General features: G+C 47.4%; 1 protein-coding gene and 1 long non-coding RNA gene across 2 annotated transcripts; one reads left to right on the forward strand and one right to left on the reverse strand.

Annotated features, from left to right (window-relative positions):
* Positions 1-7,485: 7,485 nt before the first annotated feature.
* Positions 7,486-92,070, reverse strand: LOC138582768 (CCAAT/enhancer-binding protein gamma-like). Its single transcript, XM_069654387.1, has 2 exons — positions 91,975-92,070; positions 7,486-8,744 (listed from the first exon to the last, which is right to left on the reverse strand). The coding sequence occupies exon 2, from the start codon at positions 8,648-8,650 to the stop codon at positions 8,144-8,146; it is 507 nt and encodes a 168-aa protein (XP_069510488.1). The 5' UTR covers positions 8,651-8,744; positions 91,975-92,070; the 3' UTR covers positions 7,486-8,143.
* Positions 92,071-92,146: 76 nt separating this feature from the next.
* LOC138582769 (uncharacterized) lies at positions 92,147-98,505 on the forward strand. The gene is made up of 3 exons (XR_011305075.1): positions 92,147-92,266; positions 97,436-97,639; positions 98,194-98,505. It is a non-coding gene; the product is annotated as an uncharacterized lncRNA (long non-coding RNA).
* The last annotated feature ends 45,674 nt before the right edge of the window (positions 98,506-144,179 follow it).

The raw sequence follows: 144,179 nt of genomic DNA on the forward strand, positions 1-144,179 counted from the left end.
GACATAAAATACAGTTCCCAAAAATACAACACAATTTGAATAGAGAACTGTGATGAATCATGTAGAGTCCTCACACAAATCCTGCCAATGTCTCCTTGCAGGTGGCCAGGAGAAAGCCACTGCTACCTGTTCCCGACCCCGGAGGTGCTATTAGCCGGGAGGATCACCTGGGAGGAAAAGGTCCCCAAGGGAACGGAAGGACTCCGTTGGGAGAGACGCAGCATTTGCCTTCGTCAGAGGAGGAAGTGTCTGTAATACCTGTATATGTAATGGCTTGTTGTAGGAGGGAGCTGTTCTTTCCCAAAGCTTATAATCCTGATGGTGGCGAAAAACTGTCATAACCAATCATGTATTGGGAATAAGAATCCCCCTTTCAAAGCCACTCACATTTATAGAGGTGGAAGCTCCTGTGATCAACAAGGGAAGGTTAAATGTGGGTCTTTGAATATTAACATCTCAGATTCTGAAAACGTTAATTCCCCTGTAAAGACAAACCATTCATTAGATCTTTATAATACACCTTTAGGAAAGGTCATTAAGGATAGAAATGCATTTTGTAACAACATTCCCATTAACAGAAGTAAGTGGAACATTGGGGACTTCAAGTCCCACAATGCCAAAGTACTGAGACGAAGAAGATGGATGCAGAGACACCGGACTGCAGGTTGCAGGTTAATAGGGTTAATGACCCACACCTGAGGGAGACTGGGAGGCATATAAAGCCCCCTCAGGTGCAGGCTCTGGAGAGCAGTAGTGGGAGGTGCAGTGATTGCAGTAACTCCACAGTGCAGTTGCTGCTAACGGAGAGCAGAGCGGCCCGAGCCACTGTCATTTACCGAACGGATGTCGGCTCTAAGTGGGTCTCTACCTTCAGAGACCTTGATTGCAGAGGTTGCGCAGCAGGAAGTGTTGTTGGTAAAAGCTTTCCCCCTGAAGACTATGACTGCAGAGATTGCACAGTGGGAAGCCTTCCCCACAACAAGGTGGGCTCTGATGGCAGGCGAGCACCAGAGAGCGTTTGGAGCGAGCAATGCTCCTTCCGACTGGCGCGGGCGATGGAATGCAGAGCGAGGTTGCTTTCCATGCTGAGCGTAGCAAAATAATGCTCCTTTTCCAACTGGCGGGGGCCATGGAATACTTAGCTGGGTTGCTTTCCATGCCGAGCGTAGCACAAGAACCAGAAGACAGCTCAGCAAGCGGGTGCCCACGCCAAACCCGGTGAGTTCACCATCATACTGTGACCCGGAGCGCCCTGTGATCCCCTGCTGGCCAGGCCTGGTTACGTTGAATGCTGAACTGATGTAAAAAGAGTAAAGTGGTAGAAACCTAAGTGGTTTGAATATCAAACTGATGTAAAGCAGAACAATACTCCTTGTGAAAACCAAGTTGATATGAAGTGAAGAAAGTAGCAACATAAGAACTTGTGAGCAGGCCAGCAAAGTGTCATTGTGGTTTTGAAGGTCAGAATAAGTGGCAACATTGCCAAAGCCAAAAGAGGGCAATTAAGAAACAAGCTGTTCATAGACCCTATTGTCAGAGGGAGGAAGAAGCAATAGGGGGAACTGACCTAAACAAGCATTGCCTAAGCCAAAGAAGAGCCAGAGGGAGAGAAAACCATTATCAGTACTTTGTTAATAAAAGAGTGGAAAACAAAAGTGCCAGGAAGGCTGCCCTTCTGACAGAAGGTATTCAGGAGGAGAGGAGCATAAACTGCGTTGCATGTGGCAATCACAAGAGGAACAAATAGCACCAAGGTGTCTCATGTTTTCCCAGAAGTAGTCAAAACTAATGTTGTGAAAAGTCAAAACACTTTATAAGTTGTGTGAAGTAGGACTGTGTCACAGAAGTACTTAGTGTTAGTAGTTTCATTGGTCCTGGAAGGCGAGTACACCAGGGCAAGGAACTTTGTAGTTGTAGACCTGGCAGGTGAGTGAACCAGCTGGAATTCATTGAAGTACTGTGGTGCAGTTAAAAGTATTGACAAAGAAGTTGCAAGACCACAGAAGTGCATTGTGAATTGTTGTGAAATTATCCTTACAAATCAATATTGCTGATGCAAGTATTTTATGAACTGTTGTGGAATGAGCCAAACAGAAGCAGTTTTGTTAAGACTGACAAACTGTGGAAGAAGACTTATTCTTTGAGAGGCAGTTGTGGGGAACTCTCTGCCATCAGGGGAGACAAAAGACTTGCTGAACATTTCGAAATTGTCGGTCAAGTCCAAGTGAGAGAATTTCTGGAACAAGAGGAACTTTATTGGAACTTTGCTGCAAGGCGGAATTTCCTTATTCTATTGAAATGTTCTATTGTTCTATTGAACTCCTGTTTGAATCTGGGGAAGGTGAACTCACCCAGATTACAAGGAGAAACAGTTGCCAAGTTTCAAACATAACTGTTATTTCTGTCATATTTGAATTGCCCTATATTATCTTGTTAGGTTTGTTGTATGTACGAGTGTCAGGGACAGAATCCTTTTGTTAATGTGTTTCCTTTAGTTACTTTCAAAGGCCGGGAAATGCTGCTCATGGTAGGGATAGTGAGGCGTTTATCAAACCCTTTTGAGTTAATAAAATGTCTCCTTTTGAAAAACCTTCACAAAAGTTGTCCACCTCACATTTCTGGCCCCGCAAAAGAACACAATCCTGAAAAAGTAGTGTAAACCCATGACATACAATGTTAAAAAAATAAGCAACACAACCACAAGAAACACAACAGAATCCCAAGACACATACAATATCAAGAAACAAACAAAATACTAAGGCACACATTGAAATTCCCAAACTCCCAAAACGGAGCCAGCAAACCCATAACACAAACAACAATCCCAAAATCAAAACACATAGCAATGACATGCAAAAAGCAGCCAGTACATCGCGTCCTAGAACACATTAATGAATACACTGATCCCAAGACTAGCAGCACCATCCCAAAACGCAAAATTACAAAAACACAGCAATGCCAATACAGACAATGCATATAAAATCATAGTCAACTAAATGTCCACCCAATCCCAAACAACTCGAAACAATCTCAAAACGCGCAAAGCACATTTGTGTGTTGCCCACAGCAATAGGACAAACACGATTCCCAAAGTACAATCCTGAAACATGTTACCAACCCCTAAACACACAACACAAAACTAAATCATTCAAGATCCTACAAGATCTACAAAACATAACCCAACAGCCTGGACTTGCCCCCATATTCCAAATTGTCCTCAATGTATCAACAGAGGAAGGCATTGTCCTGTGAACCTTCAAAACCATTTAAACATCTCTCCCTTACAACCCAGAAAGATACCACCCAATCTCTAACCCAGTCTTACCTCTGTAAACCCTTTACAAAAATGCATGTATCAAAATTTTGGAATCACGTGGAAACCAACAACCTCTTAAACAAATCACAACATAGATTCAGACCTCTGAAAAGAACAGAATCTACACTCTCCTCCATTTTGGACACTCTAAAACACAACACCAACTCAAACACTCGAAGTCCACTTACACTTCTACCACAGCACTCGGGGCCTCCCAATGTTCCACTGGCTCTAGGTCAAACATAGGAGTCAATTCAAAATGCTCTGTATAGTAATTGCACCTTTTATACCATTGGCCCAATATCCATCAAGAGGAAATTCATCCATTACAAGCCAACCAGAATGCTTCGATCAAGTAATGTGACCTTAGTAGCAGTGCCAAGATGTAACTGGAAATGCCACAGAAGATCCACATTCTCATTTCAATACGCCAAGCTTTGGAACTCAATCCCAATGTATCTGCGCACAGAAGACTACCAACTATTCTTCAAAAAAGACCTCAAAACTGGACTATTCAAAAGTCTGCAAATGGCATGCTAGCACAGCATCTTTAAATACCTAACGAAAAAATTAAGCTTATTGTACATATCTCGACCAACAGCCACCCCAGACACCCAAAGGTCCATTGGAAACAAACTGGTATGACACTGTGAGGAATCCTGTGGAGTCATCACCAAACCCCAGCCTAAGATCTCCTCCCATGTGGCAAGGCAGCTGCTACCTGATCCGAACCCTGGGGGTTGTAACATGAGGGAGGGTCACATGGGAAGAGATGGCTGTCAGGGGAAAATGGTGACTCTGATGGGAGGGACGCAGTATTCATCTTTCTGCGAGGATGAGAGTCCTATAATTCCAGAGTATTTAATGCTATGCTGTCATTGCATAAGTACCTCCCATGAAACCACCCAAAGATTATACTATGAACAGACAGCTAAATAGAGTAAGGTTTGTACCTTGGGGATTTAAGAATTACGTCTAACATCCTCTAATTGTTATGATTCCTTGTTAGGTAGAGGTCCCAACCCGAATATTAAATCACAAACCTTTTCTGACTCTAACAATTCTCAGTTCACAAAAGCTACAATACTAAGTGTCAGAGGGCCCAAACCACTATGGACTTCAAGGCCCATAATGCCTGTGGTACTGGGGCGAAGAAGGGCTCAGTTAGTAAGGTTCAAAAGTGTGGTTTATCAGAATGTGAGGTCTAGTTGTGGCAGCACAAGACACCTGAGCTGGACATTTAAACTCCAGAATGAGTTGCAACTGGGAAAAGCAGAAGTTAGAAGGAGAGATGCAGAAGAAGTGGCAGAGGCATTACAGTGTGCTGTGAATGCTGTGGAAGGAAGAATGCCAGCTGATGCAGACACGAACAGAGGAAGCGTACAACATTTCAGATTATGCACAGCAGGAAACAGCGTCTGGAAGTCCAGGCAAAAGGGAGACATGCCCCCATCCCAGCATGTGGTGCTTCGGTGTGCGAGAGGTCACAGAGAATCACTGTAGCTATCAGAGCGCCAAGGAAGCGCTGTTTAGTCTACCAGAGGTACGTGGAAGCTGGCAACAAAGCGGGCAGGATGCAGGCAGTCCGCCACAGAAACTAACAATGAAGCGGAAAGGCCACAGAAGACCAGTGAGTTGGCCTGGCATTAAAGGCAAGTGCTCCGGACTCTTAACAATTTGGACAGTTGATAGTGAATAATGATTTTGAATACCAAACAAGTAAAAGACGGAGGCGGCAAAGGCGCAACTCCCCTTATATGAGACACTAACTGGGGGAGACTTGTAACCCGCATTGCCAACAGGCTGTGAAGAAGTGGTTAAAAGGTCACTTGGGTGCAATTCTCCTTTCCTGAGTTTGAGGAAACCTGGAACCCACATTGCCAAGAGTCAAGAGACAGTAAAGAGAGGCAGCCACTGTTCAGCCATCCTCACAAACAAAGCTGGTGTGAAGAATCTTGAAACAAACATTGCCACTGAGATTTGTTGTAGTTGTAGGAGTTTTCTTCCTGGTAGGTGGAATACACCAGGAAAGGTACCATAGTAGTTAATCCTGGCAGGCGAGGGTACCAGGACAGTAGAAGATGATCTGAAGAAGTGTTTGTGGCAAAAAGGTGTGGTGGCAACAACATATTAATCTTATCTTATTATGTTGCCAAACTGTTGCATCATCCAAAGGTAGTTGCTGTGCTATCCAGACAAAAGTATATCATTTGAAGAATAAGTGTGACATGCTAATAGTTGCTTTGCATTCTGGGGAGAACCATTGCCTTGGTTTATGAACTTGTGTTTTGAGAGGAAGAGCCATTTGTTTCTACCAAGATGTTTTGAGAGGAAGAGACATTTGCTATAACCAGGAGGATATTGTTGGAAACAACCGTTTTGATTTTCAAACGACTGTTTGTGAAAGTGACTTTTACTTTGTCAAGTGGAAGGACGCAGTGGATGGAAAATACTTTTTTGTGTTTATACTGAGCAGAACTTTATTGAATCACGACTTTACGAAGGGTATTCCTGAATTGATCATGGGGAAGGGATTCCAACCCTCGTCACAAAGAGTACCTTCGAAGTTGGGACTGTTTTATTGTTTTGTGGAACTAAAGACTGGCAAATATTACTTGTATTATTTTGTTGTATGTAGTAATGTGAGGGTCAGAGACTTTTTGGACATTAGGTCATTTTCCTTTAGTTTTAGTTTGCTGAGACATCCTTGTTAGGCTAGGGAAAGATAGGTGTTTATCTCACCCCTTTTCATTAAATAAATGGCACACGTTGAGAAAACTATACCTTTGTGTCCGTCTCGCATTTCTGACCCTTCACACCACCCAAAGGAGAACTCCACTGGACATTTTACAACATAATAAATATCAGGCCTAACCTGAAATGAACAACCAGAATGCCAACCTTGTAAACCAGGAAACCTTTCAGGTTTGTTTTACAAGCATTTGCCATGCTCCTGCACACAATTCCTCAACCAAGGAACCATGGAGACTGCACTCAGTCAGATCGGTCTCCCTTTCTCTTGCCATAAAATTTTACATGGAACAGTAAAACTCTGTATCCCGTTGGACAACATGACAATAACTTTAAACTCCCAAAAAAATGAGTCTTTGATATCTCAAATTCCCTCTCCTATCCCAAATGATTAACTCAGCTCTTCATCTCCTAACGCGTTACCATACCAACACATCACCTCTGACACATCAGCTTCAGGCCTACTACTTCCTGCACACAATTCCTCAACCAAGGAACCATGGAGACTGCACTCAGTCAGATCGGTCTCCCTTTCTCTTGCCATAAAATTTTACATGGAACAGTAAAACTCTGTATCCCGTTGGACAACATGACAATAACTTTAAACTCCCAAAAAAATGAGTCTTTGATATCTCAAATTCCCTCTCCTATCCCAAATGATTAACTCAGCTCTTCATCTCCTAACGCGTTACCATACCAACACATCACCTCTGACACATCAGCTTCAGGCCTACTAACACAACGTTAACCTTGACTGAGCAACACCAGTGCGCACTAGCATGCACAGCTCGAGCTCTACCATACTCTCTATCCATGACAGCTGCTAACCTGATCTCTTAGCACTGTCATTTAGTCGATTTTCCTTCCAGGTGTCGGTGCCAACACCTATATAGAGCCACACTGACACTCACAAATCGGGTCCTTCTTGCATGGGCTCATCAACAACTCTGATCTGTTTGCCCCTCTATCCTACTAACACTCGAACCCCTCCTTTTTTTTCTTGCAGAGCCACATGCAACTAAGCTGCCAAAAATGACAAAGGAGTGCTATACAAGCCACTTTACATTAAATTACATTACAATCACAACACAAACACAAAAGCACAACACACACAACACAAAAGCAAAAGAATCAACGTTATCTATAAAAACACAAAACATAATCCCAAATGTTGTAACATGAAGCCAAAATGCATAGCGTAATCTCAAAACATGCAATGCAATCCTAAACTGCAATGATAACATCCTACTCTTAAAGCACAATCCCGACAGAATATAACACAATGTCAATACAAACATCGCAGTACCAGAACATGCAACACAATCCCATGAGATGAACTGCAATCTCAGACATGCCATATAATGCTCTCCAAAACTCATACAAAATCCCCCATATGATCCCAAAACACACCATAGCACAACTGTTTTACTTTTTATTTTATTTTCTGTGCGAATCAACTTCTCAGTGTCTTAAACTCTTATTTAGAAAATAAAATCAACAACCTTAAAAAAATAAAGCAACTTTTAAAAAGTTCAAAAAAATCCCTCTCCTCTTCTCCATATATCCACCAATCAGGCAGGGAAAATATTAGCAGACAACTAGCAAAAATGTCCAGCCGGCCCCAGCGATCTGCATCCGAGGAGAGGAAAAGGCCCCTTTATGAAAATGAACTTCTGAATTCTACAGGGGATTCTGCGAACAGTCAGCCCAGAGGAGTCAAGGCTACTATGAGGTTTCCATCTGTGTTTCACTCGGGAGAAGGTTCAGCGGGGTTTGCTCTGTGGTAGACACCTCCTATAGGTTTTAGAGCCAACATTTTTTGTGGAGATTCATGTCTATAGCCAGTGTACAGTGGCCCATTAAGGAATCCCGGTGGTGCCTGGAGATTTCTGATAGTTTCTACAAAGGCGCAGCTGGCCACATTATACCAGTGAGCGGCACAGATCAGCAATGGCCCATGTTGCTCCAGGGTACATGTGTTCAGATACATGTTTCTATGCTGAGCCTTACTGGGAGAGAAAAGGTGCAATGCGTTCAGGTCTACCTAAAATGTCATTAGTGGCCCGGAAACATTGGCTACTGACCAGTGTTTTCTGGGTTGGATGGTGGGGCATCTTCCGCACTGGTTGGGGGCACATTGTCAGCCAAATTGTGGGCGTGCTCCAAAAAGAGATCCTTGAGGACACTCAGCTCCTTGGTCAGCAGCTTGATCTTGGCCTCAAGGCGCTCGTTCTCCTCCTTCAGTTGGGTGACACGTTGCAGGGTGTCTTGGGCCTTCTGCTTGCTCTTTAAGCGGCTCTTCTTGACAGCCATGTTGTTGCGCTCACGCCGCTGGCGGTATTCGTCGCTGGCACGGTCCATGCGGCCTCCCTTCTTGCCCTGCTTGCTTGGTGCTGTGGCTTTGCCACCGCCACTTCCTCCACCACCACCGCCGCTGCTGCTGCTGCTGCAGCCACCACCCCCCATACCGCCAGGGCTAGCAGGCACCAGTTGAGGGGGCTGCTGGGCTAGGCCTGGTGCCCCGTGCAGGGTGCCCAGCCCGTTCTGTTCAAGGGTGCCGTGGGCTGGCGGTGCCTTGCTCATCGGAGCCAGTTCTCCTGCACTCTAGTTCAACAGCCTCGTCTCCTGGGAAATGGGCTTTCAGCAGGCAAGAAGCCCTTTCTGTTTTGGATTTAGCCTGGAGAAAAGAGATAGGAAATAGGTTACAAATCTTACAAGGATCTGTGCATTTGTTCCTTAATGAATGCAAAGATGTAGCACATGGTACACAGCAGTTATAATTGTTGCATCTCTCAGCAATGGATTTACAGTTCTCAATCAAAACCAGTATTGAAATAAACTCCATTTAAAATGTAATAATCCCTATCATTATGCAAGCGATTTATTTTCCCGTTTTGAATACATATTCCATTTTAGTGTACCAGAGTGATATATGACCAGGATATACATTTTTCCACGTCTGTGTTATTATTCATCTCATAATCGGACATGAAGGAAAATAATAGGAATCATGGCAGCACGAAGACATACATACACATCCAATTTCTGATTCAAATAAAACATATCTCCAATTAGATTTTAATGTATTCTCTAGACCAGTGGTCTTCAAACTTTTTTGGCCAGGGCCCCCCTGAGCAAAATTTGGGCAGGTCGGGACCCCCCAGAAATGCCAAATGGACAGTATATATTGCGCGCCGTCACCTGCTCCCATCAAAGTCGCTGGGCTCCCCTCATCCCACTCCTACCCAGTCGCTGGTCTCTCCCCACCCCATCACACACCCAGGGCTCTCCCCACTCTGCTCCCATCACTATCCCATGGTTCCCGCCCATTGTGCTCCCACCATAGTCCCTCGGTTCCCCCATCCCGTTCCCAACACAGTCTGAGGGCCAGTGGCGGCTGGTGAATCTTTTTTAAGTGGAGGGGCATTAAGGGGAGGTTCGGGGGGGTTTCCCCCTGTGAATTTTTTTTTAAATAATAGGTTAAAATGTTGCATTGTAGAGCATACTTTTAACAAAAAATGGGTAAATAGCCAAACAGTTTGCAATTGTTGCTGGGAGTCCAGGGGGCAGGCATTGATATTTTATTTCTATCGCGCTCGTACACAAGTGTTTCAGAGCGTGACAAGGCAAGGGAGGGGAACAGAGGAGAATAAAACAGCGATCTTACTAGGCCCAGTGACATTGAGAACGCGCAAGTGTGAGGGGAAAAGTGCATGGAAGGGGGGAGAAGTGGAAAGTGCGAAGCAGAGGAGAAACAGATAAATAACAATAAATAAATAATAAAGGCAACAAACAGTGGTAGTGCAGCCAGCAATTTGCAAGTGCTACGTTTAAGGCAGCAGACAGGGTAGGTCTGATAAGTGCAGGAAGAAAGATGGTTCTCCTCAAGTTTTAGAGTGGCAGGGCGCTGTTCCAGAGGGAGGCCCCAGCCGAAGACGGAGATCTACCCCCAGCTCGTTTCTTTGATAAACGACTGACCCTGAGGGAGTTGGAGGTAGAGGAGTGAAGAGCTCGAGAGGGGAGGTATTTGCGGAGGAATAGCTGAAGGTATTTTGGACCCAGGCCCCAGAAAGCCTTGTGGACAAGGCAGAGGGTTTTGAATGATAGATGTCCGGTAAAAAGATACCATCCCTGTCCCCTGGGCCCCACTGGTCCTAACACAATGAACATGATTATGTGTATATGCAAGGCGCTGCACATTCATACAGCAATCACTCTATCATTCACATGAGCATCCATCACCATACACTCACTCATAACGCATCCATACACATGTTTAAATAAAAACAATGAACATAAACGTACCTTCTGCATTGGCCTGTGTGTGGGTGCTGAAACGGCCTGCTCCAGCTGCTCTGTCCGTATGTGCGAGGAGGCGCAGGAGCTCCCCCTCGGACATACAGACATGCAGTGCCCCAGCCAGCATTTCCAATGAGCTATGCAATGCTGGCGAAGCAAAACGCCCCAGCACTTGCATGGCTCAGTGAGCATGTGCGGCTGGGGAACTAAACTGAACTGTCAAAGGGAAACAGTGTTTCCCTTTGACAGTTCAGCCAGCCCAGGAGCACTCCATTAGCTGGATAAAGCAGCTGAGGGAGTGCTCACTGTTTCACTGGGCTGGCTCCTTAGCTCCTCCATAATGGGTGAGGGGCCACTGGGTGGGCGCCTCTTGCCATTATGGATGAGCCGCCAGGCTCGGACAGGCCTATAGGGCAATGCCTGTACCAAAAATGTAAAATGCTAGTTTGGGCCAATCAAAATGGGCCACCATTTTGGCCAATGTGGACCATTTTGATGAATTACTTAACTATGCAGTTAGTAATGTTGACCATTGTTGCTGAATATATCACAATTTACTTACATTTTAACACAAAGCACCCCTTTGGGTACTATTGAAACAGTGGGCTTCATAACTACTCTGGCGGTAGCTGTGCCGGTAAAACCGGCACGGCTGCCACTGGAGTTGCATCCGGGTCTGGCACCCGCGAATGGGCAATTACTAGGTCATGCCGAGTTAGGCAGACATGATAATTGCCCTTTCGAAGGTGCCGGTAGATCCCCATTCCCATTTGAGCCCCATATGGCTCAAATGGGAATGGGGAGCTCGGATGCACCGGCACCGTTAATAACGGTGCCGGTGCATCCGACGAGCTGAGGTCAGACCTGGCGGGGGCTGTCAAGCACCCACGAGCACAACTCTTACTATGGCGGAACGGTAGCAACAGTGCCGGTAGCTTACCAGCACCGTTGTTACTGGTCCGCCATAGTAGTAATGAGGCCCAGTCTGTGACTAAAGGAATGAATATCCATTTACAACTGTGGGCCACTTTTTCATTGTTGCCTGAGACAGTTTCATGCTTCAGCCCGCCCATGTGGGCCACCCCTGCCCATTTCTTCCAATCTATAAAAAAAAAAAAAAAAAAAAAAAAAAAAAAATAAATCTTTTTTCATGCTGAGCGCTCAGGGCCCCCCTGGGATGCACCCGCGGACCCTTAGGGGGTCGCGACCCACAGTTTGAATACCACTGCTCTAGACCAACAGTCTCACACAACCAAAACATATGTTACCACAATGGCCTTCCGTTGCAAACTATGAGCAGAAAGGCGTTTTCATTTTAGGGAACTGGGCTGCGCGGCTCTTATTCCAACAGGTGTTCACGCCGATGATGATATATGGCCTTGAGGCCCTCCAAAAAATTGATTTAAAGTGGCTACAGGTTGTGGAGGGTAAATTTTGGAGAAAAGTGCTGGGACTCCCAACTTGTATTCCTATGGCCATTAGCAGACTGGAGTTGGGGCTGTTTTCCCTGAAATCTATGGTACTTAAGAAAAGGACAGAATTCTATTTGAAACTCAATAGTACCTCTAGTAATCAATTACTGGTCTCACTGTGGCAAGAATTGCGTATGGAATCGAAGAGATCGACCTTAAAAACCAGTACTGGAAATTTTATGCATATGATAAACTGGAACTGTAGCCAGGAGATATTTACCCCAGCTGCCAAAATTGCTCTGTCAAAGAAAGTTGATTTGGCAAATTGGATTAACAACTACACTCACCTGGAACAGCTGAGAAAATACCAATTTGTTAAATACATTTTATATACATATAAAAAAACCTCAACATTATCTAAATCTATGTCCAAGCATCAGACTTCGAAGATTTATATTACTTGTTAGGATTAATTATTTACCGGTTCTTGAAAATACTGGTGTAATTAATAAAGTAAGGATTGAAGAGCGATGCTGTAGATTATGTGAGGACAAAGTTACAATTGAGACGGGGCGACATGTTTTGACTTGCTGCTCAAAAATGATAAACATATACTCTAGATATTATGGGGAGTTTGTGCATAGGATTGAACACACTCGGGAGGAAATCTTCAGGTGGCGTATCTTGAATTCCACAAAACTGAAAGGTTTAATAGCAATGTACAATGTTTGGTTAGAGATTGAGAAAAGACTGGATATCTCCATTTGAGCTAAGCGGAATGATAGGTAATGGCATAACTTGTATATACACCCGGAGGTAGAAATACAGATTGGTTATTCATTGATGTACATAAAACAATGTTTTAGAAATGATCTTACTGAATGCATTTTAAGGCACTTTTATATAGTTCTTAGCATGTTTCTTTTTTATTATGAGAATTAATTATGAATTTGTAATTTGGCTTCTTTTTTTTTAGTGGATAATGTATATGTATAATACATAAGATGTGAAAAGTTTATTTATAAACTGTAACACATTAATAAATACATTTTTTTTTTAGGGAACTAGGACGTTGCCCTTTTGAATAATGACTATTCTATGATAATAAAAACCCAGAAGTATCCATCACCATTTTACCATTTTGGTTTTAGTATCTGTCACTTGACAAAATGACCACTCATCTAATAGTCCACCATTTGCTTCCATACCAAACACAGGCCCTCATTACGACCCAGGCGGTAAGCGGAAAACGATGCCGGTAAATGAATACCGGCATCGTTTTCCGCTAGGTCCGATTATAACCCGCGAAAGTGCAATTAGCGACATCGTAGTTTACGGTGCCGCTAACAGCACCAAGGTCGCGCGCGACCCACCATGCCGTAAATACCGGCATGGCGCAAAGCTACGCAGATCACAAACCAAGCGGACATGCCCCTAACGCCATCGCCAAGGCCGTAAAGTACCTTACCGCCATGGCGCTAATTCCGCCATCGCGAACCAACCGTAAATGGCCATGTGCAGTGTTCCCAGCTGCCACAAGTGCACAGAATCAGCACAGGTGGAGGCAATACAGACTCTCCCAGTGCAAAAAGAGCACACCCCACCCCTACCAGCCCCAGTCACACTCCACAATGATACCAATAGGACTAGCAATGTTGGGGCTGGAGGACCTGATAGCAATGTGAGTGCTACAACTGCAACAACAACAACAAGCAGCTGCACAGAGGAGACGCAGGAGGAGAAGGAGGGCAAGGCAGGCCCAGCAAGCCCCACCAGCACAGCCAGTGGCACCACGCAGGCAGCCCCCAATCCCACACATCAGAGCCAGTCCATTCAACCTCACCGCAGAGCAGATCCACACCCTGTACCGACTGGACCGGGACACTATCACCAACATTGTGCACATGATACACAACGACATCGTCAGCATGATAGAAACACCCACCGCCATCCCGCCCCTACTGAAGGTCGTGTCCGTGCTCCACTTCTGCACCTACCAGCACACAGTGGGCCACTTGCATGGCATATCCCAACCCATTATTCTCACGTACACTGATCCAAGTGCTCAATGCCCTCCTCAAGCACACAGACGACCACATCTCATTGCCACGGTCTGCCCAGGAGATTGCCAACACCAAAGTGGGTTTCCATGCACTAGCTGGCATACCTGGTTGCATTGGTGCCATCGACTGCACCCATGTTGAATTGGTGGTCCACATGCCATGGAGGTACCATACCCAACCGTAAACTATTTCACTCAATCAACGTGCAAATGGTCTGCCACTCCAACAGGATCTTCACACATTGTTGTGCGTGATTCCCCGGATCAACCCATGATTCAATGGTCCTGAGGAACTCCACAATACCACGCTACATGGAGCGACATGCAGGCCCAAGATCCTGCCTACTCGGTGAGTCTAATGTCATGAGCATGGAAATGCGAAGTGTGTAGGTGATCGACGTACCAATGCATATTTCACCTGGCAGAAAGGGGGGGGGGAATGATGCATACGTCACATGGCTGCGACTAGCAGTAGCCAGATCATACCCTGAGGCAGCACTCACGTCATCTGACAACTGTATACATGATGCCTGATCTAATCAGCCCTAACATGTGAATGAAAGTGTACCCCAACCATGACACAACCATCTGCAAGTGCATTGTACGAAATGTGACCACATTTGACTCCAAAGGAACGCACCTACATGCACGTCACCAAACACCATCAACTGAAAGGCCTGTCCCCCATAACTGCGCACAAAGGAGGCACATGTCGGACAGGAACATCAATGCACCACTACACAGACAGCAAGACCCACAAACTCCCCCCATTGACACCAGTATTGTTCCCTGGGGTCATAATGAGCCAGACAGCAATGTTGCAATCATGTGAGCTTTGACCTCACAGGACACGTGCCAGGTCACATAAAGTAACGGCCTGAACGGACACAGTGGATGGGCACTCACAAGGCAATTGTCCCCCCTGCATTGTGTCTTGGCATGCAAAACAGTACATGAGAGCCATGAACATATACCGGTTGCATAGTGTGAATCCATTAGCACAACTAAATTTGGTGCAAAGTAACAGTTGAATGCAAGGCATGGTGCCGCGTCATGTTCAGAAAGCAATCTCATTCCTGACACATACATTGTTGCCCATTTACAGGTGATGCATGCTATCCCCTGAAGAGGTGGCTCCTTACACCAGTCCGGAACCCAAAGAACCAGCATGAGGAGGACTTCAACCGTGCCCATGCACGTACCCGTGTGGTGATAGAGCAGGCCTTTGGCCTACTGAAGGCACATTTCCGCTGCCTCAGCAGGTCTGGCGGGGCACTCCTGTACCGCCATGAGAAGGTTGCGAAGATAGTCATGGCATGTGTCATGCTACACAATATGTGTGTCAGACGTAACGTGCCTCTGCCCCCTGACGCAGAACTGCAACCACCGGATGATGAGGGTGGGGATGGGGCAGCACCTCAAGGAGGCAGTGATGCACAGGAGGGGCGTGAAATGCGTCAGAATCTCATTGACCAATACTTCTAGCACACACAGCATGTGCGTGTAACATGTGGACGGCACTTGGGGCACTGTGTGTGTCTGGTATATGCACACTGTAGACAACGGGGCTGGATGGGGCCGAACTTGCAGCTGAGGAGGTACCGGCCTGCTCGGTACGCCTTGTGTCCATGATTGTCCGTATCAGTTCACCAATCATATTCCGCACTGCGGCTAGTTCTGTACATATGTTCGTGCTTGCTGATTGGATGGCTGCCTTGATGCTGTCAGCACACCTCTCCATGCCTGAACTGGCACCTCCACAATCAGAAACATGCTGCGTTAGGATTGACGCCAGTTGTTCTTGCCTCGCTGATATTTGGTCCAGCACCTGGCTGAAATCAGGCACAATGGAGGTTGCAATTGCAGGCCCAATAGGACTACTCCCCTCTTCCCCTACTCCCACTGGGCTTGGAGTGGCTGGCCATGAACCTCCAGGGGATTGCCCCTGTGTGTCCTGTCCATGCAGGCTACATGGGGACAGGTGTGGGGAGGTAAGTTGGGTGTTGGGGGGACCTTCCATGTCATCATCCCCATTCGCCACATCGCTGTCAGAACAGGCTGCGATGGCTGCAGTCTCCCTGACTGTACTGCTCCCCGCAGACACGATCCCCTCAGTGGGCAGCAGTGGTTGTGGGTCTGCCGTGGGTGCCATCATGTCCCTTTCCTCGGGGGGAATTGCTGCCCTGGGCTGTTCGGCAACAGGAATTTTGGCCTGCTGTGTGTTGGCCATGGGTCCAGCAGAGGTGAATGGTTGGTGGCCTCTTCCCTCTGTCCTGGTCTTCTTGGCTGGGGTGGTGCCACTCTCGTCCCTGCCGGTGTCCGAGTGTGAGCCTGTGGTGGAGCAGAGGAGGGAAGTGTTATTGATGGTTCAGCGGACATTGAGCAGGCATTGTGATGAGTGCCATGGTTTTGATGGATAGATGGTGGACTTTGTAGGCCGTGACATACAGGTTGTCTCCCTTTTGGGTGGGTTGAGCATGCAGGAATGTGTGTGCCTGCTGTAGGGTGTACATGCTGCATGTGTGCAGGGTGTGGGTCTTCTGCTGATGTGTTGCGTTTGCCATATGGGGCGACATTGTGATTCCCATGTAAGTGTGATTCAGGGTGTTTTGCAAGGCTGAATTGGAGGCACCTGTGTCTCCTGATGTCCGGGCTCCTCTCTCCATTCCGCCGACGCCCTCTATGCACTCTATGCCGATCAATGAGGCACATGTCTCCTCCCATGGCTGCATCTTCAGTGGGGAGTCTGCTCCACCGCTTGTTGCCAGTCCCAGGTTGCGGTTTGCTGACAGTATGCCCCTTACTCTGAGCCGGAGGTCATCCCACCTTTTGCGGCACTGTCTGGCGGTGCGTGGGGTGGTACCTACGGCACTGACGCGTTGTGCCACGAGTTCCCATACTGCTTTTTTCCAGGCTATGGCTGGTCTCGTCATCTCTGATGAGAAGACGACGTCTGCCTTCTCCTGCAGCGTTTCTGCCAGCATGGTTAATTCTTCGCGACTGAAGCGGTCCTGTCGCAGTATTTTTTAACAACTTTTGGCATGGTTAGGTGTGGAAATGGGTGGGTAATGGGATTCACAGGGTTTCAGGGTCGAATGTAGTGTGGTTGGGTAGGACGGCAATGGATTATGTTTTTAAAGATGGCCGCTGTGCTCTTTCCCGTTCCGCCGCGATGACGCTACTTCCGGTTCCGCTAATTACGGTGCCCGCTAATTACAGGGCCTGCTGATTACGGGGCCCGCTGATTACGGTCGGCGCAATGATGGGTGGCGGTAGGTCACCCAGCGCGGCATTCGATGCCGGTAAGGGCTGTTTACGCCATGGCGTAGTTTACATTACCGCCATGGCGTAATGCTCGTGCGCGATGGGTCGGAATATAGCGCTCTTTACGCCATCGGTCCATGGCGTAAACGATGATTACGTCATGGCGGTAATGTAGCTTACTTACCGCCAGGGTCGTAATGAGGGCCACAGTAGAGATCTATAAACTCAAGTAATCCCTCCTTCTTTACCCTCTTGCTAATACAAAAGTGTAAAATCACACGGTTTTTGAATGATGTTAACTTCTGCTTGTCCCTAACATAACAGCACATTTGTAGATATTAAACCAACAACTGCACGGAAATGTGGAATTCCACTCAGCTCAGAGAGAGACTTGAATGTTCACGAAAACAGTGAAAATGTCACAGTTCTTATTCTTTTTGGCGAATACTGGCCCGAGGGGCAGGCAACTCACATACTGTCAAAATAAAAAATCTCCCCATGTTTCCTAATTGGACCTTGTTTTAAACGGGGCACATTCCCTAGTCCAAAGTATACTGCCTGCCTGGACTCCCCGGGACTTCTTGTTTTGTCTGTCTATGCAGAAACCAGGTACACGTGTGCTCCCTCTGTCATAAGATAGGTAGAAGAATGCTATTTAGGCATAGCTACAGATACCTATTTAGTTTTAAGTGTATTCTTCAGATTGGGTATTCTTTCTCCCTGGCCATTTTGTTATATACACTCAGAAACAGCTATTTGGTTCCAAGGTTACAACGCATTTCTCAGTGCCCCTAGTGCTAGAAAAACCGTGGGCCTCATTACAAGTAAGGCGGTAAGGGTTACCGCCCTACTACGAGTTCCCTTTGCGGGTCCTTCCTTAACGCCTGCGTTAAGGACGAGACCCGCAAAGGGACTTTAAAGCTGATAACGGTACCGTAATTTACGGTACCGTTACAAGCGCCTTCCCCATTCCCATTGAGCCCTATCGGGGCTCAAATGGGAATGGGGAAGGGCCCTGGTGAATGGGGAATTACTGGTCCCGCCAACCTTGGAATGGACCGGTAATTGCTCCATTCACCAGGGCGGAATCGGAAAGAGTTTGGAGGCAGCCATGCTGATAATACCATCTAGGCCCAGGGTCTGCAACCTTTGGCTCTCCAGATGTTTTGGACTACAACTCCCATCATCCCTAACCAGCCAATTCAATAGCCAGCTGTCATGGGAATTGTAATGAGAAACAGCTGGAGAGTTAAAGATTGCAGACCCTTGCTCTAGCACTTTGCATTTTTAAGAGTAAATGTAGCCACGTGATAATGTGGAAACCATAAGAAGCCAATTTGTGGGGGGGGGGTTTACAGAGTTATCTGGCACAAGTGCAACACTGTGGGAGGCTGACCAGATTGATGAAGAAATCTGCACTTTAAAGAGGGGGAGAAGATAGATGCCCAGATTGCACTTGTGATAGAAATTCCCGTTATGGAACATTGATTTTTCACAGACAGCTGGACAATATTTGATGTATATTGCTTTCTTTTCTCGTAGATTATTTTTTGGGCATTTTGAAGTTTTTTAAATGCACATGTTAAATGCGCTTTGTTTGCGTTTAACAGTGATTCATTTGGCTGGGCATTTCTTTTAATTTTGAAAGCACCTCATTGGAGGAGGACGTCCGTGGATAATTTCTAAACAGTAAAATAGGACTGCCTTTAAAAACAGTACTATTGTGATTACCATTTTACAGTGTCATGTTTCAAACAACGTCACACATCGCAGTTTAGAAGCCGGGTTGGAAAAGTGTAGGAATTCAAAAATGCTGTTAATATATACTATTACTAATACTGGGAGTTGCATATGGTTTTTATTTTAAAATATATATTACACGTCCCGCAGTAGTGGCAGGGTAGTTATGGTTAAGTTGCTAAACTCATAGGAAGAGCACTTTTTCGGCAGTTTATAACTTCGCTCCACCTGGACGAATCCTCACCAAACATTGCAGAAAAAGTATATGGGCGGCTCTCAATTTTTCACCAAGTTGGGCGAGGTTTCGTGCAGGGGGTGGGGTAAGTTCTAGGAGGGTTCCACATTTTCTTTCCCCCATAGACTCAATGGGGAAAAACTTTGCGCACGGCTACAGATGGAACGGCTGGACAGATTTTCACCAAATTTGCGGCAGGGGCTTGGGCCAGAAAGCATGCTTTTGTGTGTTCGGTGGAAATCGGACCAGTGAATTTGTTACAAAACACTGAAATGATGTCCCAAAAAATGTGTATCTGGGTCCGCTCTCTGCGGACCCATTTCCCTGTTCTCTCCGCGGACAGAAGTGTCATTGGATCGCGGAACGGCGTGGTGTCATAGAAGTTTGGACGTGGCCGGTAGTTGTCAGGAGGGAAGCGTGCTGTGTGTCACCATTTTTTGGGAAAGCCACCATGGTGTATCGGAGGACAGTGTGGCAGCGGCAGGGTCTGGAAAATGTACCGTATGCATTGTGTTGGCGGCCATAAAGGAAGGAATAGCTGGGGGAGTCAGAAGTGGTTTATGTGTGAGATATGTAGGCTAGTATTTTCTGTGGTGATTGGAGGCAGCTATCGGAACAGTCCCTTAGCTTTTGCCGTGACCTGTTTGCGGCAAACTCTTTTCGTGGTGAGTGGTGGCAGGTCATTTGCAGATGGGGGAGTGAATTGCACAAGACATAGGTTGGGTGGGAGCGCGGGTGGCAGTGCGCTGCGTATGGAATGCAGTAGTTGGGCAGATGGAGGCATGCATGGGTGAATGAAGGTGTGGTGGGGTCTGTGGAAGGATTACACTATTGGGTGCATGGCCAAAGCCCATAGCCTGTAGGCTGTAGGGCATGCACTGAGGAGGGCAGGGCTGCAAAATACACACCACAGGAAGGCATGTTTCCAGTGGCGTAACAGGGGCCCCCGCAACCCCCGCGGTGCGGGGGGCCCAGGGGCTGCGGGGCCCCCACGCCATCGTCACTGAGAGGGGCCGCCTCTCCCAGTCCCAGCACAGCAATATCACTGACTGTGTTCTCTCAGTCAGAGCAGCAGCCCTCAGTGGCACCATAACCCAGAGAGACTACGGTCTGGCCCTCTGTCTCTGGGTCTATGGTGCCGTTGGGGTGCTGCACTACTGACTGTCTGCACTGCAGTGGACCCGGCGCCTGGGATTGGATTTGGGATGCACACTCACACACGTGAAGTTTAGTTACTGTCGCTCGGCAGGCTCAGCTCAGGCAGGCACACTAACTTGCCTTGCAGATTTGCTGAGCTGAGCCTGCGCGTGGGCTGCATCATGCTGCAAAGCGCATGCGCAGCTGGCAAGCTAGCCCTGCCTCCGCACGAGCCGAGAGCGAGTCACACGGCCCGCCCGCACCCTGACACACTACGCATGATTGTGTAGTGAGACTTATGTTGTTGCCGGCCCGGGTGATCCATTGTAATTCGGCAGGCAGGATCGGCTTCAGTTTGAAAGGTCGTCAACTAAGGTAAGTTATTTTTTTATTTTAATTTAGCAGCAGGGGCACTGGGCAGCCTTACTATGATGGTGCATGCATGCGTGACTATTGGCCGGGCTAGGATGGGGTGCGATGGCACTCTCGTCTTCATTTTTTTTAATGAAACACCCCCCTTTCATCATTTGTTTGACACGCCCACCCAGGAGTCCGTAAACATACAGCCCCCTGTACAACGCTACAACACTTCTTATCTGGGCAAGACTTCTGTGTATTGCGCTTTTTCGCAGAAGCATCTTCTGAATCGGATGCGTTGCACTATTTCATGCTTATATGATGCAAGCGTTTACTGTGGAGGATACATGGGGGGGGGATGCTGACGGCGCTTTCCCAGGGAGCTGAGAGGCCATTAGCCCTCTCTGGACCAGCCTAATAACCGGAAGCGCACTAGTGCCCGGGGTGACCGTAGCCCGTTGCGGCCTCTTGCTGACACTTCGCAGTGGGTGGGCATGAGGCACAGCCATCAGCCCACGTGAATACACAAAATGGAATCAAATGCCCTGTTATCCTGGCATCGCTTGCGCTGTCACTCTCTGCTCTGCGCCTATTACTACAGACTAGAACCACGCCGACATGCCCTGGCGAAGGGAAGGCGTCGCCGTGTCTGTTTTCTCATTTGCTGCCTTACATTCTGCTTGAAAATACAACAGACACTCTTTACAAATTGAGTCTGTTGGATCCAATTGTGGTATATCTTGCTTTTGAACACTGCACTTTTTATGTCGCGCCGGAAAAGGGAAATGCTACTGGCAAAATAGCAACATCACCTGAAATAAAATCACCAATGTGCCGGCTTTCGATTTTCTTTTGTTGGTGGTGTTATTTGATGTTTAGGTTATATATTACTTTGTATTTATTGGCCATGTGTTATGTTCTTGCTTTTCAATGACATTATAAAAGGGATGCTAGGCAACATAACCTCTGCCGACAACCCCCTCACCTCTTGGGTCATGCTATCAGAGCAGGCTTACATTTCTGCCCACTTCCTCCCATAATTTAGTAAATTATGACTGTACATTGAGTTAAGGGACAACCATGTCTACTATACATGTGTAACGTAAGCCTGTTGGAAATGGTGCTTTTTATTGGTTGAGAGTGTAAAATATTATGGGCCTGCTGCCCTGCCCTGATTCACAAAAACATTTTACAGGGGGAAACGTCACCCCCCAAAAAAACGTTTTGCAAATCATTGCAAAGGACATGCTGCACGCACTTAATCAGTTTTGTTAATTATGTTTGTACTAGGCCAGACACTTCACCACTGCACTTTATAACTTGATGAAAAATGACAAACAACTAAAGGTGAAATGTTTTATTTCGGTTCTGCAAGTCCCAGGGAAAACATTTGTATTGGTTCTTGAAGTTTAAAACATGCACACCATTTAAAGTTTTAAAAACCACTATGGGGGACGGAGTCCACCCACTTTATTCAGGTGGTGTACTCAGTCACACCCAGCTATTGAATGTCCTCTTTGAATTCATGAATTAAATCCGACCTTAGTGATCACACCACAGTTGTCAGGTTTGTAGGCCAGACACTTCACCACTGCACTATATAACTTGATGAAAAATGGCAAAGAAATAAAGATGAAATGTTTCATTTCGGTACTGCAAGTCCCAGGGAAAACATTTGTATTGGTTCTTGAAGTTTAAAACATTCACACCTTTTAAAATTTTCAAAAACACTATTCGAAGAAAATATCCCCTCATAACTTTTGTGTGTTTGTTGATTTTATGAAAGACAAATGCCATTTGTCCTGTTTAATTTGGGTGGTTATGCAAAGCCAATTTAATGAAATGTGCATATTTCACCTTGATATGCTAATTTCTGGTGACATCACCTCCTATTGCATTTGTTGATGAGTCCCCCACTTTAATTTTTAGGACTTGACTTGATACACATGTGAATGGGTTCGTTGCTAGAAAACAAGATGTTCTTTGTTTTTTACCTTATATGACGTATATGGTAGGGTGGGGTGTGTGGACGGTAGAAGTTGATGAAGCAGAGCTACGTGTAGCAGAGGGTAGGTATACCGACAAAGCCAAGCGCAGAGAAGAGCAGGCACGCGCTAAAGTTCAAAAGACAATCATGTAATCATGGGACTGCTAGTTTTGTGCATGTGACGTGTTTCTTCATTTATTTACCGGCCTGATTCCTCTGGTGCGGTTGACTACTAGAACATCTAGTCTGGGTGTGCAGTTTAGAACCGGCTGACGAGGTGCACCGGAAAGGCACCTCTTAGCCTGATAGAAAGACAGCGAGAGAGAAAGGGAAACCAAGAGAGAGTGGGTGGGGGAGAGAGAGCGAGGGAGGGAAAGAGAAGAGAGAGAGTGAGAAGGAGAAAAACGGGGAGAGGGAGAAGTGCAGGGAGAGATAAGAGTGAGAACATTGTACTTGAGTGCAGATGCTCGTCAAGGTATGAGTGGGACGAATGGCTCGTAAATATACGAGTGGAGCAAATGTGTATGGGCGGAGCATATCGTGGTGGGCATGGTCTAAACTGGTGGGCGGAGCATACCTATGTTGGGGCGGAGTTTAGGGGGCCCCCATTGGGAGGTCTCGCAGGGGGGCCCCCACATTTTGTGTTACGCCACTGCATGTTTCAGTCTGCATCCGGTACAGGGTGGTGCTTGCATAGTGCAGTCTGTGTCGACTGGTTGCAGTAGCATTAGTGCTGCAAACGGAATGTGGGTAGGTTGGCAGTGACACAGTACTTTGTGAATGGGAGTGGGTACGTCTATAGAATGTGAATGAAAGTGTATAGGGTGCCATAGAGTGTTTTCTTTCCACATTGTGTTACCTGTTGCAATTTGTTGCTGCATAGCTACATGGTGGTGCGCAGGTTGGGTAGGACTGCTGGTGGCAGTGGTGTGTATGTCGATGGTTGTAGTTGGTGAAATGGTGAAATGCATGGCGGCATATGTTGCTGTAGGTGTGTTCAAGGCCTATGCTGTGTGCAGAATTGTTGAAGTAGGCTGAATGTTGTGAAAATGTTGTGGTTAGTGACACAATACTTTGTGAATGGCTGTGGGTAGAGGTGGTGGGGGTTTTGTGGTTTGTTTGTGCATTCTGGTAAGTGCGACCTCTGTTCGAGATTGGGTGTTTCATGGTGTGGGGGAGTTGGGGCGAAGTGCTGCTACCTACGTGTGGCACGTTTGTGTAAAATGGTAGCTGCCCACATGGCCATTATGTTAACTGTTGCCATTTGTTCCTGCATAGCGCCGTGGCGTTGTACAGGTTGGGTAGGAGTGTTAGTGGCAGTGGTGTCTATGTGGATTGTCGCAGATGCTGATATGGAGACATGCATGGTGGCATTATGTTGCCGTGAGTGTGTTGAAGGCCTAGACTATTGGAAGCATGGCGAAGGCCGTAGGCCATGGATTCAAGAGCCTAGGCCTTGAGGACACGCACGCCAGTAATGCATATTTCAATGTGCATGAGTTAGAGGGTGGTGACATGTAAGGAATGGGTGTGGAGCCCATTTAAGCCGTTATAGCCCACTGTTGCAAATAGATTGTGGGTAGGTGGGCAGTGGCACAATACTTTGTGAATGGTAGTGGGTACGCCCATAGTATGTGATTGAAAGTGCACAGGGATGCAGGAGAGAGTGTCTTGTTTGTATATTATGGTAACTGTAGCAATGTGTTACTGCATACCTCAATGGCGGTGCTCTGTGGTAGGAGATGCAGCAGTGAAAAGTCACGCTATGTGGACCCTGGGTGCAATGCTTGTATACTGTCAGTATGTTACAGGGTAAGGTTGAAGGGCAGCTTATATGTGCTTGGATAGTGCGATGTGTGCACAATCCCTGCAGTATGGGCAATGTTCTCAACATGTTGTGTTTACGTTGCCAGTGAAAAATTCCTTTCTGAATGGAAGTGGGGAAGAGAATAGTATGTAAATGAAAGGGCGTAGGGGTGCCGGAGACAGTGTAATGTTTATACATTATGGTAACAGTTATACGTAATGATGTGTAGGTCCATTGAGGTGTCGAAGTTGGTTAGGAGTGCTGGTGCCAGTGGTGCATATGTGCATAGTGGTAGTTGGTGATATGCTGACATGTATTGTTCAATTACGGTGGGGGGAATGTGTGCAAGGAGCAAACCCACTGGAGCCATGCAGGTTTGGCAGTGTACGCGGCACAGGGTGGTGATCTTTGGAGAATGTGTGTGGTGCACATTGTCGACGTGCTACAGCAGAACAAGTGAGTTGCAAAGTGTGTATTGTGCATTCTATGGTTGTGATGATAGTTGGAACATGCCACAGTATTTGGTGTGCGGCAGGAGATGGTGCAGTGAGAAGTTGGGTAGTGTGGCCACAGGTAATTTGTAATTTGTCCCCAGCCAGCGGTCAGAAGGTGTATTATAAACAGAATTATGCATCAGTTTATGCAGACTGCTGGCATGTTCTCCACCCACTATGAAATCATGAGGTCGCAAAATATGCAGTGATTCCGTAGAAATGGCATTTCTTTGAGCGCCATTGGCAATGCTGTTTTCTTTCACACTGTGCAAGAAGCATTGACCAGAATGTAGGACAGGCAAACAGAAACGCATATAAAGAGAAAATACAAAATAAAATTGCTTGCACGCATGTAAAATAAAAAAAATAAAAAATAACTTTATACATATACGCTGGAAGACTGAATCCGCTGCCCAGTTTCACATTGTTTACCACCCACATCCCCCCCACCTTCACTATCACAAAAAGCTAGTGGATTACACTGTACTTTCAGGGTGGCACATGCCACATCTGGGTGGCTATGTGGATGTATGTGGATGGAGAAATCGTGCATACTTTCATTGACCTTTGTAGTGGACGTGCTTTGGAATGGCATGACATTTGTACTGTAAATGTGTAATGGTACATTTCAAGTGTTGCACAGCAGTGACAGTGTTCGATGATGGTGGCTTCAATGCGATTTGTGGATGTGTGTGTGCCCATTTATTACCAGTAACCTAATGAAGTAGAGCTGCAGAGAAGAGGGAAGAAGGACTGTTCCAGTTTTACAGGGGTGCGGCCCACGTGCTATGGGAGGCGCATGTGGCAAAATCTGCCCTTTACACCACCTTGCCCAATTGCCATGGCAGTGTGGGGATTAGCCAATCAGGTAGTGTGGGTGTGATTAACAGGAAGGGGAGGTGAAACGGTTGCACATTATACTCTGCATACTGAGGGTGGCTCACATGGCGAAACGTATTGTGTTGCCTGTAAGTGATCCCTTTATAATAGATGTGCACAACTATGCTCTGCAAAGAAACTTTGACTGCAATTTTGGTTTAGAAGGAATGGACGCATTGTGGTACGCTGTGCATGTGTGCCATTTCGTCGATATGCATGCACTTTGCATAGACCTCGCCACGTTTCCAATAGTAGATGTAATTCATTACGGCGGCATACATATGGGTTACCCGCCTTGCTTACATTTGTCCTGTAGACTGAGGAGGTTGCTGGATGTCGCGAGAATGCTTTTTCCCCACTGCCAACGTTCTTTTCTCATCTACAATACTGCGAAGAATATGGCCTACTGCTCATGGATGTTCCGAGCCAGACGAAGGAAGGTGTCTCATCAACAGAAGCATGTACACTTTTTTGTCCGCTTGTGGAATGTTCTTCTGCAACAATGAGGCGTGTTTCCAAGAAAATTGCATTTTATTGTCATCCATTGGCAAAGCAGTTTTATTTGCTCGTCTACAGGATGCAGTGAAGAGTTTACTGAAGTAATGTGCATAGAATAAAACACAAAAGCTACTGAAAACAGACAAAAAGGTGTTTTTGTAGAAGATCTATACACAAAAAAACAGACTCTTTTAAGAGTCACCCCTTACTACGAACTCCCCCTGCCCTGGTTGCAAGTTATTCCCCATAACCGCACGCAGCACAAAAGTCACATGCAGGGATTTTGCGGATGGCGGCCACGAAAATGGAACTGTGGGGATTGTTCAATGAGTTGCTTAGGATGTGTGGTAATAGGAAGAGGGACTCCTGCTGCACTGGGGACCGGCCCTCGACGTACTTGGGGACCCACACGTGCCACATTCGCCGCTCCTCACCATGCTGTCCTATGGAAATGGGACTGTAGCGATTGTCCTATCATGTGCTGCTCAGGGTGTGCGTCAGAGGAAACACGCCAATAGGAAGGACTCCTGCGGCTTTACTGGGGCACGGCCCTGGTGGTACTTGGAGAAAGGCACTTGCCACGTTCTGCGTTTGTGAGCATTCTGACCAATAGAATGGGACTATGCCCTTTGGCCAATCAGGTGGTCAGGGTGTACGTTACAGAAAAGAGCACCAATAGGGAGGAGTCCTCCTGCTTCACCGGGGCGCCTCCCTTGTGGTGATCGGGGAAAGGCACGTACCACATTTTGCCCTTCTCACCATGTTGGCCAATTGGAATTGGGACTATGGCTTTTGGCCAGTCAGGTGCTCTGGGTGTGCGTCACAAGAAACGGAGGCATTCATTTTTCCAGAACGTTGTGTACTGCGGCTGGCAAACATGGCAAGCCGCACAGTTTTTGTCGTGGGCGATTACTTTGTAGAAGATCTGTACGTGTATGCCCTCCAAGAAGACTTGTCTAGCAATTTAGGTTTCGAGGGAGTGGACGTTTTGTGGAGTGGTATGGAATTGTGCTGTTTTGGCAGACTGCTTCTAGAATGTCGATGCATGGCCTCTTTGGCAACTGTACATGTTGTGATCGTGCACTTTGGAGGCTTCTTTTTGGGTTCCATGCCTTGTTCCCTTGTGTTCAGTCAACTGAAGATTTTGATGAAATCAGTGCAGCACATTTTTCCTACTGCAAAGGTGCATTTCTCATGAATACTGCCGAGAATCACGTGGCATTATTCCAATGCTTCCTGTCACCAGCCAGAGGCCGGAAGGGGTCTCATCAACAGAAGCATGTGTGACTTCTTGAGTGCTGCTGGGATGTTCCCCTGAGAGAATGAGAACATTGTTTCTAGATACATACACCTTTTCAAGGGAAACGGCATGTCTTTGTCGGGCAGTGGCAATGAAATGTGTGTGCACAATCTACAGACTGCACTGAAGACCCTACTGTAAGAATGTGAGCTGAAGTCGAAAACACACATTCACATATGAACACCGCAAACAAAGTGTTTCTAGAGAAGCACCTTTAAAAAGAATAAAACACAAAAACCACACAAAAAACAAAGGTTCTTTTAAGAGCCACCACAACCAATGACGTGCGCTCTCCTGGTACAGTTATTCCCCTACTCCTGTGCACATGCAGCACAAAAAGTCAGCGAATATCACAATAGTTGCAGGGTGGCACATGGTACATACGCCCCTTTTGCAGATGCTGCTCATAGAAATGGGCCTGCAGAGGCTATGGGATTGGGCAATAAAGTTTGTGGGTGTGGTGTGTACGGACCGACGGAGCTACACTGTGTATTTGTTTCCAGAAATGCAGAGAGTGCCGTTATGGGTGTGTGTTTTACGAGGTACAGCGTGCAGATTTTAGGGTATGCCCACATGCATTCAGTGAAAGTGAATGCAAAGCACTGTGCACTCGCTACTCATTTACCAATCTATGATGTGCATGTGTAGTGCTATGGACTAGGTACAATGAAATGCCTGATTTTGGTTTGTGTGTGTGATACGCAATCATGACGACATTATTGTTGTTCATTGTGCAGGGAACATTGCAAAGCATGTTACATGAGTTTCAGTGCCGTTTGCGATGAAGGACGCACTTGCCCAGTTCATGCTTTTCTTTCCGATCTCTTGCATAACTTTCTATCGCAGTGTGCAGCTACCGATGTGGCAGCATCATTTTCTATTTGGTCCGTCAATGAAGACAGAGTGGTACATTGCAAAGAAGTGTATTTGTGCATTTCTTTGTCATGTGCCAATGGCATACTTCGCCCATGGCATTATGACGTTTCACAGCACGAATACTTCACCCTACCTACAACATTCATCTTACGGTGCCAGCTATCTCGATTTCTGCACACCCCATCTAAATTGGCTTGGTGCCTTTCTTGCAAGTAATTATATTTTCTTGTAGTAGTGTTGCACTGTGACTCTTGAAACGCTCTGCAACACGTAAAGAAACCTCTTTGTACAGCGCACCCCTTTCTAACCGACTGAACTACAGTGTTCTCCACAATGCCACGCCTCCCACGCTGCATGCGTGCATTGGCAATTCCATTGTTCACCTGTGAAAGGTGCTTTCTTTTTTCGTTCCCCAGTGCATCTTTATTTATTATCATGTTCTCACAGACGCCACAGAAGGAAAGCCAGGAAAAAGGTATGGTACAGAAGGGGCAGCACCTGCCTAGATACTATAGGGGATGTGCCAGGAGACTGAATTATTTATTTCAATATAACATTTTATTTGGAATTTAACATTACAGAGGTACATCAGACATTTCCTAAAATTTTCTGCAATTCAACGCGAGTTATGTTCTTAGTTTAGTCAATCGCCCGTCAGTGTAGGCGGGGTTTGGGTGCTGGGTTCTGCTTCGGTTCAGTTTCTGGTGATATGTGGTGGGGGGGAGAGGTTCGGTTGTTGTAATATTTCTTAGCTCTTCTTTAGCCTAGCCAGCGGGTAAGAGGAGGTCTACGGGATAGAGTTGGGAATTGTTCTGCGAAGTCCATAAACAGAGCCCAGATGTTCTGGAAGTTGTTCAGGTCCCGTGTCGCCCAACAGCACTATCCCTGGGTCCCAGGGGATGGTGAGACCTGTAATTGATCTTATGTGGTTCAGAATTTCACACCAGTAGGCTGCTGCTTGTGGACATGTCCATAGCATGTGGAACAGAGTTCCGTCAGAGTTGCATCCCCTCCAGCAGCCCGGCAGGATATTCGGGTCGATTTTGTGCAGTCGGACGGGTGTGATGTAATATCTGTAGCAGATCTTATAGTTGCATTCTTTGTTGGTGGTGCATTGGGAACTTTTCCGATTCCTTGTCCAGATCTTGGTCCATGTGCCCTCTTCTATGGGTCGCTCCAGGTCTCTTTCCCATTCGGTCATGTACTTTTCCTTGGTTGTGGTATCGTGTTTATCCAGCAGCTGGTAAGAGCGTGGCGACCTTCCCTTTGGGTGGATTTGCTGTCATGGTGAGTTCTAACGGTGTTAGGTCTCTGGAGCCTTTCTCCTTAATGGTCCTTTGCGATAGCCAATGTCTTATCTGAGTGTATCTGAATCTTTCGGCTTTTGGGACCTTAAATTTGGCTTTGCATTCCTCGAAAGATAGAGGGCTACCCTCAACTAGGAAGTCTGATATTGTCCGTAGGCCCCCGGATTTCCATATGGCATAGGCCTGGGGAAGTAGGCCTGGAGAGAAGTCTGGGTTGCCCCAGATCAGTGATAATGGGCCTGTGACGCCTGTGTGTTCCCATTTGCTTGATGCGGCTTTCCAATTTGCTATTGTGTTTGATGTTGCGTGCAGGGGTCGGAGGTTTGCTTGGCCTCTTGGTATCCGAATGTGCGGGAGGTCATGCAGAGGGACTTTGCACCATGCTTTTTCTATTTGTGTCCAGTATGGGAGGTCCGCAGTTTGTGACCATGTGAATGCCGGGGCTAATTGCGCCGCTTGTTTGTATCTGGTGACCTCTGGGACTCCCAGTCCTCCTATGTTGTGGCCTCTAGTCATTATGCGTCTCGCTATCCGGGCCCCCCCCGCCCCTATATGAATTTCATTATCGCTCGTTGTAGTTCTTTGAGTTCTTTTTCTGGGATATGGGTTGGCAGTGCCATGCAGTGGTAGAGTAGTCGCGGGACTAGATTCATTTTTGTGGCGGCGACTCTCCCCAGCCATGATATTTCCTATTTTATCCAGTGTGTTAGGTCTTTTTTCAGTTCCCTGAATAGCTGTGGGAAGTTAGTTTGATATATCTGGGTGGGGTGTTTAGGGATGCGTATTCCCAGGTAATGGATCGCGTCCTTGGCCCATGGGATGGGGAATTTGGGAGATAGGTCTTTCTTTTGGCTTTTTGTAATATTGATTGTTAGTGCGGCTGATTTATCGTAGTTCACCTTGAATCCTGATGCCTTGCCAAATGCTTTGATCTCTTCTCGTATGGGATCGATAGAAATGGTTGGGCGGGTGATTGTTAGTAGGAGGTCATCAGCATATAGTGCTGCCTTGTATTCCCTACTGCCTACAGTAATGCCATGTATGTTCGGGTTCTGTCTGATTCTTCCGACGAAGGCTTCCATGGATAGTGCAAACACCATGGGGGAGAGCGGGCATCCTTGTCGGGTACCCCGGTTGATGTGTATATTTCTGGACCTGTGGCCGTTTACTCTCAGTTGGGTCGTTGGTGATTGGTAATTTGCCATTATCCAGGTTGTAAATTTGGGTCCAAATCCCATGTGTTCGAGGGTGTGTTTGATGTATGTCCATTCCACCAGGTCAAACGCTTTGTGGGCGTCTAGGGAAATTACCATTAGTTCTTCTCGCCGCCGGTTGGCACTCTCTATTAGGTCTATCGTTCACCTGATGTTGTCGAACGTGCTTCTCCCGTAGATTAATCCAGTTTGGTCCCTGTCTATTAAGTTTGGGAGCACGTGTCCCAGTCTGGCGGCTAGGACTTTGGAATATATCTTTCCATCTAAGTTCATGAGAGTTATCGGTCTGTATGCTGTTGCTTGCTTTGGGTCTTTCCCCGGCTTGTGTATCAGGATTGTGAGAGATTGTCCCATAGTGTTGGTGATGGTCTGTGTGCTTAGGAATGAGTTAAACACTTGGGAGAGTTGTGGTGCAAGGATATGCGAGAATGATTTGTATAATTTCATTGTTAGACCGTCAGGGCCGGGGGCGGTGTGTTTCAAGGTTTTGATGGCTTCTCCGACTTCTTCAGATGTTATCGGGTCTTCGAGGGCTTCGAGTTGTTGTTTGTTTTGGGTTATTATGAATGACTGCAGGTATTGCTTGCATCGATTTGGTGTTTCAGGGTTGGTGGGTGGGCCCGTCATTATTGTTTTGTGGTGGGCTGTGAGGGCGTCCATTTTTCCCTGGTCTGAGTAATGGATGGATCCGTCTTCCCCCGAGATGCATATTATATTATTCTTTTTATGGATCCTCTGCAGTTTGTGGGCCAGGATACGGTTGGCTTTGTTACTTTTACTGTAGTAGAACTGTTTGGTGTATGCGAGGGCTTTGGCTGACCTGTCTGCCCAGTGCATTTCCAGCGCAATTCTGGCTTGCTTCAACTCTCTTTCTAGTTTTCTGGTGTGTCGGATTTTTAGTTGTTTTTCTATCTCTGATACTTTGGACTCCAGCCTTGTTGCTTGGATCTTTGAGAATTGGTCTTATTCTGTCGTTGCGCTGATTATGGTGCCTCCGATTACTGGTTTCATTGCTTCCCATAGGGTGCCAATAGGCATGTCTGGGGTTGCGTTTTCCTGGAAGTAGGCTGTGTGCGCTTCTTTAATTTCCGTTTTGATCGCGGTGTCCAGGAGTATGGAGTCGTTCAGCTTCCAGTATCTTGGTGGTGGGGCTGGGAGTCCGTTGATGGCTAGGTCCACCGATACCGGTGCATGGACTGAGATTAGTCTGGTATGTATCTGCAATTTTTCCAGGCATGGAAATAATGTACCCGTTATCAGCAGTAGGTCGATTCGGGAATGGCCTTCGTGGGCATTGCTGTAGAAGGTGAAGTCCTTGGTACCAGGGTTCGCCAGTCGCCATGCGTCTACTGTTTCGTTGTTCTCATCAGTTTTGCCAGGGCTAGGGCGCGGGCGTAGTCCGTGTTGGACGCTGGCTGGGTTTTGTCCATGGCGGGATCTGGGACCATGTTGAAATCACCTCCTATAATTAGGTGCCCCGTGGTAAATGCTGCTATTTTTGGAGTTAGGTCCTGCAGGTATTTGGCTTGGTCTATGTTCGGGCCATATATTCCCACTATAGTGATTGCTTGTGCCATTAAGTTCCCTTTCAGCATGAGGAATCTGCCTGCTGGTTCCTTTTTCACTGATAGGCCTTGAAGCGGGAAGTTTTTGCTTAGTAGTATCGCTACGCCCCGTTTCTTTTCCACTGAGGTGGCGAAGAAGGCCTGGGTGAATCGGCGTAGCCTGAGGCGATGTTCGTCAGCTGCCAGTAGGTGGGTTCCTTGTAGGATCACAATATCCCCGTCTAGATTATTCAGCCTTCCCTCTACTAATTTGCGTTTCCGCGGGGAGTTGAGACCACTCACATTCCAGGTGATGCTGCGGATATTCCTTTCCTCCATATATTCTGGTTAGTTTGTGCCGAGTAATCCTTGCAGGATTGTCCGTTCTCTCTCTGTGGGCCTGTAATTGCATGTCGCTCTTTGATGAAACTGTTTGCGGGGTTTCTGAGTCCGTCTGATGCATGTTGTCTGTACCTCATTTACGGGGCAACGTGCCCTAACTTTCCCTCCCCCCCAACCTCCCATTTTCCCATTTCTTTGGATCAAGAGCAGCCTCATCCAACGGGGGTGACTGGCTGAGCCGTAACGTTGGGCTCTTTGTGGCCAACTGGGCCTGAGAGTCGCCGATGTAATGTTCGGGGAGCTCAATGACAGATAGTTCTGGGTCTGGCTCCGGTGTGGTGCTTTGGAGTGGACGGTAATATGCTTTGGGTTGTGGAACAGGGCGCTTGGTTATTGGTGGGATTTGGCGTGTTTTCAATTTCTCCTCGTGCGGGGTCCTCCGTTGGTATTGCAGTGTTGATTCCGTGGTTAGTGATTTGTGGTGCAGGGTTACCCTATGGGCAATTCTCCTTCATGTAGTTCAGTCTGGGTCCTTAGTCTTTCGCGGGCCTCTGAGCCTGCGTTTTCTGGTGGCTCTGAAACAGGCCCCTTCATTTGTGGCTTTTCGTTTGTCTTGGTCCTGTGCCTCGGATTCTGAAGCTTCGCTTTCCTGTTCTGTCCCCATAAGCTTGTCTGCTTCCTTCGGGGTGCGAATGTGTTTTCTGGTCCCTTCCCAGGTAAAGTTTAGAGCTGTTGGGAAGCTGCATCTGTATTGCACTTTGCGCTCGATCAGCCATGTTGTAAGGTTACGGAGTGCCTTCCTCTTCTGCAGGGTCAGTGCCGATAGGTCTTGGTATAGTGCGATTTGTGCTCCCCTGAAGAGGATTTGCTTGGTTCCTCTGGCTTCTCTCATGATCTCTTCTTTTACTTTAAAGTAGTGCACTCATGCTAGTACGTCTGGCGAGAATTGTGATGGTTGCCGCTGATTTGTGCGATGGACTCGGTCGATCTCCAGGGGGGAGCTGTCCGGGAGGGTTAGGATGAATCTGAATAGCTCTTTGGTGAAAGCCTCCACTCTGCGTCTGCCATTGCTGTGGGGATTCCTCTGAGGCGGATGTTGTTCCTCCGCGAGCGATTTTCGCGTCTTCTTGTTTGAGTTCTAGTAGGTCGTATTTTGCCTCTAGTGTTGCTATTCTGGCTAGATTATTTTCCAGATCGAAGGCATGATCACATACGGAGTTCTATAGGTCTCCGGTGTGTTGTTCCACCTCCGTTACCCGTTTGTCTAGGGCAGTGATCTTCTTTGTGACCTCCTCCGTCCCTTTCTGAATTTCCTTAGTTATTGCAGACAGTAGATCTTTCAGATCAGACTTTGTTGCTGATTGGGTTGTCTCTAGGCCCGTGGGGGGGGCGGTTGGTACTGAGGTTGGGTCCAGTGCGTGGTCGGTTTTCTTTGGCTTGTCTGTTGCTGCTGTGGTCATTAAGGCTGCAATGTCTGTCTGTTTTGTTACTTTGCCGCTTTTTGCCATGGTGGTGCTTGGGTAGGTGGTGGGTGGTGAATGTGGCGACTTGGCAGGGCAGTTAGGCGGTTGCGTGTCCTTTGGTGCTATAGGTAGGCAGGCGTTCTATTTTCTTGGTGTGAGATGGTCGCCTTGTTTTGTGGGGGGGGTGAGGTGGCCGTTGTGTAGGCAGAGCCTTCTTCGTGGATTGTTTTGGGGATGGGGACCAAAGATCTGCTGTTTTTAGGGGCCCTGGATCTGGATCATGCGTTTGGTGTAACTCCGGTTGCCCGGGAGGTGTGAGCTGTGGGTCTTTCTGGGGGGGGGGGGATTTGTTTTGTTTTGTGCCGGAGGTGGGACCTCTGCCCCTTCCTTCTTAGGGGGTTGTGCTCTAGGTGGAGTTGGATGAGTGTCTGATGATTTGCCCCAGAGTTGGTGGGCTGATAAGTTCCTTCGTTTGGCTAGTGGCCTTACTCCCGGACCGGCGTGGTGTGGTGGTGTGGGGGCCTTCTTCCGGTGGGTTTTTTTTTTTTTTTTTAGGGAGACAGAGGGGGTGATGACTCACCCCTTCGCCAAATCTGGAATCCTCGCCTCTGCGTGCTAGGGCCCCCAACGGGTGTCTGGTGGATCGACCGCCGGTGTTGTGGAGTGCAGCTCCTCTAGGCTGTGTCTGGGAGGGGGCCCGTTTGCTGGTCCGATCGTTTTAGGGTGCTGCTGGGGCCCAATCGGGGGTTGGAGGTGTTAGGGTCCTTGGTCCGTTGCCGGGCGCTGCGGATTGTTGCGGCTGCTTGGTGGGCACCCGGGGCCTGGGGAGGACACTATGGCTGGTCCACTCCGTTTGGTGCCGCTGGGGCTGCTGCACTTGGGGTTCGGTACCAGGCGTGTTTGGGCTCCGCCTGGTCCGAATGTATGCCAGTGGGTCGAGTCCTTGAGTGCGACTTGTGTCCGGTGTTGCTGCTACTGGGTAGGGTCCGGCAGCTTTCTGGATGGTGAGCGGGGCCGCGCTTCGTGTTCCGAAGCCCGAGCGTACTGGGCTCGGGGCGGATGTTGCTCACTGCTTGGGTCCTGTGCGGCCCGTGTCCGCTTGCAGCGCTGCTGAGGCTGAGCCAGGGGGCTCCTGCTGGCTGTGTCCCTTCAACCGGGCTGCGGGATGTTCCGCTTCATGGGGGCCGGGACTGTTGGTTGCTGTGCGGCAGCCACTTGTAGCGTGGTCCCCGGCAGCCTCTGGATAGTGTGCGGGGCCATGCCTCGTGTTCCGGCACCTGAGCGTATTGGGCTTGGGGCTCGGGGCGGATGCTGCTCACCGCTGGGTCCTGTGCGGCCCGTGTCCGCTCCCGGCGATGTTGACGCTGAGCGGGGATCTCCGCCGGAGGGCTCACGGCCGCTAGGTGCTGCGGGTGCCTGGTGGGGGATCTTCTTGATTAGCGTCCGCTCGGTCTGGAGGAGGTGCTCTCTACCCCGTGAGGGTCTCGATCATCGGCGAGCCGGTCCTTATGTGTAGTATGTGTGCGTGTCATTCATATAGAGCTCCCTTGTGGGGATCTCTCGGCAGGGTTCATAGTGGCCATGCTTCTGCTGCTCCTCGATGTACGTTTCGTCCTGGGCTCCGGCGAGCTGCAGCCGCCATTTTTGTTCCCGCACCCGAGAGCGGGCGCTGCTTTGTAGTGGCGATTACTCGGACACGGGAGTCTCTTGCTGCGAGCTGTGTGGAGCGCCCTGACGGGGGTTGCTTTAGGATCACATGCTGCGCTTTTGGGGTAGAAACGGATGAGGTGTAGCTGCTAAAATTTGCCTGAACGGTCGGCTCAGTCAGGAGCACTCAGGGAGCCATGTTGTTTTCGTCGGCGCCAAGCCACGCCCCTAGGAGACTGAATTATTAGGTGGCCCTCACCTATATAGGCAGCACTCATTGTAATGCTCCTGTAATGACCCTTGCAATGCACTTCCAAGTACCTTCCCTGTGTACAGTAGCGCATTGCACTACATGTACAATACAGTGCCCCAAGCCGGGTAAGGGTCTGTAGCATGGCATATGCTTTGGAAAGGTTGTTTTACAGCTCTGTTGCCCTATAGGAGGGCCCCTCTTGTTGCCCGCAGCAGATGTGGCAAATGCTGCACATGAAAGTACCCAACATCATTCTTTGAAAGGCGGTAGCCGGCCCACTGCTCCTTTGTCCTTTAATTTGAGTTGTCGTCACATGCATTACATACACTTTATGTTACGCCATTACTGTTAGCGGTACCATTTACGGATATACATACATTGTTGAATACAAGAATGTTTACAACGCCAACCACAGCTTCTTTACGTATGCCACAAAGCCATTTATTCTGTGCAACCCATGCACATACAGCGCTTTTCTAACCACCAGTAAGATTGTTTGCGCTCTGCATATTCTGCTATTTCCTTACTTGACTTTACATGCACTAGTGCACCAGCTTTGCAATTTTGCAGCCTTACTACAAACTGTCCCACTACATGATTTCTTCTACTGTATAACCGCCACGCGACCTGTTCATACTTTCTGTCACACTGCTGAGTGCACACACAATGTATCAGTTTCACGGGTCGTGGAAAGGGAAGCAGCAGATAAATCAAAGTAATGCCACATTTAACACGCCCACGTCACAGTGCAGGTTGCTGTTCTTTGTTTACCAGTGGCCGTTATACAGTTAGGAGTACTTTAGCCACACATTGCTAAGTTTGCAGAGCCTCCCACGAAGTGGACAGCAATACTTTAAATGCAGTAGCCTACTACATGAATACGTAGGGCTGGTGACAGGGGCAGCGTTATCAGCATACAGTGCATGACCTATGCATGGGTCTAGGCGTGGAACGTAAACACGTGCGCTTCCACAACTACTTAAAAGTCCATTTGAAGATGCAGACACTAATGGAGTCCTACGGTTACTTGCCGTGTAATTGCACATACACCAACCAGGTGAAGTCTATATATGTTACTAAAAACCTTTATCCTTTACTGAAAAAGCTACCCTACAGCAACGTTATGCTTAAAGTGCCCTACTAAAAACCTATGAAATTCACTAACAAAAAATGTTGTTTAAGGGACGTTATGGTTAAGTTGCACTACTAAAAAACCTGTGAAATTCAATGGCAAAACGTTGTTAGAGGAACGTTATGGTTACAGGTAAAATCAAAAAAACCTGAAATTCGACAGTTATGGTAAGCTAAGCAACCATAACTTGTGCCACCAGTGTGCGCACTGCAAGGACTAACACCCATGACATCAAAGATGCCATCACAAATCTCATTCATGACATCACTGATGACATCACATGTGCATTTCCTTTCAATAGGAAGCCTCCACAAGGGATTGTTATTGTAATGGTGGGAGAAAACTATCAAAGAATATTGGAAGAACTATCATGAGAGAAGTAGGTCATGGAGGAATGCATTGCTATACACACCATTGTATTACACACTTCTTCACTGCACATGAAGGAACTCATGTGCAAACGTAGCCATTGTGTGCACGATGCCTCATGGAAGTGTAACCTTCAAAATCTTTCCATGTTACACAGTGAAATCATGAATGCATTAGTTTTAGAGTGTCGGGTACTGTGAAACATGTAAGAAGTAGCTACCATTGCCTTTATAACTACATAATTGCACTACTGCACAAGAACCATAAATACACCACAATGCATACAAACATGACCATATACAAGGACATTAAAGTAAGCTAAGAAGGAGCAGTATTCCCAGACAAATTTTCATAACATAACTGATTATCTACATGCACAGAAACCAGTGCTCTGTTTTACGCTTTCCTCTTCATGTATATGTATCATATGATGTGAGTGGACCGTAAGGAAAGTAGTGCAAGAACATATCAGAAGGGTACCGTAAAGAAATATAGAACCTTTTGCATTGTTTGTTCCTGACTGTTAGTGAAGAAAAGCACCTGCCCTACTTATGGTAGTGAACAAAACAGAGGAAGCCACACATGTGATGTCATCAGTGATGTCATGAATGAGATTTGTGATGGCATCTTTGATGTCATGGGTGTTAGACCTTGCAGTGCACACTGGTGGCACGAGTTATGGTTGCTTGCTATCTTAAGGTCTCCCATCTCTTATCCATACCCCTTCCCGCCTCTATCCTCCCTTGTCTTCTGCCCCATGTGCAGTAGCGCGTGGAGGTAAGCTTGTTCCCTGTCCCCAACTTCCCCACCCTCTGCCCAAAACTCCCCCACTCCTCCCTCCCTAACCCCAACTATTGCCGCCCTTCTTCCAACTTTCCTAAGCTGTTGCCCAGCTCGATCCTTGGATCTCAGGCTACCCCGCATCCAGCCAGTCTCTTGGTATAACCAATACTCGGTACCCAGCAGTGGGGATATCTTACTAAAAGTATCCTGACTAAACTACCTCTGGGGGGATTGGTAGTGTGTCTCCTGGTGTTACCTCCTGCTATAGGCTGACAACTTGTCGTAGTGTGAGCTCCACGCTCTGCGCCAACAATCCCATGTGCAATTTGCTATAATCTAGTCCCAATGTCGACATATCTGGCGTACTTATCACTGTGTATAGTCATGTGATGTCTCTGTGCAGTGCTTGCAAGGCCCCGTGTCACATCTCTGTCCTACTCTCCTTCTGATCTGCCTCTCCGTCGGACAATTTCTCGAGTCCAGCCAGATCGTCACTTCCTCTGGTGAATCAAATAATAGAGCTTTGTTATTTAGCAGCACCTTCATTTTTGCTGGGTATAGCAGCATGTATCTATATCCTGCCTCACGCATCCTCCTCTTCACGGCCACATAGTTCAGGCGTTGCCTCTGTACCATGAGTGTATAGTCCGGGTACGCGGTGACAGTCGCTGATGCTCTCGTTATTGTTCCTCCCTTACGGAAATGTTCCAGGTCCTTCTCCCTGTCTTTATAGTTCAGGATCTTTGCAATAATCGGCCGAGGTGGGGCTCCCGTTGGCGGTTTTCTTGACAGGGCCCTATGCGCTCTTTCTACTGCGAACCCTTGGCTTAATGTTCCGCCTGTTATTTCCTGCAGCAACATGTTCTCGATGTATATGATCGGGTCCGATCCCTCCTCTCCCTCCGGAAGCCTCACAATGCGCACATTGTTTCTGCAGGCCCGCCCTTCCACTTCTTCCGTTCTACTTTCGAGGTTTTGCACCTGTTGTTGCAGCACGTCGACGTTCATTGTGTTGGCTTTACTTGAGCTTGTAATGTCTTTTGACTTCCTTTTCCAGGGTCCCTGTGCGTTCGGCCAGTGCACGTACATCTTGCCGCAGTAGATTCACATCGATACTCACCGCATCAATTTTAGATTCCAGCACAATCCTTCAGGTCCGAAATGGCTTTGTCCATCTTACTCCCCATTGATGCTTTCAGTTCCGCTATGGCGTCCAGTATCTGTTGGTTGTTGAGCACCATCTTGTCACTTTTTTTAGTGCTTTGTTCTTTCCCACTGGCCCCCTCCATTGCCTGTGGTGATTTAGCGTACTCCTCGATGGTGGATTGTTTCCCCTTGCCTTTGGACAATTTGGACACCATCCTCCAATTGTGAGCGGGCTGCAGGCAGGAAATTGCCTTTGGCCTTGGCGCACTCTGTTATGTAGGGCCTTTCTTCCCCACACCAGAGCCGTCTCCCTCCGCTTGTTACCTCTTATTTCGCTGAAGTGTCACTGGTTTCCCTTAGCATAGGGGTACGAACGCCTCGGGGGTCCACATAGTCGGTGTTTCTGCCAGCTAGGATCAGCTGTTTTCACGTCACGGCCACTTTCCATTCCTCGCAATGGCCACCCTCCTTCGACGGCTTACACAATCCAGAGTTTCTTCACGCCCTCAGTGCACCAGGCCGTGTCACGAGGCACCTCACAAATTACAAGAGTTCCCGCATATTTCCTGTCCCTCTGTCCAAGTTCTTAACTCCCTCTGCTGATGTAGGCCATTACAGGCTGCCGGGGGGGGTGCCACACTGCTTTGTCTGTTGTTGAAGCAATATATCCCAGACAGTCAGTCACACTGCCTCCGACTGCTCTCACATCAACAAGGGCACCTCTCAGAAACTGGGCCCCCTCGCACCACCCTGTGCTACATCACATTGATGGCGTTGGGTCGATGTTCCTCGAGGGCCTCCGCCGAGGGTGACGTCATGCGATGTTACAAGTAGGACGCAGGGCACCCGTAGCCTCAGTTCTGTTTTTTCTGCAAACGTGTTTGATTCGAGAACTCGGCGTGCCTCTTGTCTTCAACTTCGTATTCTACGACTATGTCTTCTTCTTCCAATCCGACGACCCCGCAGTCTGGCTTTAAGAAGTGTCGGGACTAGGGGTCCAAGATGTCAATCACAGACCTGCACCGTGTCTGCTTGTGGTGCCTGGGGCGAGGACCACGCCACGGATGACTGCTCAAAGTGCCAGTCGTTGACTGCCAAGGCCTTGAAGGAGCGTGAGGGGAAGTTAAAGGTAGACCGTGTTTCCAAACTCTGTAAATCCAAATCGGCTGGGAGGCTGACCGACGAGTCGAGGGAGTCTACTCGTCGGAAGCCGTCCGGCAGGTCTAGGTCCCAGAGCGGTTCACGCCACTCGTCCTCTTCATCGAGGCGGTCGCGGAAGCGACGTCAACATTCACCTTCCCCGTCCTCATCGGAATGACTGATACCCGAAAAGGGAATCGTGCCCCAATAAGTCCTCTTCACCCGAGGAATGGGAGGCTTTTCGGGAGCAGATTTTTCAGTCTCACGGCACAGCCCCGTCCGCGCCTTCAGTTGAAGCCGGCGAGGGTCGGTCTCGGTCCTATACTCGTATGCCCTCGTGCTCGGGTAAGCGGCGCGATAAACATCGGGAAGCATCGAGATCCCATTCGGGAGATCGCCAGAGACGTGCCACGTCCAGGTCTTCGTCACCCACGAAACCGTTGAAACCTGAAAAGCTGTCAAAGAAGGTGTCGACGCCTTTGGCACCCTGCCCATCGAAGGAGTCTGTCGGGTCTCTCCCTGGGGTCGGTCCTTCGAGCCCTTCGAAAATCTTCAGCGCCTTTGTCGACGTTGATGCCGATACAGTCGGAGCCGTCGACGCCTATTGGGCTGGAGTTGCCGTTGGATGCCGCTGTGGCTCCTGGAGATCCTAGAAAGGCTCTTACTAAAACTGTGAAGCATGTTTCAGATAAGAGGTGCACTCCTCTCCCTAGGAAGGAGTTTTTCCAGTCTCTCCAGAACATTTATGAGGAGGAGGATGATGGAGAAAGGTCTGATGGGGACGTGGTGCCTTTTGGTCTGCCTTACGGGATATCTAATGTTCCAGAATGTCTCATTGATGAGGATAGTAGGATTGAGCATTTGCGTCCTTACATGATGCCAGTGGCCTCGACACCTCCCCTGAGATGGAATTTGGGAAACCAGATCCGGGTGAGCATGCAGCATCCTCTTATAGGAGACGGATGTTGAGAGTTGCTGAGTACCTGGGTTCGTCCAGGCCTCAGGTTGAGTATGATCAAGATGATCTTACGGACATCTTGGATCAGGGTCTGTCCACTGACCCGTTGTTGCCATTTCATGTGGTCCTACAGAAAAAGGTGGCTGCTACTTGGACTTCCCTGAATCTATTCCGGCGGTTAACAAGTCTTTGTTGAATAAATACCGCCCATCAAGTGGCGACCCCGGCTACTTATCCACCCACCCCTCTCCCGAGAGTTTGGTGGTTCAGGCGGCTACAGCCACCTCAAAGCAAGCAGTGTACCCCTCCATCCCTCAGGACAGGTATGATAAACGCATGGATGGAGGGGCGCGCAAGGTATTTGCTGCTGGGAGCATGGCCCTGAAATCGGCCAACTCCACCTGTGCCTTGGCGAAGTTTTCACACACTCTGTGGAATTGTATTTCACTTGCAGCTGAGCATATCCCAGAAGGGGAAGAAAGGGATGGCTTTCTAGCTATTGTGCAGGATGCCAAGTGTGAATCCCTTCAGTCGTGGTTGGACACTGCAGATTGTGTTGCGCGGTCCATGGCTATGAGCACCATAATGCACAGATTTGCGTGGTTGAGGAAGTCTGCACCTTTTTTGCAGCAAGGCTGACGAGAGCCTTGAAAAGTTGCAGACCTCCAAGGTGGCCGCCAAATCTTTGGGCGCGGCTGTCAGTCAACCTCTGCCTTTTCGTCATAAGGGACAACAATGGAGGGGTGGTTCCTTTCGCTATTACTCCTCATTTGGAAAGGACGAAGGCGATGCCCAGTCAAAGGGGCCTCCGTAGAGGCACTTGTGGTTGACGAGGTAAGGGATGCCAAAGCCGCTCAGGCAGCTGCCTCTTTGCCTTCCGGCATTGCCACTGCCGCTTCTAAGCAGCTATGAGGCCATGACTCCTCATTCTCCGGTGGGGGGGCAGGCTGTTGCAGCATCTCGAAGAATGGCGAGCCATTACTTCAGATGAGTGGGCTCTGATTACAATAGCCCACGGTTACTGCCTCCCTTTTCTCCGACGGCCTCACAGCCATCCACCAGGGAAACACTCTCTGAAGGTTCCGGATCCGCTCCTTGTGCAGGAGATTTTGGCCCTGCTGGAGAAAGGTGCTATAGAACCGGTGTCTGTGGCGGAGTGGAACAAGGGTTGGCATTCCCCTTATTTTTTTTATATCCAAGAAGCCGGAAGACTGAGACCCATCGTGGACTTGCGTTACTTGAACAAGTTCCTCAGGAAGGACAAGTTCAAGATGGTCACTCTTTCTCAGACCCTTCAGGTCCTCCAACTTCAGGATTGTTGGTGTCATTGGAGCTGCAGGAGGCTTATTTTCATGTGTCCATCCATCTCAAGCACAGGAAATACCTCAGGTTCGCAGTCGGTGGATCCCACTATCAGTTTCGAGTCCTGCCGTTCGGGTTCACCTCCCACCAAGGGTTTTCACCAAGCTCATGGTGGTGGTGGAAGTGCATCTCAGGAGAGGGGGGGGAATTCACGTCTACCCCTACCTGGACGATTGGTTGATCAGGGCGCGTTCTCCCTAACAAGCCTTGGATCATCTAAGCGTCACCTGTCACTCACTTCACAAGCTGGGCTTCTCCCTCAACTTCAAGAAGTCGCATATGACACCATCCCAACGGCTCCAGTACATAGGGGCGGTTTTGGACACGTCCTTGGGGTTGTGCTCGCCACCCAAGGTGAGGGCTCATCACATTCTTCAGATAGTCACAAAGTTACAAGCAGCCCAGAGTCTTCCGGCTTTCGCATTCTTAAGGTTGTGCGGCCTCATGGCATCCTGCATTTTTCTGGTGCCAGAGGCCTGCTTGAGGACGAGATCCCTTCAGTGGGCTCTAAGGACTCGGTGGTCCCAGTTCTCGGGCAGGATGTCGGATCTTCTTCATGTTCCGCCGTCGGTCTCGCAAGATCTTCTGTGGTGGGCTGACAAGGTGAATCTCATGAAAGGGGAGCCTTTTTGGCAGCCATGGCTAGAGGTCACGGTGGTGATGGATGCGTCCTGGACAGGGTGGGGAGCTCATGCCGGCGATCTGTCTATCAGCGGTTGCCTGTCCCCATCGGAGTGCAGACTTCACATCAATCTTTTGGAGCGGAGTGCCATCAGAATGCCACTGCAAGCTTTCCTGCCATCTGTACGGGAGAGGAATGTCTTGATAATGACGGATAACACGGTGGCAATGCATTACCTCAACAAAAGAGTGGGTGTAGGGTCACTGCCTCTGTGCAGGGAGACAATGCAGCTCTGGTTCTGGGCAATCAACGATCTCTATCAGCGGTTCATCTAGCCGGCAAGGAGAACATGGCGGCCGACGCTCTCAGCAGGCAACTTTCTTCTAAGCCAACCTTTACTTTGTTCCACAAGGACAGGGTCGTACTGAGAGTTCGCCCGTCCTTTTTGCCTAAGGTTGTGTCAGAATTTCATTTGAGTCAGAAGGTGGTACTCCCCGCTTTCAATCCTCCTCCTCATTCTCCTGTTAAGGATGAAGAACGGCTCTATAGGTTGGATCCTAGGAGAGCTTTGAACTTTTATCTCTCCAGAATGGCCAAGCTCAGAGTGGACGACCAGCTCTTTGTGGGATATAATGGACACTGTTTGGGACAGGCTGTTTCTAAGCAGACCCTGTCTAGGTGGATTATCCTCACTATTTCGGAATGCTACTGGTTGCCTGGTAAGGACCCTCCTGAGGGTTTGCTTGCCCACTCAACCAGGGACATCGCCACTTTGACAGCACTCCAGAGGGGTGTGCTGGTTAAGAATATCTGACGCTGCAACGTGTGGTCTTCTATAAACACGTTTGTTAAGCATTGCTCCCTGGATACGTCCCATGCTCAGGATGTTGCCTTTGGTAAGGCAGTTCTGTACTCTGCCCTTTGAATTGGGTATGTCTAAATTCTTTTCCCTCCTCCACTCATCTTTACTGCTTCGGGAGTCTGTCATAGATGAGGAATACGTTGGAGGACACAATCCATTCAAAGAACAAGTTACTTACCAAACTGGTAATGGGATGTTCCTCCAACGTATTCCTCATTGCCCTCCCAGCCTACTCCTCTCAAGAACTTACCATGCCATTACAGCTTACGTCCCGCAAGCCTAAGTGCAGTCGGCTTAGGACTCTAGGCATGTATGCCACACGTTGTGAGAAGGGAAAAATCATGAACTGAGGCTACGGGTGCCGTGCGTCCTACTTGTAACATCCGATAATGTCACCCTCGACGGAGGCCCTTGAGGGACATCGACCCAACGCCATCGACGCAAGGGCGCCCTCTGCTGAAAACATTTCCTAAGCAGCACATCTGTGGACATTACATGTCATAGATGAGGAATACGTTGGAGGAACATCCAGTTGAAAGAACGTTACCAGTTTGGTAAGTAACTTGTTCTTCTCTACGACCCTTCCAGCTAATCCAGAATAGGGCTGCAAGAGTCATCCTTGGCCTCAAGCCCGGGGACTGCATCTCTCCAGCCCTAAATACTCTCCACTGGCTCCCAGTTGCTGCAAGGATCCCATTCAAATCCCTCTGCACCATCCACAAGGCAGTCTGGGGCAGGGGACCATGCTATCTACAACTTGTTCTAACTAAATGCTCGCCCTCCAGATCTTTAATTGTTTTTTTATAACGCACCTAATAGCGTACCCGAGTTCGGTTTCAAAGCGCACATCCGGCATTCAGACCTCTGTTGCTCTGTGTGTTAAGTGCTTCACTAAACAGCGAGCTGATAGCCGATCGCTCTCCTCAGCAGGCGCCCTCCTATGGAATAGCCTTCCTCTTCGTCTTGAACCGGACCTCATCAAATTCCAGAAGCTCCTCAAGACTTTCCTTTTCACCTCCTGCTCCCCTCCATCCTTTGTTAAATCCTACAGTTGCTGAGATTGGTGACCAGGACCTGTCCTCCCACATCCAATCGTCTACAAGCCTCCACCCGCCCTCCCCCCGCACTTTGCCTTGGCACCCACTGGCCTATGTCACTACAGGCCTGCATTGGCGGCTGACCACTCCACCTAGGCATTTACAGCTGATCACTCCCTAGCTCTTGATACACCTAGCACTTTCCCGAACCACCCACCCACTCACCTTCCCACCCTCCCTCCCTCATCTCTTCTCTATGCACTTGCACGTTCTGAATGCTCACAAGGCCTAGTAGGTCCGCCTCTATCATTCATTGTTGTATTTGTTCTTCATCCCTATGTCCCTCCATTTTCCCCATGTGGGTGCTTTGAAACACAATGTACTTGATGTATAAGCGCCTTACAAATGCACAATACATTTTTCTTTAAAAAATGCCTGTTGTTGCAGCGCAGCATGTTTGCATGAATTGCAGTAACAAATGAGCATTATAATGGATTCTATTTTTGCGAGGCCAACTGGGCCAGCCTTGTTCTCTAAGCTTTGGGGCTTAAAGTTCAAGCCCTGAGTAAGGTAACACACTGGGAAACAGCAATTCAGTGTTTACCTTTCTTCTTACAAAAGATTCCTCATACATTTTTGTGTCATTTATTGTTTCTGAGCATTCTTTCCGTTATGCTGATCTGCTGGTTATGCATACACAAAACTAAAGCTTCTCTATTAAGACAGTGCAAGTAGGTACCTCTTATAAGTACTCCAGGCTAGAATATTGACGTAGCACGATAATTGTGTCGTAATCTGACTAATCCTGTGTTGGTTGGCCAGAATTGCAGGCACGGAGCAGTGTTTCAAATGACCTCCATGTTCACTTGGATAGGTAGATTCCAAGCTTCTAAGATCTGTTTGGTTTTAATTTTTTTAGTTGACAACATTTGTGCCAGATGGAGCAAGGGTTGTCATAGGCCCTCCATATATTGGTGTAAATGCAGACTTGGACTGATTTAGAGTTTACATCAGAATTCAGACTTAAGGATCTAAGAAATATTCTAATGCAGCCTTTCAGTTTTAATTCATGCCTGACCGTGCCATTTCTCTGTCACCCTTTCTAGGCAAGTAAATGGAGAACCACTGAAGTCTTCATTTTCTTAGTATTCTCAGGGCTATCCTTTGGACACTTACAAATGAGTCTTAGGTTTGAGACTGTCTAGCCTTTCCGGAAAATTAGCGATTGACTGGTGTGGTGGTCTTTTCAGAAGTTGTCTTTATTTTCCCCTACTCTCACCAATCCCGATTCTCTGTCAATTCTCCAGAGACGAGATCTCTTGCGTGGTTAGTTATGCTATGTTGCAGCATTCCACACAGGGTTCGAACCTGAGGGGAGCTGGGATCTATTTAGCTCCTGCTTGTAGCCTAGAAGAGCCCTGTTAGCTTGACACCAACAGCTACCAGGAACTACTTTTGGCTCCCCAGGCTAACTGATGCCAAACAAAAACACCTATGTGAATTTAACTATGTGCATTTGGGACACACTTTAGACATTAGGACATATCTATGCAGCATTTAAAACTATAAGTCATAAGAAAATTGGCAAAGAAGGTTTCCATCTTATGTGGAAGTTAGATTTGCAGAACCCTATGCACTAGCTCCTCATTCCCCAGTGGTAGCTCCTGGTTACTGGTTGATGCTGGATACCCGGGGGCTGCTTTTAGATCCTCCTTATACAATCTTAATCTCAAGCACTACCACACATTAGGAGTTCTAATTTTCCTCCTGCAACAGAGGGTTGAAGCTTTACAGGATTACCTTATCCTTCTTTTCTTTTCCTTCACAGAACAGATTTCGTTTCGATGGTCTCCTCATGTGATGAGACATGCGATGAGACATGCCTGTGACCAGTACATCCATGACACTGTAATGTTATGTCATAATAATGTTTGTTGCACCAATTCAGGATTGTGAACTGGTTCAGACACATTCGTTGTCGTGCACTATTTCATCTTTAGGGCTTTGGAATCTGCATCTCCTCTCCTGTTTGACTAATCACAGCTTTGTTTCCCCTTCAATATTGTTTACTAGGTTTCTCATAAGAGGGTGTGGTATTTGTTCCCTGGCTGGTTGTTTAGCCATCTTAATTCGTCTTTTTAGTTTCAATCATCTTATGAGGTTGTCTACAAGTTTGTATGCCAAGTTCTGTTGGAAATTGTCTTCTTGTGGTTGGTAGTAGTCCTAAAATGCAAGCTTTGGTCTAAGAACATTGACATATTGGGTGGTCTATATAGCATATGCTTACGGCAGTTTTTCAAATCTTTACCCTACAGTGTTTGGTGTTCTATTTTGTGTGTGCCTTTACTTAGACCACTGAATGTCTCTCATATTTGGGTTAACACGTTAGGTTGTGGCACATTGGAAGAGGAAAGAGTGGGCCTCATTATAAACTGGGCGGTGCAGTAAAACAGTAACAGTAATGCCATTAACACTGCATTACCCCACCGCCCAACTACGAGTTTGGCAGTGAGGTGGAGGATTCTTCTCCAGCTTAGAGTTTTCCACCTTTCCACCAAAAAACATTAATTTCGGCGGAATTACTGCCAACATCCCCCATGAAGTCCTACGGACTCCAATTAATGGAGACTAACACAGCCTACCACCACGCCTACCACCACTTGTAATCTGGCGGTAATACCTCCAGACCAAGTGGCGTTAATGGTAATTCAGTTTGGTGGTATCTAGCAGATTTACCGCATAGATACCACTAAACTTGTAATGAGGCTCAGTGTCTTCGCAGCTACTGGTTGTTTCCATTAACTAACCATTAGTATCCAAATACCCTGAGATTGGTGTTAAATCCTAAGAATAGATGCATGGTTTCTTGATGCACTCGGGTCTACAGATGTGTGTTTTTGTCATGTCTCTGACATGGTGAGGATTCAGGCACTGATTGTTAGAACCTGAAAGTGGTAACTGTGACGAGGAAGGCGAGGAGGTAAAGCCCCAAGTCTTGCTCATCACAAACGTTGAGTTCCCTCCCAGGTTCCTTTGAGGTTTGCACAATCCTTGTGGTTCACTGCTGGGAATCTAAAACAGGAAGCCCTGATAAGTCCAGAGAGGCTTTACACTCTGCACTGGTGTTCCAATTGAGACATTTGGGAAGAATAGTTTTCCTATTTTGTTGGCGAGTTGCCTCTCACCAGGGTGATCATTCGGAAATGGGACAAGTAAGTCATGGATTTGGAGTAATGCAGCTTTCTGGTAGTAATTAGGAAAAAAAAATCACTCATGATGTCACTTGACCATACAACTTGCCTAATACACATTTTGGGACCGTAATAACAATTTACTCCAAAATCTCCAGGCAACACCTCAGTTGTCACGTTTACCAAAATAGCTTTTGTTTTAGATTGATTAATCCAGTATCCCGAGACTTCAAAAATGTCCAGATTATGGCTAACACATAAAGCATTTATGTTTTGTAAGCATTTCCACACAAACAAACATTATCTGGATCTCTTGTCTGTGTCACTTCTAATAGGTAGAGGCTCAGTGTACAGTGCACATAAAAATAGCAAGGTAGGAAACCTCTGCCATATCCCCTATTAATACTGTTCTGACAGGCTTTGCTTCCCTTAAAAATGAATCGGCCAGGTGCAACCGTGTACAGCCAGGTCTGTGAAAGGCACAGGGAGGCCTGTTTCTCCTAGAACCATCATAAATGTGTATCTAATGAACTGGTAAATTGATTGGTCTACAACTTCACTCTAGGCCTAATATTAATGTATTTGGGGTTATCTGTATGAAAAGTCTCACATTAAAAGTAACCAATTTAGTTTCAGCTGCACAGGAAATTTGCCAACCCTCTTTACTAAGAGTAAGAAGAAGCTAAGTTAAATCTTTTTAAATTCTTGTGCTTCGGAATGACATTCTAAACATCAGGGACTGGAAAAAGGGGCCATCAGTCTGCAGTCCCACATTCCACAGAGAAGCCAACATTTGAATGTGAACTGTCCTGATTGTTTGAAGCGTGTGACCCGACCATACAGAGCACCATGTTCTCATTGCTTAAGATATGAAGGCAACATACTAGATCCTGCTCTGTTGGAAATCCATGTAATGATGGCACCATTGCACACTGGGCAAGCTTACTTCATCAAAACCTCCTGCAGGTGCCATCTAGAGTCATTAAGGTCCAGATGGGAGAAGAGTAGGCACGTCTGCACGTGTAGCTTCACCTACGTCGGTAATGTGAGACTCTCCATTTTCCACCAGTGCACACTCCACTCTTGCAAGGGATTCCCTTTGTGAGAAGTGCAATTACCAAGGAGCAATACCCTTCCTTCACACAAGGGGCCTGCCAGTCCAGGGTTTGCACCAGCCTTTATCCACGATAGGGTCATAAATTCTGCTCCATAGGGAGCAAAATAGGGTGGAGGTACCCTTATCCTGTTTTTAGGGCAGGTAATTGCCACAAGACCACGTCAGATGTATATCTGCAGTTGACAAAGGCACATGTAGATGGATTATGGCCCATATTAAACATGACTCAACCACACCAATAACTCCTCAGTAATTCAGTCCCTAAGCAGCAAGAAGGGATAGTTTTTTCTTTTACACAGATTGCGTTTCTGTAGGAGTGAGTTAGAGGCCCACATGTCCCAGGAATTGCCCCCTCTGGACCTGTAGAATGTGGGTGGTCCTCCTCCAACATAGGCCCAAACGAATTGCTTCCACGTGATTGGGTGGTTGATTCTAACCACCTGATCTAATCTCCTATTGGAGCCAAGTGAATACATTGCAAATAGGGGTTCACCAAGAGTGTGAGGGGCCCACTTGGAGGTGCCCCCAGCTATACTCAATATCACCTTGCAGAGGTCCTGGACAACATCTTTGTTTGAAACCAATATGGTGTCCTATTGTAGGGTGGGTTCCACTCGTGCTACTTATAGGGACCGGCATTTCCCTCCAACTCCCACTGGCTGATCACAAGTATTGGGTATACCTGCCATGCATCCCTTTTTTCAGAGCTCCAGGGGGCTTAAGTCACGGATCACCCCTCTAATGGAACTATCCAATGAAAGTTAAGAACATAGCCTCTTATCTAGACTTCAAAACTGCCCTCAAATCACACCTATCCAGGAAAGGAGCACCGAATGCCAGCACTGGAGGCCTCCCCCCAGTCTTCTACCCCCAGCACTGCCCTTCTGCGTTGTACAATTTCCAATAAATGTATTTTTTGCAAATAATATCAGTTTCTGAAGATAATGCACACTATCTCTGTTAGACCTTAATATTCTCAATCAATGTCCCCGTGTGACTCACCCCACTCCTCCAATGGGTTAGCAACCTACTCAACTTTCCCTTTTCCAAAGCACTCTGCATGGGATTGCTCTGCTCGCTGCTACTGTCCATTTGGACAGTGTTTCATAGTGCAGTGCTTGCCCTCTTGCTTAATAAATAAACAAAACAAAAAAACAAAGGCAGTTAATCCCTTAACTACATTCCCATGGTAACTTAAATGGTTCTATGTGATAACGGACTCTGAATTTCATTTTTCAGATTTTTCTCTTTGTTTCCATCTTGAGTGGAAAGATTGCCTCGCAATCCATTCCATTATGATCTAGATAACACAGCAGGCATGACTCCTTCTTTTGCCCCGAATAATGAAGAATGTAACATGTTTCCATGGGACACCCCCCGTATCAACATTATCCCCCTCACAATTCCCCCAAAATACAGCCAACAAATTGCTTACCTGGTTTCTTTACATGTTACACCCCCGTGCCCTTTGCGTGTTACCATTCCCCATGTAAAAAGCTCCAGCACATCAGGCCATGACTCCCTGCTTGCAATGTAATTGAGGAAAAGTATAAATTATGAATTTTGTCATATAGACTCTGTTTTAAAGAGATTGGTTTTACAGGGAGAGGTTTTCACATTACAGCTGAAACGCAAGCATAATAATTTCAATTAAAAATAAAATTCAAATGTAGGCAGGAGCTATTCACCCAGACATAGTTCTTGCCCCCCCCTCCTCCCCCACACCATACTGTTCAATTACCTGCCTCCATTCCGCTGGATGGCCAATACATCCTCTGGGACCTATTTACTACTTTTATGGAATGCCCTACCAGTACCCCCACTGTCCCCAACTCCCACACTTGCAAACTGTACTGCAAGAAGAACCCCTAGTGACATTTATTTGTAGTCTATGAAGGGGGATATAATTGGTTCAAGAGTGGGGCTGAGAGATTACAGAACTAGAACTGATATTTCACAGAACCAATAACATAGCTATTCAAGAATAAGAACCGAGATTGCACATATTTAATGAAGTTTCGCTAGAGGGGATAAACAGAACCGGGAGATTCACCAGGCCTAGAAATTAGATTGTACAGAGCCATGTCAGTGCTAATAAAAGAGCAGAACAGAAGTAGTACTTAACTAGAACATGTTACGGCAGAATTTGCAAAGATCCAGCATGGAACCAAAACTGAGACCATTTCAAACCAGAACAGACCTGGCACAGAAACAGAGATGGAACAGAAGGAGTACAGAAGTAGAAATGGAGTAGAAATGGATCAGCACAAAGCTATTAGATCAAAATCTGAGCTTCAGTGGAATGAAAAAAGAGGTACCATGGAACCACAGCAGAGCTACAATAGAACCAAACTCAACATTCAGAAATAAATGTGTAAATCTAGAATGGAATGTTAAGTCATACAGACAGTATTTGTATTGCGCCCTTCACCATCGTAGTGGTCTTAAGGCACCTAGGCCTTTTCCGAGAATCCAGCTGTGAAAAGAGTTAATACACAACCAAAAGAAAACCAGAACAGAGGTTGTGCAGAACAACAGCAGAGCTAGCACATAAGCAGACCCCACAATAAGTAATACAAAACCAAGACATGGGTATTAGAGAAAAGAACAGAAACCAAAAGGAGCTCTTCCTGCCCTATAATAAAACTAGAGAGCCAAAGCCGAACATTGCATTAACTAGATCAGTTGAGAACTGCAAAATAAATAGAGCAGACTTTGTACAGAATCAGAACAAATCTAGGACAGAACCAGAACAGAGTGATCACGGGCTCAGAAAACAGCTAAGAGCCAGACAGACCACACATAAAAGGGGAAATGAAAGTACAGATCCAAAAGATGCACACAACCAGATCAGAGCCAATACTTGCAAACTAAGCCAAATTGAAACCAGCCCAGGAAGAGAAATCATCTAATACATGGCTATAACAAAACCAAATCAGTACCGTTATAGAAACAGGATACAGCTAATACAGAACCAGAGTAGGGGCGTGGCCTAGATCCATGGAGTGAGGACGCACTTCTCTCAAGCTCCTGCCCCGATCCTGAGACCGATCCTTGAAAGAGTTTCCAATCTGTTCCGAGGGCAGAAATATTTATATGCCCAGCTGCCTCATCCGATCCCGCACCACTTGAAGGTGAAATTTGTCAAAAACGGAGCCGGCAATACTTAAAACGCGACCTCCGGGCTTCAGCATCCGGGAACCCAAGATGGCGGCCGTGACTATCTGGAGCCCGCGGATGAGGAGTGCCCAACAACCGGTGGGTACAGAGTCGCTGTCCACCCGCGCCACTGTCGGTGCTCGGACATCTGCGCCCCCATCCCGGCACCGAGACTACCGCAAGGCGCCTGCCGCCATGGGCGCCCCGCCGCCGAGAGGCGAGGAGGAGAAGGCAACGGCTGGGGGCCCGGGCCGTTGCAGGCCCCTAAGTGAACAGTGAGTGCCGTGAGGTGTGACGCACAAACCTCAATAGTCATGTACCCCGATTACACCCCTGTGGTGCAACGAGCAAGAAACTCTTTCATACCAGTAAAGGCCACTCTAAGGAAACTCAACCTTAAATACATGCTGCTATATCCAGCGAGACTCAAGGTGCTTCACAATGGGAAGGCAATCTTTCTGGAAACCCCGGAGGTGGCAAATCTATGGCTCGAACACAACCTGGCAGAGGATGCGGAAGGAATGGCGAAAAGCAATAAACACCTGGGCAAGGCCAAAGACCACACGACAAGCTAAACGACACATCAACCATGATTACAACCTCGGAATGAACCACATAGCCACACCAGGAAGGCGATGCAATCGGGCAGGAGCTCGAAGGGCCATATGCAAAACTGGCGAAGACCCACCCCAACCGAAGCGGTGCAGGTAAAATGCCTGCACACCACCCGAGCCGGAAGACCTGGAGAGGACTGGAAGGCCCCCGAGCGTCGAGTGTTTGTATCGACTGCTGGGGGCAGTTTACTGTTGTTCTTTTCTGTTGATCCATTCCATGGGATGGAAGTTGTTCGAGTTGGTAAATCGCCGAAGGCAATAACACAACTGGCAGGATGGGGGGCTGGCTTGAGGGCCGAGATGGGCTGGACCTTGCAAAACAGTGCCGAATCGACGGCACCAGATGTCGACATCTGCACTTCTGTTGAAAAGGGGGTTCCCTAAGCGTTTTGCGAAACCGAGATGGCTACGCACATTAGACTACTGACTTGGAATGTAAGAGGCCTGGGCACTTACCTCCGTAGGAACAGGATTAAATCCTACCTATACAGAAAGAGATTGGACATCACCCTCCTACAAGAGACTCACTGCACCGCTGAAGCCGACGAGAAGCTCAGAGAACACTGGGGGGGACAAGGCTACGGAGCCCCTTACTCAAAATTCGCCAGAGGAGTGTTCATCTGGTTCAGCCCCCAGGTACCATTTCTCCTACACAGGATGGTGAAGGACCCTGAAGGTAGATATCTGATCATTTGGGGAACTGTAGAACAAAGAGAAATATGTATAGTAAACTCATACTTCCCCAACAACAATATCCCAGCCCATCTAAGGGTACTTAGCACCCAGATGTCACAATACCGGGACAGCTTCTTCTTGTGGGGAGGCGATTTCAACTGCGTCCACAATCCTGAATTAGATAGGTCTTATCCACCGGCAAATGGCTTCCCCGTCACCACCTCATCCCTGAATGTCATGATCAAGGAACTTGATCTGATTGATGCTTGGCGGGACCTTCACCCAGGCGAAAGGGCATACTCATACTACTCATCCCCACACAAACTTCACACGAGGTTGGATTATTTTTTCATAAGCAGAGAACATATGCCTCAGATAGTGTCACGCTCACCTGATTCCCACGGAGGCGCAGGTCTGGCTTCGAGTGCTGATGATTCTTCAATGGTGAAGCGCAGGACTCTGAAGATGGACTCACTGGCTCGCAGGAATATTTATTCCCCTGTGCGTGAAAAGGGAGTATTACCTACTGACGGAATAATGCTCAAGCCTCCCACTCCCTTCCAACCCTCCACGATACCCTTCCTCGATTCCCCGTGAAGTCTCACCTTAGGGTCAGGAAGGATGAGCTCTCCATCCTGCTTCTGATGCAGGGGCACGTTGAAACCCAGTTACTTCACTGGATTGAGGTTTGATGGGAGTTCAAATAAGCTTGACTATTCAGGTAAGGCGCTGTAAGAGTTCTGTAGCAAGTTCAAAAGTTCAAGCTTAATAATAATGTTCATTGTCTTATTGCAGCAAGCGCTAACGCTTATGTCTTTTTCCCCTTAGGGGCCGGGGTTCGGAATGCCGGAGATATGGCGCCGACCCGAAGTGAAACGTGTAGTTCCAGTAAATGACAGGTAAGTTCTGGATAAGTTCGGGTAATGTCTTTGCATTAGCTCATTCAATGTCTTTGTCTTTTTTCCCCATAGGGGCCGGGGTCCGGAATGCCAGGAAGCGGCAGGACCCGAAATGAAATGGGAATTACCCAACAGGTAAGTCTTAGAAGGAAACTGAGCTTTTCCTATTCCCTTCCTTCTCTCACCTTGTGTTCTTGTCTTTTTCTCTCTAGGCTCTGGGAAGTGGCTGCGGATCTGGATGATCGCTGCTGAAGATGGAGGTGCCCAGGAAAGGTGAGTGAAATGCAGCGCTGCAGCGATCGAAGCGAAATGCTTTTAAAATGATGTCTTCCCTTTCAGGATTGTCGGTGTGATGTCTCCGTGATGCTGCTTTAGCAGGTAAGGTCTTCTTTCTCTCCAATTCTCTCTTAGCAGGTGACCCAGGATGCGGACAGGCGTGGCTGAAGTCCAGAAGCAGGAGCTGACACGGTGAGCGTCCAGCTGCGAGGAGCAGAACAACGCGAAGTGTGAGTTGCTGATCGGGTGTGGTTTAAATAGCTTTGGAAGAAGTTCCAGGTATGTATCCTTCCACCGATCAGATATGTATCCTTCCCCAACCACACCCAGGGAAAGTAGTCCCACAGGTAAAGTAGTTCCATTCAGGCCTCAAGAGGGCCTGGATGTAGCAGCATGGTCTGCATCAGGTAAGTGCACATTAAAACACTTGAACACATGTCTAGCTTTATGAGCCTGGCGCCTAAGGCGCCAGGACAGGGGTCCAACATGAGCCTGGCGCCAGGACTGTGTCCAAAGGGCCCCAGCCTGGGCCCGCTGGCACTTCCCTGGGGGAAATGATGCCTGCCTCTGGGGTTGCTGGGTCGGACCTGGCTCCTTGGAGGTAGGCATCATGACAGTACCCCCCCCCTCAAGGAGGACCCTCCCAAGGTTGTTCCCTCCGGGGGTTTTGGCTTGTTCGGAAATCTCCGGTGGAACCTTTGTATTAATCGAGGTGCGTGAACATGGTTACTAGGCTCCCACGATCTCTCCTGAGGTCCATATCCCTTCCAGTCAACTAGATAAACGAGTTTGGACTTCAACACCTTGGAGTCTAAAATGTCTTTAACTTCGAATTCTAATTCCCCTTCAATTTGAACTGGGTCTGGAGGCTTGGACAGTCGGGTCCCTGGTTGTACTGGCTTCAAAAGTGATGCATGAAAAACTGGATGAATACGCATGTTAGACGGTAAATCCAGTTTAAAGGCCACGGGATTGATTATAGCCTTGATGGGATAAGGCCCTATGAATCTGGGATTGAAGGTTCGCGGGCCCTTGAGGGGTAAATGTTTCGTTGCTAGCCATACCTGATCTCCTACTTGGAAAGGAGGAGTTTTACTTCGGTGCAAATCAGCGTTTTCTTTATACTTTTTCTTGGCTTGCTGTAAATGAATTGCAGCTTCTTTGAAGGCTCGGGTTATTGTGGAATGCAGATGATTTACTGCAGGCATTTCCAGGGTCAGAGGTGGATCTAGATCAGAGGTCCGAGGATGGTGACCATACAAAGTATAAAAAGGAGTTTGTCCGGTTCCAGAATGCACTGAATTGTTGTATGCATATTCTGCGATCCAAAGGATGTCTTTCCAATTTAACTCGGATTGGTGTAACATGCACCGGAGATATTGCTCGAGAGTCTGATTGGTTCTCTTGGTTTGTCCGTCGGTCTGGGGGTGGTGGCTGGTGGATTGCCGCACATCTATTTGTGCTAGTTGGCAACACTTCTTCCAAAAATGGGAGATAAATTGACTTCCACGATCCGAGACTAATATGGAAGGGAAACCATGTATGCGAACTATATTCTCCAGAAATTCCTTGGCCAAGGTGGAAGCTGAAGGCAAACCTTTTAAAGGGATAAAGTGGGCCATTTTGGAGAATAGATCCACAATTACAAGGATAGTGTTGTAACCAGCACAAGGAGGCAGGTCAGTTATAAAGTCCATTGACAAGGTGTGCCATGGTGCCGGTGGAATGTCCAAGGGTTGAAGTAGGCCGGCTGGCCTTTTCTTTTGACCCTTGTTTTGGGTGCAAATTCCGCAATACAATACAAAAGACTTTGTCTTTTCTCCAAGAAGGCCACCAGAAGTGGCGTTTGATTTTTTCCTCCGTTTTAGCGATACCAGGGTGTCCTTCCATTAATGATTCATGATGATGGGCAATAACAAGTTCTTGCAATTCTTTACTAGGCAGAAACAACCGCTCCTGGAAGTAGGGTAAGTCATCCTTAACGGTGTAATGAGGACCCTTTTGACTCCATTCCAGTAAGGCTGAAGAGTCTAGAAGTTGTTTTACTTGCGTTTGGATGTCCTCAATAGTTTGCAATAAAGTTAGGCCTAAGATTCTTTGTTCAGGTATGATTGGCACAGGTTCTAAACTCGAATTGGGTTCTTCCATGCCAATCTGGGATAAGGCGTCCGCTTTACCATTCTTGCAGCCAGGGCGATAGGTAATTACAAAATCAAATTCCGCAAAGAATAGAGCCCATCGGAGTTGTCGTGAAGATTGAGCTTTGGCCGTCTTTAAATACTGTAAATTTCTGTGGTCCGTAATTACGGTGATGGTGTGTCTTGCCCCGAGAAGGTAGTGACGCCAAGCCTTGAAAGCAGATTTAATAGCCAGTAACTCTTTGTCGGTAATTGCATAGTTGATTTCAGGAGGAGAACATTTCCTGGACCAAAAGGCCACAGGGTGTAGTTGGTTAGTTTCTGGGTCTCTTTGCGACAGGACAGCTCCCATGGCCGAACTGGATGCGTTGGTTTCCACAATGTAAGGGAGATCTGGGTGCGGGTGCTTCAATATAGGTGCAGAGGTGAATTTGGTTTTCAGGTCCTGAAAGGCTTGTTCGGCCTCAAGAGTCCATTCAAAGCGTTTGTTTTTCTTTAGGAGAGCTGTGATGGGTTGGACTGTTCGGGAAAATTCCGGGATGAATCTTCGATAGAAATTGGCGAAGCCGAGCATGCTCTGAACTCCCTTCACCGAGCTAGGAGATGGCCATTTGAGGATGGCGTCCACCTTTCGCGAGTCCATTCGGACTCCTTGAGGTGTCAGGATGAATCCGAGAAACTCCACTTCTGTGGTATGAAAAACGCATTTTTCGAGCTTTGCAAATAGTCTGTGCTGGCGCAATTTCTCAAGAACTGCCCTAACATGTTTTCTGTGATCGGATTGTGAAGAAGAGTACACCAGGATGTCGTCAATATAAACAATGACACAGACGTCGATAAGTTCCCGAAGAACATCATTCATAAAGTACTGAAAGGCGGCAGGTGCATTGCACAAACCGAAGGGCATCACCTGATATTCGAAGAGCCCAAATTTGGTGCGGAATGCAGTCTTCCATTCGTCGCCTTCTTTTATACGCATCAGGTGATAAGCTCCTCGGAGATCTAACTTGGTGTACACACAAGCGTCTTTCACCTGGTCGACAAGCTCAGGGATCAGGGGCAGAGGGTAACGATTCTTAATCATTATTTGATTTAGGGCGCGATAGTCTATACATGTTCTAAGGTCGCCCTCTTTTTTCGGCACGAAGAACAGAGCTGAGGAGACAGGAGACTTGGACGGGCGAATAAAACCATTGGCTAGGTACTGATCTAAATACTGACGCAAATGTAGGTTCTCAGGTTCCGTAAGAGCATAAATCCTACTACAAAGTAGTTGAGCATTGGGTACCAGATCGATTTGGCAATCATAAGACTGATGGAGAGGTAACGTGTTAGCCTGTTCCTTCTGAAAAACGTCTTGGAATTCTTGGTATTCTGACGGTAGCTGTACAGGGGTGGAAGTTGCTGAGGCTAAACCCATAACTGGATTTCTTGGGTAGCAAGTTGGTTCACAATCAGGAAAACTTATCTTCTTTGCTCGCCAGTCAATTCTGGGATTATGTGTTTCTAACCAAGGAATTCCAAGAATTACTTGAAATTGTGGGGCCTTGATCACATCAAACACGATTGCTTCCCGATGTCCATCCTGACCCACCAGTGTCATTTCAACAGTGGAATGCGTTACAGGCCCTGAGGCTATTTCGGTTCCATCTACTGTAGTAATGACATCTTGGGTTACTTTCGGGCGGAGAGGGAGCTTAATCCTGGAAGCCAATTCACGGTCTATGTAATTTCCAATAGCTCCACTGTCGATGTATGCTTTTATAGCATGCAACAGCTGAGGCTGTTTTGGGTCCACGAGCACCATTGGCATGACAAAATGCGAGGTCAAAGAGTTTGTTTTCAAGCTTGGCAAGCGGACCCCTATGCTTGTCGGGCTAGGTCGTTTCCCGAATCAGGTGTCAATAAATCGTTATCAGTGGCTCCAACCACCTTCTTAGGTGGTTTAACCGGACAATTTCGAAGAAAGTGACCGGAAGTCCCGCAATACAGGCAAAGTTGCTTTTGCCGCCTTCTCTCTCGTTCCTTCTGCGTTAATGGTCCTTTAACACCGCCGATTTGCATAGGTTCGGATACGTCGGTACTCTTGGAGTTAGCGTGGGTTTTGATCGGTACTCGGGTTTCGTACTTGAACCGATCTGCTTTTCTGTTTTGAAGTCTGTGATCAAGTTGAACCACCAAGTCTATGTAGTCTACGCAGACCTGGGGTGGATCTACTATCTGAGCTAAAACATCCTTAAGATCTCCGCGCAGGCCTCGATGAAACAATGTGATCCTTTTGTTTTCTGGCCATCCAGTTTCCACAACCAGTCTATTAAAGGTGGCAACGTAGGACAGGAGATCCTGATTACCTTGTCGTAAGGATAGCAGTTCGTTATCAAGGGCCTGTCCTTGAGAGTGTCGAGCAAACAATCTTTCCATGCTGGCCTGGAAACCCTGAAAATTCTGGAGAATGGGATCATCCTGATTTACCAATGGAATAGACCAATCGGCAGCACTGCCACTGAGGTAAGATAGTATAAAGGCTACCTTGGTCTGATCGTTAGGGAAGGCCCCGGGTCTGCATAGAAAGTATAAACGACATTGGTTCATAAAGACGGCATATTTCTTGGGATCCCCCGCAAAACGTTCTGGCGGGGCCAAAGGCATGTGTTCAGGTAGATTGATTTGTACCGGGTTATTCAAACCCATTGATGTGGAAGTACCTCTGGAATTAGGTAAAGGAGTGTGCCCTGCCTGGGCCTGCAATAACCTTTTGGCCAGGTCATCTGTTCTTTCCTTGGATAGGATCAGTTCTCTTTTGAGAGCGTTAGTCTCCTGGCGGGCTGAGTGCACTTCTGCCCGTAATTCCCCCATAAACTGGGCCAGCTGATCTGTCTTGGAAGTCTCCATAGCGCCCGGGTGGGAAATTGTGGGTAGGCTTCGCGTTCTGTCACGCTCACCTGATTCCCAGGGAGGCGCAGGTCTGGCTTCGAGTGCTGATGCTTCTTCAATGATGAAGCGCAGGACTCTGAAGATGGACTCACTGGCTCGCAGGAATATTCCCCTGTGCGTAAAAAGGGAGTATTACCTACTGACGGAATAATGCTCAAGCCTCCCACTCCCTTCCAACCCTCCACGATACCCTTCCTCGATTCCCCGTGAAGTCTCACCTTAGGGTCAGGGAGGATGAGCTCTCCATCCTGCTTCTGATGCAGGGGCGCGTTGAAACCCAGTTACTTCAACGCTTATGTCTTTTTCCCCTTAGGGGCCGGGGTTTGGCGTGCTGGAGATATGGCGCCGACCCGAAGTAAACGTGCAGTTCCAGTAAATGACAGGTAATTTCTTAATGAGCGTTCGGGTAATGTCTTTGCATTCGCTCATTCAATGTCTTTGTCTTTTTTCCCCATAGGGGCCGGGGTCCGGAATGCCAGGAAGCGGCAGGACCCGAAATGAAATGGGAATTACCCAACAGGTAAGTCTTAGAAGAAAAATGAGCTTTTCCTATTCCCTTCCTTCTCTCACCTTGTGTTCTTGTCTTTTTCTCTCTAGGCTCTGGGAAGTGGCTGCGGATCTGGATGATCGCTGCTGAAGATGGCGGTGCCCAGGAAAGGTGAGTGAAATGCAGCGCTGCAGCGATCGAAGCGAAATGCTTTTAAAATGATGTCTTCCCTTTCAGGATTGTCGGTGTGATGTCTCCATGATGCTGCTTTAGCAGGTAAGGTCTTCTTTCTCTCCAATTCTCTCTTAGCAGGTGACCCAGGATGCTGACAGGCGTGGCTGAAGTCCAGAAGCAGGAGCTGACACAGTGAGCGTCCAGCTGCGAGGAGCAGAACAACGCAAAGTGTGAGTTGCTGATCGGGTGTGGTTTAAATAGCTTTGGAAGAAGTTCCAGGTATGTATCCTTCCACCGATCAGGTATGTATCCTTCCCCGACCACACCCAGGGAAAGTAGTCCCACAGGTAAAGTAGTTCCATTCAGGCCTCAAGAGGGCCTGGATGTAGCAGCATGGTCTGCATCAGCTAAGTGCACATTAAAACACTTGAACACATGTCTAGCTTTATGAGCCTGGCGCCTAAGGCGCCAGGACAGGGGTCCAACATGAGCCTGGCGCCAGGACTGTGTCCAAAGGGCCCCAGCTTCGGCCCGCTGGCACTTCCCTGGGGGAAATGATGCCTGCCTCTGGGGTTGCTGGGTCGGACCTGGCTCCTTGGAGGTAGGCATCATGACAGTTACGCAGTACCTGGGGAGGACCATCTCTGACCACTCCCCGCTCCTGTTAGACTGGCAATACAATAGCCCCAGACCACCCATTCCGATGTGGAGAATGTCCGCCGAGGCCCTGAAGGATCTGACCTTCAGAAAGGAGCTCCAGGAGTCCATAGAGAATTATGTAATGGAAAATTCAGGCAGTGTAGACCAGATAAGTACGCTATGGGACACCCTAAAGGTGGTGATACGGGGAGAAGCAATTGCAAAGGCAGGGGGCATCAGGAGAGCATTTCGGGAGGAACTGAATAAGAGTTGGACGTGCAGCGGCTAGAGTCCACCCCTATCGACACACCCGGGAGGGAGGAGGAACTAAGTTCTCTCAGAGAGGACTGCTCTAAAGCATGGGACAGACTGGCTAAATTCGATTTTAACGTCAGAACTAGCAGGACACATGCAGAGGCTGATAGGCCGGGTCGGCTTCTAGCATGGCTCTGTAAAAGAGAACACCCTAGGCATACAACTACAGCACTACAGGATGAACAAGGCACAGAACACAGAACCCAACAGAGCATAAATGACACCTTCCAGAGCTTTTACGCATAACTATACTCCCACACACACAAAGTCCCACAAGATCAGATACTAGATACCCTGGAAGAAATCGGCCTACCTAAATTGTCGCCAACACAGTCCGAAGCCCTAGACTCCTACATCACACCTGAAGACATAACAGAGGCTATTAGGTCTCTCGCCACTTGTAAGGCCCCAGGGTGCGACGGGCTCCCCCCAGAATTCTACAAGGCATATGAACCCACCCTGACGCCCGTATTGGACCAGGTCTTCTCTGAGACATTCGAAACCGGTATCCTACCAGACAGCATGAGGGAAACCTTATTGGTCCCGATGCTCAAACCCAATAAACCCTCCGAAAAAAATGCGACTCCTATCGTCCGCTTGCCATGCTTAACTATGATGTTAAAATATTAACGAAGATACTGGCTAAGCGACTATCTAGAGTGATAGATGACATAGTACACGAAGACCAGAATGGTTTTGTACCTGGGCGTAACACGTCCCAAAACTTACGCAGGCTTCAACACATCATAGCTGAGACCAATACAAGCGAAAAACAACTTGCATTACTGTCCCTAGATGCAATTAAAGCATTTGATTCCATTTATTGGGAGTGGCTGGTGGCTGTTTTGGAGGGTTTTGGAATTGGCCAACGATTTATCAGATGGGTACTGATCCTGTATAATGAACCAAGGGCCAGGCTAAAATCTGGGAAGTATGTGTTGGACGTGTGGGATATTCGCAGGGGCACCAGGCAGGGCTGCCCACTTTCCCCCCATGCTCTACATCCTGGGCCTAGAACCCATCGCAATCTTCCTCAGGCAGCAGTTTTTCGATGCAGGAATCAGGCTGGGCGGGATAGATCACATTGTCTCACTGTATGCAGACGATGTACTGATATATGTCAACAACCCCCACCTCAATGTTTGTTCCAACCATATTAGAGGTCCTTGACAACTACGCCAAAGTCTCAGGCATACAATTTAGCAAGACGAAATCCTGCATGTTTCCATTAGCAGCCCTGAGAAATAAAACCGCAGAAGAGCTTCCCTCAGTGGGCATAAAATGGGAGACTGAATCCTTCCGTTACCTTGGGATCCAGATAATGCACACCCCAGAACAAATGCACACACAAAACACCAAAGCTGCGATACCCAAACTGCGCAAGTCCATAAGTTTCTGGTCTAAGCTCCCACTGTCCATGCTGGGTAGGGCCTCTATAACCAAGATGATCATTCTACCAAGATTCCTGTACGGGTTCCAGAATGTGCCATTCTATATCACCAAACCCTTCTTCCAGCTTCTGGACACAATACTTAAGGAGTTTCTATGGGGGAGGGGCAGACATAGGGTGGCACTGTCTACCTTAGTATTACCACACAGGCAAGGAGGGATCCAATTACCGAGCCTCGCGAGGTACTACCTTGCAGCCCAGTTAAGCCATGTAACCAAATGGTTAGCAGACGGGACTACTTCAGAGACCCCCCTGCTGCAGGCCATGATCTCCCCAATCCGTCTGAAGGAACTGATCTGGGCCCCACAGACTTTGCTACACGATCTGCCTTTTCTGGCAACTCTGGGCAGGAAAATATGGCGTAGAACTGAGATGATACTGCACTGGAAGCAACCATACTTCCAAGAAGTACCAATACTCTCGGTACTCGATAAGTCTGTCACCACCCTTCACACTATCAGGCTCTGGGAAGACAAAGGTGTATATACTTGGGGCGATCTATACTCCGAAGGCATATTCGGGGACTTCACTGAGTTGCAGGAGGGAGAGGGCATTCACTCTGGCCAAGTCCTGTGGTACCAAAAGATCCGCAAGATAGCACGCACGAAATGGGACACCTGGCCTGAGGAGCCGGAGGCAACCCCCTTTCTGACACTACTATACAGCCTGAGCGAGGGGGGAAGGGCAATATCCCAAATCTACAGTCTTCTCATTGACAACCCCAATCCCCGCAGTGATGCACTAAAGATCCGCTGGGAATCAGATATGGGACAAGAGCTGTCCGAGGTAGAATGGAGTAGAGCGTTGTCCTTTCCGAAAGAGGTCTCTAGAAACCAGAGATTTCGACTAATCCAATTAAATATACTTTACTGCACATAATTAACCCCAAGCAGGATTGCGAAGTTCAATAAAACCGCCCAGACACAGTGCACCTGGTGTGGGACAGAGGGAGCAGATCTAATCCACATGTTATGGAACTGCACCAAAACATGCAGCCTCTGGTCAATGGTGAAAAAAACCTGCGAAGAAGCAGAAGTCACTAGGTATAAATGGACCCCAGCTGAATGCCTCCTAGGCTGCTACCCCAGATTGGCCAAACTCAAATATGCGGTTAAGCTGATGGACTTGCTATGCATAACAGCCAAGAGGACCATCGCCATGGCATGGAAACGGCCGGCAGGGCCGAATCATAGAGCATGGCACAAAGAATTCGAAAGATGGGCGACTGCCGAAACAAGAGCTTGGGAGGACAGTGTGGTTAGATCCACGGACGAGTCGAGCATGGCCCTTGCTGCATTGAAAGACACCATGTCCTCACTGTTCCATTCCTCCGATGATAAGCCCCCCTGAACATCTCCCCGGCCCCATCATATGACTTAAAGGTTGACCAGAACACTCGAAACCTGACCTCCCCCCATCATTATCATTCTTGGAAAGCCCAAACCCACGCCCGTGGCGCCCGGGCACTTCCCCCGCTTGCGACCCAATCAACCATCACTTGCCCTCGGACCGGAGATAGTTAATGTTTGATGTTTTTGTTATGTAAATGTTGTTGTTCATTTGCAAAGACAGAATTTCGTTGATCACGTTGGTCAATCTGAATAGTGATTGTAACTATAAATGCCAATAAACAAATTTTAAAATAAATACAGAACCAGAGTAGAACTAAAGGAGCACTATAGCAGAACAGGAAACGATTTAGAACAGGGCAAAAAGTCAGTACATTGCATGTACATAATCGGGGGGTAATGCAGAAACAAAACAGTGGTATTATGAACCCCCAATGCGACCTCGGAACTACAAAAGAGCTAGAACAGAACTAGTCCACAGTTATACAGAGACAGAAAGGAGCTAGAATAGCAGCGCAGAGCCAAAACAGAGCTACAATAGAACAAAAACAAAAGCTGTGCAGACAAGCGGAAGTATAGAACCAGAATAGCGCTACTACCAAAACAGAAGGAAGCTAGAAGGGAATTTGAATAGAGACACTGCGAACCCACAACAGGGCACGTACCGACACAAAGCAGCACTCGTGCAGTACCAGAAGGGAGCTGCTACACATCTGGAAGAAAACCAGCACTGTCCTACGGCAGATCCAGAAGCGAATACAAGCAAAGTTAACAGAGAACCGAGATAGACTTAACAACAGAACCAAAGAAGGGCCAGAACAGAAAGAGAGCAAGTATATAGTAGGAACAGAATCAGTATAGGCAAAGGATAACAAAAACACATTGGAGCTACTGTAGAACTAGAAAAAAGAAACTAAGAAACAGAACCAAACTTGTACACCAGACTCCGAGCCACCATATTACCACCCAGAAGAGAGGACCGCAAGCAAGGTTGTTAAGAACCTGAACAGTGAAAGTGGAGAACCAGAACTGATCTTCTACAGAAACCAAACACAAGGAGAATGGGGTTAGTACAATGCAGAACAGCTCATGTACTTGGTTTATTGCCATATCGCTGTGATATATCTAATGTACTTTTGTGGCTCCTTGTGTTGCACTGTGACACCCCTCAGAAGGATTTTTCATTGGTTACTGGTCGCCTGAGCAATTAGAAACTTCCACTGGCGTTTCAAGTTCTATACAGCTCCCTATATATGCAGATCCATAGTGAACCATGTATTCACTGCACTGTTCTCCAGGTTAGATTTCTTTAGTTGAATTGTGGGACACAAAATCTATGCCTCTGGATCTGTTGGTCTAATATGTAGATTTTCCAGGAATCTGTATCAATGTTTGGGGGAAGGTCCTCTCAAACTGCAACAAAGGAGTCCTGCAACCTTGATTGGATACGTTTACTCAATGATCTGTACAGAGTACAGTACAAACACCAGTGGCCAAGAGTATTGGTTACACACAATGCAATTAAAGAAGGCTTTACTGCGGGCTACATTTGTAGACCTGTGCATTTTAGGCAGGTCGAAGAACTCAAGCGCGTTGAGCACCCTATGTGCAGGTGCTTTGCTTGTAGTCTTAAGGGTAAACTCTAGTGATTCCGGACCCTTGTTCGCCTTGGATAGAATATTGTCTTGTTTGTCAGTCCAGAGGTTGAAGTTGCACATGAAAGGTATGTTTTGTGAGAAGAACTCAAGTGAAAATGTGTGATTTTATCCAAGACTGCAAGTTTCCTATAAATTAGCTCCAGGATCAGTTCAGTGAGTTGGTGAAATACAAAATCAGATTTGTATGATGGGGCAGACACCTTTTAGAGCTCACAGGGAGATGTTAATCGAATGGGTTATATGTGATTTTAACACTGAGATAACATCTAAATGCATATATAAAGAAACCTAAATAACCTTTTAATACTTTACAAAGCACTTTTTACATCGAGCCTAATATCTACATGCAGTTTGTTTTTATAGTCTGTGATTGCCATCTAGTGGCCCTTTTAATAATTGGTTTCCTGGTTTTTAAATGTCTTTTCACTAACCCATTTACTTTCTACCTACATTTGCCTTCCAAATATCCTTACCCAGGTCTGTTCTTGTCAGTCCGTGGAACCTGCTGTACGCCACAGTTTCCCCCGTTGCCTTAAGCACCAGACACTCTTCTAGTACGTCTAGAAACTGATCACCCCGGAGGGGAAGTGGATAAAATAAAAAAGGCACACGTTTACTTTCATCTCACTCGCTTTTCCCCTGTTGAAGAAAGAACATGTGTCTGAGCTCTTTAACACCTACACTCCTTGTGCTCACTCTCCCCTATATTCCCTTCGTACTTGTGTGTCCTCAGCTGTTGCCTTGAAGAAATACAGTTTTGCCAGAAATACTGTATAGTATTATTTTCTTCTGTAGTCTTGACTAATATCTTTTCTTCTGTAGAGAAAATGTCATATGTTTTTTCACTTAAGAGAATTTTTCCATGTAATGGGTTTTTATATTGCTTGCTCCGACTCCTTTTGCGCCAAAGTCTCTGTAGTTCAAGAGAACATTTTCCTCTGATGCTTTAACTTGTCTTTATTTTCCTTGATCATAGGTTCTTTACCTATTATTCAAATTACTTGCCAATTAACTTTTAGCACTGGTTTAGTATAGCCTGCTTCTCAAAGAGTTATCCAAGTTAAGTTTGAACTTATTACAAACTTTGATTTTACAACATGTTAAGCAATTCCCCATCTGAACCCTTCCTAGAATCCCCCGCCCCCCAGGGGCGATTTCTGGACTGTCCTTGGTCCATTCCTTTCATGGACGGGTTGCCGTAGTTCACTGTAGATCCAGAGGTTTTAGGCGCTGAGGGCACCACATAACTCGGAAGCAGTCTTTAAGAAAAGCTAAAGTTTCTCCCCAGTCTTTTGCAAAGTTATGCACGTTGTTGTCCATGGTGTACGCCGCCCATTCCAGGGCTAGGATTTCTCATATTTTCCACAACCAGTGCTGTAGCATGGGTACCTCTGTGCTACTATTGTCATACCCGCCAATGTTAGGACCACTTTCGCTTTTTCCCCCCGAGATCTGGGTTCTCTCGCTATATTGCCCTATTTGAGTCCTTGTAAGATCTGTTCCGGTGACCTGCTTTCCCCTGTCCCAAAAGACTGGTCCTGCGCCTTCTGTACCTCCCTCCAGAATTACTCTTTTTGGGCACCTCCACCAGATATGCTCTGCTGTGCCCTCCATCCCACATCCCCTCCAGCAATCCCCTGGTGTTCCCGGATAAATCCCGTGGAGGTGGGCTGGAGTGTAGTGCCAGTTGAATAATATCTTGTACCATGCCTCTTGCAGCTGGGATGCTCTTGCCAGCTTGGGGATCTTCCCCCACAGTCTCTCCCATTCCTCCCTTCCAATATCCCTCCCCAAGACCTGCCCCCATCTCTGCATGTATGGCCACTGTTGCCTGGGGGTGACGTTGTCTAGTACCCTGTAAAAATTAGATATCAACCCCTTGGTTCCATCATTGGATAGGAGGAATTTTTCAAACTGCGTTATCTTCCTGAACGCTGCCTTTTTAAATCTGAGGTTCATTACCCAATGCTGTATTTGTGCGTACCTAAGCCTCCCCCCTTCCTTCAATGCAAATTCCCTCTTGCAATCCTCAAATTAAAGTATTTCCTCACCTCAAAACATATCCCGTAGCTTCCTGCACCCACTCTCTTGCCATTGTTTGAAGGCCCCCTTCTCCAGCCCTAGTGTGAATTCCCCATTATTGAATAAAGGCATAAAGGGGGACGGGAAGGTTGTGATTTCTCTGGTTCCCACCAACTTGTTCCAATTGTCCGCCACTAATTTGGTTATCATGCTCTCATACATTTGCTTCGGCCTATGCTGTTTCGGAAGCCACAGCACTTCTGCCAGCTTGTGATGCACGACTGCCCTGTCCATTCTCACACATTGTTTGTTCTGTGTGTTCTCCCTCCTTGGAGCCATTATCTAATTACTCTCAGTTGTGTGGCTTCATAATACTGCTGGAAGTTTGGTAGAGCCAGCCCTCCCTCCCGTCTGGGTGCCCTCAGTAATTGCCTGCTGATCCTAGCCCTCTTTCCCTCCCAGAGAAATGTGCTGGCCAGGGCCTTTATCTCCATAAAGAAGCTTGTTAGCACCGCCTGTGGAATCGCCTGGAATAGGTACAACAGTCGCAGAAGCGTAACCATTTTGACTGCGGCTAGTCTTCCCATCCAGGAGACCCGGAGGTTCCTCGACTTGTGAAAGTCCCACTTAATACTTTTCAATAGGGGAGGGTAGTTAGCTGCGTACCACCCCGTGAGGGTCGCCGTGATTCTTACTCCCTACAAACGGGGTGGCTGCCCTCCATGTGTCACAGTCTCCCGCCCCCAAGGTAAGATTCAGTAGTTCCGACTGCCCGATGTTAACCTGCAGGCCTGTGACCTACCTAAACTCCTCCAACAGGGTCCTACTTGCCTTGATAGACTCCATTGGTTTTGTTAGCGTAAGCAGCATATTGTCAGCAAACGCTGCTACCTTGTGTCGTTACCCCCCAAATGGGATGCCCGGTATTCAATCCACCTCCCTTAGTGCCTGCAAAAGTGATTCCAAATATATTGTGTATAGCATTGGGGATAACGGACACCCTTGTTTTGTGCCTCTACTCAAACTGAAGGGCCGCGACATAGCCCCATTCACTGCCACCCTCGTTGACGGGGTCTGATAATTGGCTTGCACCATCTTCAGAAAGTCTCCACCGAGACCCATTGCCTGCATAACCCTAAACAGAAAATGCCTTTTCTGCATCCAATGATAAGAGGACCGCGGGAGTGCCAGTCTTTTGTGCCTTTTCCAGTAGGTGTGCCACCCTCCTGATGTTGTCCGCAGTTTGCCTGCCTCTTATAAATCCCGCCTGGACCGGGTGGATCAGGTCCGGGAGAAGGACCTCTAGCCTGTTCGCCAAAATCATTGTGTAGATTTTAGCATCTACGTTTATCAGTGCGATAGGCCTGTAAAATATTCTCACTGCGGGATCTTTATTAGGTTTTAGGGTTAGTCTGGCCTCCTCCATAGAAGGGGTTATGCTGCCTGTGGACTTAAACGTGTTGAAGAGATATGTCAGATAATGGGTTAGTATGGGTGCAACTGTTTTATAGAAGGCCGCTGTATAGCGGTCTTGGCCTGGGGCCTTATTTGGTTGTAGGTTCGCGATCACTCTCCTCACCTCGTCCTCTGTAATCTCCCGACTTAGTCTCCTGGGCGTCCCTGCCGGCTTTGCCCAACGTCAACTGTCCCAGGAATTCTGCCTGTAAGTGGCCCTGGGGCTTTTGTGATGTATCCAGGGACTCGTAGAACTCTGCTAGGGTTTCTTGGATGTCCCCCACCCGTGTAACTCGTACCTTGGATTCCGTTTTGAGTGCATTGATCGAATTTTTTGACTTCGCCCCCCCCTCAGTAGCTCAGTAGGCGCGCTGAGTGCATCTGCTTTATTTGCTTTAGCGTAGTATTTTTGGCAGACAGTGAGCAATGCCCCCTCTGCCCTTTTCGTTCGGAGCACCTCTAGCTGCCCTATTGCCCGTCTATACTCCCTCATGGAGGACCTGGTCGGGGTTGCTCCCGCTCGTTGTCTTGCCGCCTCCGCCTCGAGTTGTGTTTCCAGAGCTTTCAATTGCTTCTCCCCCTGTGCCTTCACTGCTATCAGTTCCCCCCTGAGTGTGGCTTTAAATGCATCCCATCTTATGTCTTCCCTCGTCTCCCCCCTCCTGTTGGATTCGAAGAAATCCTTGATTTTCCTTTCAATTGCCTCCCTGATTACTGGATCCCTAAGCAGGGACTTTGGGTATTTCCATCCTCACGCCCCTCTTTCCCTTCGCCCTAGATTCATTTGGGCAGATACGATCTTGTGGTCTGCTATTCCAATGGAACCCGTCTCCACCTCCTGAACTTGTCCCAGCAATCCTATTGAGACCCATATGTAGTCAATTCTAGATTGTGTCCCGTGAACGCCTGATAAAAAGGTATAGCCCTCCTCGTCCCCTTCAGTTCCCGCCATACATCCCGAAGGCCCGCCCTCTCGAACCTGTCCCTCAGTTCCGCTGACATCACTGCTCCCCCTCCTCTCCCATCACCCCCTGACTTGTCGCGCCCCCTATCCCACGCTATGTTGAGGTCTCCCATCATGATTATTTGGCCCTGTGTGATGCCTTCCAATGCCCCCATGAAGCGCCTCAGAAACAATTCCTGCCCCTAGTTGGGTGCGTACACCACCGCTATGGTGTAGGGGAGGTCCAGGTGTGTCCCCTTGACTATGGTATACCTACCCTCCTTGTCCTAGAGGGCCTTGATAACTCTGAAGTCCACTGTATTTTTGATGGCTAAGGCCACCCTGCCCCCGTTTTATTCTTTTCTGATGCATGCAAGATCTGATCGAACCCCCGCAACTTTAGACTCCCCTGGTCTTTATGCATGAGATGCGTTTCTTGTAGCCCCAGAACATCCTGCCCCTCTATCCTCGTAAATTGTTCTAACTTTTTCCTTTTTAGGGGAGAGTTAAGCCGCCTAGCATTATGAGTCAGCCACTTGAATGGTTGCTGTTTTGTCTACCTCCCCTGCTTGCTGGTATCACCCATTTTCCCCTTTATATAAGGTTCTCCCCCCGCTCTCCCTGATCTGTCCCTTCCTCTCGCGCCTGCCCCTTGTTGTTCGGGTCCGCCTCGCTACACAAACCTCTCCCATCCTCTCCCCCCAGACAGGGGTCTCTCCCTCCGCCACTTCTCCCTCCCTTCCCATCGGGCCTTGTCGTCCCTGCTGACCCCATGAAGTTTTCGCTCCCTCCCCCCCTGCCCTTAGTCTCCTTCTTTCGTCCACCACCCCTTATTATGCTGGCGGTTTAGGGCTCTCCCCCACTGGGTGCTCCCCCCCTCCTCTCCATTTGATTTCCCGCCCCTCTCTCTTTGTGGAGGGCCACGTAGCATGGCTCTTCTCCTTCTTTTATCTCCGAATGAGGTCCATTCCCATGGTTTCGACCTCGTCCCATTCGCCATTCCTGGGGATCTCTCAGATATGTCCTCCCTTTGTTCCTGATCCAGGTAGAGATGTAGTATGTCTGCTCCTTCTTGTAATGTGGTTATGCGTCTTTGCCCCCCTGCCCACTCAAAGAGGAGTCTGAAGGGAAATGTCCATTTATAGCTGACCGCTTTTTCCTTGAATACCGCTAGGACCGGGCCCATCTGACATTTGATCAAGGTACTGCTTGCCAGGTCCTGGTATAGCTCAATTCGTTGATCCTGGTACTTAATTGGTTCCTGTTGTCTTGCTACTTTCAACACTGTTTCCTTTTGTTCAGATCTTGTGAATGCTGCGAGCACGTCCCTCGGTGTAGCATTTGCGCCCCTATTGAGGCATCCCACCCTATGGACTCTGTCCAGTTCCACTGTGCTAGGGGTTGCTTCGCCTATGAGCTCTGCAAAGATGCTCTGGACGACACCCTTCAGCTCCTTGACCTGTATTGCTTCCGAGAGCATTTTCAGTCTTATTTTGACCCTCCGAGACCTGTTCTCCATGTCCTCCATTTGAAGTTCCATGTTCTATGTTGCCACGTCCAGTTTCTCGATAGCTTCGCTGTTCGCTTTCGTGTCTCTGTCCACTTCCTGTAGGCCCCTCTCCAGGACATCCGTCCTCTCCCAGTTGACTCAATTCCTGTTTTACTTCTCCCAGGGCTGAGTTAAGATTGGCTCACAGTAGCTGAAACTGGTCCTGGAATGGCTTGACTAGGTTGGACTGCAGGGAGAGCATCTCCCCGTGGAAGTCCTGGCGTGAAATTGGAGCCGCTGGATCCATTTCCTCCGGTGTGCTGCGCCCACATAGCTCCTTCGTGGGTGCCCCTGAGCGGTTATGTTAGGTTCCCTGGCTGTCCACATTGTTGGCAAAGTGCCAGGGGTGTCTCCCTGAGGGGTGGGGGGAGGGGTGCACCACTGTTTGATTTCCTTTTGCTTTGTTCGACATATTCGGGTGCCAATGATCTTCTTCCAGTTTCAGGCGCAGCTCTGGCTTCTTCCCAGCTCCCTGCCCCTTGTTCTGCTGGGAACCTTTTCGTTGTGCGCTGGGTCACCCAATAGCCTCCTCCTGCCAGGCAGTTCACTCTAGGTCCTTCTAGGGCTCCTGCACCCTCTGTGGGTCTTGGTGCGGTCCCCCTTGCTTGAGCCCTCGGCCTTGTCTTTCCTCCTCTCTTCACTTGCCCGCTTCTTTCCTGCACCTATGAGCAGCGCCTCCCTGAATCCTTGTGGCCCCTCGTTGCCACCTGCACCTCTGATCTTTTTCTGCATTTCCACCACTTCTGCTGGGGCCCCGGGTCAGGACTGGCTCACGTCTAAGCACCCCCTACTATTGCCTCGTGTTTCGATGCTGGGGTGATCTCTGACCAGGCCGGGTCATGGGGGTTTAGTTCTCCTTTCTTGTTTCTGGTCGTGGTCCCCCTCCTCTTTTGTCACTCAGGGGAACATGGTGGGGCTGCAGTCAGCCCAGAGTGCTTGGGGCCTGGTTTTTGTTCCCCAGTTGCCCCCCGGCCCCTCCGTTGCTGGGTCCTCTCCGGACCGGGACCTGCTTTTTATGGGATGTGCCCTTCTGCTTCAGTGTCCGTGAGTACTCCCAGGCGCACTGAGGCCTCTCCAAATAGTGCAAGCTTATTAGGGGGTCCCCCGCTGCCTGGCTCCCCTGCGTTGGAGCTGTCTGCATAGCCCGGCCTCAGGAAGGAGAGAGCTCACCTGCTGTTCGCGGCGTGGGAGTTGCCCTCGCGCCGGGGTTCCCACGGCTCCTTACTGCTTGGGGCATGGACGTTCTTGTCGTGCTTCTCCTTATTGCGAGAGGTCCCTCTGCATGCTCTCTCTGTACGATTCTCCCTCCGGATGCAGTCCTCTGGGCTCCCGTTCGGGTCCCTGTCCGTCCTTGACTCTGGGGCCGTCTCTCCTCTGTCGGGCTCACTTTCCTCTTCCTCGCCTGCTGTGCACAAATTCCCTGCACCTGGCGCTCTGCTTCCCCGTTTGTAGGCCCCCCCAAGCCTCGGCGCTGCTGTTACTCTCCTGGGGTCCCCCTCCGCCTCTCCGCCCTGCTTCCTCTTACTGTCTTCTTGGACGGGTCGTCACGGTTTTCGGGCAGCCTGTTGCCAGCGCTCTGATTCCTCTTCGCCCGCCTTCCTCGGCTGTGTTGGAACGCCTGCTGTGGTCCTGTTGCCGCTCACGTCTCCCTCGGACCTCCAGATCTCTCTGCTCTCCAGCCTGCCTCAGGCCCGCTGCTGTCTCTGCGGGTTCACCTCCTATCCTCGGGTTGCCTGTTCCTTCTTTTTGCCGTGGTGCTGGGCTCCGCGAGGTCCATCTCGTCTTGGTGCGTGTTCTCACTATTCCCGTTTTGATCTCTGCCGCTTCCTCCTTTATTTTCAGGGTGAAGACAACTGCTACGGGGTGGTGGAAACGCCTGAAGTTGCAGGGGGGATGCAGGAGCGCCGTCGACATGTCTATCTGGTGTCTGCGGCCATCCTGGAATCTGCCTACACTATATTCTAATGCTTGGCATTCTTCAATCATCCTTTCTCATAGGGATGCCAAATATAGCATCTGATTCAGTGCTGCAATGTTTGGTATCCCTTTGATTTAAACAGTCAACATTTAACATAATGCCACTTGAGTTGACCTTGTATTTGATCGGTACATACAGTATTAGTGACACTATATTCTCTTTCTTGGCATCCTACCATCTAGTTTCTTTGGGGGAAATGCCATCTTGAAAAGCCCATTAGTTACTGTAATAGTTGGTAACTCCTGGACTTTGAGTTAACTCCTGGATTTTGAGGGCTAACTTTTAACAAAACACCACTTCAATTATTCATGTAGTGAGCAGGCAAGTAGACTATTCTCCTCTTTGGGTGCATCCCATTCATTTATCAGGAATTTTCAAGTATAATATCCTATTCAGTGTTGTATTATTTGGTATCCTGTTAGTTCGGATGGTTAACACTTTCCAAACGCCATTTGATTTGATCTTCTAATGAGGTGAGTAAGATATGTGTTTGCATTATATTCGCCTTCTTAGAGTCCTAGCATGCATTTTTCTGGCCTTCGGGTTGCTAATATACAAATAATATTACCTTTATGATTGGAACACAGTTGTCTATTTAACCATATATGAATGAGGTAGTTTAGGTGTAATGCATGCTTCACTAAACCACTTGGAGGTTATGCCAATGTTGCCCCCCAATGAAACTATGACCCATTTGAGTGAAATTATTTGCCCAAGATCGCATAGGAGCTTAAGGCTTTTATGCCATGCATTCACATCATGGTTCATTTTTGTCCATTAGTATGGCGGAGAGGAGGGGCAGGATGCAACTTGCATTCCCGCTGCCTCCCTTCCATCCTTCCATTATAAACACTGCCTACCATGAATACATGCCAGGCAGCATTTACTTCATTTGCATGTCGGAGTACAAAAGTGCAGGGCAAAAGGCAGTATACATGCTTGTATTCTAAGTGTATGTCTAATGTAAGGGTGTAGAAGGAGTCTGACAAGGAGGGTTTATGTTTGTTGTCAGACTTTTATTAAAAGACTAAAACCTAACTACCCCAATCTCTATGAGGGGTTTCCCTGCCTCAACCTAAATGTCTGTCAAATGATTGTCCTGGTCCAAAACCCTGTTCCTATCCCTTACACTTAAACTTAGGAAGTTCTAAATAAAGCAAAGTTCTTCCACCAGGAGAATACCTCCATTCTACTGGCACGTACTGTTCTCGGCTCTCTTGGCAGTCCTTGAATCACCAAGAGAATCCCTCCATTCTACTGGCACTTACTGTTCTCGGCTCTCTTGGCAGTCCCTGAATCACCAGGTAAATGCATCCATTCTCCTGGTTCCGCCCCTCTTATAGAAGAGCTGTTGTTGGATCTCTTGTAGCTCCCTCTCAGCCTCTTTCACTACTTCTCCAAAGGCTTTGTTAGTCTGGCCTCTTTCCTTCGGGCTTTCTCCATTATTGTGGAGATGAGGGACATTACTCCTGATGAACAGTTCCCTTAGGTTTCTGTAAGTGGTCTTTTGACTAACTTGACTACTCTATGAAGAGGAGATACTCCTCTGATGCATTCAGTACTTCGACTGACGTCAGTGGTTTTATGCTGACCACTGCGAGGATAGAACACTTCTCTGATGCACTCTTCTCACGATTCACTTTTTTATATTTTATCTGTTTATTATTTTTGCATTTTACAATACTGTTCAAGGTACATTGGCAAATCTTAAGTCTCCCAACAGTTACAATGTCACAGCTTCTTCTCAGCTGAATTTACTGGCAGTGTCCGCTCACTCATACAATGCCTATGTACCAGCCAAAATTCATATTTAAACATAACAAGAAAAACCAAAACAAGTAACAAGATCTCAACTAGGCTTTCTAACAGCTAACCGCTGTGTTATGGGAACGATCCATGGAACAGGCATGTGTGGCACTGCCCTCCCGATCCCTTCAGTATCAGGCCATCTCAGAAAACCGTACTGGGTCCATCTTTCACATTGTGCAACCGTCATACTGTTATTTCCACCTTCAGGGTGGCTTGTTGTCTGAGGGTAGGAACATTGATACACTCATACTTTTTCATGTGTCGAATGCATCCGATTGTTCACCTTCTTTGTCCTGTGTGGCCCCAGCCCACGCCTTCATCTCTGCAGTGTGCCAGCATTTGAATTCTCTATACCATTGATCATATTGGGGCCCCTGTTTACTCTTCCAGGACTCTTTGCTAGTCCGCACGCCAGGTCCATGAACTTAATCACATGTGTGTATTTATTGGGTCTGGCGTACATTCCTAGCAGACACTCCATTAAGTTCCATTCAAACCTAGTAATGCCAGCTTTCCTGCATGCTTGCTCTATGCAAAACCAGAATATTCTCACCCTAGTGCATTCCCATAGCATATGCCTTAGGTCTGCCCACTTGGTATTGCACCAGGGTCATTCAGGGCCTGCCTCTTTGTTAAATTTGGACACTCTGCTTGGGGTCATGTATGTCTGTTGCAATATATTAAGTTGGACCAGGCGGAATCGTGCATTGCGAGACATGTTTTTGACAAAAATCAGCGCCTGCCCCCATTGAGCCTCAGTAATTTGTGTCCCTGCATCTTTTTCCCATTCCCCTTTCAGCTTTGCATGTGTTATATCTGCCATTCCCAGTAGACACTCGTAAATATGTGCCGTCAGCCTACAACCATCTTCTAGTTCGTATAGTAGAAATATTAGCATTTCCTCTGCGGGTTACGCGGGCCATCCCTCCCACTTCTGCCTAGCCACCTTTCTTATTTTCATATATCGTAGAAATTGATCCCCCACCCCCGGTAGTCCCTCCTGCTGCATCAAACTACTTCCCTGAATTCCCAGTTTCCAAACATGTCTCCCCAGGTGTATATGTCATGCATTTCCCAAACTGTGGCAGCTCCTAATTCCGTCAGGTTTGTGCAGGTATCTGTCATTATGGGTGCATTTCGGGAGTAAGGGTGTTGTATGTGGGCCAACTTCAGTGCCCTGGCCCAGACATGTTTGCCCAATCCATTCATTAAGCATTGTGTGCCCGGGCGGTGTGGCTAAGAGGCCATGTAGGAGGACGTGTCCAGCTGGAGCTCGTGGTGATCCGACTATAATACTGTGAATTCGTGCTGAAATATTGGACCATCAGGCCCGCAGAGCAGATGGCTACGCAGGGGAGGCTGCAGAGCACACATTGTTGAAATCGGACGAGGACCGCCGGCTCGGAGAAGACAGCTGGAGCCTCGAATAAGGTGCGAGCGCCCGCGGCACACACAAAAAGAAAATGGCCGCCGCTTGATGTGCCGCAGAACAAAGGGCAAGTCGGGCCAGAGAGAGGACTGTACATGGAGTCAGTGATCGCATTGGAGATCCATAGTGCCGGCGTGTGCTGGCAGGAGCCGAACGAAGACCGCTGGCTGCAGGTGGTGCCCTGTGAAAATATGGAGGAAGCCGGGCCCGCTCGGAGTGTTACATTGTCTCTGTTCGTGGGCTCCGGCACGGGCGCACATCAAGAGGTGTGCGTGTAGCTGGAACTGAGCGGCGCTGCTACATTTGTAGCCTGGCGGACCCAGCAAGAGCGCGGGTGCCGCACAACGAAAGAAGCCGGGCCACAGCGGGTGTAAGGAGCGGGACGCGTGAGAAGAGCTGGAGGACCTATTTGGGCCCGCAGCAGGCCTGGACACACTGTAACTAAATCGGCTGACCCACAGTGCCGGCGGGGGCTGGCAGGATCGGAGCGAAGACTACCTGCTGCAGGGCACTACCTGCGGAATAAGAGGAAGCCAGGTCCGTTTGGATGGTTACATTTCTCCATCCACGGGCTTCGGCGAGAGCGCGCATTGGAAGGTGCGCGATTCACAGGGAATCGGGCATGCGGCTACAACTGTTGCAAGGCTGATTCAGTGAGGCGCAAGGGCTCGGACACTTACTGCCTCGCACGCGGATGCCTAGAGAAGTGGGATGCCAGGACGGATGAATGCCTGGAGGCAGAGGTGGGCGCATACGCTCGAGACCCGCACCTAAAAGCAGGAACTGCGGCAACACACGGAGGCAAGCTTAGCCCTGCAGGCATGCTTATACCAGTGCTGGTCGTGTGCTGGACATGGAGCCAACAGTGATGTGCTCAGAGGAAACAGATTGTCGTAGATGCAAGTAAAGCTTCTGGGACGGGGCTCCAGGTTTGGGGGCCCAGAATAGCCCGTATTACCAAGTGGGATGACAAAGCCCGCTTCAAGGACTGGTCGGGGGGCTCGCTGGCACTTACAACACGGTTGGTCTGTGAAACGTGACCACCATTGGACAAGAAGCTACGGTACCCTTGGGGTCCTGGGCACGAACCAGGAGATCCTTGCTGCGATCGCTGACCTGAAAGTGGCCTGGGAGACCAAACTGGGACTGGCTATGACTAAATGTAAAGCAGCACTAGAGCTCAAAGTTGGGGCAGTACAAGAGGAAGTGAATCTTCTCCGACAAGATATCAGGTTGCTGGCAGAACGCACAGAGAACTTAGAAAAAGAGGTGGGCCCGAACACAGCGGACTGTGCAACACATAAATCGGAACTTCACGCCCTAGTGCAACGCGTGGGTAACCTAGAAAGCAGGGCGGAGGAGGCGGAGGGACGTGCCCGGAGGAATAACATTTGCATTGTTGGTTTGCCGGAGGGAGCGGAGGGACCCAACCCTACAGAGTTCATTGAATCTATGCTGCTGCAGGAGATAACCGGAGGAGTGTTGTCCCAGGGGCTTGGGGTGGAAAGAGCGCATAGGGCCCTAATGAGGAGGCCGCCGCCAGGAACCCCCCCTAGGCCGGTGATTGCCAAGATCCTGAACTATCGAGATCAGGAAAGAATCCTTGAACACTTCCGGAAGGGTGGAACAATACAAAGGGGGATAGCAAATATAACCACATACCCAGATTACACCCTGTTGGTACAACGTAGTCGTATAAACTTTGGGACTGTGAAGAGAAGATTGCGTGAAGCAGGCCACAAGTTTATGCTGCTCTACCCGGCGAAGCAGAAGGTGTTCCACAAAAACAGAACCTTGTTTTTCGAATCCCCAGAAGAAGCTATGGGGTGGCTCGATACGCAGAGCTGCCCCCAGGAGTCGGTGCATCCAGACGGGAGAAGGAGAAGGAGGAGATAAGTAATCTGTGTCTGTGGCACCAAGGGGTGTCGCAGCCTAAGACAATGGGACTTAATTGTTGTATAAGATGTAGCCTATGGGCGCGCATGGTCAGGGATATAAGTGGGTATGATCCGTGAGCACTGAGACTTTTGATACGAGCACGGGAGCCTTGAGGAGCTAGTCCTCATACCCCCATAAGGAGAAGCTTAGTTAGGTCACTGGTAGTCCGGTGACACCCTGCCGGGGTCCTGCCCTCGGCATTCCGAGGCAGGACCAAACTTGGGGTCGCCTGAGATCCAGGGATGGAGCTGGGCACTTGTTGTGGTTGGGAGGGGTGGGGGGGGAGGGACGGGGCGGTGTGTTGGGGTTCGTTGTTGGGAAAGGGGGGGGGAGGGGGAGTTTGTTGGGAGAGGGCGGGTAATGAGCCAAACTGAGAATGGGAGGCGGAGAGGGAATGCGGGATATTGTATCTATGGCGTCGGTTTGCCTTAGAGTGGTTACCTGGAATGTCAAGGGCCTCAATAGTTACTTGAAGTGTAATAAAGTAATGATGTACGAGAAGGATGAGGATCGACATAGTATTATTGCAGGAGACCCACCTTACCAGGGAGAAATTGGAGGTGGTCAAAAGAAAGTGGAGGGTGAGCATTGCGGGAGCCACATACTCGGCCTACGCAAGAGGAGTTATCACATGGGTAGCACCTCATGTACCATTTCAATTGCTTTAGTCTACGGGAGACCCAGAAGGCAGAATGATAGTAGTGCAGGGGATGTTGGAAAACCGGGAAGTGAGTATTATAAATTTATACGCCCCTAACCAGGATACAGCGGCTTACTTTCGGACCCTGTATGGCAAAATTAGCCCCCCTATTAGGTGGCATGATCCTTTGGGGCGGAGACTTTAATTGTGTACTGAATCCTAAGATGGACGGATCAGATAGTAAACTAGACAAACCCACCCCGGCTGCAAAGGTGCTACAGGCCCTCCTGAGAGAGTTTGACCTCGTAGATGTCTGGAGGCAGTTGCACCCAGCAGACAGGCAATACTCACACTATGCGGCACCACATGATCTGCACACGAGGCTGGACTACGTGTTCATCGTTGTCGAGTTGGTAGGCGAGATGAGAGGCGTGGACTATAAGACCAGAGTGCTCTCAGACCACTCCCCCCTGGTCCTAGAGTGGCGACACCAACCCCCTAGAGCGCAGATTCCGACTTGGAAACAGAGCTGAGGCTCTGCAGGACACAGGATTCCGGGAGGACCTGAGGGAGGTGATCACAGAGTACTTTGCGATTAACACTGTTAGTGTTTGAACTATGGGAACTGTGTGGGAGGCGTTCAAGGTGGTAGTGCGAGGGGTGGCTATATCAAAATCCAGAGGGCTCCAGGGGGGCATTGAACGAGAGCTGCAGGAAACGGAGAAGGAGTTGGAAGACATTATGCGTAGGGGAGGCACCTCTCGGGCAGATGGGGTCAGGATGAGACTGCTACAACAAGCTAGCGGTGAACACTGGGACAGGTTATGTAAATTAAGCTATAAGAAATATGTGGAGAGACAGCATGCGGGGGGAGACAAGCCGGGCAGATAGCTGGCCTGGCTATATAAGAGCAAAGTATCACGGCCGGTGATCAAGGAAATTAGAGGGGAGGGAGGCCAGATCCTGGATACCCAAGAGGGAGTGAATGAAGTGTTCCTTAGATGTTACAAACGTCTCTGTGAGGACCCAGGCGAAGAGAGGGACCAAGAAATCAAGGAAACGCTAGAAGATATAGGCTTGCCTACCTTAGACGATTTAGAAAGGGCAGACCTGGATGCCCCAATCACATTAGAAGAACTTCAGATAGTGATTCAGCACCTGCCCACTTGTAAAGCTCCGGGGTCAGACGGGCTCCCAAGCGAATTTTACAAAACCTCCAAACAAGAGCTGCTTCCCCCGTTGCTGGCTATGCTTAATGAGGAGTTTGAGCATGGCAGGTTGCCAGAGTCCCTACGGGAGGCGGTGATCATTCCGCTTTTAAAGCCGGGTAAGCCTAGCACAGACTGCGGGTCATATAGACCCCTATCGATGCTTAACCAGGACAGCAAAATCCTTACGGCAGTGCTAGCAAACAGGCTTAAGCGAGTCATCGGCAAACTGATACACCCCGACCAAACAGGCTACATCCCTGGTAGGAATATAATTGATAACCATAGAAGACTGAACCATATTATTGATCAGACAGAGGAGGACCCGGGTGATCTGGCGATCGTCTCGCTTGATGCGGTTAAGGCTTTCGACTCAGTAAGATGGCCCTGGCTGTTAGCGGCTTTGAGAGAATACGGAATGGGGCCGGGGTATCTCAGGTGTGTCCACATTTTATACAGCTCCCCAATTGCAAGGGTTAAAACGGATGTCATTATCTCAGACAAATGGCAATTTAGCAGGGGCACTAGACAGGGCTGCCCCTGGTCGCCCATGTTGTATATACTAGCGTTGGAACCATTGGCAGTCTGTCTTAGACAACAATATGGGGAGATAGGGATCCGCACTGCGAGTGGTCTGCATCTTATTTCATTATATGCTGACGATATACTCTTGTATCTGCGCTTCCCAGAGGAGAACATACAATACATCCTGGAGGTGATGGAACGATAAGCTACCCTCTCTGGCATAGCGGTAAACCCCAAGAAATCTAGCATGTTCCCCCTGGGGAGATATAGACGTGCCTTACTAAGGAGCATACCGGTATTGCCAATACTCAGGCGAACCGAGACGTTCCGATATCTTGGAATTGACATATACCACACGACAGGAGAAGAACACAAACACAACACGGAAAAGGCAGTTGAAAGCATTAAAATTAGCATGGGATTCTCGTCCAGACTACCCCTGGCCATGATGGGGAGAGCTGCGCCGATTAAGATGGTAGTCCTGCCCAGACTGTTACATTTCTTTGCAAATATCCCGTATGTGATCCCTAGGTGCTTCTTTGCTAGTCTCCACAGCTTGTGCAGGGGCTTTATATGGCATAACTCCAGGAACAGGGTGGCTCTCTCTAAATTACAGAATTCGTGTGATAGGGGGGGGGGAATAAACCTGCCGGATTTTTAGTTATATTACTTGGCGGGACAACTGCAATATGTGGCCAGGTGGCTGTCTGAAGAAGAAACGGCTGAAACCAGGCTGTTGTGCATGGAACTTGCTCCATACTTCCTTAGAGAGATGGTGTGGTTATCAAAGCCAAAAGGTACTAGAGATGGCGAGGTTGTTGGTGCTTGGCTGGGAGGTGTGGCACAGGGCATGGCAGACTGTGGGATACCCGGCTCCGTTCTCTATGCAGGTGCCGCTGGTGGTGCTATGCAGAGAAGACCCCCAATTGATAAAAGGGGTCCGTAGATACTGGGAACCGATGGGCCTGGCTACCCTGGGCGACATATGGCAAGAGGGGGAGGCACTGGAATTCCAGAAACTAATAGAGGACACTGGGGTGCATAAAGGGCAACACATTACCTACTCCAGAATCGTTAAACGAGTGCAAGAAAAGTGGCCGGTGGCAGCGCTTGCAGAACAACCTGAAACCACCATTGAGACGTTATATGATATCTCGGAGGGTGGGCATGAGATATCCCGCATATATGAGCTACTGGGGTCCAAGGTGGGGAAGGAATTGCTCCAACTGAGGCAAGTCTGGGAAGAAGAGGTGGGAGAACCCATGTCGGATGGGCTCTGGGACAATGCCCAAAGATATCATAAGAAAGTGTCCCGGAACGCGAGGCTCCAACAGATCCAACTAGAAGTCACACATAGAGCATATCTGACCCCCAGTAAGATTGCCAGGTTTGGTGGCCAGTTGACTCAGAGATGCCCCATGTGCGGGGAGGAGGAATCTGGGATGTTACACATGTTCTGGGCTTGCCCGGAGGTGGGAAGGTTTTGGACAGAACTGAACATATGCTTGGCAGGAAAAGGCATTACACTGGAGGTGGAGTCGGCTTGGGCATGTATGCTTGGGGGCTTTCCTAGACCACGAAATCTGAAGCACATTAGTAAGATGAAAGACCTGGCCTACATCCTGGCCAAACTGAGGATTGCAATGTGCTGGAAGGCAGCCCATAGGCCTAAGATAGAGTTGTGGTGGGCTGACCTCATGAAGTGGGCAGAGGCAGAAACGACTGCTTGGTTCGAAGCAGTCAGCAGGGGTGGGAGGAGGAGGCGGGACCCCTAATCGAATGGATGCAACTGGTGGCCACTATGGCGGGCCCCTCCCAGACCGATTACAGTGATGATGACACGGAAAAGATAATGACAATAGACCCGCCGGAGGAACAGGCTGATGACGCGTATACAGTGGCTCGAGTTAATGGGGCGGGAGGGAGTAGGACAGAAGAGCGTATTCTCTAATGTTATGTTGTTAAACTTAAAAGTCCTAATTATTTGTAATGTTTGGTGTGTTGTTATAAAATAATTTAAAAATAAAAAAGCATTGTGTGCCCATACAGGCAACCGGGATCCATAAAATGTCATTAAGCCTGGCAGGTAGCACAATTGTCTGCAGGAGGTCACTTTCAGTGGTTACCCTATCTGCTAGCCACATGGTCACATATCTTAATTGTGCAGCTAGGTAATATAGTTCCAGATTCTGGAGCTGCACCCCACCTTTCTGGCAGGGAAAATACAGTGGCTTGAGCGCAATCCTGCTGCAACCTCCTCCCCATATGAATCCCCCTAATCATAGCCTCAAGATCTCTGAAGGATCGTGGTTGTACGTAGTAATGCACATTCGCAAAGGCGTACAACAGCCGCAGGAGAATAATCATTTTAGTGATAGAGATACTGGCTATGATCGAAAGCGGTAAGCATGACCAGAATCTTCAGTCTGTTATCTTAAAGGTATTGTGCTTGTGTATAACTTGTGGTTCGTGTGCAACCCGCACTCCCAAGTATTTGAGCATTTTTGATTCCCACTCAACCCAAGGTCTGGTAAGTCTGCTATAGCTTCCTTCCTGAGTCCGCTAGGGGAATAGGCAAGACTTCTATTTACTAAAGGTGATCCCAGATAGCTTGGCAAAGTCCTCAAGAATCTCTCATATAATAGGGAGATTATGAGTTGGTTCGCATAGATACAATAAGACATAATTTGCATATAGTGACACTAGGTGTCTTGCGCACCCCAAGTCTACTCCAGCTTCCAGATACTCCTGCCTTAGGTACAATGCCAGGGGTTCCAGGGCCAGTATATATATCATTGGCGATAGCGGGCACCCCTGGCGGATGCCCCTTTGAATGCTCCACATCCCTGAAATATAATTACCACATTTTACTCTGGCCACATGGTTGGTATACAATATTTTAACCCAGCGAATGAATGCCCTTCCAAAACCAAAACCCTCTAGTGCCGCATACGTACATTCCCAATGGACTGAATCAAAGGCCTTAATGGCATCAATTGACAACCACCAGGTGTTCCTGCCTGCTATTGGTCTGATCTATAATATGTTGCAGCCGGCGTAGATTATGAGCAGTGCTGCGGCCTGGCACAAACCCAGTCTGGTCACTGTGTGTTATGTGAGCTATGGTTCTACGCAATCGGCCAGCTAGTATAGTAATTAGTATTTTGGCGTCATAATTCAGCATGACCAACGGTCGATAGGAGTCATAGCTCTCCATGGGTTTCCCAGGTTTAGGGATCGGTATAAGCAGTATTTCTCTCAATCCAGGTGGGAGAATGCCCTTTTCATATGCCTCTTTATATACCCGTAGGAGCGGCTCCGCTAAGAGTGAGCTATATGTTTTGTAGAATTGTGATGGCAATCAGTCACTCCCTGGGGCCTTCGCTGTGGCGAGTGCCGCTATTGCTTCCCTGACCTCTTCCAGAGAGAGATAGGTTGATCTAGGGCTTCGACCTGACTCTCATCCAATTGGGGAAGTCGGATCTGGTAAAAAACGGCCTCAATCTCCTCTTGCAATACCTGCGTGTTATGCCTATATAGTTGTTTATAAAAGTCAGCGTACATTTCATGTATGGCCGTCTCGGACCTCCGCTCCGCACCGCATTCATCCAGCAGCCTCGTTGTCGGTACCGTAGGCTGCTCACTTTTGCATAGCCATGCTAGCATCCTGCCAGATTTGTCCCCTTCACCATGAGCCTGTGCTACACGCGCTTCGTAGTCAAACTTAGAAAGTCTGCCCCAAGCCTGAGCGCACTGCATTTGTTGGTTTGAGTTACTTTTCCTGTTGCCTAGTTATGGGCTTTAGGGCCTCTGTCCTAGTGATCTCTTCTTCCATCACCTCCAAATCTACCCTCAGTTGTTTACGAATACCTCCAGCCCTCGCTATGATATCTCCCTGTACTACTACCTTCATTGCTTCCCAGATGGTACCCCAGCTGTCCACACTGCCAAAGTAGGTTTACAAATAGTGTTTTATTGTGCTATGTAATGTGCCCCTAAAGAGGTCATCTCGTAAGGCATCCATGGGCATCTGCCATGTCGAGATAGGGGGCCTAGTTCCCTTAATTTCCCATGTGACCACTATTGGGGAGTGGCCCGACACTGTGCGTCCCTCGTACTCCACACTCGTAAATTCCATCAAGTCGTACACCCCCACAAACATATAATGGATCCTTGTATAAAGATCATGATGGGGCTGGTAGAAAGAATATCCCCTAATATCTGGGTGCAGTTCCCTCCATACGTCCCTCAAATCGAGCTCTGCCAGAGCCTTTTTCAAGGCATCAGTGGCCGAGGGGGTGCCACCCCAGGGTAGTAATGGATCTGTCCAGGGTCACATCCCGTACACAATTAAAATCTCCACCCCATATTAGTAGCACGTCTCGTCTAAGTGCAATCTTGCTACTAAGCAGCCTCACAAACGCCGGTATCGCAGTGTTGGGAAAATCTATCAGTCACCACCTCTGACACATGAAAGGTGACTGCCGCGTCCGTACACCGCAGGCAAGTTTTGACAATGTAGAACCATATCCCTTCCCTCCCCATCTTTACAGGAGATGCTCCTGTCGCTCAGGTAGTATGTGGGTCTCTTGCAACAGGGCTATTGATATCCGTTTCCTTCCGAGGTATGACCTCACTCTATTTCTTTTGATGTATGATCCCAGCCCCCTTACATTCCAAGACAAAAACTTAATTCGTACCATGACAGTATTTCCCACCTTGCCTCTCCCTGTCCATTGGCCCATGAAATGTGTGTCCAACTTCCACCCCATATCTCTTTCACGAGGGTCTTATGGTCGCACCTCAACACTTTCGCATGTATCCAGTTACCGTCTAGCCCTCCCACGCCTGCTCCTCTAGTCCACCCCCATTCTTCAAATTGCGTTTTTCCATAAAGCTCTAAAAAAACTAACCAACAAAACCAAATACAACAGCCCCCTGAGTCCAGGAGGTAAACAGCGCCCATCATGGTGTCCTGATCTGGGCATGCGCGTACCCTCAAGGCCATGCTTAGCCATTGGGTATCGGGTCAAGGCCAGCAACCAGCTGGCACTAACCAACACTTGGTTCTGGGTTATCCAAGCACCACCCAGCGGGTGATTGCACTCGCCCCCACTGCCCGCAGCATCCATACTGCAATCTCTCTCAGGTAGTTCAAGAAAGTGTGCTTCTGGGTGCTGTGTTTCCAGGGATCTGTGTCTTGCCTTATAACTTCGCCATCTGTTATGTCTGATTGGCCTGGTCTCCCAGGGAGCGTCTTTTTCATGATTTCTTCTTAACAAATAAACCCACACGTCGCAACAGTCCATGTGTCACTCAGTTCCTTCATCCTGCATCTATTCCAGGGGGGGATTTCGCGCAACCTTGTGTGTTTTATTCATCCTTTGTTGCCATGTTTTTGTGTTCCAGCCACATGCTCGCGGCACGCGGGGGTCTCAAGAAAGTACATTTTCCCTCCATGTATGATTTTCAATCTGGCTGGGGACATCAGCACATATTTTCTGCCAAGCCGTCTAAGTTGCGCCTTTATGTGTACAAACTACAAACGTATTCCGTCTCTGTTGCACCGTGGGAGTGTAGTCTGGATAGATCGCTCTATTGGCGCTGCCTCTCTGTATTGTTCCGCCCTCCCTGGAAAACTGAAGCATCACCTCTCAATCCCTAAAATTCTATATCCTAGCGATAATTGGCCTCGGGTGTGAGCCAGGCAGGGGTTTCTTCTGGAGGGATCTGTGTGCCCTTTCCACAGCAAACTTTTGGGATAACGTCTCGTGTCCAATTTCCTGCAGTAGTACATTTTCAATGTATACCGTAGGGTCTTGAACTTCCGTTTCTTCAGCCAACCCATGCACCCTAATGTTGTTTCTGCGTGACCTCCCCTCCGCTTCTTCTGCACGTGACTCTAGCATGGCATTTCTTTTACTCCAGTGCTTTTACTCTAGTTGCTAGGTCTCCAGTAGTTGTAGTAGTTTCTTTCAGGGTTGTCTCCGATGTTGTGACCCTTTCCGCAAGTGAACGTACATTCCAGACAAGTCTGATCTATGAAAGTCTCGTCAAAACTGGTCCACCCCTGTTCCTCCAAAACTATCAAGGACCACATCAACTCCCTGGCTCCTGCCCTGGCTGACTTCTGCAATCACTCCTTCGCCTCTGGAGTCTTGCCATCCCCCCTTAAGCACTCCCTTGTGCACCCCCTTCTTAAGAAACTCTCTTCCGACCCCTCCTGCCCGGCTAACTATCGCCCAATCTCCATCACTCCCTTCATGGGCAGGCTCCTGGAGAAACTGGCCATCTCCCAGCTTAATCTCCATGCTGAATCTGTTGGTAGTCTTCATGACCATCAGTCTGGCTTCAGAGCTGCCAGAAGCACGGAAACTGCTCTCCTGAACATCCGTGAGGACCTGCTCTCGAACCTTGACTCTAACACTCCGTGTGTTCTCATTTTGCTTGATCTCTCGTCTGCCTTTGATACTGTCAACCATGCCATCCTGCTCAACCGTCTCCGTGATAACCTGGGTATCACTGGTCAGGCTCTGGCGTGGCTGACCTCTTTCCTCTCCAATCGACCCTCCCAGGTCTAACTGGGGTCCTACCTCTCTGACATCTTTTTCTCTACCTGTGGTGTCCCCCATGGATCTAACCTCTCTCCCTGGCTGTTCAACCAGTATCTGGCACTCCTTGCCCACTGCATCGCCACTCTCTGCCCCAACTTCCAGTGCTATGAGGATGATACCCAGCTCATTTTCAGGCTACCCTCGGCCTCCTCTTCTCCTTCCCTCATCTCTGACTGTCTCTCTGCTATCCAGGAATTGTGTGCCGCCAATGACCTCTGGCTTAATGCCAGTAACACTGAGATTCTACTCATCGGCACACCCACTCCCTCCTTCCCTGCAGCTCTCTGGCCGGCCTCCCTTGGCCCTCTTCCTGCAAGGCAAAAAACCTCAGGGTCATCTTTGACTCCACACTCTCCTTTTCTCCTCACATATCTGATGTGTCCAAGAAGTCACACTCCTCAGAGGTATCCTTCCTTTCCTCTCCTTCCCCCAGAAGCTCACCGTCTCCAGAGCCCAGGTTCTCTCGAAGCTGGACTACTGTAACAGCCTCTATCTAAATCTGCCTGCCTCTACTCTCCGCCCTCTGCAACTCATCCAGAACAGGACTGCAAGACTTGTCCTTGGCCACAAGCCCAGGGACCGTATCTCTCCAGGACCGAAATCGCTACACTGGCTCCCAGTGGCTGCGAGGATTAAGTTCAAAACCCTCTGCATTGTCCACAAGGCCTTCTGGGGCCTGGGGCCAAAATACCTTCAACTCTCTCTTCCTAAATATCTTCTTTCTCGAGCTCTTCGCTCATCCGCCTCCAACTCCCTCAGGGTCAGCCGCTTCTCCAAGCAACGAGTTGGTGGTAGATCGCTCTCCGCAGCAGGGGCCTCCCTCTGGAACAGCCTTCCTGCCTACCTGAAACTTGAGGAGAACCATCTCCGGTTCCGGAAGCACCTCAAAACCTTCCTCTTTGCTTCTGCTTTCTCTCCCCTGCTAATTACTGAAACTGCACTGAATCTGCAACTGGGCTACTCACCGTTCTCGGTCCTTGGCACAGCCACTCTCCCCTGCACTGCCTCCCTGGCAACCCCTGCACTGCGGGACTGTGTCTGTATCCCTGCAGCCCCCCCCCCTCCCAGCACTTGACTGCACTTACCTTACACTTGCCACCAGTGGGCCCTTATTATTTATCTTGTATTCTACCAACCCTGTACTGCACTTTTCCCCTCTCCCTTTCCCCTTGCACTTTTCCCTTCCCCTCCACCCTTGCACTTGCGCGATCTGAATGACACCTGGCCTAGAAGGATCATTGTCTGTCCACCCTTATGACTGCCACTGTGATGAGGACACCCTCCTCTGTAGCATTTTTTAACATGGTTTAGGCCAGTGGGCTTATGACTGCCACTGCAACATGGAAGCTACCCTTGGATGCCTCCTTCAGCTTGATTCAGGTCAGTGGATTTATGACTGCCACTGCGATGAGGAAGTTCTCCCTGGATGCACAGTTCTGCGCGTTTAGGGTCTGTGACCCTCACTGGCCAACTTGTGGGCCCTGTAAAACACAAGGGGCAGGGAACCGAACCAGCACTCATTTCAAACGCACAGAATTCAAGTGACGGTCCAACTACGAACTGGAAGAATCATTTACCAATAAATGAGAGGCACAAAAAGGACAGAAAGAGCCAACTATCCCTAGAAGAAACACTAGTCAGAGGTGATGTGCTGCTATCTAAAAAGTGGATAGAAAACAATGTTCAATATAATTATATGCATTAATCATGCCATTCCCCAATCCACTATCAGCTTATAAAGTGCATTAAAAAGATACAGTGCTATTTTTTAATTTACTTAATGTTCTAAGATGCTGTCAGTGTCAATTGGTAAGGACAGCACACACGCAAAGAACATACAATAAAAAACTTGTTAAAACAGGAGACCGCTATCTTGGGCAACTCTTATTTTATTAATCCCAAGCCAGTCCCTGCGAACAATGTTAAAAAGTTCACGATGAAGACGTAATGTATGAAATGGCTACAGCTCAATTAATCAGATGCACCAGGGTATGCACAACCATTGCACTATACCTGGTCGTAGTCGACCGGTTTCAGTGAACTTACTCAATTATGGTCACTTTCTTCAGGACCGTCTTCAAATCATTAGCGTGTTGGAAATAAATATATGGAACACACTAAACGAATCAAAACCATTGGCACCAAAAAAAAAGATGTACTGTGCCCAGAATAAATATTGAGCACACTACAAGGACCATAAAATAAATGTAGAATCCTACTTGCTGGCCGTTTGTATTATCTGCATCAAATTCGGGCAGGCCATTCAGTCAGCACTTAAAACTGGGTGTGCTATTGTCCATTCTTCCACTATTAGGGATTTGCACAGTGTTCTACCTTAAAGCCATTAGACGTAGCCATGAGACAATATGTACAGCAACAGACCACCAAGCAACTGGTTCACATAGTCCGACCAGCCGCACCATTTTCCAGCTGTTACCATCTAGTACCTTTATAGTAGTGACTGCCAAATGCCAATCCCATGCCTACACAAAAAGCCACAACTGTTGACTTTGCCAATGCTTGTTTTATTTACATTCTGAGACATTTAGTTAAGGTTTTTCATCGTTATTTCATAATGTGCAACTAAACCAGGACTGCATCGTTTCAAAAGCGTCTGAGGTTTTTCACAGCAAACAAATGCTCTCTGGCTACTTGCCCTCTGTGAAAGCTGCTGACATAATTGATGGGGTACCATACCAAATATTACATAACACCGGATCTGCAGGAATTAGCTCTGAGGAATCATTACTTTCAGAGTAGGCAGAGGAACTGGAGACAGTAGCCCGTCTGCAATCATTAGCCGGCGGAGGTATTATATATGTATGTGTGTATATGTCACTTACACCAGACCGCGGTCTGTGTAGTAGCTGCACATCAGTTACTGCGTCTGCGAGCATTCCGGAGTCTGAACTGTACCGTAAGTAAATGAGCGTTGTAGCAGCTACTGTCTACAATACCAACAACAGGCTGCCCTGTGTGATTTAAAAACCAGATGTTTATAAAGTCGACATGTGATGAGTACACAGCGAATTACAGCTTCAGCTGCAGCCTCTTACTTCAACGTGCATTTCCAGAGGCTGCAAAAGGGCCCCTCTACCAATATAACAAGAAAGGGGTGAGAATTAACTGGGTCAATGGACGCTAAAATAAATGCACATACAATTCATTACAACAGCTGGATCGCAAGCACTCACCTGTTGCGGCCTGGAAACTCAAAAAGAGCTTTCGGTAAAAGGTGGCCTTCTGTTGCTTTCATTATCAATTGAAACACACCTTTAAAGACCCGATAGCATTGTGTTTGTTTAAAAGTTTGCCGACACTTTCTGAAATGCCTTTAAAACGTCATGACGTATGCTAACGTGCTTAGGAAGAGAATCATGGAGGGAGGATGACTTCATGCTATGCACGGGAAGGTATATTTAGCTGCCAGTGGCTTTGTTCTTCCTATTTTTATTGCAGCAACAGCAGGTCTTCGTGTGTCTTCTGGTAAGTAGTAGCCCCATCCCTGGCTCCGTCCCTGCCCCCAATCAACAGAAGATATATGGCCGTGCAGCGCACGCCGAGGGAATTTCAGAGCAGATGTTTTTTGCAAATTCTACTGCCAGTCGGTTTTATTTTTTTGTGTAAGCGTAATTACATGTTTTCCATCTCCAAATGGCAGTAGCTTTTTTGTTGTATTACGGGCTTTCTACAAAACTGTACAGTGTATATGCCATCTATCTTCACCCTTATCTGCACAACACAGCTTTCACTGTTTGAACAGCAATGAACTAACCCAGTTGGAAATTAAGCCCCATGTCAATCCCATTTTTACCACAGCTTGCTTCTTTTTCTGCACTGCTGCACATGCTCACGCGGGCTTGGATGCCTCCGGTGCTGCTGAGCTCTTCTGCGCTGGGGGGTGATATATATACCGCCACCGAAGCGGGGGAAGAGTGCAGTGTCAGCCCGGAGCTCTGCATGAAGAGCAACGGCATATGGCGGGAGCGCTGTGGCATGAAGTACCCTTGCCATGATTTCTGTAACTTTACTGCCTTTACAAGGTGAGGGGTTCTGGCTCGAACATTGCAGGGAGATGTGCCTAACTTTACCGCTCAGTGCTGGCAGGCAGTGCATTGAACTATACCGTCCAGAATCTGTACCACAAGATGTCTTTCTTGACCTCCCCCACCCCTGCATTTCTTCCGCTGTCTGTCTAGGACATAGTTCCTTCATTTCCCTTTGTTTTCTCACTGACTAGATGCCTGCACGTTCATGTATACCATGCTAGTATACAGTGAACATGCAGACACCTACCTAGTCTTGCCAGCAAGATAACAACAATTAAGTATTTCACCTTAAAACTAGCCATACTGTAGAGTGACTATGTTGTTATAAGAGCATGTTTTTTAAAAAAGGCAAAAAACCTAATTGCTATCTTGCTGGCACCGTTATATGTTAACATATTTTGATTGCTAGTTTGGACGAGCACTTAGACCCTCCCCGGTCCCTAGGGGACGGTGCATGTGTGGGCTTGAGCGGGTGAAGCTTACTCTACTAAACAAACGTTTGCAAAATCCCTGGTTGCTTTTTTACTTTTTAGAGTGGTCCAATATCCACCTGCTTGCAAAGCCCTTTTGAGAGACGTTGCTATGTGTACATTATGGTGCATATACAACTCGTTCACATGACCACACCTTTAGTTGGTACGAGCAAATAATTCCAGTTCTTTACTGTGAAAGAAAGAGTCACACAGGCCCAGCGATACTCAAGATTTGACTTGATCGGCGGCTTAAGAACATTCCAGTGTCGCATAGCCCCTGTGAGAATGTGTCCATCGTATGTAAAGGGCAGGGTGGCGCTATGCTTGTAATTTTCAATAAGTTGCCCAGACAGCTGCATGCCGGTGCACAGGCGCCCACTGGCATAGAGTTCCCTTGTGTGAGGAGGGTTGATGTGTGGCACATGGTAAGCGTGTGCGAATTTCGCAGCATCTTCAATATTGCTTAATGCTTAATTGTGAAGCCGGATGCCAAGTGGCACAGTTTTGTTTGGCTGGCATGAAGGGTGGCCAAGATTTGTCGTGTGTGGCAGACTGTTTCAAATGCTGTGTGGTACGGCGTGCTCTGCACACACCGTCAGGTGTAGACGCAGGCTGGGAATGGTTGAAATGCCCTGATGAATGCGCTCCTTCATTCCTGCCTTCCTGCTTCTCGTGGCACTGCGAGCTCTTTGGGCTTGGATAAACAATCACAATGAATTTGCTTTTACTTTACAAAAGCTCCAAATTAGATTTGCTGTTGTGTTTCTGTGAACAGCGAAAGGTTGCAGATATTGGCCATCCCAGCTCTCATTAAAAAAGGAGGACAAAAAGGATTCTCTAACCAACATTGGGCAGATTCTGCCCATCGATTTATTTATCTAAAACAACCCATTGCTCGCGGCCTTATCATTGCTTTCACTGAAGTCATTGAACACCAGCCAACTAAAAAAGGAAAAGTACAGAACGCCACTCTCTAAGTGGCATCCGTTAATTGTCCATGTAACCAAACGAAGGGACACATACTTACCCGCAGTGGCTATGGTACATGTTTGGGTTTCAAGTAAGAAACAACAATCTTCCTCAAGAGTGAGACAACCAGTCTCTGTGACCGAGGTGAGGATACTAATCCTATACCTATAAAATTGTTTCTCTCAGCTGGTTTAGAGGGATGTTTTTATTAATTGTTCATTTCGGGGTATGACATACTTAGAAGTGACCTAAGTGCTGTGTTCAGATATAGGCGAACACTCCTTACCACTAAAAAGGTGACTAACAGGAATTATAACTGTTAATGAACTTGAAAACATTTAGTGTTACAAGTGGTTTGGCACAGGTATATTAAGAATTGTATACTTGATGCACACTACTGGTGATCAGGGATGGCTAGGTTTAGTAAACTAACTGGTAATGTCCACTAAGTAATGTGTTTGTTTGTATGTACCCTCAGTTATAGGAACCGGAACCATAGAGGAAAGAATAGAGAAGCCTACAGAAAGCAAAAGACAAACTTCTGCCCCTGAAGAATGTCCAGTTATTAACAACATCAAGGGCAGAAACTTATATAAGTTGGGCTTTTTTGTTCGCAGTAGGGAGCAAGAGTAATTAAGTTGCCACTGCGGAGTGTATCAAGCATTTGTAAACGTGATTCTGTGTGGTGGAAATATGACTTTTAACATTGTATATTTTTATGTGGTGTATGTGTTTTTTAATGTTTTTTTATTCTTGTGCAATGAATAAGTAAATTAATTAAAAGATGATATTTTAGTAAATTGCTTGTACATGTTATTAATCATATTACACACAGCCCATATTTGCTAAGTGGCTGTGGTAGTGCTTCTGAGTTCTGAGGGTAACATGTTTTGTTAGTGATTATGTATGTGTCCCTTCGTTTGGTTAAATAGATATATTGAATCCTCACTTGGTAGGAGGGATCATCACCACAGTGTGGGGCAACCTCTGAATGAATTAACGCATCTGTTAATTGTCCAGCAACAGAAAGAGATTTGCATGCACCTCGTTCAAGCTGGGGAAGATTGTTTGCAGTATATGCATCAGTTTAGGATGTGAAAAGTGTACATGACAGGTACTCTGTTCTCAAGTTAAGTTGAAGGTCAAACACCCCTAAAGAGGTTCTGTAAAGCTGCCCCCCATAAAAAGTGAATTGTCTGGTTTTCAAAGACTGTAGTTTTGTAGTGTAATGCTTTTGAATATTATTTTTTCACTGCTGGAAGTTACGGATGCTATACCCATGAGGCAGAGCTGTTTTATTGCTTTTACGCCATTTATTTTAAAGAACATATAGAGAGTTTGGTTACCCAGTTGATTTTCCATTGCCTTTTCAGTTCACAGTACGGCAAAGTTGTGCCAGCCTTTGGGCGTGGGGGACAGTTTTCTAATTCACTTCATGACTTGTGCTGTCCTTCATCTATGTTTAGTTTATGTTCAAAACATTGGGGAAATCGCTACATGATTTTATAAATACAAATGTAATTTTCAGGGACACAGACAGATTACTGCATGTTATGGTTATACTTCAGTCCCATTCTCTGTATAGGTTGAAGAGGTTCCTGGAGTTTCTTTATTGCCCCTTCAATGTGGTTAATATTTTCCAACCATTGCACCTCAGCAGTTAATTGAAGATAGTTTGCCTGTAAATATTAGAACTTATTTATTGAATGCTTGCCAGGGCTAGTTGTGATTGCTATGTCATAAATTTGAAAATATCTTTTTTGATCATTGTTTGTAATGATCTGGGGTGAATGCTTTTTATAATGATGGTTGGGAGCCATGTTGACTTTTTTTTTTGTCTCTAATGATGGGACCAGTTCATTCTCGTTCGATGTTGTGGAGCTTGGAACTAGTTTCTTGCTTTTCCAGATTTTTCGGCAGCCTTGTGTAAAAGAGGACTGGCGCGGTAGCAGGTGTCTTCTGACCTGGGCGTGAAAGGAATGCTGTTAATTGCTTTGCTATTTGAAAGTGGGTGATCACTTTATTCCCTTATGGCAGTGGACTTCAAACCTTTTTATGCTGAGCCCTTCATTGAGTAGAAATATGGTTTCCGGCCCCCCCACAAGCCACAAATCCTTCTATTAAATGCTTATATTTTCTATTAAAAACAGTCACCATAATCCTGTTTAAAAAGCTTTGCCCCCCGGGGTCGCCTCGGGGTTGGGGGTAGCCCCCCAGTTTGAAGACCACTGCCTTAAGGCACCCTAGCCGATCAGCATATTGTGGGAGGGGGGATTCCTTCCCTTCCCCTTTCTGGTTCCACACAATAACTGTTCTACTGATCAGTCTGATCGCATTCAAACCATCACCAAGTAGGGGATGAATGCTCCTACTGGCTGCCTCTCTCTGGCTTTAACGCTGTTGCTGCTCCACTGCCCCCACAATGTTCCACATGAATAGGTCTCAGATAGGGGCACCCTACCCACTGAGTAATAATTTGGCTTATCTACTTGTATCGGGACGTGACGCATGAATGAGAAAACCAGGACTTGCTTTACTTTTCTGCAGGATTTTTCCACTGCTTGTGAGCGCTGCCCTGTTTCAGCTGTAGTGCATAATTTATGGCACAGAAGCAATGCTTATGCGGGGGGGACTAATGTTGAACCTTCTGCGGGATAGTGCCTGGCTCATGTATTGCAAAGTCCTGCATGTTAAGGTGTAATATTTACTTTTTGTGCCCCCAGTAAAGATCACTTTGGTTATGGGTTCTGTCCCTGCATACAGTCCTGATAATTTCTTGTACCTGTTGCTGTCCGCAGCAGGGACTCTCTAAGGTTGATATTTAGTTTAAAAAACAGAAACAGGTGCGTGTCTTTTTGAGCACACACACAAAATGACTCTCAGCATTTTAGGTACATGAGCTCTCTAGTTAAGAATGTATTGCCTCTCCAGAGCACCCACCTTTAATTTTATTAGCGAGCAGATGGAACTAGTTGAAGCCACAATGGTGGAAAGTTTTGGAGGAAGTTACCAAGCACCAAGAGACTATTTATTCTCTCACAAATAGGGGCACTTCAGACAGGAACATGTCCATAGCACGCCCACTATAAATGTATGTTTTGACATGTTTCTCAGTTACTTGGAGCATACTAAATTTACTTTTTTTTTTTCTTTTCTTCTTTTAGGTAATCATTCAAATCATGGCACTCTCTAATGTGCTTTTCTTTGATTCTGATAATTCTCTGTTTTAGAAAGGATGGGGATTTTGAACCATTGGCAATCCCTGGTGAAGTTAATTGTAAATGGCTGATAGAGGGTTTTGATGGAAAGTGGATTAGAAATGCGTGAGGAAAAGGATTTAAAAGCAGTAGTGCTTTTCCATTCCGCAGGTAAGCAATGTGTTTGTCCATCTATTTGATGTTTGGGGGAGGAGGGTGTATCTGACATCTCTACGTGGAGGCATTTCCTTTTTTCACACACCAGATGAGTGCTTCACAATGCCCACCTCTCTTTTACAGCATCTGTATATCCGCTAGAGTAACTCTCTAAAGTATACATGGCCTACATGATTTCTCTTATGTTGTTGGGCATTTGTAGAGTGCCTTTTAGCATTGGTATGATCTCAAAGCGCTATGGGTTGAATCCCTTGGGGAACGTAGTCCAGGTCAGAGTATGTGTGCAGCTAGACAGAGTTGTGGATAGCTGCATGGGGACGGAGGGAAAGCGCCAAGGAGAGCAAGAATAAATAAATAATGAAATGACATGGGCGGAGAAAGAGAGAAAGTGCCCAGGAGCGCAAGAATAAGTAAACATGAAACCAAGGGGACGAATGGGATCATGCTTAAGGGGAGTTACTTACCCCAGTTTACAGCTCAAGCAAAAAGTATGTTGTATTGATAGTCACATTTTGAAGTTTTAACTTGCCTTTTTTTCATACCCGCAGCCAAGAAACAGTGTATTAAGACACAGAAAACATTTGAAGAAATAATGAAAACCTATTGTGGTGATGCATGGGGAGTAATTCAGGCTTTAAAAGGAAAGGCAGGGGAGGAAAAGCAGCTACTGGTGGAATCTGGCAATCATGGAAGCGCTGGAAAACTTTGATGCGTGAACTACAAGAAGAAGATGCAGTGAAAAAAACTAAAGAAAACAAAGAGAATTATATTGTAAAAGTTGATGGGTGGAAACCGGCTATTCCTAAACTTAGTAATGGTTGTTCACAGTTAGGGTAAATAAAAGCTGGAAAACCAAAGTATTTTGGCAGAGATGGCTAGTGTTCCTCATTCCTCCTAAATTCCTTCCTCAGAACCGCTTCTTGTTACTTCATCTGGACAATTAAAAGAGATGGCAATACATCGACAGATGTCTCTGTGTAATGTTGCAGTTCCCAAAGATGTAGCTGCGCAACAACTACAAAATATTGGACTATCAAGTAACAGTCCATTGTCGTACTGATTCAGTTTGACAAGCTCAACTATATCACCACATCTTCTCAACAGTGTGTACTTGTTACAGTATGACTGTCATGCCATGACAGTGAAGTGACACCTACACGTTCCCATGCACCTGCTCAATCATTCAGAGTACAGTCTTTAAAAAGAATGGAATCGGAACATCCACACAACCGATTTTGGTTGCCACGTCAGCCCCTGCTACCAATCGGCAAAGTAATGTGCAACAATGTCCAGCTTTAATAGATTGCCCCAAAACTGATTACTGTGGTAAAACCATAAATGTATAGATTCAGTGCTTATGGAACCAGACATGAGTATTGCTGTTTGAGTCATCAACTCGGGGCAGGGAGTCCGGGGGAGGTGAATGAGGGAGAACTGAAATGTGGGGGTTACAGGTTGGTTGGTGACACTTTGTGGTGGATTTGTAGTTTTGTACACTAAATTGGCAAACTTGGTTAACGACATTTGAGTGCTCTAGAATGGAAGGCAAAGAAGGAAAGTGACAGCTGCAAATTCCGGTTTTCCAGTACATTATCCATAAGTCTAACTAGACTTGCCCTAAGGTAATACCACCCATCTTACTCACAAGGGATACATACTGGGGTAATCAAAACCCTTTTCCTAAATCTTTTGGAAACTTGTCTGCTGCCCCACGGCGCTCTTTTATGCGCTGTAGCACTTGACGACAGATTGGTTATACAGCATAAGTGAACAACTCTAGATAAACACCGATCCGGTCAGGGTCTGACTGCGGGGCCTGCAGCGACATCCCCACCCCTCGCAAGTCACCCGTTATGATCTCCTTTCTGTCCTATGATCAGCCTCTGGTACCTCAGCACTGAGGAAGCTCTGACCCTAATTTCTTTGATACCAATCCGGGTTCCGTTCCAAATCCCATGAGAAGTGAAGCAGGTGACCTGCGCCTCCCTGCAAACTGTTCCTGTGCGACGTCCTGTGGCCTGCTCCGCGTGCGCCTGTGCGCTCTGGTCACGGTAAAAACCCAGAGTGGCATCCACGGATCGCAGCTGGCAGTGTGCAGTTATCCCATAGTGCTCAATAGATGCCAAACGACAGTGTCTTTCAATGAGTTTTGCCAAATGCATTTTTTAAATTTGAGAATATTCACAGGGTAACACATGCCCCAGTGGTTAAAAGAACCAGTCAGCCGAGGTTGTCACAATTTGTACAGCAATTACAGAGAATCTTAAGCTGTCAAGAGGAAATGTGGAGTGGCATAACAAAACATGTACACTGGTGGGGGCCCTGGGGTACAGAGGTAATGTTGGGTTGAAATAAAGAGAGGGTACAGGATACTGGCTGGAAAGAGACTAAACACAGTTTAAAACGATAAGGAGCTCCTTCACGAGTCTTCGTGCAAATAAGGGTTTTAAAACCATTGGCAAAAATAAGGTCCTGGGGGCATAGTAGACCTAAAGCTTGGTGTCGGTCACCAACGTGCTGTGCGGCAAACACTGAGGTGCAGTATACTGGGGCGCAGCCCGCGCAAACAGAAAGGAGGCCCACACGGTATGTACTGGCATCAACTCCAACTTTATTGTAACTGCCTTTTCACCCACAAAGCTTCCTGCCTCGTCACGTCACTGCCTTTTCCTTGCCCCAACCCTATCCCCACCATAAACTTAACAAACATGGATGTCCACAACATGACATCCGGTGGCCTGTGTTTGAAAGTTCTAATCCTGGCAGAACCACTTGGCAGTGTATTCTTTTCAGGTCGTTAAAATTAATGACGTCAAATCTGATTAGTATCACCTGTTTTTGTACAGCAATACGATGCAACAGTTTGCTACAGCGAGCTCTACACTAACACAACTAAGTTTCACTTTGTGAAATGCTACTTGTAGCCTGTTTTGCCCAGAGATGTTCATGCATGCACACGTGCTGCCACCATAAACTAGGCGCAGCCTATGGCTCATCTGCAGCCTCAGTGGCCAATGTGGTACTTGTTACAACCATCTGCAGCCAGCCTTACCCCCAGTTCCAGTCTTGTGTGCCAGATATGCCCATCACATGTGCAGGTACAGTACATTTGCTATATACAGCTTTGTGGCTCTCATAAAGTGCAGTACATAAGAGACACTCACCGATGACTCGATTGCAGGGCATGGTGGGAGGGAATCCAAAACCTCACTCGGTTTAGCAAGAATAATGAAAGTTTTCCATCATAAAATATCTGGCCTGCCACCTATGACCAGTATGGCCAAAATGAAGCCAGCTAAAATCATTTTGCCTAACTCGCACTACCCTACAGAAAGGTACGTGAAATTGGAAAATTTAGAAAGTGATATTAAGAAATCTCACACTAAACACAAAGGCTATATGGCTCAAGGGAAGGTGTGTTTGAGATGGTGATGTAAATGATGAATGCACTTGGAGAAATGTTAAGTCAGCAATCGGCTCGCTTAGCTTTCATCTACTGTTAATTCTCTAAAGCAGCTACAAAACAGGAAGCGACTGGCATGCTGGTATCAAACCTCCAGTGCGATAGTCAGATCAAGTTGTTCTTTCTGCCAATGCCTGGCTAGTGAGGCATAGCCTCCACAAAGTATCTTCTGCAGGAATGTTACAACATTAATTTCCAAGATAACAAACAAGTCATGTCTTTGGAGGGCTTATTATCAAGAATACAGGCATCATATAAATCTCATGTTGACCTTTGAATTTTTCAGCTAAGATCTTGGCCTTTATCGCCAATCTGGTTACTGTGGGTCTGGGCCAGAAAGAGCAAACATTCAATTGGCTTGACCCTCCAAGGGGGTTGATAAAGAATAAGTCTATTCCTACAGGTATGCTTGTAGTGTGCCGAGCTACACTCTAGATAGGTACTTTTCAAGGCTAATCGCATGGGACCAACAACTCGTAAAGAAGAAGAGTGCTTCTTCTCTATGGCAAATACAGTACCTTTACACTTCCCTTATTGTCATGGCAAAAGCATCTGCATCTCATTCATTCTCTAAACCCAACCTGCGGCTCGGTATGTTTGGACGAAGAGATGAGCTAAGAGGAGGGGGCATTGGGTATTTGATGAATCTCTTATTGTACCATCTATGACAATTGGCATCATTTTCCCCCCTTGTCCCTAATTCTATGTCAAGACTGGAGGCAAGCATAATGCTTAAATTCCTTTAATCCTGCAACTCGCAGCATTTCACAATGTTAAGCTCAACATTTTTTTTTCTTAGTTTCTCCAACCAAAGAAAACTATAAGGTTAAGAGTTCTTCCAGAAACTACACGTCCCCACAAGTCGTTTGTTTGCTGTAGTCCTGAAGCTCTCCACTTATCAGTGACCAGGACCTCTTTACATCCTGTCTGGGTCCTTTCCTTTTTTTTTTGCTGCTCTCACTGATAAGTAGGGGGGAAAGTCTCTCTGTATCTAGCATGTTTACTGCATTTCATTATGAACACCATGCGTTTCCATAATTTATTTGTCTCGTTTCTAGTAGAAAGTAACCCAATAAACATAGTGGCTCCTGGGCCATCACAGACGCGCACGCGTTATAGCACAGCGGCGTGCAGTGCAGTACTGCGACTAGAGCCGGAGTTGGGACCGGAGCCATGACGGAACGGCCCATGAGGTGGTCGACCCATTCAACAAACTTAAGAAAGCAATCCTACTGAAGTCAACGGTGCCACACCTCCTATCCCCTGTCCCAGGGGTGATTGACACAAGGGGAGATGACAGCGGATTCTCGACTGATGATGACGAGGAGGTACTCATTGAAAACACCCGTAAAGACTCAGATCTGGGCTGCCCTGTATTTGAGGATGACAACGCGGGCGACATGCTCCACCCGGAAGCCATTAGACACCCCAAGTCGACAGAGTGGGTGCTGTCACTCAGAGTGGTTCTACACAAAGCCCAACATATCAGGAAGCTGTTGGACAGAGAGGTGCACTTCCGTATGAGACCAGAGTGCCCCAGGCCAGAGCTGCCCGGGAAAGTAACAGACACCCCAGACCTCGATCCCAAGATGGTGACTTTCATCAGACGTTTGTAATGAGGCCCAATTTCATTTAGGGTTGTATGTAGACTGACATTGATCTCTAACTCTTGGGAACCACCACTGATACATATCCCCAGAATAAGGTGGTAGGCGATGTAATCAGCAGGTACAAATAAGGCATCTTCTCCCCTTTAACACTGCTAAGCACCTCATCTTCTCTTTAGTACTTTCTCAATCTCACTACTGTGCCAGTCTCCTCTATAGCCTTACCAACTATGCTTTTTGCGTAACTATTGCTTAGCATGCTGTAGTTTGTAGGAATGTGAGAACCTTTTTAGGTAATAGTGGAAAAAGGCACAAAAGTCCAGACATACATACCCAGTTCTGCTGCGCTGTGCCAAATTCACAAGTGAAACTTATTTCTGGAGGGTTAAAAGGAGTACATGTTTACTGGGGTGTTTCGTTTCGGATGACAGCAGGTGCCTGATGATGGTGACTTGGGGTCCAACTCAGAAGGCTGAGGAAGTGCAGGTCCTGGTTGCAAGCTTTCCAGGGGACCATCTTTTGGCTGCATGGTTTCCAGCATCACAGTCTTAGTAAGGTTCACAAGTACAGACTCTGCTTCAATGCTTTGCATTAGAACTGCACCGGTCTTCTAATGGGACCGCCACAGTGCATCGTGGTAGAAGGCATGCTAAAAATGTGCAGATTCCTACTTAATTTCTTCCATAAAACCAGCAAAGTGGACTGTGGGGGAAGTAAAGTGCATATTCTAGTTCCATGTCTTGCAGTAGACCAATTCAGTGCATTTTCTGAAACATAGATCCTCATAACGAATTTGGCAGTGCATGAAAATTGATGGAAGTGATTCTGTTACCACAACTATACTGTCACATTCACCCACCGTCAAATGACAAGTTTGCAAGTAAAGTGGAAGCCTTACCATTTCTTGCATGTTTATGTCCAGACCTAAAATAAATTCTAAATATTATCGCAGTGCTGGCTTCTTCAGCAGCCAATCGCTATGTACATTTTTTGTGATTCCAAGTGTGTACATACGGACCCCACACTGCATGCACCGTCTGTCTTGTTTAGACCCCTGCCAGCCAATAGTAATTTGTATCCCTGCACTTCCAGTAGAGCTGCAGGTTCATAAGCAAATAGTCTTCAAATACTTCTCCCAGCAGCAGCACGTGACATTGTGTTGGCAGATAAAAACCAACAGGCTCACCGAGTCTCTCCCTTTCCCTGCCGGTTGGATTCTCAGATACTCTTAATTCCCAGTTCAGGGCCACAATTTAAACCAGTGGATTAGGCAATGGCATTGCCATGCTGTTGCCAATAGGAGTCTAATTATAGAAGACTCAGAACGGTTAGCAGTCCAATTATCTTGGGTTGTAAATTAACTTTTATTGCAGGTATTCATCAAAATAATTCATGTGCAAAAAAAACGGTTAATACCAAACAATAAGAAAGCAAATCTTGTCCTGTTTACTTCCGAAGGAGTTTTCAAATGTCCTCCACCACCGACAATCTGGTTTCAGGAAAGCGTGCTGACCTCTTAGCTATCACTGAATTTAAATTGCCTTATGTTTGGAATCATGTTACTATCATTATTCTTCACATTAGCATATTTAACAACCTACACCACCAAAGATACGTATTTGATCATGTCTGCAGCTGTTATTGTTATAGTGTGCATGGAATGAAAGCAATCCCCTGAGAAAACAGAACTGAATGTTTGAAAAATGTATGAAAAAGTGGTGCCACACTCAAGGGGACCCTACGACCAGTCACGCTTGCCAAATATCCTCCTTGGTGGAGGCATAGGCCAACGTGCTACAGAAAATTGTGGTACGATTGAGGGCACTGTATACCCACCTGCATTTTACACACATTGCCACACAATCGGCCTCCTTCTCTTAAAAGACCCTGGCACCCCTCCCCATGCCATGGTGTCCATCCTCCTGAAGGAGCGAACTGAAGTAATTTTCCAATCATTTTCCTTGACAAAAGCTGGATCCCTTAGAGCCCCAAATCATTTGCCCCAGCCTTGTGGGCCGCTTAGACCCAGTCGAACATGAACTCACCTTATGGTTTGTATCTCTAGATGCTCGCCCTTCTGTGCACACAGTGTGCTGCAAGAGTTTTATTGATTTATTTATTGTTCATTTATATCGCACCAAACTACACAATTACTTTGCAACACTCCAAGAAGGGAGAAATGAGAGACAAGATTTGAGGGGGCAACAAAAACTGATCATTCACTGGTGTGGTGCATTCAGATCAGTGTCCGAGCTTAGAGGGAAGGGAGCAGGGCAGCAGGAGAAAGGGTAATCAAGTGCAGGTTTGGATGGATATGATCTAGCAAGAGGTTATGGATGTTGAAGGCATGCTTGGCAGCAGACCTGGTATTTAAGGTTGCTAAAGTCAGGATGGTTCTGCTTTGATCCATTTGATAGGGTACACTGGAGGCAATGTTCCATAAAGAGGATGGGGGTAGGGAGGGCTCCAGATAAGGGTTGTACTAGGCCTTTTTTACGTATTAAAATCTTGTAAATACGACACCTTTTATCTTTAAATACGTACCATGTATGCACAGTTTGAGAGCAGAGGTCAGTGCAAAGGGCAGGTGACTTGACAGAAACCAGAAATACCCCTTTGAGTGGTCTGTAAACAGACATTTATTCTCTGAGCTGTGCGCAGAGTCCAAGAGAAAGAAGCACAAAGCAAGATAAGGAATGGTTTCTTTCTGTTCAATTTCTCCTGTTCTGTGTGTGTATATGTTCATGAAGAGTAGCATTTGTGCATTTTTTAAAAATGTATTGTGTTTTAGTTTAAATCAAACTTTTCACGCGTAGAGGAAAAGACTCCTACATTTCATCACATAACATTATTTTTTTAAAGCATACTCAACATTACATTCAATTAATATGCACAAAATAAAAAGAAACACAAGCATTCCTATAAAGGTTCTTGAAAGAGAAAAGAGAATGAGAGGGGAAAAAGAAAGAAAAAATCAAAGTCTCCATGGAAACCATATTTCATACAAAATCATTTAAAATCACACCCACTTTAATAATTAAAATGCATGGTCTAAAAACTCATCCTCTTTTAGCGAGAGGTTATTTGTTTAACTAGGTTCTTAATAGATTTTAGTTTGATTTTATATATCATAAGAAATTCAATTACAAAACTTTTCATAAATTATAAAAGAAAATACATATCCCTTTTAAGGCACTGCCCCAGCTATCAAATCTAAAAATGTTGTAGCAGCAATTAACAGGGGGGGGGGAGAAGAAATGTGCCACAAAGTTAAACATGCCATAATCTCGCCACACACTATCGGTAGAGCATGAAAGAATTTATCAAATGTTGCTCCACGATCATTACTACAAAAAAAGGGCATAGCATAGCTAAATGTTGTAACGTTTCAATTTCCATCTTACAAAAACGGCAGATTCTTTCTACTCTAGGAATTTTATCTCGAGCCTAGTACTTCTAATGTAGGGAATAAATCTAATTTGAGGCGTAACCAGACTTGCCAACACTTCTTCGATGAATATTTTTGCAAAATGACTTGTAGTTAATGATTTATGTCGTAAACAAAATGACTATAGATACCATAGGTCATCAGCATAGATCTATTTTCTATCCAGTCATTTTCATATAGGCGCTTTTTTACTACATTCGGTCTGGTCAATAAAGCTTCCTCTGATTTCACTAACTGGGTTTATAGTGATTGCATCGAATGCCAAAGCATCGAATGCCAAAGCATCTTAAAAAAAAAGCAACGAAAAAAGAATCAAATGCATTTTTTCCCTTTTATTTTTTAATGGGGGTGTTCCCCCCAAACCTGTTTTTTACCCCTTAAAACCCATTATATTTCAAATAAAACCTTTACCATTGAAAAAAAATGCATTTGATGCTTTTTTTTTTCGATGCTTTGTATTTGATGCAATGACTGGATACCCACTAACTGATCATAAATGTTTGCACATGTATTTGTCCAGGCTGAGTTAGACTTGCACTTCCCCGATAAGATCACTGTTCTTAATTTTATAAATAACGTACCAACCGGTGGATCTATAAAACCTCCATTCAGTTGCAAAGACCTCCAGTCGATTACAGCTTTTAGTGAAATTATACCTAACGTGTCTTATAACGGGCAGAGGAGTTCCCCTAGGCAGAGAGAGGACCTTATGCCAAAGACAGCCCAACAAATGTGTCCACCACGCCTCCTCTTCCAATACCTCTACACAATGAATGACTTTGGGAATAATCTTCTAACAATATAATCTTAGTACACGGCTCATGGAAAATCATCCACATTTTTGTCCAATTGTCTTAGTTGAACAGCGGAGGATACAACTGCAGTGTTGCTCATCGTAAGCTGCTTAACTTACGATTTGCACAGAGCATTGTCCCGAACAACTTAAAATGTTGTAGCTGTTCGAGCTTTGTGCCCTTTATTGTCTAATTACATTGTTTTACTGTTTTTCCTTGATGCATTCAATATCAGTACTTTTTTCTTCACATTAAGATCAAGACTCGAGGTTCCCAACTTATTAATTCACAGTTACAAGTGCTCTTTGAAGGCTCACTGGGGTATAATCAAATAGCACCAGATCATCAGCATATAATAAATACGGTATGTGAACATCTCCCAACTTTGGCAGATTGGTGCCCACATGATCAAGGCAAGTCCCCAAATCTGATATGTATGCATTAAAGAGGAAGGGTGCTAACACAGCCTTGATGAAGGGCACACTCACTCTTTATCCATTCTGAGCTACATCCTCTTCTATCTAGCCTTACTTACAATCTTGTTTCTCTGTGCAAGGCTTTTAGCATGTCAAGCAGAGCTAGGGGATACCCGTGTATTCAAAATTCGGCCCACAGCAGAGATCGGTCCACAGTATCAAAGGCTTTTGATATGTCCAAGAAGCCAACATAGATTTGTCTCTTTGCCAATTGAAGCTGATAGGTCAAAAGGGATATAATGAAACAATTTAGGGACACACTCGCCCCTCTCTTGAAACCCGATTAATATATATCTTGGGAGCCTGGTACTACAGTCCTCGATGTTAAGAATTTCAAAATCGGGGAAGTAAAGATTTTATTCGAGAGATCCAGGAGGGAGATTGGCTGGTAATTACCAGGGTCTAATCTATCCCCTGTTTTATAGATCGCTACCACCAAAGCATCCACCTGGGAACTAGGACATTTACTCGTTCTCAGAATATTATGAAACAACTCTAAGAGAATCCTAGCACATAGCTCTGGGTCTGTTTTCAAAGTGGAATTCGATAAACCGTCGGCCTGGAGCATTCGACATTTCGAGTTCTTAATCACCCTTTGGACATTCTCAAATTCAATAGTATAGTGAGGAAGTTCCAACATGCTTGATCTCCTCGATCTTAATTTCTTTGATCAGATATTTGATCAACAGGACCAGAATATACCCTTGAAAAAAACCTTTCCCAGAGGGTACTTGAAATTGGGTATGCCTGTGGGGATCGTTGTGACACCCCTGATTTAATTAATGACCATAAATATGCACCATTGCTCTTACTCAGGGCAAAAAGCATGCTCTTAGCATCTATTTGGTATTTTGGAAATCTTTTAGCTTTTACCCAATTCAAGTAATTCGGCCTCACTTTTGGCAGGAGAGCAAATCCAAATACACCCATTTTCCTAATATCCCTAACCTGCTTTCTATAAAGTTTCTTTCTAGCATGTGTTTCTTCATCAAAGTTATGCCTGTGTGGGCAACTTTCAAGTTGATTGTCTAAACGCTTCATAGAAAGCAGACTGGCAAGGGCATTCTAAATAAAAGGAACAAAGCACCCCAGATGGAACCCCCGACTGTCACCCATCAAGCATTCAGCCACCCTTGCATTAAATCAGAGTTCCAGATGTGGCCTCCAAACAGTATGGTCTCTCTCTCTCTCGTATTTCAATATGCATTTTGGATAATAATAAAGTTCTGTGATCGCTACACCCCAGATCTTCGACTAACAAGTTGTTACTACATAAGTACAGTTCTTTGCCTCCATTTCGGATTATATCTTTGCATCCAGACAGTTTATATACTCTTGTGTAATTTGGAGGAATAGCCCCTTGAACATTTCCATTTAGTAGCTTCAAATGCCATACCAACATTAGTTATTTGATCATTATCCCTCTTTCACAACTCAACCGCACCTATTTTCCGGGCCTTATAGCAATCTTCATCTAAACATTCACTATTTAGATCCTCCATAAGTAAACAACCAAAATCCCATGTCAAATAGGTGTCCAGGATGTCTGTTAACCTGTTCACAAAATCCAGCAGAGCTACCTCCTGCAGATTAAAAATTCGACAGTAAACAAGAATTCAATGGTGATTTCTTTCCTCCTTTAGGCGTTAGTTTAACTGGAAGAATATAACTAAACCCCAAAGGTAGTTTTTCAATTGAGAATTTAGAATCCATACGTAGAGCACATACCAAGTCCCCATAGGGTCTACCTCTAGGCCTCTTCTTGCTGGCTCATAACAAATTTTATAACCATCTAATATTGGTTCATCCAACAACCATGTTTCTTGAAGCGAGATAAAGTCACAATCCTCCCATAGCTGTATGGTCTAGACAAGTGGTTATAGGTCTGCATATTCCATGATGCCAATTTAAATTTAGAATTTAAATACTTAACGGGCAACGATCCTTCTTTGGCATGCAAAGCATTTACTATGCAGGGCCAATCATAGAATACGGTTCTATTTCTCCAGCATGGGGTCTGGCATGGATTCACATGCTCATGAATATTCCCCGTCGTCAGGCTGGGAATCCTCGGTAAAGAAAAAACCAGTATCAGTTTCGTTTCTGATCTGTCTTTCGTAGTAATAACCAATCACTGGTCTCTGCGTCATACTGACCACAGCCAATGACTGCCCTCTACCTAAGCACCGCCTCTGGCAGCCATCTTCAGATTTTTACCGCACGTTCATGTGTTGGGATCCTCGTGCTATTGCTCTCGAGCGTTAGTGCTAATTTTCGCGCTTTTTTCACAAAAACTTCGATTCTTTGGTCAAAAGAGCCTCAAGCTCCACCGATCCTACATCCGATCAACGGGGACCCGTTTCGGATTCATCTGTGCCCCCTCAAGGGTGAAGATTTCGTCGAGCTACACTTCGGAGGACTCCAGAAGCTTCTCAGGCCCGGTCTCGGAGATGGCCCAGGAGAAGGGGAGCTCGACGCCCGGAAAGCTGTTCAGGGTCTGCCCTGGATGCCAGCTGCAGAACGTCTTCAAGGAGGACGAACACTCTTTCTGCCTTTACTGCCTTCATGAGGACAAGACGCACGTGGAGAAGGACTGTGCGTTTTGCGGCAACATGTCGGAACGGACCATGAAGGACCGCCATCAACGTCTCGCCAACTGGCTGGAGGGTAAGAGCCCGTCTGGCGAGAAGAAGAAGAAATCCGAGCGGTCTTCTAAGACCTTTGAGGGCGCCCCGGCGACGGGGGCCCAACATAAGGCCAAGCACCGCGAGTCCGCTGGCACCGGGAGCGCCGAACGGTCGGGCTCTACGGGCGCCAGGCAGGGCGCACCCTCCCCGGCACCATCAACCACGAGCCAACGCTCTGGGTCGGGTAAGAGGAAGGCCGAGCACCCGGCGAAGCTCCTGGAGAGGCCCCGGTCGAGCTCTAAGGCAGAGGAGGAGCGTGGCAGTGCCCCCTCCCTCAAGGATAAGGCGGTGAGCGCACCTAAGGTGGTGAAGGCCTTGATCCATCCGACCAAGCCCTCTATCGAAACGGTCGCGGCGGCCCTGGCTCAGCCTGTGGGGGCTACACCAGTGGTGGCGACCTCAGGGCCCAGAATCTCCCTGCCTTCTCGGAGGGAGTCTTCCTTTGTGCCCATCGATAGGACCCCCGTGAAACCCTCCGTGGGGAAGAAGAAGGGGGGGCAGGGCGTCGTCGTAGATTCGGCCTCAACCTCAGAAGAGGAGCTGATCGAGGTCTTAAGCCACGGCCTAGGCGTGGAAGAAGGCCAGCCCGTCGGAATGGACCCCGACGCAGGTGACGACGACGACATCGTCGAGGATACCGACGGGGCCCCTGCTCGCCCGTCGGATTCCCCTCTGCCAGCGCCGCAAGACAACTCGGCGGCCATTTTGTTGGCCATACAGTCCTTATGCTCCGAGATAAGGAAGAGGCTACCGTTACCGACGGAGGAACCTCTCCCGTCGGGGGATCCAGAACCGGGACCTTCTGGTGTTCCCCCTACCAAGAAAAGAAGGATCCATCCACCACCTCCTTTTCAACCGTCGCGCCCCGTCCAGCCCTCCTCCCCGTCCACCCGAGGGGATGATACGGGGACTGACACGGCAGCGACGGGTACGGACGACGAGGCATACGACGAGGATTTTCCGTCGTCGCCTCCCACCAGGGCTTCTCCGCCCGACGAGATCGGATCTTTCCACTCCATGATCTCCAGGGCTTCCGAGCTTTTCCAACTCTGCCCTGAGGAGAAGAAAAAGGAAGGCTTCCTTTACCAGCGGCGCGAGGCCTAGAGGAAGACGGTCCTCGCAGTGCCTCTGTTGGACGACATTTGGGATGAGGGCCTTTCCCTCCTCAAGAACCCTTCCACGACGCCAGCTAGAAGAGACCGGTACGAGAAGAAGTACCAGGTCCCGGACACGGCCCCCCTATGCCTCCGGGCGCAGCCTACCCCGGACTCCGTCGTCTCTGCGGCAGCCAGGAAGAAAGCGGAGGGGGTGCGGCCTCCACATCGACTTCCCCGCCGGACGGCGAGGGAAAGAAATTGGATGCTATGGGACGTAGAGTCATCTCGTCGGCAGCGACGACGATTAAAGCGGCCAACGCCTTGGCTATCGTGGCCCGCTACGACAGGGAGCTCTGGTACAAGATAGCTCCCCTGCTGGATTTTCTGCCGGACGACAAGAGGGCGAGGGCGGAGGCCCTTGAGATCCTGCAGGAAGGTGAGGTGGCTTCGGACCACGCCATCACCGTGGCGACGGACATCGCCGACACTGGGTTCCGCCAGCTGGGCAACGGCGTTTGCCTTCGACGTCGTGGATGGCTCAAAGCTACGGACTTTCGGCAGGACGTCCAGACCAGAGTCCTGGACATGCCCTTCGACGGGAACAACCTGTTTGGGAAGACAGTGGACGATTCCCTTCAGGCCATCAAGGCGGATACTGAGACGGCCAGGGCCCTTGGAGTCCTGCAGCAACGACGGACGCCCTTTCGGAGCGGCGGAGGCAAGGGCGCCTCCAAAGGTTCCGGCGGCAGTTTCGCTTCCTACCGTCAAGCGGCCCGCTCGTCGTCGCAAGAGGCCTACAGAGGACGAGGCAAGTCTAGCGGACCCCGCCGTCGTCGCCAAGGAGGTCAAGGCGGCAAGGCCGCGTCCAAGCAGGATTGAACCGGCCGTGGGGTCGGGCCCCCACCGAAGCACCCCGGTGGGAGGCCGGCTGGCGGGCTTCGTCAGCGTGTGGGAGTCCATCTCCACCGACCGTTGGGTGCTGGACGCCCTGGCCCGGGGCCACGCGCTCGAGTTTCAAAGAAGGTGCCCGCGCGTCCCCCCCGTGGCCAGGAAAGAACTTCACGTCCCTCAACTTCTCCTGGAGGTAAAGGCGATGCTCAGAAAGGGCGCCATCAAACTCGTCCCAAAGAGGCTTCGGGGCTCCGGAGTCTACTCGCGATACTTCCTCGTGAAGAAGAAGACGGGAGGATGGCGCCCCATCCTAGACCTGCGACGGCTGAACAAGTTCATCAAGGCGCAGAAGTTCCGGATGGTCACCCTCCAGCACGTCCTGGGTCAACTGGAGGAAGGAGACTTCCTATCGTCGTTGGATTTGGAGGATGCCTACTTCCACATTCCCATCCTAAAGGGGCACCGAAAATTCCTCAGGTTCGTGGTCCAAGGGCATCATTACCAGTTCAAAGCCCTTCCCTTCGGACTACGGTCGGCACCCAGGGTATTCACCAAGTGCCTCGCACCGGTGGCGGCGCAGCTGCGCCGCGAGGGGATTCACGTCTACCCCTACCTGGACGACTGGCTCATCCGCGCCAAGACGAGGGATCTCGCCGTGGTCCACACGGCAAGGACCGTCCAACTCCTCACGGACCTGGGATTCTCCGTGAACTACGCCAAATCCCACCTGGTGCCCGCGCAAGTCGCACTGTTTCTGGGAGCGAGGCTCGACACAGTGTCCCTTCTGGCCTCCCCGTCGGAGGAGAGGACCAGGACCATCTTGGGCAAGGTGCAACGGATGTTGGTGGCCGACGCGGCCAAAGTGAGGTCCATCAAGTCCCTCCTCGGGATGATGTCTTCCTGCATCTACCTCATCCCCATGTGCAGGCTCCGGATGCGCCCGTTGCAAGAATTCCTGGATGCGCGCTGGATCCAGACGACGGGCAGCTTCGAGGAAAGGATCAAGCTCGACGAGAGTTTCCGACGAGCGATACGGTGGTGGGGCACCCGCGCGCATCTGACGGCGGGCATGGACTTCCAGACCCCAGCCCACCAGGAGACTGTGACCACGGATGCCTCCCTGGAAGGGTGGGGAGCGCACACCGAAAATCTGCACGCAAGGGGACTCTGGCTCCCGACGGAGAAGTCCCTGCATATCAACGTCCTGGAGCTCCGTGCAGTGTTTTGGGCCCTCAGGTCCTTCCTTCCGTCCCTCAAGGGCAAGGTGGTGAGGATCTTCACCGACAACACCACCACCATGTTTTACATCAGGAAACAGGGCGGAACCAGGTCCCCAGCGCTGTCCAAGGAGGCGCAGGACCTGTGGCATTGGGCCGTCGCCCAAGGGATTTTTCTGGTGCCGTTTCATCTGGCAGGGATAAAAAACACCATCGCCGACTCACTCAGCAGGGAGCTGCGCTCGTGCCACGAGTGGGAACTACGGCAGGATCTGGTGGATCGCCTCTTCCGACGGTGGGGCACACCCCAGATCGACCTGTTCGCGACGGCGACGAACACCAAGTGCCGGAGGTTCGCCAGCAGGTTTCCCCAGACGAGGAGCATGGGCAATGCCTTCTCGTTCCCCTGGGAGGGCCTGTTCCTCTACGCGTTCCCTCCCTTGCCTCTGCTAATCCGGCTCGTCAACCAGCTCAAGAGGTCACGGTGCAGGATGATCCTCGTCGCACCTGCGTGGCCGAGGCAGATATGGTTCCCGGACCTTCTGGACTTGTCAGCGTCCCCGCCGATCAAGCTGCCGGCGGACGCGGATCTACTCTCCAGGGAAGGAGGCGCCATCCTCCACCACGACCCGAAGTCGCTGAACTTGCAGGCCTGGCTCCTGCAGCGCTAGAGTTTGGAGGATACGACATACCGGCCGATTGCAGAGAGGTTCTTGCAAAGGCCAGGGCGTCCTCGACTCTTAAATGCTACGGACACAAATGGAAGAGGTTCTCTGTCTGGTGCCACGCACAGAAGATTAACCCTCTACGGATTACGGCTCCCCAAGTACTGCCGTACCTGCTGACGCTGGCCAAAGCTGGTCTGGCACACGCGTCCATCAAGATTCATCTTGCTGCGATCTCCCGATACACCAGAACCACGGGGCGGACGTCCTTGTGGTCTCATCGTCTGGTGAAAGAGTTCATGAAGGGACTGTTCAGATCGTTCCCGCCGGTGAAGGCTCCGGCCCCGGCGTGGGAGCTCAACGTGGTGCTGACCAAGCTCATGGGACCTCCGTTCGAGCCTCTGCACTTGGCCCCGTTGAAGTTTCTATCGTGGAAAACAGCTTTTCTTGTGGCCATCACCTCCGCACGACGAGTGGGAGAGATCCAGGCCCTTTCCTGCAAGGCCCCGTACTTGACTTTCCACGACACGAGGGTAGTGCTCAGGACGCACCCCTCCTTCATGCCCAAGGTACCGTCGGACTTCCATCTCAACGAACCCTTGGTGTTGCCTGTGTTCTTCCCGTCGCCTTCGTCACCGGCTGAGAGGACTTTGCACTCGCTGGATGTAGCTAGAGCGCTGAAGTTCTACGTGGACCGCACGAAGGGTTTTCGGAAGACGTCACAACTCTTTGTGAACTTTGGACCTGTCAATCAGGGGAAGGCTCTCTCGAAGGCTTCCATCTCCAGATGGCTCTCCGGCTGTATCATGTGCTGTCACCGGTTGGCAAACCGACCGCTGCCTGGCCGTCCGAGAGCCCATTCCACCAGAGCGATCGCAGCTACCACGGCGTTCCTATCTGGTGTGCCCCTGCTGGACATATGCAGGGCTGCTACGTGGAGGTCGACGCACACCTTCACGAAATTCTACTGCGTCGACCGGGATTCCAGGGAGGAGTCCAGGGTCGGCCAAGCAGTGCTGCGCAACCTGTTCGCCTGAGGTGAGCCTGGTGAGGAGGTAAGATGCTTAATGTTGAGTTGATGTGATGCTTAATGTTGAGCCTTTGCCACCTCCCGTGGTTGTGCATGTGTGTACTGCTATGTATTCTTTATTCATGAGCATGTGAATCCATGCCAGACCCCATGCTGGAGAAGGAACAAGTTACTTACCTGTAACTGTTGTTCTCCAGCATGGGTCTGGCATGGATTCACATGCGAACCCTCCCGCCTACCCCTCTGCGGCTCTTCACTTGGTCATACTGCCACTTCACGTGCTTCCAAATCTGAAGATGGCTGCCAGAGGCGGTGCTTAGGTAGAGGGCAGTCATTGGCTGTGGTCAGTATGACGCAGAGACCAGTGATTGGTTATTACTACGAAAGACAGATCAGAAACGAAACTGATACTGGTTTTTTCTTTACCGAGGATTCCCAGCCTGACGACGGGGAATATTCATGAGCATGTGAATCCATGCCAGACCCATGCTGGAGAACAACAGTTACAGGTAAGTAACTTGTTCCTTATTGTCGGCGAACCTGAGCCGGGTCCAAATGGGATATTCCCATTATACACCTTGATAACTAAGGGATCACATGAGTTTAACGATCTCTCTCTCCACCCTCACTAGTCTGCACTTTGTCATGTAAAGTTGTTACAGTGTATCCTACTTGTTCAAAAGCCAAGGCTTCAGACAGTATGCAGTTTCTAATTATCTTACTAGTAAGCTCAATCATACTTTATCCACTTTAATTGGGTGAATAAACTCCACTTGTGTTTAATCCATTGAGATAACTAGCTTTAGGGTTGACACTACGTCAAAAAGGGCTAGTATGTATTGTCTTTTAAGGGGGGTAAAAGCCATTTACTTGAAAATTCGCTCAACATTAAAAAAAAACAAGTCTTCATGTAGGGCGTCTCTGTTCCCTCTATTTATGTCGGAGGGTTTTCAACAAAATAATGTCCCCTTTTTGTTAGTTTAAACAATTGCCCCCCCCCCCACCTTTATGCTATTCGTTTTCAAGGGTTTTAATTCCAAAAGTGGGGCTTTCACCAAGGCCATCTTTTGCCTTTTGGAAGGCAGGGTAGGATTCACCTTCTTCTGGGGCAGACATCCCTTTAGGAATAAACTCCCTTACAGAGCTAAAACTGTAGTGAGTGTATCAGGGAAAAATGTTCCTCTTGTGGGGCAGATAGCCCTTTAGGAATAAATTGTTTTACAGTAGGATCTAGGCTCAGTACTAAAATTAGTACATCAGGAGACTCTGTGGTCACTGGTTTAGCTTGTCTAAGCCCTATCTCGCTGGTAGTGTTTTCCTCTCCTTTTACAAGCTCCTTACTTGTCAATGGAAGAGGATCATCCAACAGCGAATTAGTTGTCCAAGTGCTAGTGTTCAAGGAATCATTGACAGGTTTTGGGGGTTTAATATTCTTTCTATCCCTCTCCCTCTCCCCTCTCTCCTTCCAGTAATGAGTTACCTTTTTTATAAGCCTAGGCATGTATTTACGTGAGCCCTTATCGCCTTTTTTGCAGAAATGTTTTGATTTTTTTCTGGTTAGCTTTAGTCCTATCGTCAGCATTCACATTTGTATTTTATTGAGTCTTATATAGCGCTTTCGTCCAAAGCGCTGCTCAAAGTTAAATCCAACGGTACAAAAATAATGAACTGTAAAGTAAATCAAATATCAATTCTGATAGCGAGCACTCATGGACCGGGAAGGTGATGATTTTTCAAAAAGACCCGAAAGAGAGATTAGACCGTGATAGACCGAAGAGATTAAGGAACAGTGTTCCAATGAAGAGCTGGGAGGAATGAAAATGGGATTGGGCACAGGGGGGGACGGAGGATGGTCAACTTAAAAAGACAAGAGGAGCAAAGAAAGTGAGAAGGAGTATAAAAGGACAGGAGACCAGCAAGATAGTCCGGAGCTAGTCCATAAAGAGATTTATAGACTAAGCACAGAAAATCAAATTTAAGTTGGGAATGGTTACCATCCGAGAGATGCAAGTGATGCTGAGATAGAATTACGGTAGGAGAGAAGACAAAGTACACAAACAGAGGAACGGTAGATTGATTTCAAAGGAGCAAGGTGAGAGGAATGGAGACTAAAGAGCATGACAGAACAATAGAAGAGTCAGGAGAAGAGATAAGAAGTTTAGTCGCATGGAAAGTGAGAGAGGAGTTAAATGTATGAATATTATAAAGATGAAAGCGGCAAGAACAGGTTGTGAGGGAAATATGATGGGTGAAAGAAAGATTAGAGTCCAGATAAAGACCAAGATTCTGTGCAGTAGGAGAAATAGAAAGAGTAGAAGGGGGGAAAAAGAGAGAGACATTTGGGGGAGGATTGTGTTGGCAGGGAAGAATAGAACCTCAGTTTCCCAGCATTTAGGGTGAGGAAGTGAGATGCCATCTATGATTTAATGGCAGAGAGACAGGTTGTAAGAGTGTGATGAATTTCCGGCGTGAAAGATAAAAAGGATAGAAAAAGTTGTGTGTCAGCGTAAAAGTGACAAGAGAGTCCAAAGGAAAATAGAAACGGGCCCAAGACTGAACCTTGGGGAACACCGTGCTCAAGAGGGAAAGGTGCGGAAGTCTTTCCACCCCAAGAGACAGAAAAATTTCTGTGAGATAGATGAGAAGAGAACCAGGAAAGGACAGAACCCCTAAAACCAAGTGAAGAGAGAGCATCCATTTCTATACTCGTATATGGACATTCACTGAAACAGTAATGAAAGGCTACGTTTTCCTGGGCTCAGCTAGTAAACATGTATTTCGGCTGGAAGGCAAGGTCACATATTTATGTTAGTTGACCAAGCCGGGGAGAATAGTTATTGTATTGTCCGCCGAAGTACAAGTTAGAAAGGGAGTCGGAGCATTCTGCAGGTACAGTGATGAGGGGCAGTGGGAACGACGGCAAGGAGGGAAGATGTGTTTTTTCCACTTCTAACTGGAATATTCCACTCTGTTTACACCTCATGCTTATTGTCTGCTCTTCGGCCGAGGGCAGCATGGTAACCCATGAGTGGCGGGGATCGAAAGCAGCCCCATAAGAGACACGGTTTTCCTCTTGGAATAGAGAGTTAGAATTTGGATCCCGGGTGGTGCAGTCTCACTGAGGCGGAGGACGCTCTGCTCCAGATCCCGTTAGAACGATCAATCTCTTTGCCTACCTGCTATGGGACTAAGCAGTGTCAGTGGCCGAGATGAAGGTGTGTTCTGTGGCTATCATAATGGTGAAGCCTTTTTTCTTTATTTATAACCGATTAAATGTTTATTTTTTCTTTATGTTCTAATTGAATAAAGGACCTTTAACGTGCCATCTTTATTGTAACTATAACTAATGTGTGATGTATATTTCTTTGCCTATCTGAGTCCAATAACTAATTTTGCAAGGGTCAGGAGAACGAGAACGTAAGTATGAGGTCTCCACAAGTGACCACTATAAAGCAAAACAATTGGCACTGTGAGCATGGTCCTTGTGCTGCTATTAATTCCAAGGTTCCCTGCCAATAGCCAATATTTTTTGAGATATACAATATTGGACTCAATTAGGCAAATACTTTGGAAAGTGAGTAGTGTGTGGTGAGGTATTGACGATAGGGGACTTCTAATATCCAGTAGGTAATATGTGCTCCCTATTTAGGAAAAAAGGAAGCTCTGCACGCGGCGGCTGTCCTGAGGTAACTATTCCGGGTTGGACCAAAAGTCTGTATGACAAAGTTGTGGGGCGGGTTTGAGTGAGGAATGGGACACCAGTATAGGAGAGGCGAGTCCGGGTGAGTTAGTGAGTTGTCTACAAAAAGTGCTGGTAGAAAAAGGGAAGGATTGTTCGGCCCTAAGTGTGAGGGGATGGATCTTGTCACATGCCTTCCGAAAACTACATCAGCAGAATGTGGAATTACAGGCGAATATCCGGAAATTAGAAAAAGAGCTGGCAGCTGAGAAACAACTGGCAATAATGCAACAGCTCCAGCTGAAATTATATCATGATAAATCAGATAAATATCAGGTGGTAGCTGGGCGAGCTGCTGTGAGAATGGCTCGTTATAAGTACAAGAAGAGAAGATGGAGAGTGAATTTGCGCAAGGTTGCAACTGTGATTGCGACCACGGCGGTGGACTGGGACCCCGATCACTGGGATGGAGACATATTCGACAGTACTAGTACTGAGAGTGGTTTGGAACCAGAAACCAAACCCAAATTGGAACCTGATCGTAAAGAGGTAGTGGGTAATCCGGTAATACGACAGCAGATAGGTCGTAATCACAAGAATCCCAGAGGAGGGGTAGTAGATATGACCGCACTGGATGATTATTCTCAGCAAGAAACTGGGGAAATAGTTGGCCGGCTGGAGCAAAGAGTAGGAGAACCCTTGCTGACCTGGATGGTCAGGTTACTTGATGGAGGGGCGGCGGGTCTTCACGTAGATGCGACGGACTCTGCTTGCTTTTACCGTTGACGCAGGAAGTCCAAATACAGGAAATTCTACGGATAGGCTCTCTGTGAGAGGCTGACAGAGGAGAGTCTTAGATGTCCTTCTTACAAATGGCGGCTCAAGGCTGCAATCGCCAGTATCCTATTGCATCATACGGGGTTAGTAGCATTGTCTGTTTCAGGTAGAACTACAATTATTCGCACCACCTCTCCGGCATATAAGAATGTGATAATGACTCTACTGGTGGGAATGATAGGCAAAATAACGGATGAGGTTATAGATGCTATTAGAGAACTGGCGGATTTAGGAGAATGGGAAAAGGCTGAGGAAAGACCCTGAGAACGGGAGAGAGAGGGGCGAAGTGAAAGGCGCACTCCTGGGAAGAGGTTCGACAACCGCGATACGCATGTGTCTAGAAAGGATATGTTCCTAGCGCTACTGAAAGATGGGGTACTGCAGGGGGATATCGATGGGATTGAGACATGAGAAATGTACCAATTGTACAAAATGCGAGGTTTTTACGGAAAGGAGCGTTATAAACAGGTGCAACTACAGGAAGTGCATAAACGAGAGAAAGGGGAGGATCTGTTTGCATCACCCCCCCCGAGAAGGTAAACAATGTGTCTTTGGATACGTCCAATCAATCTCAGTCGATGGATGCCAATCTGAGGAAAATGGTGAGTGCGATGGTGGAGATGGAATCCAGAAACCTGCACTCAAAATATGAATAAGATGACGGTCAAACTCCGGTAACAAATGCCCAAATTAAGATAGACAGACAACCTCATGTGAAAGTAACATTATTTTGGCAATCAGGAAACATACAGGAGGTAAATGCTTTAATTGATACTGGGGTGAAGGCCTCATTGATACATGGAAATCCTTTGAAATTTAAAGGGCGACATTTTACGATAACATGATTGGGTGGCAAAGAGACCCCTGCTGTAAAACAAAAATAGATATGAAAATTGGGTGTTTAAAAAGGGATAGCTATCAAGTATTGGTGGTCCCGATTCCCGAATACATTATTGGACTTGATATTCTAGAAGGATTCACCCCCGGATTGGGAGGTAAACTTTGTTACACGTGGGCCCTTGCGTCCCTCTCGAACTGGAAGGTGTCTTTTTATTTCCCAACGTCTGGCTGCTCCCGTTTGGCAACGTTGGAGGTTGCCTTGGAGATGCATGCAAGTTCCAAGCTCTACAAGACAGACGGTTGCTTCGCGCCATGTGATCGGTCATCTGATCTCTCCCGCTATGCGAGCCCATAGACTCTGCCCATCGTCACAAACATAAAAGAACGGTTGGACCTCAGATTTGTATTTACCGACTTCCTATTTGCCTGCTCCCTTGGCTTGAATCAGACTGCACATTGACAAACCTGAATCTCTTTCACGAACAGCCTTGCTTAACGTTTTTTGTGTCTCTATCCACCCGCTGATACTGGATCTCTATCGGCTTCCTGAATATCGTCCATATCAGTGCGGTCCGCTTGTAACCTGTTATACTCTACGCAGACTATGCTGCCTGCTGGACTTTGCACTACACGCTACGGTTTGTTTGTATCCCGCTACAAGCAAACTTCATGTCTGGTAAGCTTACAATGTATCTGTTGATTGAATGGGTGTTATGCTCTCGAACAGTCAGTCAATTACGTGATAACTCTCGGAATTTCCGCACCCCTGGCCTCTCACCAAGTAACAATGGTGCTTCCTGAACTGAAAGTCCCACATAATCTCTTCTACCCGAACCTGCAATAAGACACTTCCACAAGGATTTCTGGATTACACCAAGTGCTTCAACAAACGCTTTGCTGCCTGGTGCACCATCCCGGATCTAGCGCGTCCCTCGTGCCATTCAGGGAGACTCCCTGTACTAACCTTCCCATTTTATTTTCTCCTTCCGTTGTGTGACAGTTAATCAAACCTTCCAGAAAGACTACTATCCTCCTAAGGGTGAGCTGATCCTTGCATGTCAAATCCCTCATGTCAAATCCCTGATTTAGAAAGCAGCAGACAGGGTACTCTAACTGTACCTTGGTTCTTTCATAGGCATGCATCCTAAGTCTTGGACACCACAGTGACAGGTATATATATGGTACATTGAGGATATTGTATTCTGTTCCACGCCATTTGTGCTAACCTGTTCTTGTCCTTCCTTTGGAGCATTGGTGTCGCGGTGCCAGTGTTCCCTGCTCTTTTATGTAATCAACACCTCTGTCTATCGATACATTCAAACAGCAGACCACGGCGTGGAACTACCCGATTTAGCCTGTCAAAAAAACGGGTGGAAGCTACAGGATGACAGTTGATTATCGCAAATTGGATAAACACACACCTCCTCTGATACCGGCAGTTCCGGATGCGGTGACGCTAGTTGAAAATGTACAGAAATTTGAGGGAACATGGTACTCAGTGTTAGATTTGGCTAATGCCTTTACCATTCCAATTGCTGAAGAATGTCAGGAGCAGTTTGCATTTTCCTGGAATGTGAGACAGTATACGTTCAAACGTCTCCCAATGAGGTATATGCATAGTCCAACCATCTGTCACCGGCTGGTGTCCGAGCATTTGCACAAAATTCTGTGCAAAGCGGATGTGCAGATTCTACACTATATTGACGATAAACTATTCCAAGGGAATGATGAGCATAGTGTATGAGTGCACTTAGATCTTATTATGGATGGTTTAAGGAAGGTTGGGAAATAAATGAGTCTAAAGCACACGGTCCGGCAGAGATTGCGATTCTTCTGTGAATTCAGTGGCACAATGGATATTGCAAGATGGTGCCTAAAGCCAAACGAACAATCTTTGAGTTTTCCACTCCGAGAACTATAAAACAAGCACAGCAGTTCATTGGGCTGTTTGGATTTTGGAGGCAACACATACCCCATCTGGGGCAAATCCTGCCCCCCCTTTACAAAGTAACACGTAAGAAATTCAATTTTGAATGGGGTGAGGAACAAGACAGAGCATTCCAATTAGCCGAAGACACCATCAGAAAGTGCTGGATTTATGGCCATTGACGGAAGGCGAGGGGGAATTAAATGTGTCTGTCCAGGATGCATATGCCAACTGGAGTTTGTGGCAAAAACAGGACAGAAAAAGAGTGTCTTTAGGGTTTTGGAGTCGCAAGTTGCCTGAAGCTGGTGACAGATATACTCCATTTGAAAAGCAACTGTTGGCTTGTTATTGGGCACTAGTGGATACCAAACAAATGACGGTGGGTAATGATGTATCGATCCGCCAGAAATACCTATTATGCAATGGGTGCTGAGTTCACCTAACACCCATCGAATTGGACATGCTCAAGAGGCGAGCTTTACTAAATGGAAATGGTACATACAAGATTTGGCCAAAACAGCAAAGGGTGGTGTGGCCAAACTACACAAACAAGTAGCAGGTGTTCCGTTGGGGAATCTCTTATGGAGAGCTGTCGAGTGAGCAAGTTGAACATGCCTGGTTCACAGATGGCTCAGCCAAGTATCTGGGAGTTGAACGACACTGGAAAGCAGCAGCCTATAATCCCAAACTGAAAAAGGTGTTAACCACCTCAGGAAAAGGGAACAGTAGTCAATTTGCCGAATTATATGCGTTGTATCAGGCTTTAAATAAGAGATGCCCAGGAGTTGTTACATTTATACTGACTCATGGTCCGTTGCCAATGGCTTGGTGATGTGGTTGCCTATGTGGCAGAAGAATGGTTGTAAAATCCATGCTAAAGAAGTATGGGGGAAAGAAGTGTGGCAAGATAGTGCTGAAACGCTAATGCATTTAAAAAAATTAAATAATTAAAATAGTTTTTATTGCATTTTATAAACAACAAACACATAGCATTATCAGCATATGTGTTTATCAACTACATCTAATTCTACCACTCCCCCCCCCAATTTAGCCCATATAGCCTATCCAGTTGTGTATATTCTAACATGTTGCATCTCCCTCCCCCAATGCTGGCTCGATTACTTCTGCGCTTCTCTTGTTTGCAAACAATGTCACAGTCAGCGCTATCCATCGCTGGGTGTGTATGCTCGCTTCACCTTTTTGTTCGCTCGATGCTTTCTCCCATGCCCCTGTTTCCGCTCTAATCCATTTATCCAACTCCCTCCACCATCCAGTTATGCTAGGTTATTTTGCATCTTTCCATTTCATGGCTATGCTATGCTTAACTAGCATGTGCATCAAATCTTTGAGTTTATTCAACGGTTTATCCTTCACATTTCTCTTGTAACAGCCTAGCATGCAAGCCTCTGGTGTCTGGATGTCTAGCTCAATGCCGCCCTGGGCTGCCTTATATGCTACTCTTCCCCAGAACTTGTGCGCTATCGGGTATCCCAAAACATATGTATAAGCCCAGCATTTTCCTCCTTGTATCTTGGGCATTCTTGCTTAGTTGCGCCTTTAAACGTTGCAATGACAGTGGGTGTGAGGTACGCTCTGTGCGTAATGTATAATTGTATTAACTGCAGCCTGGCGTTCCTAGAGACCTTTTTGTGGTACAATGTTACCCTTTTCCATTCATTCCTACCCAATTCCCTTTCCCACTTCTCTTTAACCTTCAGTTCTGATCGCGAGGTTTGATCTAGCAATATCTCAAATTCTAGAAATAGCATGTCCACCCTCCGCCACAGTAAGCAACAATTCAATGTCCTCATTACCCATAGCCTCCTCCGTGTTGTTTGGCCATCGTCCTTGCAATACCTTCATTACCGTGTTGTACAACAAGAACTGGCCTGTGTGCAGGCCTGTGAGTCTTGCAATTATTCAAATGACTTCCACCCTCCTTCCTTCCACAGGTCTCCTACCGTGGTTACTCTATACATTTCCCATCGTGCCCTTACCACTGCCCTACTACCTGGTTTCCCTTTCAGGATAGCCGCTATCAGTATCTGTGGCGAAAGCGGGTCCACTAATCCGATAACTCTGCAAGTCCTATTCCAGATTCGTATTCCCAACTCCACTAGATAAGGATTACCAGCTTGTTCCCTTGCGGGGATCCAGAGGAGGTCCCTCATGTATCTTCCTTTTATGACCAACTGTAGCAGCGCAGTTTCCATCGTGGGATCATCGGCCATCCATTGTACGACATACTGCAGCTGGCACGCTAGGAAGTACAGCTCAAAATTAGGTATCTTTAACCGGCCCTGTGCAGACAGCCTCTGCAGTATGCTCAGAGCCACCCTGTTCCTCCAGTCTTGCCACAGGAACCCCCTACACATTTTTTACAGATCCCAGAAGTATTGCCTCGGCATGTAATATGGGACGTTCCCGAAGCAGTGCATGGGTCTCGGCAGTGCAACCATTTTCATCAATAACGCTGCCCTCCACATTACTGACAAGGGTAACTTACTCCAGAACGCCATTGATTTTACCAACCCAAGTTTAGCTGGCACTGTATTAAATTCATGTTCTTGTTTATGGTCATGATAAATGCTAATTCCCATATACCTAAAGGAGGACCTACTCCAGGGCAGGGGAAGGATTGGCAAGTCCTCTTCAGTTCTCTTTGCCAGCCACAGGGGCCAGCAGAAACATGCATGACTCATTCCTATTTATATAAATTCCTGTTAACCTATTCGAGTTATCCAGTACCTCCAAGATGTATGGCAGATTCATCTCTGGGTCAGTAAGATACAATAGTACATCATCAGCGTACATGGATACCACATGCCTCACCCCGCCTATGCCCATATCTCCGTATTCCTGTCGCAAGTATGCCACCATAGGTTCGCTTCGATGTATAGCATTGGGGACAATAGGCATCCCTGCCTTGTGCCTTTATGTAACTGCCATGCTTCCGAGTATGTGCTCCCCGTCCGAACTCTGGCCCTTGGTTCAATATATACCAACCTTACCCAACTCTTGTACTGTGGCCTAATCCCCATCTTTGTCATGCTGGCATATAACCAGTCCCAATGTACCGAGTCAAATACCTTAGTCGTGTCTAAGGAGGCCCTACGCACATTCTGCGTTGTTGTCTTTGGTATTGTAAATTACGTGGTACAATCTCCTAAAGTTCTCTGAAATGCTCCTACCCGGCACATACCCTGTTTAATCTCGGTGATACACTTTTGCCACTAGTGGCAGCTAACACATCGGTATAGGCTTTATAAAATTAGCTTGGGAGCCCATCCATTCCTGGTGTTTTCCCTGTGGGTACTGTTCTAATAGTGGCTACTATGTCTTCCGGGGTTATGGGTGCCTCCAGTGGCTCTGCCTGGAGAGCATCTAGCAGGGCAGTGTTATTAAGTCAAGGACATCCTGTATGTGCCTTTCCTCTCTCCCCTGGGGATCTGCGTATAAAGCCTTATAATATTCAGCGAATACCTCATTTATGCTTGCCTGTGTATTCACCTCCTCTAGGTCTGTGTTTTGTTTATGGAGCTTATTGGGGTTCTCGTGTCATTCTATCTGCACAGCCATTCTAACAGTCTCCCGGGTTCGTCCCCTTGCGCATGGCTCCTTTCCAGGTGCTTCGCATAATTAAACTCCCCCAACCTGTTTGTGCCATGTATGCCTGTGTCAATTCAATTATTTCGTCTAGGTGCTCCTTATCATGTCTGGCTTCCATCTCCCATGCTCTCAATTTCTCTTCAATGTTCTCCAGCTCCTTCGTAATGACTTTCTGTACCACTCCCGACTATCATTTCTCCCCTAATCACCACTTTGTACGCCTTCCAGACTGCTCACCTTCTGGAAACTTCCCTCATTTACTGTGATGTATTCTACAGTGCTCTTCCTAATATGCTCAGCGAATGCTATATCTTGCCGTGATTCACTCCTCAGCTTCCATGTGGGGATGGGCGGTCTCGGTGCAGGCACTCTCCAACTCGCCACAAGGGGGAGTGATCCGATAGGACCCTAGCTAAGTACTCCAGCTCCAGGAATTCTAGTTTGTGCTCCTCTCCAGAGAGCATGTAGTCGATTCCTGTATATTCCTTGTGAGGAGCTGAGTAATAAGAGTATGCTCTTTCCTCCCTGTGCTGTACCGTCCACAGGTGTCAGTTGGAAGTGCGTCAACAGCGAGTTTAGCACCTTGGCCGGGGGGATGGCCGTTTGTGTTTCTCATCTGGCCTGTCCTTAGCGGGATTCACAGTACAGTTAAAATCCCCTTCCCAGAGCTACCTCCCACCTCTATAAGGTCCCAACCTCGCATACAATGACCTGAAGAACGCAGTAGCATCGTGGTTCAGGGCAAACGTGTTCACAATGCAAATCTCCCGATTTTCCATCATCCCGTGCAACATTGCCATCCTCCCTTCACTGTCCGTCTTTGTGGTCACCACTTTGACTGGTATCGCAGGGTCCACCCAAATGAGGACCCCCCTCGCACACATCGAGTATGTGGAACCCACCATCACACCTCCCCATGCCCTCTCCAAATTCTTCTGTTTTTGTGCATCCAAGTGCGTTTCCTGCAACAAAACGATCCCAACTTTTTCCACTTAATATACATACTCACCCTCCTATGTTTCACATAATCGTTAAGCCCCCTAATATTCCAGGTCATGATTTTAACCGTACCCGCCATTAGAAGCAATGTCTAGATTGTCAGTGCGGCCTCCAACCCATTGCCAGCCTTAGTAAGAGTTCAATGCAACATGCAGTCCTATGTGCTGGGCTCTCTAGATCCCTTCCTCCCTCATAACTCCCACTCCACTGTACACAAACTTCAACCTTAACTTGTCCCGCTATGCCATGCATGCAAGGACTTTCCGGTTTCCTCCCCATTCAACCTGGTCTCAAGTCTAGTCTCCTGGTGCCCTACGGGTGGGCCCTGTACGGTAGCCCTTAAACTACTTCTTCATGGGGGTAGCGGGTCCGCTCTAGGCGTTCCCACTACTGGGCTTCTGTAACTCGCACTTCTGCTCCTGCTACTTCATCACTTATCTTCTAGCTTCCATGTTACTTTTAATTGCTACTGCTACATAGCATAAGTATATCTATTACTCAATATATACATTTGTTCTGTGTCAGTCTTGCCGCCACCGTCTGCGCTAGGTGTCTTCTCTTCGCTTAGGTGTGTTGGCTCTGTTCCTCTGTCTCCGGGATCTGAACGCTATCCATCCACTCCTATGCTTCCGTTGGCGTCTCAAAGAAGAGGGCTTCCCATTATATATCATCTTTAGCTTAGCTGTATATATTAGCATGTATTTTAGATCTGCTTTCCTGAGCCTGGCCTTTATCGCAATGTACTGGGCTCTCCTCTTCTGAACCTGGAAGGTATAGTCCGGATAGACTGAAATCTTGGCTGACGCTCTTTGTATTGTCCCTCCCAATCTGGAGAAGGCCAGGATCTTCTCTCTGTCCTTATAGTTTAGTACCTTGGCTATCGCAGGTCTTGGCGGAGCACCTGGTGGTGGGCGCCTGACAAGGGAACAATGCGCTCTTTCAATCATGAGCCCCTGTGTTCTCCAGCACCTATTTATTGGAGCAACAAGTTTTCGATGTAGGTGGTTGGATCAGGCCCTTCTGCTCCTTCTGGCAGCCCCACGATTCTTACGTTAATTCTGCATGCTCGTCCTTCCGCCTCCTCTGCTCTGTCCTGCAACAGCTTGACTTTCTGTTGCAGAACGTCAGTGTGCTTGGCTGCCTATGTCTTTGCTTCTGTATTTTCCTTGACCTGTTCCTCCAATTTCCCGGTACGTTTTGCAATGGCGTGGACATCTTGTCTCAACAGTCGCACGTCAATGCGCACCGCATCAATCTTGGCTTCCAACTTCATTTGCAGAGCTGCGATGGCTCTCAGGATCTGTTGTAACCCCTCGTCCGCCACGTCACCCTGGGTAACTGTATGTTCCTTCTCTTTGTCACTGATTCCTGCTTCCTGGCGACTGGACGGGCATTTTGTGAAAGTGTCTAAAGTGGCTTGCTTATTTTTGTTCTTGTTGCACTTGGTCGCCATTCCTTAATGCTTGTCTCACTATGCTCGCTACGTTCCCTGGATCTCAAGAGTATGTTCACCTGTTTCAGGTACCAAGTCCCTTCAAAAATACTGACTCAGGCTCTGCGTGTCAGTTGTGCCGGGCAGTTCACGCTATTTGTTATTGCAATCTTCTAGTTTCCGGTCAGTCTGGTCTTGTGCTGCTGCCTCCCCTGCAGGTGTTCTTCCCAGTGTGGCATAGGTCTGTGTCTCCTTGGTTCTGGGGGAACTCAGATTGTTAAGGCCCTCTTATCCTCCAACACAATGAAGCAGGCACAATTCAGTCCCTCCGCCAATCGACTCGCTCAAGGCCCTCACTATTAGTGGCCTCAACTGGTATCCAACTTCGGTCTCTCTGCCCTCCACAAGCTAGTCTGGGCAGGATAGGAGGGGAAAGTTGAGGCTTGTTCAATCTGTCCATTAGGACCTGCTAAATGCTTCACCACCGTTTGGTTGCGTGCCCCGGGTCCTCTGCCTCCAGCTGTGGGGTGCCCGTCTCGCATGCTCATGCGTGGCGATGTCTAATCTCTCTTCAGGGTCTTCTGTGTCATCTGTAGCTCTACTACACAGCGTCCCGTTTGGCCTGGCATCTTGTGGAAACCCGTCACCTGGCAGCCATCTCACGTGTTGTACCGCTCCTATGCTCCCTTTGTAGCCCTCCTTCACCGGGGCCTGGCCGGTCCACTTTATGCCCGTGCTCCACTGTAAAACTGTTATGCCCCTCTTCAGTGGGAAAGAAGCCACTTCCCCAGGGGGGCCAGGTTTGTTGCGGGGCGCGTGCTGTTGTATTATGTTCCTGCCACCTCCTTCCTGTTTCTGATGCTGATACTCTGTGGGGGTCCCCTGCACACCACCCCCAGAATCATCTTGTTGGGCCTGTTGTTGTGGCCTTTCACTAGCCTGCTGTTGCGCACTGCTCGCTCCTTATTCGGAGCCCGTGCACGCCCTGTGCGTGTCAGTGGCTTCCACCATGGGGATCCCTCTACCCTCTGGCGGTGTTCCTTGGGCCCAGACCCTTCGGGCGCTGCACCTCAGTGATGCTTTTTGGAGTGTGGGTGGTGGGGGTGCCCTGGTACGTTGTTAGTATACTATTCAGTCCTGCGCAGGCCCCCCCTTCTCCCACTCCTCACCTCTGACTCTAATGTCCTCCGGCTTCTCCTGCGGTCCTTTGCATCGCCTCTGCTTCTCCAGTAATGCTCCCGGTCTCAGCCAGGGGACAGATGGAGTACTTTTGCTTTTACCCGGTGGCTCGCGCACTTGCGGTCGCTGGTTGCAGCCTGCTTATGGTCCCATCCTCTGCTCTTGTGTGTTCCTGCCTTCTTCAGTATGCCCGGGGTACTCTGCTTGCCTCTCCTCGTTCCTCTGCAACCACAAAAATTGCACTTCTGGGACAGCTTCTTTCTGCCAGCGGCTCCGGGTCACCTCATGCACAGCACAATGTTATGTATCTCTGCCAGCCGGTGTGCCCCTCTGCGTTATGGTTGTTGGCATAAATCTCCTGCAGCTCCTCATCCCGATCAGCTGGTCTTTCCGATCCGCCGACTGACCGTCTCTGCCAGTGACACGGCTGAGCGGTCTTAGTTACAGTCCACAGCCCACTTGTCTTTGCGCGCTTCCAGCTTCAGTTGCCATTTTCCCTTTGTCTTCTCAAACACTGCTGCGGTCCCGCATCTTAGCGAAATTGACTCCAGGCAGTGTTCCACAGCCTCACCTCCTCTCCACAGAGTCCCAAGTGTATATTGCAGCTATACACACGTTTCTGGTAGTTTTGGGCTTCATTAAATTCTGTAACAGGACGTTTCTCTGTCGGATCCGCAGGAGCTCCGAATGAGAAAGTCTTCCTCACATGGTTGTTGTCCTCACCCCCCCCTGAAATGCTGATGCATATTACAGTAACAGTGTATCATGTAGATGCACATTGTGCAACAGATTCATTAGAATTGTGGTTCAATTCTGTTGCAGATGAACATGCGAAAATTGCAATCATGGACGCGAGGGTTGAGGAGGAGGATCTGGAAGGGATTGCTAAGTGGGCCCACCAAAAGAGTGGACATCTCGGAGAGAAAGCTATCAGGTGGGCACAAGATAGAGGAATTGGCATCCCATTGGAGATTGTTTAAACGATAATCTTGCAGTGTCCTATGTGTCCACATCAGAAGCAAAGATCTATCCCACATATTGTTCATAGCACATTGAGAAGAGGCAAATTACCCGGACAAATTTGGCAAATCGATTATATTGGTCCAATGCCCATTAATTAGTAGGGGTTGTCAATATGCATGCACTATTGTGGATACATATTCCGGTTACCTGATGGTATTTCCATGTAAAAGAGCCACAAAATTGAATACAATTAAATTATTGGATCAAGTGGCAGTGTATTATGGTGTTCCCTTGCAGATACAGAGTGACAATGGGTCCCATTTTAAGGGAAAATTGATTTCAGACTATTGTCAGGAAAAAGGAAATGAATGGATCTTTCACGTCCCTTATCACCCGGAGGCTTCCGGGTTAATTGAGAGAATGAATGGGTTGTTGAAAGCACAGTTATGAAAAAATGAGGAGGGTACTTTGAAAGTGTGGCATGAACACGTGGTGGAGGCTGTACAAATACTTATCTGTCCCATTGCGAACAGTGAGACTCCACTAATGCGCATATTGACACCAAACTTGCAATTCAGAACCCATAGAGCCGTGGACACATTATTGTACTGGGAAATGTCGCCTGGTGCATTGGCGCCTTATCGCGCCACTCCCAAATCAGCTGGGATGGATTTGCACGCGAGAGAAGAAATACGACTTGAGCCTAGAGGCATTTGGTGATTGATACAAATTCCTTCTGAAACTAAGGGATTGCGTGCCCCTAGATCCGGACTGGCCTAAAAGGTATTCAAGTGTCGGGTGGGATTGTAGATGCAGATTACCAAGGAGAAGTCAAGGTTATTCTCATTAATAGTGGTGAAAATATGTTACCAATTCATAAAGGAGACTGAGTGGCCCAATTGATATTAGTGCCTGTGAAATTAGCCCTGGTGAGGAAAGGAGATCCGCCCACAGTTTCAACCATTCGTGTGGACAAGGGTTTTGGCTCATCAGATACTATGGTGCCAGGTGCAAAGGTATGGGTCGACAAACCTAGTGGTCCATGTAAAGACTGGAGGCGGGTATCTGTAGTCCTGCTACATATATGGCGGAGTCGAGGTACAGAGCACCCCAGCCAAGATTCTCTATTGTTGGTAGCAATGGACGAGCAATCAAGGCTTAGCTGTCAGGAGGTGATACGGGCTGGTTCTTAAGTACAGTGTAGTCCCAAAGCACAAAGTAATGTCCACACACTATGTTAGTGAAAACACAGTCTTTATAAAGATAAGGCTTTGGTTATGTGCACATACAATAATACACTTTATACTCAAGATAATCTAAATGGGCAAATATAAACAGTTTCTATGCGGTTCCACAATTACTCTTTGATTCCATTAAAATGCATTAACTGTACTCAGTTCAAATGTCATACAAATCAGTTAATAAAGTGAACCAACAATAGACATAGGAGGAAAGCAGGTTGGTTAAAACAAAATAGGCACAATTCTGGCCCTGTTACCTAGACACAGTTCTGTGTGAAGATCCCCCCCCACCTGAGCAACCTGTAAAATAAAAATATAACACAAGCCCAGTCCATATATTGTTCATATGAGTCTTATTTCCCTCTAAAAGGTTCTACCACCCCAATGTACCTGGAATAGCAGAGTTCGACTTTGGGTCGTTGACGGATACTTCTTGAGCAGCTCCCTTTAAGGCAGGAGCCCCGGATTGTCGAGATCCCAAGAGGAAATGGTGAACAAAGGCGTTGAGGAAGCGGCTTCAGTCCTGGCGGTGCTCGTCGACGATAGGTCGTGGATGTCCTGTGAAGACGAGGTGTGCTGTGCACTTTGACGTAGATAGTTCACTGCCGCAAAGAATTACTGAAGAACTTTGGCCCAGCAAGGGCGTCAGGTCGTCAGCGTCTTTGTGGTCTTCAGGTGGCAGGAAACCCACTGCTGGATTCTTCTCGGCGCGTCAGCGGCCTTGACTTTCTCCGGCGGGACAAAGCAGTCATTGGTGATGAGCGAGGGAGTCCTTTGTTCCAAGTGTACTTAATCAGTGGAGCGTTACGGCTCCGGTCGACAATGATCGTCTTTGACAGTGATGGACTACAATGTCCGGGTGCTTTGCTTCGTGATTCCGCAGCAGTCCCAGTCTCCGGTCGGTAACCTTTTGAGGACTCACTTCCAGGGCGCTTCGGCAAAAGTTAGCTGCTGCACAATGGTCCCTCGCAGCTTGTGGGAGAGGTATCCTAGCCAGGTCATCTCTTTGATCAGTTCCTTGAAGGCACAGCAGCTCTGAAATTGGCGAAGGACAGCAGCAGAAATTCTTCTTACAGTGGGCTTCAAGGTTAAGTATCAAGTATCAACTTCAGCTTCTGAACGATTTCCATCAGTGAGAGGTTCCCAGATATACTGTTTGGTCTCTCATTCACTCTGCTGGGTCACATTCCGGCAACCAATCATTCAGAAGGGTATTCATGCAGGCAGCCAATGAGGCTCACATTGCATTCAGGCCATCCTCCTCCCTCCAGACACTCACAACAAGGAATGTGTACTGGGACAAGCACTCTGCCATTCAGCACTCCACACTGCATTCATACCAGTTTCGGGTAGGGCTGTCTCAGTCTTTGTGTCACATACCAGAAACCAGACACCCATAAGAAGAAGTGCATATTGGTCACACACTCCATTCACCCAGGTCCCACCCAAGAGCGTACCCACAACATACAGTCACTGAGAAGGCTCCAGCCAGTCTGGCCTGGACTTCCTAACAATACCATATATGGAACTTCCACCCAACAGCCAGTCAGGGGGATAGGACAGACTCAGGGGTTCCCAGGACTTTGGGAAGAACAAGGTAACAGACAAAACAAAGCAAGAAGCCACAGGGACCATCTTGTCTCCTATCAGGAATCAACTAATCAACTGATTCCAATGGCAAGGCCTGGGTATCCCAAAATGGAGGATAATCAGAGCACCTGTCAAATTCAGCATGGAGCTGCCACCAGCCCATACCCTGCTCTGTGGGTCACACACAGGTGCCCAAAAACATACACTAGGTGTACAGGGTTGTACCCCCTCCCATGGGTGCCATATGGGTATCCCAAGGGTCTGTAAACCAAACCAAAAAGAGGAAGAGCCACACTGCAAGGAGTCCCACATGAACTCCTGCACAGAAAACAAGACAAACCATACATGATAAATGCATAAAGGACAAGGATAGGGAGGTCCTGTCCCTCCAATGCATTTCCAGCATCACAGTCCGCCAGGGTCGGACTGGGACAAGAAATAGGCCCGGACACCCAAAAAAAAGTGGCCCACACCTCGCCTCAAAAAAGTGGCCCACCCCTCGCCTCAAAAAAGTGGCCCACCTCTCGCTCCAAAAAAGTGGCCTACCCATTGCCCCAAAAAAAGTAGCCCTCAAACCATCATCCGTGAATGGCGTCAATTCACAACTTTACAGAAAATGCTGCTTATGGAGGCTTCATGTGTCTGTTACATTACAACACAACTCATAAAATAACATAACTTTGCATACAGTTCTGTGACAGGGCCACAACTTGTTGAGCCTCCATCCAGGGCCATAACGAAAAGAAGACCCGGGGCTACAGCCTCCCCAGATCCCCCACCCACCAGCAACGCCCCCGCTCATGGGAACTCCTCGAGCTCACCCCAATCAGGCCCATCAACAAACCTTGCATGCAAAGTGCCCCCGCCAGCACGTTCCTCAAAGCCGTCCTCTGAGAGCCAATAGCTCAATTGGAGTTGCAAACCGCTACTGGTGCAATAAAAATGTCTTAACCAGGTCATCCCAGAGCCACTCGACCCATAGGCATTCTGTGTGACCTGCTCTGAAGTCCTGTCGAAAACAAACACTGGCAAAGCCAACAGCCCTGACCTGTGCACAAGTGGCATTTCTCAGGCACTGCTATTATATGCCCAAGTACTCGCTCGCACCATTTTGCACCTGCTACCATCAATGGGCAGGTAATACCACTACAACCGTGCCTGGCAAGTGCCTTGGCCATGCCTACACAGAAGCCCAAACTGTTGGTAATGCCAATGTCTTACACTTGCATACAGAATGCAGCCCAGGACCACTCCCATTCTTCAAAAGGCCTTTGAACATTTCACTCAAATCCAAGACTTGTTACTTTACTGGCTGAAACCCTTATGAATGTGATTGGCAACCGCATAAAACAACATTACAAATTCAAAGAAGCAACACCCCATGGGCCACAAGAAAGGGAGCGCCCTCCTGCCCCCTAGGTCACAACATCCGACCACATCTCCTTCAAAATATCACAAGGACAAAAGCTTTGCCTTTAAAATGACTGTATTTGTCAATGGGGGTCTGAGTAAGTATTTTTGTCCGATCCAACCACTTCATTCTCATGTTATCTTTTCACTGCTAGCACGTCCCAAGGCACCAATGGTAGCAACCACTGGCACCCAATGACCCACTTGGTGCCCCGTCATTCCCCCCCGTATCACCTCCACTGTACAAAGATCCATGCCACCTGCCTTTTGCCACAACTGCTGCACCCACCCTACCTCTGCACGTTCTCCACACAAGCACGTCACCCCACGCTCGTATAAATCCACAATAAACAAATACAGCGTGGGATTTTCAGCAAGCACAGTTGCACTTACTCCGGTGATACCAGGGTGACTACTAGCTGCATTCCCTCTATTGATAGTGAGTGGCTCACACCTGCACTCACTACAGTGGCACCCGAGTGACACACAGCTGCACTCACTCCAATGATACCAGAGTGACTCACAGCTGCATTTAGTCCATTAATAACCAAGTAACAAACAGCTGCACTCACTCGATTGCTCACAGCTGTACTCACTTCAGTCATACCTGAATTGCTCAGCTCTGCACTCACCACAGTGGTACCCGAGTAACACACAGGTACACTCACTACAATGATACCAGAGTGACTCCAAGCTGCACCCACACCGTGATACAGTGGTGATTCACAGGCGCATTTACTCAGAGCGCTCAGGTCATGCGTGAGAAGGCAGTCCAGACCTGTTTTTACTTGGAATTCTGGGGGTTGTAGTTTTCCATCTTTCAAATCAGAAATAAAAAAACGAAAAGTTCCAGAACTCAATGGGGAAAAAATGGGACTGGATGGCCAGGGGGATCTTGAGAGCTCTGGGTAAATTGCACTGATGTCCGAATAACTGCAAACTCACTGGCTGACTGAAGTCACAGCTGATCAAACCACTAAAACAGAAGTAACCCACAAATACTCTCACTAGTGCACCCTCCCTCACCTCCCACAGTAGTGCCAGAGCACCTCATAGCTGCGCTCACTCGTCCCAGTGATTCTGAGGGGACCCGAAGCTTCCCACACTCTGCAGTGATTTACAGCAGCTAGGAATATACCAGCGTCCCAACCCCCCCACCTTGAAGGCTGGCATCAGCTGAAGACTGACTACTACTCCAGTGCTGCTTCAAGTTGTTTTGGAAACAGTCACGGTTACATACTTACAGTTAGTTACAGTATGCTTACTTTGCTTGCTGTAGGAATACAGGATGGTGATAGCTAAACAAGCAAGATTGGTACATACAGTGAGAGAAAATAATTGCACGTATAGCTGATCCTATAGAGATATACACACACAGAGCAAACCATCTGTGCAGATTGTGGCCTCAGCGCACATGGCCTTTTCTCTGCAGTCTCCTCTCTGATGCAGCCTGCGTGGACCTGTCCAAAAGTCCTGCCAACATGCCCCATCCTACTCAGATGGCAGTCCAGTTCTGTTTTCCCCCTTCCATTTTCCTGATTTGTGGTCCTGAAGTTACCCAATTTCAAATCAGTGCTACAAACCATCCCCTGAATGGAATGGGTCGTGTTGACATGTATGATGCGATTAGTCCACACTGCTATTGAAAAGTCTCGAAAGTCTTGCAACCTTGATTCTAGGGACATGGTGAGCAGCTATTGGCCTATATTTACATATCAATAGCATACGTGCATCTTCAGAATCCCAGTTTCTGGTCACGTAGAAACAGCCAGCGAGTCAATCACAGCTAAAGTGAGAGTTTCGATTTGGGCAGAAAGTAAGAGGCCACTGCCCTTGCTTCGGCAGGTAATATACATTTGCAATATCACCAAGTTAAGAGGTCGAAACACGCCTAGCCCTCAATCAGCGGGCCACTCTCCTCTGCATGTAATTACTGCTTTCTCCCTTGGAACCAAAGCGATTTCTCATAACCAGTTATTTGCGCTAGAAGGGAGCCGCCCCCTCCCTCCTCATGGGAACAGCCTCCCCGGTCCAGTGCTTGCCGCATCCCCTGAGGACCACAGTCCAGGAACCGAAGGGGAATCCGAGGAGCCTGGCCTATGGAACAGTGGCAAGATTGCACGCCAGGCCTGTGTTTCTGACACGCTGGCATGCCAGGCTAAGATAAAGCTATGGTTCTGGCAAAAGCATGCAAAGAAGCTGCCTGTAAATTCAGCTCAAGCCACCCTGGCACTCACCCAAGCGTCAGTTACTTACAAAAATAAAAAGCACCTCTAAAAAATAATAAACAAACACACACACAATTTTCCTGCTCCGGTCTCCTCGATTCTTTGGAAGGGGGAGGGCAATGGTATTTGAGGGCCTTACCTTCTCCTGGCCGGTAGCCTACATTTCCAGGAAAGAAGCAGGCCCAGAAACAGCAGCTGAGGCATCAGCTGAAGGCTGACTCTCTGCACATGGGAATGACCGAGGCCAGACCCTGGGCTCCTGGGTCCAGGATCCCTGGGCTGAAGGCTCGACCAGCGCTCGATCAGGCGAGATGTAGGGGGCCCAGATGGGAAGCCTTGGATGCTGGTCCACCACGCAGCTCACTGCTTCAACTTGTGGCGGGCACTGGAGGCGGTCGCCGAGAGCAGAATCTGTGTAATACAAAACACTGGGAGGGAGCAGGCCGGGCTGAGGCAGCACCGCCCAGCCCTGCCGCTCGCTCCCAGTGTTTTGTAACACTGACTGCTGCTGGCGCCAGGGTGTCGCGGGCCGCGGCAGTTGGCCGCCGACTCACCGCATTTATCAAAGAAAGGTAACACTTAAGTGTTACCTTTCTCTGCATCTGCGGCGGGCCGGCGGCGGCGGGCGCGGGGCTGCAATTGCAAAGGATCTGTAAGTTACTTACAGATCCTTTGCAACTTGCATCCGTCCGGCAAGGCAGAGGCCCTGGGGGCTGGTTCCTTAAGTGTGAAGCCCATGCCTGGGCCGAAACCGGCCCACGTGGGCTTCAGGAACCGGCCCCCAGGGCTCTCGCCATGATTTTGCATCGGCCACGGGCCGATTGGCCGACGACCCAATCCGACCCTGCAGTCCGCCCGTACCGGCGGATGTGATTGCAGCAGGGGAGGATCAGGTGGTTCCTGTGATGGAACTGGGAAAACGGAAATGGTCCCATATTCCTGCTGACAAATGTTATTTATGTGATGATGTACTTCACTGATATCTTGTTTTCGAATTTTGGTTTATAAATCCTCTGTATGCTGAGTGCCTGTGTGAGGCACAATGCAGTGTATTCGGGAGGGTCCGGGGACATGCTGGAGGAAGTGGCAAATGTCTCCATTCTGCCAATGGACTCTGGGATCTGGATCAAGACTGACACGCCTGCTATTACTATTATCGCAGTGTCTCGAGGAAAACAACGGGGACGAAAGTGTGATGCTTTATACATTTCTGCTCTTTCCATATCCTCGGTACAGAATAATTATCCCACACTGGTCGGGCAAACCGATAATATCTGGATTTACATAGCCTGGCGGGTGCTGAACGTTAAACATTTTTTCATGTCGGATGTACACGATTCTGCTACTTTGGTTTCCACGTGCCTTCTGGAAATACCTACGCCTGTTCCAGTTTTACGAACCTTATTTGGAGTCTTTCATAAGGAATGCTGATGTGCGAAGTTCCTTTTCTGTGTATGAATACTGTACATTTTGTGCAGACATGGACCGGAATTGGAGAAATATGACCAGTATTATTAATCACAATATTGCCCCAGCTGACGTCTGTTACCAAAGGACATGTAATCCGAACTTTGTTGGCAAATGCCAACAGTTGTACTTGAACCACAATGAAGAGAACGGATTTTGAGCGCTGCCTGTGTGCTCAACCAATTTCTGTTTGTATTGATGTTGCCAATAACATGAGGTGTAATTTTACTATTCTGACTGCCAGCCACCTGAGCCATGTGAAACTTCCTGCAGGTTGGCTATTTTCTTGTGGGAATCAAACATAGTCATATATTCTGGTTGAAATTTCAGGTGGTCCTTGTACTTTGACATGCCTTGGCTTAATGCTATTTCTTATACACCCTGCTATTCAGCGATCCACACGATCCGCCTCCTATAATGCTCTGTCACCCGATTGTAATTCTGACGTACACTTGTTGTGTGAAACTGAAGTTTTGGCATTGGCTATTTCCTTAGTGGGGATTTGGAGACTAGCAGCTGGGGGATATAAAACTATGATTAGGTTAGCTTGCCTGGTAGTTAAGGAGCTTAATGAAACTTCGCAAGCTTTAACTGAGTTGTTGCTAGATGACAGACATTTTAGAAAAGCTATCTTGCAAAATAGAGCAGCCATTTATTATTTGTTTTTGAAGCATAACTTGGGTTGTAGCGCTGTGGAAGGAATGTGTTGTTTTGACCTGGAGGATTGTTCCCGTTCTATTGAGGACCATATTAAGGATTTGAAAGATCTAGTTGCCAAAGTGACGCAGGATAAGAACTGGGACTGGTGGGGTCAGATGTTTTCTTGGATTACTGAAGCGTTGCATTCGGCTTTAGTTTGGGTTTTTGGCATTTTTGGTGTTTTGGTTTGTTGTATTTCTTGTATCCCGAACCTGCGGCGTTTGTTTCGAAGGTTCTGGGAACCTTCTTATCGCTCATTGGGTTATGCTAGTTGAATATCCAAGGGTGGAGTGTAGTGCGTGTGCGAAAAGAGCCAGAAAACATGGCGCTGATGCGTGGCCATCTTGGAAATTCACTTCCATTTACCGCAATGAAACAGTAATGAAAGCCTATGTTTTCCTGGGCTCATCTAGGAAACATGTATTTCTACTGCGAAGGCAAGTTCACATATTTATGTTAGATGACCAAGCTGGGGACAATAGTTATTGTATTATCCGCCGAAGGACAAGCTAGAAAGGGAGTCGGAGCACTTTGCAGGTTGCAGTGATAAGGGCAGTGGGAACGACAGCAAGGAGGGAAGATGGGTTTTTTCCACTTCTAACTGGAATATTCCACTCTATTTATGCCTCATGCTTATTGTCTGCTCTTCGGCTGAGAGCAGCATGGTAACCCATGAGGGGCGGGGATCGAAAGCAGCCCCATAAGAGATCTGATCTGAGATGCGGCCCTATTGTATAAAAACACACAACATTAAACTGCGTACACAGTTGTTGGGGATACACGGCAAGGTCCTCTGCTTCTGCTGATCTCACTATAGGTCAATTCCTACAGAGACCCCCACAATCAAAATAAATTAACCAGCAAATATCACTCGGTCAAATAACTAACTTTCTCCATAAAAGAATGCAGCACAAAAGGAAAATACAATCTGCAAATCTAATACAAAGAGTACAAAATAAACCAATTGATAAAAAAACAAATGCCATTTAAAATAAAATTCACATATACAACACATAAACCAATCACCACATTGTTTATATCGCAGTTCAAATAATGATTAAAAGCCGTAGCCTTTAAAAAAACCCTTTTTCTAATTGTCAAAGCACCTACAATAAATAGAAATTGCAGTATGCATAGCCAAGGGTACTATAAGCTGGAACAGGGCTATCTATGCTCGATAATCCCCCTGGCTCTGAAAAGGGGAAATACATATTTCCTCCTTGGCAGGGTTGGTAGTAAAAGGGTTAATATTTGCATTTCCATAAAAAGCCTCATTTAGTAGCCCACCTTTAGTACATTTGAGCTATTTATTATTGGCATACGCATCACATGGCTTGGGCCCTGAATCAATAATTGTGTAAGGGTGGGATATTGATTTTTCCACAAACATACCCAAAACTATAGTGGGCTTAATTTATTGATATCGAAAAAATATTTGTATCGCGCATTCCAGGTAGATATAAAAAATAAATGGGAGCAGGCTTTTGAAATGGCACCATATAACTGCATCGTACTTTGCTCTCTAGGTAAATTTGCCTGTAGAAATGCATAAGGAAGATTAAATCAGAAGATCGCCCATTTTATTGGACTAATGTACAAGAGATCCATTAATGTGAGATTAACTTAAATTCCTGGAATTTACTGTGCAAGGTACAACCAAATTTATGTGTGAATATAACCCATAAATATCGAAACTTGGTGTCACACTTGATTCCACATAGACCAATTTGGATTTTGTATCCAAGGGGGCTTGCAATACACACAATGATCGATTTGGAAGCATTAACTTTTTTAAAAATCGTATTGCTCCATGAAGTTTCCAGTTACCAATCTTGGGTCATTGAGGGGGGCTGTTGTTGCTTATGAGATGAAAATGGTGGGGATAAGAATTGGGAATTTGCACTAAAACTTGCAGTTATCCACATATGCCAAAACGCTATTTGATAGACTGCCATATCTTTTGTAATTTTATTAAATTCAGTGAACATGGAGTTAATGTGAAGATTAAAAATGATGGGTTCTAAAATGCACCCCTGCCTAACTTTCTGCAAAGTCGTGGGTCATTTCACCTAATTGACTAATATAAACCGTAGGTTTAAAGTCACAGAACATTTCAATGAGGTTTGCCAATAAATGGTCTGTCATCCTGATGTCCCTTAAAATCACTGATGGCTTTGCTTGATTAATAGATTCAAATGTGGCAGTCAAGTTCATAAGTTAACAATAAATTGGGTCCTTCTGTCCTAAGGCATACTTTTACATAATGTAATTTTAAATCGGGACCTGTTCCTACATTCCCAGTCCTAGCAAAAGCTGCACTGATATCTAATTATATTAATAAGTTTAGCCCATTCTATGACTCTTGCGTGAAAACCATTTTGCAGTCCAGCCCATCAAGGGCATGCCCTTGCAACATTTATGTTCCAGTCTGCCTCCCTTCATAAATATTTGGGCAGTTAAACCTTGTTCACAATTTAGGGCATTGTGATATGTTTTTACCATGACATTAATATTTACAGGAAATAATGGGAGCAATTGGGCCAAATGGACAATTCAGGTTCATAGGTACTAATTCCGGGCCAGGGTATTAATGCGCTTCCACAGAAAGTAATGTTTCTAATACCTTCTTACAAGTGAAGAGAGGAGAGTCCTGTGAGGCTGGTCTCAACTAGGCTTCCTTGTGTACTAACTTACCCATAAAGTAGATACATTCCACACCACCTGACGGCTAATATTATAGCATTATTATCTAACTTCTAAGCCAATGGTCTTCAAACTGTAGGGCTGCCCCCCGCCCCAGGGCGTCTCGTAGGGTGTCAATGGGGGTGTGAGGCTCGTTAAATAGACATTATGGTTACTATTTTGAATAGAAAATATAAGCATTTAATAGAAAATATATGCAGTTGCAGCTTGTGGGGGTGAGGGGCCTAGAGACAATATCATTATTCCATGGTGTGTGGGGGGGGATTGCGGGCCTGTTAAGTTTGAAAACGTTTGAAGACCCCTGTAATCATAGATGTAATATTAAAAGACAGTCCAGTCAAGTTAGTTTATCTCAGAAATACGCATCCATAAAACATTTTTAAAAATATACAACGTGATATATATATATATTTTAATTAACTGAATTCGATTATTTAAAACTTTGACACTGGAAGCCTGGTTGTAATTGGTATGGGCCGTACGAAATCTTGGGCGGGGTGTGGGGGGGGGGAGTGTGTGTGTATTGAACTCCTACTTAGGGCAAAACATGTTTTAATTTTTTATTTTGTGATTCATACTATGTTTTTCTATTTATTGCTATGTTTTGTAAATCATTTTATGGGGTCCCTGTGTGAGTTGACAGCATATTCAATTGTTGCATGGAGGGGTTGTTTAATTTATTACACTGTTGACTTTGTACTCTGTCTGATCTCGAAGAATCTAAAATATAAATAAATGGTTGAAAAAAACTGACATTGTGTACAAAATATAATAATTATTCTCATGTTGTACTTACAATATGTATAGTAAGAATACAATCATTTATTTATTTAATCAAATTCTAAATCAATCAATCAATTAAAATCAAGTTTAAATAGTTCCAGCATTCCTTTTAGCAGCAATATTTGTTTCCATAGTTCATATACCGCATTTAGTAATACCATAGATTTTGCTGGAAATATAGACGATCAAAACTGATCACTAGCAATACTTTCAAAGTAGTGGACACATTTATCGTAAATCGAGCAATATTTGTCACCTGGGTCTCACACTAAGTCAACAAGTGCCTTGTTGTTACAGGATCATTCATGCACAACCTTCATATTCGTTTTTCCCTTGGAATATGAAGTCTAGGACCCAACACAATTAGAGATGGCAGCAGGTTTAGCCTAAGCAACATTATAAGTCAACCGTGTGTACAACATAATTAAATGGCATAAATAAAGGAAACCCCCGTTGAAACATCTGTAATGTTGCTAGCACTGTACCAAAGTGTAGCTTTAGAGGTCAGGTCCTTCTTAATAATGGTAGGAGTCAATTTGATGTCTAAAGTCCAATCAATGCTTTTATGGAACGACATACAATCCGATGCAGAGCTAAACAGTATCTTCTCGTGCACATTCGAGGATTTATATATGGGACCATATAAGGATAAGGGAGACGATATTTCAGCAAATAGAATTTTATGTAAGGGAAGACCACTGTATTCATAAGAGTGTCTCCAGAGAAACCAAACCTAGCTCAAGTCCTAATGATTCAATGGACAGGGAAGTTGGTAAACCCACACTGCTGTTTTCCATAGCTTGCCCTCCAGGGTTTTAAGTGGTCGTGTTAGATTATAAGGTATTGAATCTAAGCCATGAAGAACAGCTGGAATAATGCTCGAATTTTAGTACATATTTTATGCAATATATAACTATACATACAAGTACCAATGCATCTATCAGATAATAAAAGTACCTAGATGGACATATTGGTTAACTACGTCAAGTTTATCTCCATCCATGTACCAATTGAATTTAGTTCATTGTTTCTTAGCCTTAACCTTAATCATCATGATTTTAGTTTTACTGGAATTGATTTTCAATTGATTAAGCTTAGAATATAGTGCATTTAGTGAACTTTGTAGTCATATAGGTGTGCGGTCCAACAGGACTGCGTCATCTGCCTAGCCAATCCAAGAAATTGGTTGAGAACCAATTTTAGGAGGAACGTTTCTGGATTGTTCCAGTACCAGTGGCATATTAGCCACGTAAACATAGAGTGTGGGTGCCAGTACACATCCTTGTTTTAGCCCCACATTCATTTCAAAATATTCTGTAAGGCTTCTATTGTTTTCCAGTCTTAACACCCACTCGAGTATTTGTATAAAATTGCTACACAAAGTGAAGTGTCATTGGGTCTGAATTCCAGGCTTTTAGTTTACTCCGCAGTCGATTTCTGTTTACAGAATCAAATGCATGTGAGCAGTCAATAAATACCAGAGAGAGAGATGAACTTGAAGGGTTCAAGGTACTGGCGATCAAGTGCTAGACAGTCCATATATTAAGAGGTCCCCATACCTTATGAAATCCCG

This window comes from Ambystoma mexicanum, chromosome 3q (genome assembly GCF_040938575.1).
Source record: "Ambystoma mexicanum isolate Mex_15411 chromosome 3q, UKY_AmexF1_1, whole genome shotgun sequence".
Classification (NCBI taxonomy): Eukaryota; Metazoa; Chordata; class Amphibia; order Caudata; family Ambystomatidae; genus Ambystoma; species Ambystoma mexicanum.

Bases quoted from the DNA above. Each gene is read 5' to 3' on its own strand.
- LOC138582768 (XM_069654387.1), bottom strand. From the start codon at position 8,650: ATGAGCAAGGCACCGCCAGCCCACGGCACCCTTGAACAGAACGGGCTG.